The sequence below is a fragment of the Centroberyx gerrardi genome, chromosome 10 (assembly GCF_048128805.1).
Source record: "Centroberyx gerrardi isolate f3 chromosome 10, fCenGer3.hap1.cur.20231027, whole genome shotgun sequence".
Taxonomy (NCBI): Eukaryota; Metazoa; Chordata; class Actinopteri; order Beryciformes; family Berycidae; genus Centroberyx; species Centroberyx gerrardi.
Window position 1 is genome coordinate 10,001 of NC_136006.1, and position 112,500 is coordinate 122,500.

The 112,500-nt window shown below is 42.2% G+C and overlaps 3 protein-coding genes across 3 annotated transcripts; 1 reads left to right on the top strand and 2 right to left on the bottom strand.

Annotated features, from left to right (window-relative positions):
• Positions 1–2,172: 2,172 nt before the first annotated feature.
• Positions 2,173–61,764, bottom strand: pde1a (phosphodiesterase 1A, calmodulin-dependent). The gene is made up of 21 exons (XM_071898477.2): positions 61,697–61,764; positions 48,450–48,592; positions 46,069–46,528; positions 45,746–45,872; positions 45,422–45,537; positions 42,803–43,243; positions 34,343–34,369; positions 28,809–28,931; positions 28,514–28,702; positions 22,567–22,633; positions 21,330–21,446; positions 14,241–14,381; positions 13,111–13,211; positions 9,173–9,298; positions 8,513–8,614; positions 5,036–5,156; positions 4,852–4,933; positions 4,227–4,347; positions 2,844–3,028; positions 2,330–2,530; positions 2,173–2,228 (listed from the first exon to the last, which is right to left on the bottom strand). Exons 1-21 carry the CDS (start codon positions 61,762–61,764, stop codon positions 2,173–2,175), a joined length of 3,114 nt encoding a protein of 1,037 aa, XP_071754578.1.
• A 7,768-nt stretch (positions 61,765–69,532) lies between these two features.
• On the bottom strand, positions 69,533–80,122 carry dusp19a (dual specificity phosphatase 19a). Its single transcript, XM_071898478.1, has 4 exons — positions 79,900–80,122; positions 77,823–77,869; positions 77,063–77,215; positions 69,533–69,739 (listed from the first exon to the last, which is right to left on the bottom strand). The coding sequence occupies exons 1-4, from the start codon at positions 80,120–80,122 to the stop codon at positions 69,533–69,535; spliced, it is 630 nt and encodes a 209-aa protein (XP_071754579.1).
• A 12,801-nt stretch (positions 80,123–92,923) lies between these two features.
• On the top strand, positions 92,924–109,224 carry frzb (frizzled related protein). Its single transcript, XM_071898476.2, has 8 exons — positions 92,924–93,364; positions 103,902–104,150; positions 105,505–105,540; positions 105,725–105,784; positions 106,960–107,025; positions 107,380–107,584; positions 107,988–108,051; positions 108,819–109,224. The coding sequence occupies exons 1-8, from the start codon at positions 93,157–93,159 to the stop codon at positions 108,876–108,878; spliced, it is 948 nt and encodes a 315-aa protein (XP_071754577.1). The 5' UTR covers positions 92,924–93,156; the 3' UTR covers positions 108,879–109,224.
• The last annotated feature ends 3,276 nt before the right edge of the window (positions 109,225–112,500 follow it).

Sequence of the window (112,500 nt, forward strand, 5' to 3'; positions counted from 1 at the left end):
GGATATCATTTGAAGATGGAAGTTTGATAAGTGAACACAATTTTTTTTATTTATGTCGGTTTTGTTATGGTGAACTTGGCCTGCATTATGATTAGTACTGATAATGAGGATATGGAATGTAACGATTGTGCGAGAGCTGTCACTGGCTGTATTTCCAGACTTTGCTAATTTACACAATCCATGTGCAGGTAGTGAAGATGTGCCGGGTGAGGTGGCTGGAGAAGGCAGAGTGTGTGTGGCAGCCACCGCGGTGTCTCCAGTGCGCTCTGTGCGCCTGACAGCACAGTCGTGTTCACTGCAGCGATTTTACACACAAAAACTATATAACAACTAAAATCGCACTTGGTGATATGCACAGTATTAGACAATATTATTAAGAACTATTGACACTCTGTTCTGCAATTCTTTAATGCTATTTGATGTAATCTTGGATTTCTACAACCAATGATGATAATTTCATCAGTTACTTACCATACAGTCTGGCCCTCTCCTCTGCGCTCCAGGGGTGGGGAATGTGATGGTGAGAAAGCGCTGATGAAATATTGAGCGGACTTTGATTTAAAATTTGACTTGGCTTATATCTTTTCAAATTGAAAGGTGCTTATGGAATAGTGATGGCTCACTACAAGCGCACGTACAAATAACACTGCTGGTTTGAATGTTTATGATAACATGGATCTATAATTAACGTTTGATATTAAGTGAAATTAAATGTGTGAGAGGCATCATTATACAACCTGGCTTCAATTCACCACCTCACCATCTGCGTCGCCAATTTCCCCTGTCTCCAAAATGTTTGTACGCATGGGTCAGAGTTTATGTACAGGTGCGCACATTCTCCCGTCAAGTTTGTTTTTATAGATCACAACTTTTGCATGGGAAGTGGCATACGCCTCTTTCAGGCCCCGTTTTGTGCGTACGCAACGGTTATAAATGAGACCCCTGGTCTGTCTTAATGTGGTTTCTATTTAGACTGCCTGTCTGCATCACGTGATCGCCTGCTTGTCTCAACACAACAAATAAGTTTCTCTTCCAGTGTGAAGATGAGGAGTAAGAAGAGAATAGAGAAGACAACTGGAGTTCTGAATGTTTAATAAATACGGTAATACACAGAGCACCTGTACAATATTTACACACACACACACACACACACACACACTCTCACACACACAGGCGGATAGAGCACACAACAACTATAGCGCACATTGCATCAACAAACACAGTGCTATTCAAAGCCATGGAGTTTGTTATCACAGTATCCACTGTCAGCCATGTTGGTCCCACTGTTCTGCTCCATGACCATTGCTATAGAAACTGGTGATTCTGTTGTCCATGTCACCATGGTGATGTTATGGAGGATATTGTTCCTTCTTCACAACCAGGGCTTGTTAGTTCTAGAGAAGTGACAGCAACATGGTGGTAACCATAACAAGCTGTACAGACTGTCTGTGTCACTCTGCTGCTGTTTGACTTGTCAGGAACACTGCAGTGTAATGGGATCCGCCTCATCAGCTTCATTTCAAAGATTACAAACACACAGGTCAGTCTGGTCTGGTTCATACAACAGCTCCCCAGCTGCTTCATAACAGCTTCATAGCTCATCCCTCATGTCAGATTTCAATTCCTAATTGCCATTTCAACTGAACGTCATGCCTTGGTTTTACCTGTAAAAATCTGCTTTTCAAGTATTTCATGCTGTTTGCTGTTATGCCATTCATCTATCATCCTCCTGTCTGGACTTTTGTTTGTCAGCAGAACTTTATTTTTGAAAATTCCAACAATTACATTTACATTGCTGCACTGCTCAGTGTCAAATGACAAACATGACATTAACTTTTTTGATTGAATCATTACTGATGAATGCACCATGAAGCTAGAAAGAAGCTGTTGTTCAGCTATTATGAATCCTGCAGTCTGATCACCAGTCTGAATCTGATTGTCTGATCTGATTCAATGAGATGTGAAGTTTCCATGGCTGTCTAAAACAGGGGTTCTAAACATAAGGTCCAGAGGCCCTCAGAGGTCTTTCCAGTGAACAGTAGTTATCTGTAGTTGAGACAGCATTGAAGTCGGTGCTGATGTGTTTAAAACAGAAGAGACTGAAGCCTCAGCTTGTTGTGGCGTGTTGCCACACTGAGCTGCCGTGACACGTAGCCGTGGTGCGGAGCGTTATCAGGCATTTTCAGGCACATCATCTTCCTCCTCCTTTTCCTCCTCTGGCCCCTTCCCTACAAGAGTTACCATGACAACAGGTGAGTTCATTGAGAAGCTCCAGGTAAGTACAAATTTAAGAGTAAATATAAATAAAGGTCTAAGGTCAGGTTCGCACCATTCCAGGTCAGATGATCTGGAGGAACACATTCAGGTGACCTGTCATCAGGCAGGGAGGCAGCAGAGCGATGTGATTGGTCAGAGGCTTGTCCATCAGGGATACTATGGCTGGGCAAGGCGTCTGATTGGATGTCTGTGTTGACATTAGATTCCACCTCCTCCTGTCTCTCTGGGGACTCTTGGTCCTTAATGGCCAGCTCTGTGTGCGCACACACACACACACACACACACACACACACACACACACACACACATACACACACACACACACACACACACACACACGTGGACACACACACACACGCGGGCGCAGACACACCCATACACACACACACACACAGAAACACATAAAATCAGACAGAAACACATAAAATCAGACAGATCTAACCATGGATGAGAAAAAGATACATCAGCCAGTCAGAAACTCAGTCATCTGTGTGTGTGTGTGTGTGTGTGTGTGAGTGCATGTGTGCGTGTGTGCGTGTGTGCATGTGTGCGTGTGTGCAAGCAACCTTGCACAGAAAGCTCCTTCCAGCGGTCCTTGTTGCTGCCAATGATGTCAGAGAGGCGGAGCCTCAGACCCGGCAGGTTGATGGACGTTAGAGAGAAGTCCGTCTGCCCATCATCACTGTTCCCATGACGACCACTACTGTGTCTCTGCACCGACTCCACGGTAACTGAGCCACTTCCCGTTAGACTAGAGAGGAGAGCAATATGGATAAGTTCTATTTTTTCTGTATTTATTTATTTAATCTATTTTCAGCATACAGAATGTGCTTAAATATACCATTGCTTTCTTCTCCTTTGTCTTTAAACAGAATTTAAAATGCAGTGTAATGCACTGTAATAAATACAATGGGGAGGCAAGCATAGTAAGATTTTTTTTCTCAGACATTGGTTGTGCCCATGCTGTGACATCACACTGCACCAGGACATCAATGTGTTGAAAACTCAGGCAGTGAATGTTGCTTATGTCTGCTGTGGGCAATTTTAGTAAGAAAAACATAATTTGAGAATGTTTGGCTGGCACAATGCCAATCTGTTCCATTTTCTTTCATTAACTGAAATTCACTTTTGAATAATATAAGCCTCTGTGTGTTGTAATTAGTTTGTATTATACAGCCACAGGGTAATGAAACAGAGCCTATGGATAATGGAGAGCTTATGAACCAGATTTGAACAAATATGTTCTACACTCAGGAGCAGCTGATTCAGCTCCAGTCTACCAACCGATCTGTCTGCTTGATGGAGGGAATGCAAAGGAGGGGAAGTATCACCCTTTGATACAATGGTGGAGAAAGTATTTCTCTCCAGAAGTCTCCAGTTGTTTTCTATGCTGTTTGGAATTGAATGGGAGTGAATAAGCCCAAGAGGTTTGGCAAAACTCATTTCAAAATATCTTCCATGTAAAAACTGTCACAATTAACATTAAAGGGATGGAAATGTAAAAAAATTTGCAAAAACTCAACCCTCTCAGGAATTGTCCTTTAAAGTTTTTAAATGTGTTTACATGGTGCTCAGGAACTCCTGGACTGACTTTCCAACTCTGGTCAGAAGATTATAGTTTTAGGGGTGTTGAATACACATACAGGTAAAGTGATGGTCATGTCAAAGTGGGGAAAATTGATTAATAGGCAATGAGGTGAATGGGTGTATATGATGGAAATGTCTGTGTATGGCCAGGCAGAGCCACCCTCGAGCCATATCAACACTTGTCGACTCACATAATAATTGTCACTGAAAAATCAACATTACAATAGTAGTAGTATGAGAAGCAGCAGCAGTAGTAATAGTTGCAATAGTAGCAGCAGTAGTGGTAGAAATGCTAATAGTAGCAGTAGTAATAATGATAGTAGCTGTAGTAGTACTTGTAGTAGTAGTAGTAGTTGTAGTACCTAGACCTCCTGTTTCCGGTCTCTCTGGCCTTCCTCTCCTCTTCTATCAAAGGACCAATCACCTTCTGCGTTGTGTCAACAAGAACAGTGAAGGTTGGTTCCACTATAAAGTCTATAAAACCTACAGACAGACGGACAGACAGACAGACAGACAGACGGACAGACAGACGGACAGAATGGGGAGAGGAGAGATGAGGAAGGGAGAAGGAAAAAAAGGTCATATAACTGATAAACTTTAGTTAATATTCTATTACTGTTTTCTACATATAATAAACGTATAGATCATCCAATACCTTCATAGTCATAACCAGTTCTTCACATGATCACCAGGTGTCACTGTTGACCCAATGTCAATAAACTGCTTCTCTCATGCAATGGGTTGGTCAGAGGTCTTATACTGTTACCACATGGTAGATATTACCTATCTGTGATTAGCTGATGGTAGTGTCCACCTATCTGTGATTCATGGTACTTTCCACCTATCTGTGATTGATGGTAGTTTCCACCTATCTGTGATTGGTTGATGTGAATGGCTGATGGTAGTCCCTACCTATGTGTGATAGGTTGATGTGATTGGTTAATGGTAGTCCTTACCTGCCTATGATTGGTTAATGGTTGTCCTTACCTATCTGCGACTGGGCAATCATGGTGGCTTTGCGGTCGCAGAGTGGAGAGAAAGGAAGGCCTAGCTCAACCTCTTTATCTCCCTGGAAACAAGACAATCACCACAAAAACATGGGCAGGGTATGTGTATATTGTGTGTTTGTGTGTGTATGTGTGTGTGTGTGCGTGTGTGTGTGTGTGTATACCTGTCTAAAGAACTCCTCCATCAGACTGTGTGTCCAGCGGTAGTGCAGTGGCCAGGCTTTGGCTGGATGACTGATGTCTGCAGCATGAAGCATCAAAGACAACACCTTCACTTTATCTAGCCTGGGGGTGGGGGGGAGAAGAGAGAGAGAGAGAGAGAGAGAGAGAGAGAGAGAGAGAGAGAGACAGACAGACAGAGACAGACAGACAGAGAGAGCAGAGATATTGTGTTTCTTGACTTTATTAACAAAAAGCTACAGGTTTTTTCATGGCAGTGACTTTCTGAGACACATCAGACGGTCAAAGAAAGTCCCTGCAGGGGGTTGAATCTATCTGCCAGGTAGGCTAACTGTGCAAGCCACACTTCAATTAGCCTCACTTCAATATGCAGCAAAAGTTGTTCATGTTCACTGCTCATTTCATTGCAAAACACACTGAACAGACATTAATTCATTGGTTGAGCCTTGATAAAATTCACAACTTTGACAGCAGAGTCTAGCACAGATATTAAACTCATTTCTTGACAGCCAAGGCCTCAGGTGGATGCTGCAGTGCGTCCACTTCATATCTGGGGCAGCTTCTTTAATCCGTGCGGCTTCCCCCTATGTCGGCCTGTCACTGCCCTGGCACCATCTGTACAAACTTGCACAATTTTTCCAGTTGATACCATTCTCTGTGACAAATGCATTCAGTAGATGAAATATGTGCTCTCTGGTAGTTCTTGTTGGTAGGCTTACAGAACATAAAAATCCTCATGGGACGTGTCCTCAGACTCATATCTAACATAAACTAGCATATTGGCCAAATAGGCGACATCTGTACTCTTATCTAATTGTAGTGAAAAGCATCAGGTAATTTTAATGCACTCTATCAGCGCACTTCCCACATCACCTGCCATGTCAATTATTGTGGGAGTCACTGTGTCATTCAAAAGGGGCACCAGGTACAGCTGTTTAGCAGCTTTCTCTCCACACATCAAATAGTTCAGTTCTTTGGCCAAAGGTAAACAAAGCTCTTCACCAATAGTATGGGGCATGTCTGCCTTGGCGATCTGCAGGCTAGCGTGTTAAGATGCTTCTTGGAGATTGGAGTAGCACTGTTTCTCAGGGTGGACATGTACTGCTTTAGATCTTCAAGTTTCCTTTGAAAATATTCAACAGGCTTATCTTTCAACAGTGCATGTTTAGTTGGGGGGGGGGGGGGTTAGGGTTAGGGTTACATTTTTCTGCATTTCTACACCACCTAACCTCTTGGATTAAGTCAAGAAACAGCAACCCTGTATAATGTTAACCAAAAATGTAAAATTATGTTATATTACTAGATTTCAGCATTGAGGTGCTTACATTCATGATTTTGCATAGGCATACTAACCTAAAAACCTATTATTGGGAATCTTGAGAAAGTTTCAGAGCGACAGACACAGAGCATCCCGTAACCATAGCAACTCACTCTCACTCCTGCCTGCGTGCGCACGGCGCGAGAGGAGAGGGAGAGACGCAGAAGAGATTACTCTGAGCACCATGCATGGGAATAAATTACAATATAATAGATTTGTGTATATTTCTTGCTATTCAGATGGTCTGAATAACTCTCTGCTGCACGGTGCTGCTCTGTCTCGTCTGTCCGTGTGCTGTCAGTTTGCTCTTTTCACACCGCGACGTTATCAGTTATGAATTTGTTTTTCACTGTGTGAGAAAATGGACTTGTGGCGTGAGAGCGTGTGAAAAATGTCAATTGCGTGAGTCTCACGGTCAATGCGTGAGAGTTGGTAGCCCTGTGAACTCACTTGACATTATTATGTATGAAACTGCCAATCAGATTTATTTACTGATTAATCGAAGGTGCCAGCCCACTTTAACCCCTGGGTGTAAGTAAATCCCAGAGTGAGATAATTTGGATCGTACTGCCTAGTTGTTCTCCAACACTTGCTTGCACTAGCAGTGCTGTCTGTGTCATCCTCAGTGGCACTGGCCACCGTATCATCCTTCACATTCTCTGTATGACAGCTGACATTACTCGTGTTGGCGTCTGGTGCTTTCAGCCTTGACAAAATACATGATTTTTGTGAAGTGTCCACTTTTACCAGTAGAAACTGCAGGCAAATGTGGTGGTTTCTGAATGTAGTGAGATGTATGAGTGCATACATCATTTGTGCAGGCAGAGCCAACCACGTGGACAGAAATGTTGGTTGATTTTATTAAAATTTTAAAATGGAAAATATGAAAACATTTAAAGTATTTTTTAAATTTCGATTATGCTAGTAAATCACAAATTAGGAATTTAAAAACATTGTAATGGTTTCAGAGGGTTTTTCCAAATTCTCAGTGCAGACACAAAATTTCCAGAGTCATCTGGTGTACCACCAGGGGGCGCACCACGTACCACCGGTAGTACGTGTACCACAGTTTGAGAACCACTGTTCGAGACCCCTCATAGTAGAAGATAATTCACCAAAGGAAATTCTATCAGTCAGTTTTAAATCATTCTGCAGTGTGTTTTATGTAGAGGGAACTGAGTACATAAAGGCTTTTTTATCCAGCTCAGTTCGAACATCTGCAGAACGTTCTGCGGGGCATAAACCATAATGTCAAAGGTTTCTGGACATGTAAGTACACAGTTAAGATGGAAGCCTCCCAATGATGGACACACCACAAAAGTTCTGAGTGTGCTCAAAACAATCTTCATTGAGGAGGCAAGGGGTGCTTAAGGCTACATAACTTAGAAGTGGATGCTTAGAATTGAATGACAATTGCAATATATAGTGTACAGTGTCTACTGTTCAGACCCTGAGAATGCCAAATTGAGATCTTCTTATAGTTATAAATTATACAGACCAGCAATAAACAAGAAGCCCATAAATTGACTTCTTTGTGAATTAATTCTATACTTCATATCTATCAAATTGAAGGAGTTATGGAATCAGTTACACTTTGCATTCGTACAGTATGTCTATGCCTTTCAGTAAGACATCCTATTTGTCATGCTTTGGAGGGGTTGTGGCCATGTTCAACGAAGAAATCAAGAACATGGTACTCTCTAAAAACATGACTAACAATCCTAACCCAGTAACCTAATCCAGTAACCTCCTTCTCCCAGCCCCAGTCTGTCTTCCACATCAGAGGACAGTTCAACACCCCGCCTCCCACCCCCCAGCCCATTCATCACATCTGGCCAGGCTCGATTGGTTCTCAGTGAGAGTGAGAACAAGCCGCTGACTAGAGCGACACCAGACTCTTTGAACTTTTATAAACTGAATAGAGACACAGAATTAGAAATATATCCTACACCACATATAGAGGAGGTAACCTATTTGTAATCAACCATACGCTATATTTGCTTCATTAAACTACTGATAATCAGATGGGAGTATAATAGTCAGCTGATGTTGTAGTAGCAAGTTAGATAATGCTCATTATCTTATACTAGAGTGAAAGACCTAGGATTAGGATCAGGGTCAGGGGTTAAAGGTCAGGACTGACCCATGTGTCTGTGTCAAGGCGTTCCTCATGGTCTTGATCTGCTGGAAGTGACAGGACATGTCTGTTGACATCACCATCTCTATCACCAAACCCCTCAGCTCCCTGCAAATATACACAATCAATAACTAATCAATAATTAATGTTCATTGACATCACCATCTCTATCAACAGAGCCTTCAGCAAATAATCAATAAACAATATACACAAAAACTAATCTATGATCAACAGTATCTGTCCACATCAAAAAATCTAAAAATATATTATTAATAATAATACTAATAAACCCCAACTCTAATAATAATAAACCCCAACTCTAATAATAATAATAAACCCCAACTCTAAGAATAATAATAATAAACCCCACAATTTTCCACGTTTTTCATAATGCACAAATCTCACATTGTCTTTGCTCCTGCTGCTGTTTTGTGAATCCTGCTAATGCTGCTTCTTTTCTTTCTTCACATTTTTCATTCACACATTTCTACTTAACATGAGTATGTTTGTATAACCCCATTTCTCTATATTCTTATTTATATCCTATTCTTGCTTGATGCTGCAATGGTGCAATTTCCACACATGGATCAATACATTTCATCTAATCTAATCTAATCTGTGTGTGTGTGTGTGTGTGTGTGTGTGTGTGTGTGTGTGTGTGTGGACCTCCAATCGTCCTTGTTCAGGTTGGTCAGGATGTTCATGTCTTCCTCTGCCATCAGCCTGTACGCGGCGCTAACATGATGGTTCTCCAGCACCGACCTGTCATTGTACAGAATCGCCACCTCCGACCTGACAGACAGTGGAGAGAACCAATCAGACACTGGCATTCCCACAGAGGCTGCGTTCCATTCCAAATATGACCTCCCTTCCTTAGTGGGTGTTTTAATCGCTTTTAGAGTTCAACTGTTTGCTTTAACCCTTGAGTGTGTATTGGAGAGCAGTGGAGGTACATAAAGCTCTACAGTGAAGTGACAACATTTTAAACAAACAATTGTCATGATAGCAAAAACTAGGAAAATAAGACCCAAAAAAATTTAAATAATCAGAATTATCCATTAAGTTTCCTAAACTGAGATCCAAACTCCACTGGGACCTAGAGCTGATGATCAATACCAACAACTCCAAGACCATTCTTGTTCTTCTGAATAACATTCCTCTTGTTCTCCTTATTTTCCTTGTGAAGAACATTATTCCCATGTTTTCGTGACGAGAATTAACTTTTCAAGGGCATGACAACAAAGACTGAAATCTCACCAGCTGGTTAGAATCAGTTGTTTTCTCCCAGAGCAATTTTATGGAATCTATCTTTATTTGTCTGTTGTTTTTAATATTACAGTCCAAGTGTAAAATAAATGTTTAATTTTTGTAGCCTCAATTGTTTTATTTCTGTTTGCAAGGAGGTAAATGTTAACCCTTTTCCCCTAATCCAGCAAGTTGTTTATGTGCTTATCCACTCAGTACTGTCATCCAACTCTATAAACTATAAACATTACAAAAGAGAACAAATCAGATTTCTTTGTGAAAGAGATCAATTAGAGACGGGGCAGGCTTGGATTTGTATTCTAAATTACTGTGGGTTGTGCCATGAGCAGGTTTGGATAGGTTACTTTAAAAAAGTATTCCATTAGAGTTAGGGTTAGTCAGTATTTTAATCTAATGGATTACCCAAGATCAGTAAGGTATTCTGATTATTTTCCATTACTTTTGGAATACTTTGTCATATTTGAGATAGAAAGGTACTGTAAAACATTCAAGGAGCCGGAATGTACATCTATGTTTATGGTAATTATACCAATGTGTAACATATATTTTGATGTTGATGACACATATACATATATTGATGTTTAAAAATGCTACATGCATTACCTTCAAGTTTTGGACATGATGCATAATTTTGTTAAAGGTCCATATTCTCCACTCTGCAGTGTTTTAGGTCCATTCAAAGCTGTGTGTGTGGTGTCATGAACCAAAAACACTCTTAATCCATTTCTCCACGTTTATTTTCCAGCATCTCTCTGAGCCTTACCAAGAACAGGCTGTTTCTGTCGCCGTGTCTTTAAGGCTCATTAATATTAACGACCCTCTGTTCCGATTGGCTAACCGTTTCAAGAGTGAAATGTGAGACGCCGCGGCCCGGCAGCTACAGGTAGGGAAAACTCTCCGGTAATAAACGATGACAACCGCTCAACCGCTTTGAAAAAAACACTTTGTTAGTCTATTATTTCTTACAAAAATGATAATGAGTGAACCTTTGTGACGCCACAAAGTTACGGAAGTCCAAATGGCTCGTTTAGAGGCTCGCTTTTCTAATATGGATTGTGTGGATTTTGTTGGCGCCCGTGCGTTTTGATACTTTCACCATGTTAAGATAGACCATCCAACTCCTTTATCATCACAGAGGCAAGGGGAGTCCTGCTTTACACCATATGGGACCTTTAATGAATCTTGGAGCTTCCTATTCGTTCTTGGCAGCTAAGTCACCATTTGATGCATCTTTCATATTTGTGGTTGGCAAGTGGCCTTCCAAGATCTCTATCCATCCTAAATTCTTGATGTTGTTTTGTTTTCAAATTGTACTTTATCCATTATATATAAATATTCATAAAAGCATAAAGGTTGCTTTTTCCCTATGAAAAATAAATATCCTTCTGGAAATATGTCATCATCTTACCATAGTCCTTCTGCACTGTGGCTCGAAACCACGAAAAACAACTGGTGCTCGGTTAAAAACTCAAACCAACTTTAGAGCAGATGCATAACGGCAGTTTGATGCTTCTCTGGATACACAGTGTGCACATTTGTGCACATTTGGCCTTTGAAAACAACTGGTGCATTTGAAAACGTTGGCATCTGATGCTTCCAGTGCATTTCTGGTCTTGTTTTCCCTGCAATTTTAGGAGAAATTAAGATCTGAGTTCCAGAGTTTGCTCTCAGTGCCCAGAGTACAGTAAGCATCGGGTAAGGACGTATCAAGTAGGTCCTAGGGAGGAAAACTTTGGAATGGAATGCAGTCCGGCCTGCAGAAGTCAGACCCGAACCAGGAGCCTACTGATCCAAACCCTAACCACATTGTTGTAGGTACCACATGTTCCTAAAAAGACAAAGGATTACAAAACCCCCACCTGAAACATCTGTACTACAGTGGGCTGGGCGCCAGTGAGTTCAAAGGTGTGACGTCACCTGCACTATATAAACAGCTGTTTACAGTCGCACTTTCTCTTTAGACTGTGGCCCAGCTGTGATCACCAAAGACACCTTTTCTGCAGAAATTGCAGGATGATAGACCACGATTACTAGGCCCCTGATCAAGGTTTATTTGTACTCCAATCCAGTCTACGCCTGCAAAATATTCGCGAACCTGAAGGCACACAACTCCAATACAGCTGTTTGAACCAAGTCAGTTGCAACCTGCGGAAGGTGAGGCGACCGGCTTCCCTCTTCCTTCACACGACTTCCGTCGATGAACTCTGAATTCAACCGAATTCTCCAAACTCCAGGAACCGAATGGACGTTTGGCCGGGGCCCAAAGCGACGCACTGCTGGACCAACAACTACGACAACTTAACAAAGAAACCCAAAGTAAGGCTGAATCATCTGGGCAGAATTAGATTAGTCTTATCAATAGATGTGTAGTGCATATTGATTGTATGACTCATTAAGGACAATTGTGATTATCTCCTTTGTTTTATTGATCTGTGATCACCATTGATTTGACCAGGATCCAGGCGAGTCTGGTAACGCACGCATAACTCTCTCTCTCTCTATACCAACTAATTACTTGATCGCCCTGCTAACCTCCATTATTAGACACAATCCCAAATTCTCTTCTATCCAACTTATTGACTCCGTTTACTAACTCTAGGAAAACCGACAACCTACAATGGTTTCCCACCGTCAGAGCCCCCGGTTTATGACCCTTTGTTCTCTCTCTCTCTCTCCCCCCCCACACACACACATACACACTCACACACACACCCCCACTCACACACACATACACACACACCGCTCCAGGTGGAAACATATACTTGTTGTTGTGTTATTTCTTAGGGTTAATGTTATAATAGTTACTGTGTATTTAAAACAATGCTTGAATTACATTGATTGTCACTGTTTGATATATCATTAGTACAATAAATTTAATACATTGTTACATAGTAACCTGCTTATTGTCTTTCATTTGTTCATTGAAGCCATCCTTTGGGCAATTTACCAAGAAATTGAGACTCCAAATTTATGGTTAATTTTATGAGACTGATTTAATTTAACCCTGCTGTACCTACATTGTGTATGGAGGAGAAGGTTTTTATACCCTGCTAAGGGCCTCAAGCAGGAAGGTACTCAGTCTTTCTCAGGGTCAGGGGTCATTTAAATAACCAAACCTTTTCCATGCAGCTCATTCTGTAAACCATCACTCTCCAATCAGATTCCAGAGCTTCTTTGGTAAAGTAATCCATACAGAAAAGAAAGTAATCTGAGAAACTGAGTAATTTTCTGGATTAAATCACCAATTACAAACTCTATCTATAAAAAATAACTTCCCCAACACACACACACACACACACACACACACACACACACACACACACACACACACACCATACCTGGTCTGGATGTGGAAGTTGTTGGTGGTTCCTGTGTGTTCAAAGTCATGGATTGCTGCAGCAAAAACCATGGCCAGAATCTCCAGCTCACTCAACCAATGCTGTTTACACACACACACACACACACACACACACACACACACACACACACAAACACACACAGTACTGTTAGATGTGTTACCTTCAGTCCAGTGTATAACATCAGGTAGTGCGTTGTGATCCATTTTCCTCTTTTTGGAACTTGTTGTTTTGACAAAAGCCCACTCAGTGAACCACAGGTTTTCAAAGCCTGTTTGATGGGATTTTGTTCCCTGTTTTTGGACTCCATGTCTGTGGACGCTGTCTCCGCCTGGTGGTGTCAGGGCCGGGTTACTCCCAGCTTGTGTTCCAGTGGATGGTGTGAATCACAAAAGAGATATTGGTCTGTGTGGGTGGGTTTTCTGTAAACCTCGATGCCAGTTTTGTTAAGGCTGGGATATGCTTCTTTAGAAGTTCTTCTGAGAACCGGCAGAAACAAACTTCTGAAGCTCTGAACCTGAACCAGCTGCCTCTGCTGTCTCCCTCCAGGAGGTGAAAGCTCGGTTGTTCTAAGGAGAAGCTACAGGCAGAAATTTGCGGCTCCCTCCATTTCCAGCCCCCTTCACATTTCATTACATCTGGCCAATCACTGCGGAGGGGGGCGGCGTGTTCGGACGTTTCTGTTTCGGAGAGTCACATTTTCTAACTCTTTATTTGCAGTCTGGCAGTATTCAACTTCTTTAATTCATATACTGACTTAGCATTAGCCTCTCCACCACTGATAATATTTAAAAGTAAACTTAAATCTAATTTGTTGTCGTTCCTTACATAATAAGACTGTATTTTCTATTTCTGTCCATTCTATCTTACACTGACTCTTTGCTACTGTATTAGGAAGTCTTTGTAGTTGTTAAGTAACATTGTCTAATCTTGTTATACTGTTTAAACAGGTGTGTATAAGAATAAAATAGAATAGAATAGATGTTTAAAATCATGCTTACCAACACTGCACACATATTTCTTTTCTAGCATGTGTTCTTTAACTGTTCTCTAAATAAATGCGTAGTGTGTGTGTGTGTGTGTGTGTGTGTGTGTGTGTGTGTGTGTGTTACCATCAGTCCGGTGTGCAGCATCAGGAAGTGGGCGGTCTGAGTGACATCAGCAGCGTGGGTCAGGTTGTGGTATGGATTCCTGTGTTTGCTGTAACCCGACTCCAGAGCCTCAACAAACTGGACCAGCGCCTGGACTGGGACCTGAACACAGAACTACAAGTACTACAAGTGGTACAATACACCAGGACCTTCAGAGGAGAGGAGGAGAGGAGGAGAGGAGAGAGGAGAGGAGAGAGGAGAGAGGAGAGGAGAGGAGAAGAGGAGAGGAGTAGACTGGACAGTGGAACCAGCTGTCTTCTACATGGATTGAACATAAAGCTTCTTTTAAACTTGTTAGTTTTAATGTTTTGGTTTAATTAAAAACACTTGACAAAATCAGTCAAAATCAATCACTTTTTCGTTGAGGTTTAGCTTCGCCCACCCTAAACCTGTTAATGGCATCAAGCTCCGCCCACCCTGAACCAGTTAATAGGCTCGTTTGAGATGAGCAAGTCCTGACTTCCGGCAGACGCATCCAGCATGACAGCAACCTAGAAAGTGAGCTCCCCGATATTGAGTTATAAAAGCCCTATTAACTAATAGTACACCGTGTGAAATAGTGACAAACATATCAGAAAGGGCATTGATTATGAATAAAGGAAAACAAAGACAATCCGTGAAAGGAAAAATAAAGGTTAATACCGAGAAAGACAATGAGCCAGCTAAGCTAACGTTAGGTGAAGAGCCAGCTAAGCTAGCGGAAGCACCGAGCCAAGACTACGAGGAAACTCAGAACAACCAGAGCATGGCAAACCTGGACACGATTCTACAGGAAATAAGGGATTTTCGTTGCGAGAATTCTGAAATTCTTAAAGAAATTAAAGAGGACATTATTAAGGCAAATGCGAGAATAGATGACGCGGAAAAACGCATCGCGGACTCGGATGAGCGTATCCAGAATATCGAAGACGTCACATTGGAACTTCTGAAACTACAAACTCAGGTGGAAGCACGATTAACGGACCAGGAGGGACACACGAGAAGGGAGAATATCCGAATTCACAGGGTGCCAAAAGGCGCGGAGGAGTCTGCGGTCTCAATGTGTATGTTCATAGAAACTCTTCTCAGGGAGAAATTGGAACTGCCTCGCTCTTTTGAAATCAACATTGAGAGCTCATCGCGCTCTGGTTCCGCGACCTCCCCATGATGCACCACCAAGATCCATTGTGATGAGACTGTTAAGTTACAGAGTTAAAGAAGAGCTAATTAAAATAGCTTGGCAAAAGAAAGGCTTCTTATACGGAGAAAGAAAGGTGTTCTTGGATCATGATTATGCACCAGAAGTGTTGAGAAAACGGAGAGAATACACCGAGGCAAAAAAAGTGTTAAAGGAGAAGAAAATACGCTTTCAGACACCATTCCCAGCAAAACTACAGGTGTTCTACCAGGGAGAGACGCGGACCTACATCACAGCAGAGGAGGCGACTACAGATATGGCGGCGAGAGGTTTCCCAGTGACAGTTGTCAAACCAACGGAGAATTTGATGGAAAGGATTCAACACCTGTCATGGCAAACCAGCCAAGCAGGGAACCGACAAGGTCCGTCGGACACAAGAGCATTATACAAACAGAAGTTCCAAGCCTTCAGAAGACCGAGGAACTAAAAGAGACGGGACACCGTGCTGGATGGAAAGATCCTTTGAACTTTATGTTTATTTTGCTGAAGAATTAAGGTGATGTACATGGCTCTATTTACGTTAAGATTTAATTAGACGGTATTTCATATGTTGTAATAATATGTTCTATTTCCCCAAACTATTCTAAAGATATTGGGGATAACTAGCGGCTAGAGACCAATGGTCTACGTTAATGACAGCAACGAGGGCCCTCTGCCCCTTGGGAACAGAGGACATCCCTCAGAGCCGATTTACCAACATGGCTCAAATAAGGTCGAGAAGCAGACCTCACCAACGGAAGTATTGTTTTTTTGGAGTGCGTTCACTCTAATGTTTTGTTATGATTGTTCAACTGTTAACTATTTTGTTTGTAGCGTATGGAGAATATACAGAAAGAACGGCAATATAAAGACACAAAATGGAAGTAATGAAAAGGAATGGCGACACAAAATAATTTTATTAAAATAGCTTCTTATAATATAAATGGAGTACTTAATCCAGTAAAAAGGTGTAAGATATTAAATAGGATGAAGAAAGAGAGGGTAGGGGTAGCTTTACTACAGGAGACCCACCTAACTGAAAAGGAACATGAAAAGCTTAGAAGAAACTGCTTTAACCAAATTTTTTTCTCATCTTATAAATCTGGACACAGAAGAGGGGTGGCTATATTAGAAATTCATTTGATAAGGTATCTGAAATTAAAGACAAAGAGGGGAGATATATATTGGTTAAGGGGAGACTAGAAGGAGAAATGGTTACTTTCCTTAATATCTATGCTCCTCCAAGGTCAAATTGGAGATTCTACAGAAAACTATTTGATCTGATGACATCAGAGGTCGAGGGTATTCTGATAAGTGGGGGAGATTTAAATTTAAGACTAAACCCAAAACTAGATTCGTCTGCAGGGGGAGTACAGAACAATACAATTAGTAAGAAAGTTACAGAGCTAATGTCTGAACTAGGTATTATTGATGTATGGAGAGATTTATATCCTACAGGCAAGGATTACACATATTTCTCATCTCCTCACTTGGTATATTCAAGGATAGATTATTTTTGTAATGTACAATAAGGACAGATTCAAGATAGAGAACTGTGATATTGGACTAATGGATTTATCAGACCACAGTCCAATATATATGACCTTAAGTCTGACAAATAAGAGGAAAGCAACTCTCTAGAGACTAAACCCATATGTGCTGAAAGGAAATATGAAGGAGGAGATGATACAGGAAATCCAGACATATATAAGGGAGAATGATAAAGGTGAGGTATCCCTGCCCATGCTATGGGATGCATGTAAGGCTGTGTTAAGAGGGAAAATTATTACAAAGTCAGCATATTTAAAAAAGGAAAGACAAAAGAAACTAAATACACTACAATCAGACTTGAAAAAGTTTGAAAGAGTAAACAAAGATAAATTAGATAAAAATAGGACTCAAGAAATTAAAAACAAGAAAAAAGAGATAAATGATATCCAAGCACAGGAGATACAAAAAAAAATAATGTTCATAAAGCAAAGATACTATGAAGCTGGAAGTAAATCAGCAAAATTACTGGCTTATAGACTAAAAAAGCAGCAGGCAAACAATAGTATTTTTAAGATAAGGGACCCTCGGTCCTATTCAACAGTGTATAATGCAGAAGATATTCATAATTGTTTTGAAACGTATTATAAAAAATTATATGCCCAACCAAGTGTTAACAACAACAAAGCTCAATTGGATTCCTTTTTAGATTCTATAAATTTACCAAAAGTAACTGAGGAACAGAATAAAGCCCTGATAAAAGAAATTTCAGCAGAGGAAATTAACACAGCAATCTCACATCTTAAAACTAACAAATCCCCTGGTACAGATGGATACACGTCAGAGTGGTACAAATCACTCAGAGAATTATTAATCCCCTTACTAAAGAATACGTTTAATTGGGTTTTAAAAGAGGGGGAAATTCCACCCTCTTGAAGGGAAGCTATAATATCTGTTATTCCAAAAGAAGGTAAGGATAGGTTGGAATGTTCTAACTATAGGCCCATAAGTGTCCTTAATCAAGATTATAGATTATTTACTGCAATCCTGGCCAGACGAGTAGAAACAATTCTGCCAAAAATAATTCATATGGATCAGACGGGTTTTATAAGACAGAGACAGACACAAGACAACATCAGACGTACATTGCATGTAATGCAACATGTTATTGAAAAACGAGTAGAAGCAATAGTGGTGGGGTTAGATGCTGAAAAGGCTTTTGACTCAGTAAAATGGGATTTTTTATACAGAGTTTTGGAGCATTTTAACTTTCATGACACGTTTGTCAAGACTATAAAGTCTCTATACAACAAACCAACCGCTAGGATTAAAATTAATGGAGGACTCTCAAATTCTATCGTACTGGAACGTGGTTGCAGGCAGGGCTGTTTGGCTAGTCCACTCCTCTTCGCGATTTTCCTGGAACCGTTAAGCCAATGGATAAGGCAAAATGAAAATATTAAAGGTATAGTCATGGCAGGGGGAGAACAGAAGATAGCTTTATTCGCCGATGATGTTCTGGTTTATTTGTCTAGACCGGCTACTTCCCTTCCTGCACTCATGGCTAGTCTAACAGATTATGGATTATTGTCTGGTTATAAATTAAATGTACAAAAAACCCAGGTCCTTACTTTTAATTACAGCCCAGATCAATATATTAGAGAAAGGTATAGATTTGATTGGGAAATGAAATCAATGAAGTATCTGGGTGTCAATCTTCCAAAGGACCTAAATCAATTAAAATCTATAAATTATAACCCATTAATCTCTAAAATAAAAAATGATATTTTAAAATGGAACTTAATTCCTTTCCTGAGTATGACCTCAAGAGTGGAGGTGATTAAGATGAATCTACTCCCCAGGCTGCTGTATTTGTTTCAGACTCTTCCAGTGGAAGTGACAGAAAAGGAGTTTGATGAATGGGACAAAATAATGTCTAGATTTATTTGGCAGGGCAAGAGACTGAGGATTAGATTTAGAACATTGCAGTTACCCAGGGATAAGGAGGGGTTAGCGGTTCCTTGTTTAAAGAGCTATTATCAAGCTGCACAAATAAAACCGTTGGTGAATCTGTGTAATCCAGCATACTCTGCAAGATGGAAAGAAATCGAGTGCAATATATCTGATGGCACCCCGGTACAGGCTATAATAGGAGATGGCAAACTTAGAGAACACCTGGGAGAGGAGAGAAACCCATGGTTGGGAATATCCCTTAATATTTGGTTCACAATAACAACTAAAAACAAACTGACTGGACCTATTAAGGTCTTATGTTGGATTGCATATGATTCAGATTTTACTCCAAATATAACGGATAAAAGGTTTAAATCTTGGGAAAGGGGACCTACAATATACTGGGATCTCTTAAAGAGGAAGGAAATCAAAAGCTTCCAAGAAATGAAGGACCAATTTGGCTTAACTAATCAGGATTTATATAGGTATTTGCAATTCCGACACTATCTAGAGCAAATTATAAAAAAGGATAATCTGGGTGGGACAGAAATGGAATTGATTAAAGTTTTTATCTCAGCATATAAATCAGAAACAGGGAAAAAATTAATATCAAAACTGTATACAGGATTGGACAATTTAAAAGGAAATGATACATTATATATAAAAGAGAAATGGGAGAAAGAGGCAAATATTGTGTTATCAGTAGAAGATTGGGAAGAAATTAATAATATACAGTGGAAAACCACGTGCTCTCTATCCTGGAGAGAATACGCATGGAAAAATATCATATGGTTTTTTATAACGCCTGCACAGAAGAAATATTTAGATATAGGTATGGGATGCTGGAGATTATGTGGAGAAAATAAAGTGGATCACTTCCATGTTTTTTGGGGTTGCCCATTGGTTAATCCTTATTGGTTAGAGTTTAAGAAATGTATGGAAAAAGTTTTAAGGGTAAAGCTTCCACTTACTTTTGAGGTATTATACCTGGGAAAAATAAACAAGGCACTTGAAAGATTTGGAGACAAATATATGTTTAAGATAATGTTAATTGCAAGTAAAAAAACTAGACGTACCTAAGGATGAAGATTGGATTGAGGTAATACATAATATATATAAGATGGAAAAGCTGACTTTCTCCTTAAGGTTGGAACAGGACAAATCTAATCGAATTTGGAAAAACTGGATTGAGTACGTCACGGCAATTAGATCTGACTTTACATGATAGAGATGGTAATACAGATGTGAAAGATGTGAATCAAGATTCCCTATGTTCAATGCTACAATGTTCTACTATTGTTTTCGGAACTGTAATACTTAACTGACTCTCTATTCAAGAGAAAATGTTATAGATACAACTGTTAAAAAAGAAAAAGAGAATGTTGTTATCCTGTACCTTTAACTAGTTTTAATTTTATGTTTCCTTTTCTTTTATTTATTATCCTTTTATTTTTTGTTTTTTTTTGGAAGACCAAGAGTAGATGTTGACATCTATAGAAATATAGGTTATATAAGTAAATATATATAAGATTATATGGAGATATGTTAATACAGATGTAAATGGATACAGTATATATAGAAGTTGGTCTTCTATTCTGTAAAAGACAAAAAATGTAAGAGACAATATAATTACAGCAATAAGTGATTTTATCAATGCTTCAATAAAAATAAATTAAAAAAATTAAAAAAAAGAGATGAGCAAGTCCTGCGCAGTTTTGACCAGCGACTGCTTGGTCCGTTGCATGATGGTTAGAAAAGTTGTCCGACTTGCTCTGCCGACCCAACTGCGCGAGCCACGGCAATCTCGCAGGACCGAGGCAGCCGCAGTTTTTGAAGCGAGGCGCTGCAGCTGCTCTCCACCGACTGCACAACTCCGAGGATGATGGAAAACGCCTCGAGCTGAGCGCTTATTGGTTCATCATAGTTGTATCACACACCCACAGTGACATGAAGAGACTTAAGTTTTTATATCTATTCCAAGATGTCACTCCATGAGCAGTCCGTATACCATTTTATTAGAACACTATGTAATATTTTCCATAAATGCCACCTGTAATGTCTACACTACATTAAAATAAAAATAAGTAACGTGTAGGTCTGGGTCGTTAGAGCAGTGAGTGTGGATGGCGGTAATGCACCTTTTAAATTGTTTATCAACCACCGTTAAACAAAAGTGAAGAAGAAGAAAAAGAGCAGTGAGTGTGCAGTCGGGAGTGTTCGGCTTGTTGATTCCTCGCCTGACTGCACTCGGCTACTCTCGTCTATTTTCCAGGCGTGCAGGTAGTCATCTCAAACGAACCTAATGACATCAAGCTCCGCCCACCCTGAACCAGCTGACATCAAGCTCCGCCCACCCTGAACCAGTTAATGACATCAAGCTCCACCCACCCTGAACCAGTTGACATCACGCTCCGCCCACCCTGAACCAGTTAATGACATTAAGCTCCACCCACCCTGAACCTGTTGATGAGGTCATAGCGAGTCAGCAGGTCATAGACCAGGAACTTGAGGGCGTGGTCTCCAGTGGCCTCATGGAAGGAAAACACATCAAACGACCACTGATCAACTTCCTGGAAAACAATCAACATCACCACCATCATCATCATCATCATCATCATCATCATCATCATCATCATCACCACCACCATCATCATCATCATCATCACCATCACCACCATCATCATCATCATCATCATCATCACCACCACCATCATCATCATCATCACCATCACCATCACCACCATCATCATCATCATCATCACCACCACCACCACCATCATCATCATCATCATCATCATCATCATCATCACCATCACCACCATCATCATCATCACCATCATCATCATCATCATCACCATCATCATCATCATCATCATCATCACCATCATCACCATCCTGAAGACACAGAGTCACACCTGAATACACACAGAGAGTCACACCTGAAGACACAGAGAGTCACACCTGAAGACACAGAGAGCCACTCCTGAAGACACAGTCACACCTGAAGACACACAGTCACACCTGAAGACACACAGAGCCACACCTGAAGACACAGAGAGCCACTCCTGAAGACACAGTCACACCTGAAGACACACAGTCACACCTGAAGACACACAGAGCCACACCTGAAGACACAGAGAGCCACTCCTGAAGACACACAGTCACACCTGAAGACACACAGAGCCACACCTGAAGACACAGAGAGCCACTCCTGAAGACACACAGAGCCACACCTGAAGACACACAGAGCCACACCTGAAGACACAGAGAGTCACATCTGAAGACACAGAGAGCCACACCTGAAGACACACAGAGCCACACCTGAAGACTCACAGTCACACCTGAAGACACACAGAGCCTGAACAAGCTGTTGGTTCTTGTACACACTGTTGGACTCATGTCCAAAATGTATGTGTGTCCCAGAGGGAGATTAGATTGAGATGGAGAAGTCTCAAGGAGACTGAAGGAGACTGAAGAAGACTGGAGAAGCCTGAAGGCGACTGAAGGAGACCAAAGAAGACTGAAGACTGAAGAAGACTGAAGGAGACTGAAGGAAACCAAAGAAGACTGAAGGAGACTGAAGGAAACCAAAGAAGACTGAAGGAAACTGAAGGAAACTGAAGAAGATTGAAGGAGAATGAAGAGATGTAAAAGAAACATTTGATGTAAAGTCACTTGAGATGTTCATACCTTCAGAGCCATCAGCGCCGCGGGGGGGAAGGTCAGACCCGCCATGTTGGACGTCCGTCTGTACATCCTGATTATTCACACACACACACACACACACACACACACACAGAGTAAACAAGGAACAGTAAATCATGTCGAGATCTAGACACCTACATGCATGTAAAAAATATACACACACCGATATACAGAGTAAAAAACAGACAGACAGACAGAGACAGACAGACAGACAGATTCCTAACCCTCCTCCACAGTTTGTGAGCAGGATGGAGTTTTGGTTGCTATGGTAACCATGTTCTACACACACCGCACGACAGGCAGATATTTTCTGATTTCATGCGTCATTAAGCTGCAGCAGCTGAACAGATATCATTACATCAACCAGCCTCATTTAGGCACTAATGATACTGGACCTCATCATTTTCTATAAGATCAACATTTCAGCTGAAATGATATCATTACATCGGCCAGGCTGTCTTACACATTAACAACATTAGACTATATTAGTCCTCATAATTCTATATACTGTACATACCGGCCAAACTCAGCTGGAAGTTTTCAGATGCTTATGGTAAAGGAATATAAGGTGAATAAGATGATTTAGACATTCCAAGTCTCCACTGAAACCAAAACTAAGTGACTTTTTAAAGCATTACACCATGAAAGAAGGCAGAAACACTTCTGTTCTGTGTCTCTATTACAGACTGAAATACAAACATACAAAACATGTGCAAGAGGACAGAACTCAAAGGGTTGAAACAGTATAGAAAAAATTAGCTTCTTTCCTTCCAAATACACATAATATGAATGAAGTAATGGCACGCTTTGTCAAAAGCTAAAAAAAAATATGACACATTTTGAGAGGAAACAACACTTGTAACATGCATCCAATGTGTTTCAAACAACCAGGCAGTGCAAAAGGACTGAATACGTGCCATCAATATATGTAAAGAAAAGAACAGGCTCCCTGACATCTAGGCTACATCAAGCACAAAGATACACATGGACAAATAAAAAACATATATACAAGATACAAATTTATAGAAAACAGGAGAGATCTAGCTCTGCTTTTAGGCCTTTTGGTGCAACAGTATTTAAATAATATATCCAGTGAAGAAGCAGTCTGTTATAGTGTGCACCTCTTGGTTAGGTGCAACCTTCTCTAGAAACATATTACTGACAGAATGGTAATGGGTAGATTCCTTAAAATTCCTAACTTATTAAAAATTCTTGGACTGCATTAAACTAATTGAAAGCAAGGACTGTAAGCAAAGCTTATTTTTATTTGTTTCTCTATTATACACTGCACAATCACGTATAGAAAAATTATGTGAATAATTTTAACCCGGATGAGTTTCAGCTCTTGGAGAATACATCGGCAGTTTGGCTTGTGTTTGGTTTCAGGAAAGTTCTGGGCTTTGCTACCTATAAGTATCTTAATGCTAAGATGTTCGGAACATCCGTCTTACGAAGCCTCTTTAGATTGTGAGGCCTTTCCAAAAAGCATCTTAACTTAAGACGCTCTTAAAAACAATAACAACTGCCTCTGACCAGTCCTACAACATTGCAAGTGCATCTTGAGAAGGGAAAAAAAAAACACCTCCCCATTTAATTTATGTTTTTAAGATTTATTATACTATCTCTTCATATTATTTGATATTATCAATTTGTTTTAGTATACTAGATATTCCATTTCTTTATTAGGCCTATATTTTTCCCATTAATGATCTCAGTATAAAATGGATGGGTGTGGTGAAATGGAGAGGGGAACACTGAATTATGAAATTATATTTCATTCCAAGATGGTGCAGCGGACAGCAGCCTCGGTACTGCGCTCTCTTGTACTTTTTCTGTTTTTGTCTATTTGTTCAGCTTTTAGCCCTCCCTCTCTGATCATATTCAACAGGGAGGAACATTTAAACATCCAACAATCCACTGATCAAACTTTTTCACCGCCTTTCACCCAACCGGAATGTATTACTGAGCCTTTAGTTGGAGGAGCAGCAGTTCTCTATGGGATTTGCCGGAGACGCCGAAGAGGGAAGCGAGCCGGAGCGCTCGTTAAACTGCGACAGCGGGGATTTCGAACTGCGCTCCCATCTATACATCTGGCGAATGTCCACTCTCTGGCCAACAAGATGGACAAACTGCTGCTTCTCAACAGAATAAACTCGGACTTCTCCAGATCCGCCGCCCTCTGCTTCACCGAAACCTGGCTTGGTGAGCACATCCCAGACAGCACACTCCATCTGCTGGGCTTCCAACTTCTCCGGGCAGACGGTGTAACAGAGCTATCGGGGAAAACGAGCGGAGGTGGTATCTGTTTCTACATAAACGAAGGTTGGTGTACAGATGTCACAGTGTTAAAGAAATCATGCAGCCCTCACCTAGAGACTATCTTCATAGACTGTAAACCGTTTCATTCACCGCAGGAGTTCTCCTCCTTTATTCTGGCTGCTGTTTACATCCCACCTCAGGCCTGTGTTAGTGAGGCATTACAACACCTGGCTGACCAGATATCCAACATGGAGCACAAACATCCAGACTCCCTGCTCATTGTTCTTGGGGACTTTAACAGAGCAAACCTCAGCCACAAACTGCCAAAATACAGACAGCACATCAAGTGTCCCACCAGGGACAAAAACACACTGGACCACTGCTATACTGTATTCAAGGACACCTATCGCTCTGCCTCGCCTATCTGCCCCCGTGCAGCTTTGGGACTCTCTGATCACTGTCCGGTTCATCTTCTCCCAACTTACAGGCAGAAACTAAAATCTGCTAAGCCTGTGGTCAAGACTGTGAGGAGATGGACCAATGAGGCAAAGCTGGAGTTACAGGCCTGCTTTGACTGCACTGATTGGAGCGTTTTTGAGGCTGCTGCTACAGACCTGGGCGATCTCACTGACACTGTGACATCTACATCAGTTTTTGTGAGGACATGTGTGTGCCGACTAAAACCTTCTGCACATACAATAACAACAAACCCTGGTTTACTGCAAAACTCAGGCAGCTACACCAGGCCAAGGAGGAGGCCTACAGAAGTGGGGACAGAATCCTGTACAACCAGTCCAGAAACACTGACGAAAGAGATCAGAGTAGCAAAGAGGTGCTGCACCCCCTCACCCCTCCCCACTGACCCCCCACCTGCACTCAGGATCTGTGAAGAGGATGTGAGTAAGCTCTTTCAGAGACAGAAGACCAGGAAGGCACCAGGCCCAGACGGCGTGTCACCCTCCTGCCTGAAAGTCTGTGCTGACCAGCTGGCCCCCATCTTTACACAGATCTTCAGCAGATCACTGGAGCTGTGTAGTCCCCTCCTGCTTCAAACGCTCCACAATCATCCTGGTCCCCAAGAAACCCTCTATCACAGGATTAAATGACTACAGGCCCGTTGCCCTGACGTCTGTGGTCATGAAATCCTTTGAGAGACTGGTGTTGGCCCACCTGAAAGACATCACAGGCTGCCTGCTGGACCTCCTGCAGTTTGCCTACCGGGCAAACAGGTCAGTGGATGATGCAGTCAACACGGGACTGCACTACATCCTGCAACACCTCGACTCCCCAGGGACATACGCAAGGATCCTGTTTGTGGACTTCAGCTTGGTGTTCATCACCATCATCCCAGAAATCCTCCGCTCCAAACTCACCCAGCTCGCTGTGCCAGCCTCCACCTGTCAGTGGATCACAGACTTCCTGACAGACAGGAGGCAGCAGGTGAGGCTGGGGAAAATCACATCCAGCACCCGGACAATCAGCACTGGCGCCCCCCAGGGATGTGTGCTCTCCCCTCTGCTCTTCTCCCTCTACACAAACGACTGCACCTCAGGAGACCCATCTGTCAAACTCCTGAAGTTTGCAGACAACACAACGGTCATCGGCCTCATCCGAGACGGTGACGAGTCTGCATACAGACGGGAGGTTGAACAGCTGGCCCTCTGGTGTGGTCGTAACAACCTGGAGCTGAACAAGCTATCTAACTGTGGAGATGACAGTGGACTTCAGGAGGAGCCCCCCAACACTGCCCCCCCTCACCATACTCAACAGCACCGTGTCTGCTGTGGAAACCTTCAGGTTTCTGGGATCCACAATCTCCCAGGACCTAAAGTGGGCGTCCAACATAGACACACTCATCAAAAAGGCCCAGCAGAGGATGTACTTCCTACGCCAGCTCAGGAAGTTCAACCTGCCTCAGGAGCTGCTGATCCAGTTCTACTCTGCAATAATCCGGTCTGTTCTCTGCACATCCATCACTGTCTGGTTTGGATCGACCACCAAACAGGACAGGAACAGACTACAAAGGACAGTCAGGACTGCAGAAAAAATCATTGGTGCCAACCTGCCCTCCATTCAGGACTTATACATCTCCAGAGTCAGGAAACAGGCAGGAAAGATCACTGCAGACCCATCACACCCTGGACACAACCTGTTCTAACTCCTCCCCTCTGGTAGGCGCTACAGAACACTGTACGCCAAAACAACCAGACACAAGAACAGTTTCTTCCCACAGGCCATCACTCTGATGAACACTTAATCAGTCATACAGTGACAGAAACTATCCCTGTGCAATAAACCTGTAACATCTACCTCATGAAAGCAGGAGTGAAAGGCCCAGACTAGGGATTTCCTCCTGCTCCTCCTCCCCCATCATCATCATCTGCACAATATCTGATTTGTGTATATAATATATAATATTTATTCCAGCATTTATTCCAGCATCTTTGCACTCTGCACCATTGCACTATTGTCCTAGTGTTGTTTACATATGCGTATATATATATATATACTTTTTTTTTTATATATACTTTTTTATATATATGCATATTTGTACATAGTAGTTAGATGTTTAGGTTTACCTCTGTTCATTTTGTTGTCCTTGTTTTTAGCTGTATATTTATTCGGTCTAAGTACACTGAGAGCAACGAAAAAAACGGAGTCAAATTCCTTGTATGTGTACATACTTGGCCAATAAAGCTGATTCTGATTCTGATTCTGATATTTTAAAAAGTCTTTGGGTGTTGAGGGAACTGTGAAAAAGAAGACAAAACACAAAATGGGTGGCTTTGAAAATAAATATTTAATAACTTGAGGAGTAGTGAAATCGGTCATGTGTTGTGCTTCCCTTGGCTCATGAACACCGGCCAATCTCTTGCCATCCTCTTTCTCCTCTCTTCATCCTCCTCTGTCACATAGTGATTCCCTCACCTGAATAATGTGTCGTTGAAATTAACTGCTCTCTTGTTCAGAGAGCATATAATAAGAATCATCACTCCTAAATCTGAGGTTTCTTATTGATTTTTGCTTAAGGGCAATATCAGGCCATACATTAACATTAAACCCATGAACATAGACCTATTGTAGTTGGCTGTAAGCTCTATATGTTTCTGTTGCATGTTCCATTTTTGTTTAGTATTTGATGTATTTATATTACATCCCATAATTTACAATTAGATGAATCAGCTATTATGAAACCAAGTCAACAAAAACTTCAGCACCGTTCAAATGTACAACGGCTTTAAGATACACTTAACTAAGGTGGGGTTAACTAACTTAACTAACCACTTAACCAAGGTGGGCTAATCTAATTTAACTAACCACTTAACCAAGGTGGGCTAATCTAATTTAACTAACCACTTAACCAGGATGGGCTAATCTAATTTAACTAACCACTTAACTAAGGTGGGCTTAACTAACTTAACTAACCACTTAACCAAGGTGGGCTTAACTAACTTACCTAACCACTTAACTAAGGTGCACACTCCCGCAGTTAGAAATGCATGCAGATAATGAACAAACCTTTGTAGGATCACACTTAAAAACAGTCTTTACTTCTTTACTTCTTTATTTGGAAACGAGGCCCAGGAGAGTTTCCAGCTTTTTACCACAAGTAGCAAATATGCAGAGGGAAACCTATTTTCTTTCTTTTCTGTCTGTCTCTTTCAATATTTACCTCTCTACAAATATTCCAGCTTGCACTGCGTGGACGATGCTCCTGAACCTCGGCTTCTCCTCAGGACGGCGCTTGGCCATGCCCATCCTCCTACTGAAGGTACATGCCAGCCAATCACGTACTTCGTTGGGCACGGACTCTGCCTGCAAGTCGCTAAGCTCATCCTCAGTGTCCAATAGACGCCTGGAGGGTGGGAACAAAGAGCTGTCAGTCACAGCATGGACAAGCAATAACAAGGATTTCTTTTCGGCACATCCATCCATCCATCTATCCATTTATGTATATATCCATCTAACCATCGTACCTGGTCTCGTCTATGTAAACAGCTTCCAGGACGGATGCAGCGAGCTCCAGGTTCCTGCGGAGTTCCTCCAGGTCCACCAGACCCTGGTCCATCTGGGCCAGTGCACTCCTCAGCCTGGACAATACAAGTACACACAGTACACAGATGTACACAGTAGACTACACATTAGAAGACAGATTAAAAGACACAGAGAAGACTACAAAACATCCAGTGTTCCAAGATTGTGATACAATACACCAAACAACAGCAGGCAGAAATCCTCCAGGCAGATTTCATGCAACTGTTAACTGAGTTTATGCAACAGAGAAGCAAGTACTTAAGACTGGGATGTATGAACTGACAGCTAAACCAATCAGATGGCCAATCATGTGGCATGTGAACGGCCATAAAACACGTGTGTCTTGTTTACATTGGAGTGAAACTGTGAGAGATCACTGAACAACAAGTGCAGCGGGAAATCTACAAACAAACCGGTAAATATAAGTAGTTTTCACATGAGCCGGGGCATGTGCAGATAAATTGGGGGACGTCGGAATTTTTGGCAAGCTATTTGTACATTTACCACATTGCTGCTAAATGTACAAACTGACCAGTCCATGTGTACATGTACCACACTGTTGGGTAATGTACAAATTGACTGGTACGTTTCTAGACTGACCGATTTTCCACATAAACCGTAACATATACACAACTCCTACTCTTGTTTTAGAATTTCTGAATCTCATTGAATAATTCAATCTTGTTTATTCTGTAACAGATCAAACACATTCAAAAGGTCATATGACTTAGTGCTAATAACTGGTCTCAGCTCTAGTAATGGGGAAACAATAGACTTCTGGATGTCCATAACACTACTGAGACCTGCCAAAATCATACTTAAGATATTTAAGTCAGTCACTTAAACAGCAAAGCCCACCAAGTGCCCCCTCCATGTAGTTTGACAGTTAGTCCTAATATTTAACTAACCCTAATATACAGAAACTGAGCCTAGATCTCTAGAATCCAAGGGAATTATTGGATGAACAACAGTACTATTTGGCCCCATAATATGATCAAAATTAACTTGCCATTCCTGGCTATCAGCTAATATAAAGCCAGCTGCCAGACACTTGAAGTAATCATTGGTACTAAACGTACTGATGTTCAGGTTTAAGAGAATAATACTGGTGTGTTTTTTAAGCTTGTGCCAATGGTCTAGGCCTCTCTACATTATCCATGGTGGTGCACACAGTCAGTGTAGATGGAGATATCTGGGCTACATAATCCACAGTAAAAATGAAGCTTTCATTTGGTTTCTGTTTCATCCTCATTTCATTGTATTGTATGTAATTGAGTGTTTTCATATCAGTGCACACATTCTGTTATGCTCTGCTCACTGTCAATCATGTTGCTAGGGTTAGGGTTAGCATCCGTGTCTTTTCTATTAAGGTGTCTTTGTTAGCCAGAACAGCAGTTAATTTCAAAGTAGGTTTGACACCATTAAGTTTGTATTTAAAAAAAAACAAGAAAAAACTTTTCACCATGCTATTCAATGTCAGACTACTGTTTATAGTTCTGCTTCCTTCATATAACCCTTCATATAACCCCCAGTTTCTCAAAAACTAGTTGAAGTTTTGACGGAGGGCTGGTAAACATCATCAGTTAACAGACTCCATCAGCCAATGAAATTTGTACAGACTGCTTCAAAAGGATTTGGGACAACAACACAAACTCAACACCAACTTATCTATGACTGTGATGCCAAATGTCCCATGTGAACGGCGCCTTAAAGGCAATGTGTCCACTAGAAACCTCTGTCCAGTGCTGGCTTCTTTTTCTCCTCATTTCCTTTGGAAAGTAGGTGCTGCTGCATGTTCCTGACAGCTTTTGAGCTTAGCATGGTTTTTAGAAGTAAGAATATGTGGTAAACCTTCATTTTACAGGTCCCTAACAACATATGAACTATTCTAATATGTTAACAAAAAAAACCTTTTCACAATAACATGGCTGCATTATTTGATCTTAAATGATGTTATTGTCTAACTGGACTAACTTACCATTTAGTTATTGCTTTAATGTTGTTAATTGTTAATTACTAACAACGTATGAACTGTTCATTAACAAAAAAATAATTATGCAACAACATATTTGTGTTCATATGTATTTACATGGTACCGGACCTGTAATATGTAATTGGAAAATAATTAATACAATGTGACCAAGTTTGTTTTCTTTATTGGCATTTAAATGGGACATTTAAACAGGACAGCAGCTGACATCCCATACAGACCAGACCGTAAAGTGCCAGGGGATCAGTTTTACAGATAGAGAGCCGTTCTCTAGCGTTAGCCTGTCCCGGGGTGAGTGAAAGGTTGGCAGCGCAGCAATAACCATATTTGGATGTTTAAAGTAAATTAATTAATTAATTAATTTATTTGAAATATTGTCGATTTGAAATAAAGTTAGATGCAGAAAGTCCTACTTCCTTCATGTTCATAGAGTTTAAAAAAATCAACGGCACTTCCACATCTTGCAGCAGGCCAAGCAGGTCGGACTGAAATGAACTGTAGAAAATAGACCCGCTTCATTTTACAGGTCCGGTATCATGTGAATACATATGAATGCAAATATGTTGTTAATGAACAGTTCATATGTTGTTAGTAATTAACAGTGCAATAACTAAATGGTAAGTTAGTCCAGTTAGACAATAACATCATTTAAGACCAAATAACGCAGCCACGTTACTGTGTAAAAGTTGTTTTTGTTAATGTCTAATTAGGAATAGTTCATACGTCGTTAGGGACCTGGAAAATGAAGGCCGTCACACTTTAAACAGGTATTAACCGGAGCCACACCCAGCGCTTACTACAAAGCATCTGTTTAGCACTACTTGCTAAAACTGAGACACCCCCCACAGGGGGACAGAGGTCAGAGGTCAGGGCCTGGCACTCAGAGGGCTTCATTGTGTTGCTCAATGACACTTCAGCAGGTTTGGGGTTGAATCGGAGTTCTCTGGTTGAAGGACGGTCTCTTGTCTGTGTCAAAAGTTGCCAATGAAAGACCAGCCTGACTATAACAACCACACAATTCCTGTTGCCTAGCAACACCAAGCACTCTGTTGCACCAAGGGGACACACACACACACACACAATCAGATAAACACAATAACCATCAAGCTGCAGAGGGTTAAACAGACAACACTAGTTGCTCTGTCTCTCCCTTTATCCATCTTCTCTCTCAAATAGACAGATAGCATTCTCACAGTGGGGGTAAGACAGTAGGAGAGTAAGGTGTGTGTGTGTGTGTGTGTGTGTGTGTGTGTGTTACAGACAGCAGTGTATAACTGTGTGAGAGAGAGAATCGTGGGAGGTTGTGTGTGAAAGTGTAGGGTAAAGAGAGAGACAGAGATAGACATGGAGAGAGAGAGAGTCCAGGTGTGTGTAGGAGGTGTGAGTGCCACTTCATCATCATTCCTGTACTTCAGACTGAGAGCCTGCTCTCTCTCTCTGTGTGTGTGTGTGTGTGTGTGTCTGTACTTCATATGAGAGGCTACAACTGCAGAGAGGGCCATCTGGGACACATGCACAGGCCATGCATGCACACACACACACACACAAATACTATGTACAGATTCTACTGAAAGCAGTGAACCCATCTGGGTCGCTATATGTTTGCGTGTCCTTGCTGATGTTCATTCCGAGGAACCCCGAAGCTGCTGACTCTCTCTGCTGCAGCACGTCGATGTGGAGAGGGGCGTGTCCTCCCCCAGCTGCTCCTGTAGTCCACTATCAGCTCCTTAGTCTTGCTGATGTTGAGGTTGTTTTCCTGACACAATGTTGTCAAGACTCCCGCCTCGTCTCTGTAGGCCGTCTGGTCTTTATCAGAGATCAGGTCTATGACGGTGGTGTCGTCAGCAAACTTGACTAGTGTTGGAGCTGTGTGTGGTCACACAGTGGTGTGTGAGCAGGGAGACAGGAGAGGGCTGAGCACACAGCCTTGAGGGGCTCCAGTACTGAGAGTGGAGTGGAGGTAGTGCCGCCCATCCGCACCACCTGGGGTCAGGAAGTCCAGGATCCAGCTGCACAGTGTGGAGTTGAGACCTAGATCTCTGAGCTTTGTGACCAGTTTTGAGGGCACAATGGTGTTGAATGCTGAGCTGAAGTTGATGAACAGCAGCCTCACATATGTGTTCCTCTGGTCCAGGTGGGAGAGGGCGGTGTGGAGGGTGAGGGCTATGACGTCATCAGTAGATCTGTTTGGCCTGGAGGCAAACTGCAGAGGGTCCAGGGTGTTGGTCAGGATGAGGTGATGGGGGCTTTGATTAACCGCTTGAAGACCACCATTGTCCCCAAGATGATGGTGGTCTTTCTGAAACATGTGGGGACTGTGGTCTGACGCAGGGAGAGATTGAAAATGTCTGTGAAAACATCAGCTAGCTGGTCTGCACAGACCTTGAGGCCGTGGCCGGGGATACCATCAGGCCCGGGTGCCTTACGTGCATTAATCCTTTTCAGAGACTTGCACACATATGCACTAGATAGATCCAGTGGGCAGAACTCTGGTCTAATAGTATTTCCACAGCAGGAGGACTGACCTCAAAGCTGCATAGAACGCATTCGCTTCATCTGGGAGAGATGCAGGCGGTTCAGCAGACCAGTTAGTCTTCCCTTTGTAGTCCGTGATGGTTTTCAGTCCGCTCCACATGTCCCTGGTGTTGGAGCCATGGTGGTGTGACTCCAGTTTGTCTCTGTATTGTCCCTTCACCTGCGTGATAGCCTTCCTCAGCTCGTACCGGGCCTTCCTATACTCATCCAAATCATCCGCGCTGTGAGCAGCAGATCGTGCTTTGAGCTTAACACGAACGTCACTGTTCACCCACGGTTTCTGATTTGGGAATGTCCATATAGTCAACCTCGACCACGTCATCGATGTACTTTCCGATGTATCCGGTGACATATTCCGTGTGCGCATAAATGTTATTGTCAGCAGCATTGTGGAAAACACTCCAGTCTGTCGTCTGAAAACAGGCCCAGAGATTGGTCGCTCCATCGCTGAATGCTCCTCATTGCAGGCTGAGACTTTAGTCTCTGTCTGTATGGGGGGAGCAGTAGGGTTAGGGGGTCGGGGCTTTGTAAGTGTCCTGGTTAGGGTTAGGGTTAGGGGGATGGGGGGAGCAGTAGGGTTTAGGGTTAGGGGGATGGGAGGAGCAGTAGGGTTTAGGGTTAGGGGGATGGGGGAGTAGTAGGGTTAAGGTTAGGGGGATGGAGGGAGCAGTAGGGTTAGGGGGTCGGGGCTTTGTAATTGTCCTGAAACGGAGAGTAAACATGGTCCAATGTGTTTCTACCTCGCGTAGGAAAGCGTACATATTGATGATATCCAGGCGGTACTTTGCTCAGATTTGCTCAGATTTGATAAGCGATGATAAAAGCAGCATCTGGTGTGTGTGTGTGTGTGTCTGTGTGTGTATCTATATGTGTGTCTTTGTGTGTGTGTGTGTGTGTGTGTGTGTCTTTGTGTGTGTATCTGTGTGTGTGTGTGTGTCTTACCTCTGTGATGTACTTTTATACTTCTGCCTGTAAAACAACAGAATCAGAGTGGTCAATCTGATGAACCAATCACAGTTTAAGAATCTGAATCTGAAAGCCAATCAGAGGTCAGAAACATGTTAGTTCATTAAAAAGCAGCAGTCAGCACTGTGATGATAAACCAACTCCAGCAATGATCACACACACACACACACACAATTCTGTTTTCTGTTCAGCATGTTACTGAACTGTTAGACTGGTTTCTATTCTGATGAAGGCACCAGAAAACAATGTCTGTAATTTAATGTATCTCTCTCTCTTTCTCTCTATGTCTTTCCCTCTCTCTCTTTCTCTCTCTCTCTCGATCTCTTTCTCTTTGTCTCTCTCTCTGTGTCTCTCTTTCTTCCTTTTACTTTTCTTCCTCCATCTTTCTGTCCCCTGCTTTCAACTCACTCTCTCTCTCTCTCTCTCTCTCTCTCTCTCTCTCTCTCTCTCTCTCTCTCTCTGCAGAGTTTGCTGCATCGCAACACTCTGCTGTTACCATGGCAACTAGGCAGGATGACAAAAAACATATCTGTGTAGAACACACACACACACACACACACACACACACACACACAATGGAACTGATCTATAGTGTGTATTGGTCTACATCACATATAGTGTATATCTACAGTGATTGATAGCTATGGATTAGGTGAAACTTTATTGATACCTGTGGGGAAACTAGACTGTTGCAGCAGCAAGTAGTAATATGATTCATCAAAGAAGAATAGGATATCCATATATATATATATATATATATATATATATATATAGATATAGATATAGAAGATAATAAATGTTTGTTTGAAAATGTTCATATAACCCCATATTATCCAACTTGGACAGTAGAAAGTAGAAGTAGAAATGTATGAATGTAAAATGTAAAGAAAGAAAAGTACATCTTTACAGGATGCAGAACTTGATGTGACAGAAAGACGGTGTGAGATGTGCACATTATGAAAATTATAAAACTATAAAATATAATTTAGGTAATGCATTTTCTCACGCAACAGTGAGAAAAATGAAAGTATTAGATATGTGAAAGATGTCAGCATATATAGTCTGTTCAAAAATGTGCCTCTCTTCACACAACGAGTCTCCAGGAGCCGAACATTCTACTGAACTGTTAGACTGGGTTCTGTTCTGTTTCTACTGTGGAACAGATCAGCATGTTGCTGAACTGTTAGACTGGGTTCTATTCTGTTTTAGAGGCAGGATGAGAGAAACCAGAAAATGTCTGTAATTGAATCTCTCTCTCTCTCTCTCTCCCTCTATCTCTCTCTTTGTCTCGCACTCTGTCTCTCTCTTCCTCTCTCTCTTTCTGTATATTTATTTTTCTTCCTTCCTTTCACTTTTCTTCCTCCACCATCTTTCTATCCCCTGCTTTCAACTCTGTCTCTTGCTCTCTCTCTCTGCAGTTTGCTGCATTGCAACGCTCTTCCGTTACCACAGCAACTAGGCAGGATGACAAAACCTGTGTGTGTGTGTGTTTTGTGCACAACATACACACAGACACAGACCCCCCCCCCCCCCCCCCCCACACACACACACACACTTGATTTCTTTCTTAATGGAACTGATCTATATTGTCTATTGATCTATATCTATAGTGTATATCTATAGTGATATAGTGATATATAGTGATATAGTATATCTATAGTGAATTTCCCCAAGGGGATCAATAAAGTGCTATCTTATCTTAGTGATTTGTGATTGATAGCTATGGATTCAGTGAAACTTTATTGATCCCTGTGGGGGAAACTAGGCTGTTGCAGCCACAAGTAGTATGAATGTAAAATCTAAAGGGAGAAAAGTACATCTTTATAGGATGTGCAGAATAGCAGCAGCAGGCTGAAAGACAGTATGCGATGTGTGCATTATGAATATTATAAAACTATAAAATACATATAAACAGATATATGTCCATAACCTGCTGTAACTTACTATTCAGACATAGAGTATGTTAATCCTTATTTAACTTACACAGACAGATGTGATGTCCACATGTTGCTCTAACCTACAAGTCAGAAAGATGTTACATCCATGTTTCTGTGTGTAGCTAGCAAGACAAATGTTATGTTAGCAAGATAAATGTTATGTTAGCAAGACAAATGTTACGATATACCTGCAGCAACTTCCTAGTCAGACAGTTATGTTCATATTTCAGAGGCATATTGTTAAGCCTGCTGTAACTTATGAGTCACGTAGCTGTTATGTTATACCTTCATATACAGTGGGTAATGTAGTAGTAATAATAATAAACTTTACTATATTACCTATTGTAAACACTCGTTAGCCCGTCACATCAGTCCCACCCCACACACATGCATACACAGATTCATACTATACACCATACATGCATCTTACACATCCCTAGTTTGATGCCCCCCTAGTGGTATTAATGTGTGATACCCATGTGACAAACATGTGCCACCCCCACTGGCCCCACCCCATCACTCCCCTCTCTAGTCTTATCAGTTGCACCACATGACACATAATTAGGATAGCAGCTATATATGCATCTTATTAGTCATTTAACAGGCCCTCCTTCACTTGATAATATGTAGCACCATACATCATGCGAAGTGAGGGGGTTAAGGGTTGAAATGACTAATGACATGGCACTGTGTCTTCACTCTGGTTTTAATTCTTGAACGAGAAACTTGAATGAGAGTTGTACTTTTTCTTCTCCCCCTGAACTTAAAAGCAATGAATGAAATTTTATAATCAATTCTAACTTCCAAATTACTAGCTGTAGAACCAAATGACAGCACCAAATCAAGAGTATTTTACAGACTGGGTGAGATTAAAAGACTCAACAAGGCATGTGAGGTTATTAACAAATGGATTGGATGGACAGCAAATATGAATGTTAAAATCTCAGAGAATAACAATTTATTCATAGTTGAACAGTATTAGCAACAGCAGATCTGAGAACTCTTGAATAAACTCAACATTTATCTTTGTGGGCCTATATAGTAAAATACAGACCATAGGGGATTTCCCACTGATTAAAAAGCTCAACATTTTAAAATAATTAAAATCACCAAAGGAAATAGGAGAGCATTTGAAATTTCTCCTTGTGGATGACTGCTGGTCCCCCTCCTCAACCAAAAAGTCTGGGTTGATGGAAGGAGGAGATTCAATCAAGGAGACAGAATCTCCCAGACTGAATTTTGTCTCTGTGACCATAAAAGTCTAGACTGTTGAAAAAGTCCTGGCAAATGAACAATGTGTTAGAAAGAGATCTTGCATACAAATCCAACAGATGTTTTGGAGCTCTATTTTCAAGATGACTATTTTCATGACGACTCTATTTTCGTGATGGCGCATGGTGGTGCTTTGGGCTGGCAAAATTACATTTTTGTCTCACACAGGTTTTTTTCTTGCCTGCGCCGGTTCGGTATTTTGGTGACTCACCGTGAACTTGACTGGACCGAAGTGGGTTCCCAGTTCCCTGCTCTTGAGACAGCAAGTATCCTGTGACAGATCCCGTCCAATAGAGGCGGGCTGTCCGAGAACCATGTCATATGAGGCCAATACGGGGCCACGAGGATAAGCCTCACCTCCTCCATTTGCACTTTGTGCAGGAGGGATGGAAGAAGGGTGAAAAGCATAGAGCAGACTGTGTGGCCATCAATGGGCCATGGCATCTGTCCCGAGGAGAGGGTTGTCTCTCCCTAGGGAGAAGAACAGGGGACAGTGGGTGGATTCCCGTGATACGAACAGGTCGACCTCCGTTCATCCGTAACGGTGCCAAATACCAGCGACCACCTGGGGGTGTAGTCTCCACCCTCCTGGGTCTGGACCTCCCCTGGACAGCTGATCCGCTGCCAGATTGTCCAGCCCTGGCACATGTACTGCCCTTAGGGATAGAAACCGGGGGTATGCCCACAGCTACAACTGGTGTGCCAACTTGCAGAGGCGAGGGGAGACCAAACCACCCTGCCTGTTGATGTAAGCTGCTGCGACCTCAGTGTCTGTCATTACCAGCAGGGTAGGAATTTCATGGCGGCCACGACGGCCATGGCCGTCATTGGCCCTCGCTCTGGCTGTGATGCCCGTACGCCCCTACGGCCACCATGGCATTTGTGCCCTGCTACTGTCAGAGTCAGAGGAATAGAATGGTATAAGGCTCATTGGTGTCAGTACTTCGATATGTGGTGCGTTTAGGGTCATTGGAAAGCTCGGAATTTGTAGTTTCCAGCAATACCAAGCAAGCATGTTATTGTAGACTGACGAGAAAATTATCCTGGATCTTTTGATCACAACTTGCTCTTATATTTACGAAGTTTATATTTGTATGACTTTATTGTTAAAATACTTCGTAATAAGACATAGTTTGGACAACATACAACATACATTACGGATTCTGAAAGCTGAAGACCCCATGTTTTCAAAACAGTATATCTTCTATAAATAGACCATCTTCCATCGCGGTTTTTCGTAACTATGCCATGGGGGTGGACCTGGTAACGTTACCGGGTCCGTCGGGCTTAACAAGATATTTGTAGGCTCCAAATCCTCTTATTTCACTCAATGGCCTTTGTGCCCTGACATGTGGCCTTTGTGCCCTAAAAAATTTTGTGACACCAAAGGCCAAATGGCCTTGCCCCTAAAATGACAACATTCCAAGCCTGATTACCAGCACGTTTTGGCCTTGAATGTATGGAAGGAAATGGCAAAGGGCAAGATGGACCACCTTCAGCTCCAGGACAATGATGTGCTGGGCTGTGCAGGGACCATGATGCCATTCCCCCTGAGCACTGCCCCCCAACCTGTCAAGGAAGCATCTGTTGCCACCAGCTGGCGATGCATCATTGGGCACAGTGCACTCCCTCTGCCAATATTCTCCCTGCTCTCCCACCAGCGGAGGGCTAACCGTAATTGTCTGGTGACGAGCACAGTGGGCTGTAGGGGACTCTTGGGGCTCAATCCTAGACCCAGGAGACACCTCTGCACCGGGCACATGTGCAAGAGGGCCAATGGAACAACCTGGATTGATGATGCCATCAGCCCCAGGAAGCGGAGACACAGCCTCCACGTAACCTTGGCCCCCTGCCTCTCTTCTGTCAATGTCAATAGCGCAGTCTGGGAATCCACTACTAGGCCCAGGAACTGCGTCCTCTGTGACGGCTCCAGCCTGCTCTTTTCCCGTTGAGACGCAGGCCTAGGTGCTGTAAACACTCCAGGAGTAGGGACAAATGAGCCCGACATTGGTCCTCCGAATGTGCACACAAGTCAGAGTCAGACATCCAGGTAATTTAGAATCCCGACTCCTCTTTGTCGCAGGGGGGACAGGACTGCCTCCATGCACTTGGTAAAGATGCAGAGAGCCAGGGAGTTGCCGAATGGTAGGACCTGGAATTCGTATATGTCTTGTCGTTGAAGACAAACCTGAGGAGTCGCCAGTGCCCTTCTCAGATAGGAATCTGGAAATAGCCATCATTCAGGTCTATAGTGACAAACCAGTCCCCTCTGCTGATGGATTGTCTCACCCTTGGGACTGTCAGCATTTTGCACAGCAGTGGATGGAGATATTTGTTGAGTTTGTTGGATCCACCACCGTGGAGACTGTTGGGGTCCTTGAGGTTGGTGGTCAACGAGTAAATTGAATCCGATAACCCTAGGTCATGGTTGAAAATACCCAGGGGCTTGCACCCAGTGACCTCCAAGCTGCAAGTTGTGCTCGAGCCAGGTGGAGGCAGGCTGGGTCTGGTGTGGCATCAGGAGCAAGGCAGGGGCTTGGGCTGCCTTTTTCCCTGAGCCCCCTCGCCCCTTGCCTTTACCCCTACCTGTGCCACACCTAGCTGCTTCTATGGTAGCCCTGAGGTCACCAGAGCCCCAGGTTGGCCCTTGTGTCTGTGCGTGGGATCTGGTTGACTGCCCAGTCCCCTGTCACCTGCGCAGCCTGACCAGCATACCAGAAACCTCCCGGGCACAGCGACATGTTGACTGCTCCTTCATCAACTGTGCCATGACTGAAGAAACAAGGGTTGCACTGTGTCTGGCATCCAGCTCACGTGCCAGCAGCCGGTGATACCCTAATATGGAACCAGTATTAGCCAGCTGTGCCTGGAATGCTACAGTCCTATGCACCTTAGCTAGCAAGGCGTCCATCATCCTGCATCCCTTAGTTGGGCAATTGGACTTTGACAGTTTTAAATGACAACTCAAAACTTATCTTTTTAATCTAGCCTATAACTAGCAGTTGTCTGTTTTAATCTTTAATTATTTTCTCTAATATTTTATTTTTTGACTTTTTTATTTATGATTCTAACTATTTTGTATGCACTGTCTTCTCTTTCTTTTCAAAGAAACTGTTTAAATGCTATATTATTAATAGTAACACCCATTGTTTTTATTTTCTTCCTTTTCCTTGTGTATATGTATGGTTTTAAACTTGTAGTTTTAAACTTCATCACGTCACCTGACCCCGTGGGTCAGTCCCCGTACATAGGGAATATGTAAGTGGGTGGAGAGATAGTCTCTTCATTCAGAGAATGATGGTTACATATGTATGTATGTTCCGTTATAGCTGCTGTAACTTTTTAGGCTGATAGATGTTACATTTAACCTGCAGTAACATACTAGTCAAGCAGATATTAAGATGCTGTATGCTATAATTTACTAGTCAGACAGATGTTATGATGTTACACCTGTGGTAATGAACTAGTCAGACAGATGTTATGTTACACCTGTGGTAATGAACTAGTCAGATAGATGTTATGGTGTTACACCTGTGGTAATGAACTAGTCAGACAGATGTTATGATGTTACACTTGCTTTAACTAACTAGTCAGACAGATGTTATGATGTTACACCTGTGGTAACAAACTAATCAGACAGATGTTATGATGTTACACATGTCGTAACAAACTAGTCAGACAGATGTCATGATGTTACAGTCCACCAAAGACCTGTGAAAAAAGCACTGGCGCTGTTCTTTCATTAATTCCAATGGAAAAGCGGCACTTTCAGCGTGTACGACCCAAAACAGGTACCTCACCTCTTTTTAGCGCTGAGTGCTGTGAGCGCTGGACCTGTTCTCGAGTTGAAACTAGTTCAACTTTTGTGAAGTGCACCGCTCATCAATGTCACTTCAGAGTTCTACCAACCAATGAGGATGAAGCAGGGGCGGGACCAAGAGCCGGCATCCTGCCGTTTTGTAGCGAATGTTAGCTAGGCTAATGTTTAGCATAGCAACAACACCCAGAGATGTGTTCTCAGCGCTCCCCGCTCCAGCACTCACCTGATGCGGCAAAGCGCTCAGCACCAGCGCTTCAATCGCTCAACAGGTCGGTTGGTGGACATGCCCCCTAATGACTGGTGAAGACATGCCAACCACTTAATGGTTCATACCACACAATGAAAACAGCTTCTTTTTTATTTATCTGTTGTATTATTGTCAATGTTTTGATACAGCCATTTATTATATTAATTTAATATGTAATTTTCTCTGCTGCTGCAATGGGGACAATTAAAGTTAAATGTAATCTAATCTGATCTCCAGCCTTAGTAGCTGCTGCTGTTAAACTTGTCAGTTTTTACAGTTAGCTGCAACAGCAGCCAATCACTGATCAATCACATGATTCTGTCGTCATGGTTACCACTGGTGATTTAAATCTTTCTGATTGTTTACCTGCACAAAGACATTAAATTACAGAGTGATGTTGTGTTTGCTTCAGTCATCTGTCAGTCAGTATACAGACGTACAGTCCAGCTCCCGAAACTAGTTATGAACCAATCAGATCTTTGGTCATTTTAGTTTTAATTTGATTGGTAACAGTTTGATCTTTATGTGTCCAGGATTTATTTAGTTTACAATGGTGCAGACAGACTGACAGACAGGCAGACAGGCAGACAGACAAATAGACAGACAGCTAACTCCTTGTCACACCTGACCGTTCTCAAATGCAGCAGATATTCACACACCCAGACTCTATCTCTCTAATGTCCACTGATGTAGGACGCCCATTGTTTTCCAGCAGGCTCCTGTCATTCATCCCTTTCCTGTCACACCTTCCTGTCACACCCTGAACCAACATTACCACGGCAACCATCCACAGCAACCTCACTGATACCATCGCCAATATTGTTAACCAATCATTAATACCATCAGCCATTTCACAGACGCAGCCTGTTAAAAAATGATCAAAGGATTCCAAAACAAAGTGATCAATCTGGCTCACAATATTATCAGTTATCAATATCAATCATCAATACAATTATTTCTATTATCAGAGATGGATATTACCAATCTGTGTATTAACTGACATTCTACTATGATATAATCTAAATCTATTTAGTAGCCTTTGATGTAAGATGCAGCAATGTTAACACTAAAAATAAATGATATATTATCAATATGCTTTCAATAATATCTTATCAATATTATCAATCATTGGTCAATATCATCTCTTTCTGTGGACTCACATTCCTCTGAGTCGAATCCAGACTTGATCGTTGTGGTTCTGCTCTGCTGAGTTCTGTTCCAGTCCGTCCGCTAAATCCTGTGTCTCCTCAGTCTGCTCCTCCTCAGTCTGCGTCTCCTCAGTCTGCTCCTCCTCAATCTGCACCTCCTCAGTCTGCGCCTCCTTAATCTGCTCCTCCTCAGTCTGCACCTCCTCAGTCTGCTCCTCCTCAATCTGCACCTCCTCAGTCTGCGCCTCCTCAGTCTGCTCCTCCTTAATCTGCTCCTCCTCAGTCTGCACCTCCTCAGTCTGTGCCTCCTCAGTCTGCTCCTCCTCAGTCTGCGTCCCCTCAGTCTGCTCCTCCTCAGCCTTCACCTCCTCAGTCTGCGTCTCCTCAGTCTGCAGCTCCTCAGCCTTCACCTCCTCAGTCTGCTCCTCCTCAGTCTGCGCCTCCTCGTTCATACTGGGGGGTGGGGAGGAGGAGAGGGGGTGGAGAAGTGAAAGGTTTTATTCAGATCGAAGAGTTTATTCTTTCACGCTGGAAAACTGTCCAAACTGCTGCTGCTGTTTTCTGTTTCTGTTGCTTCAATAAAAGGCTGAAGGCTGTCGCTCGTCCAGCTGAAGCTGCAAAACGTCCGCAGCTCTCAGACAGACGCTGATGAATAGAGAAGTGGAAACTTATCAACCCACTTATTAAGATCCTTTAGTTTTGATGTAACTTCCATCAGGATCCAACTTCCTGTGATGTCGCCTGTCAGTCTGACTAATCCATGTCAGAGTCGGGTCCAGCCTGGTCGCCTCCTCTGGCTGATCTGAGATCTGCTGTCCGATCTGATCTGAGATCTGCTGTCCGATCTGATCTGCGATCTGATCTGAGATCTGGTCTTGCTTGGTCCGTTAGGATAGCAGAGGGGTTAAAGGTCACTGGACAAACTGTGGTTCTTTAAAGTTGAAGATAGCGACTCTAAAGATCTGATCAGCGAGCAGTTAGACTGACCCCATTCTTCACTTGATACATAGTGAAGAGGTTACATGACTAGATGGTTAACTAATTACACAATTGACAAGTCAGTTCACAAGTTAATATTTAACTAGTTAGATAGTTAGACAGCTAGGCAGTTCTCTGGTCCAGCGGTGCGGCTGTAAAATGATCCAGCTGAATGTCCCAAAACGTCTCCGTAGCAACACTACAAGAAAGATGACCAGCAGTACAGATGGAGAGAGAGAGAGCAGATGATGGAGAGAGAGAGAGAGAGAGAGAGAGAGAGAGAGAGAGCAGATGATGGAGAGAGAGAGAGCAGATGATGGAGAGAGAGAGCAGATGATGGAGAGAGAGAGCAGATGATGAAGAGAGAGAAAGCAGATGATGGATGAATGAAGGAATAACAGAAACAGAACAGTAAGGAAGGAGAGAGAGAACCGCGATAGAGGAGAACAAAGGAGAAGCAGAGAGAACATCCCAGAGCGTTACCGTGGTAACTCAACAACGGTTGCTAAGAGTGATGGAATTCTGCAGCCGACCCTCCCCCCAGAATTCAAACAAAGAAAACTTTATGCTCCGTTCAGATGCAAACAGGAAACAGCCGTCTGTCTCTATATGTCCTCCTCTCCCTCGTTCGCTCCCTCTGAGTGTGTGTGTGTGTGTGTGAGAGAGAGAGAGAGAGAGAGAGAGAGAGAGAGGGAGAGAGAGAGGGAGAGAGTACGGTGCTGAGTTGTGTGTGTAACTGTATGAGAGAGAGTATTTCCTGTGTGTGAGTGAGGGTCTTAGCCTCTTAGCCTGTGTGTGTGTGTGTTTGTGTGTGTGTGTGTTTGTGTGTGTAGTTGCTGGTGACTGATGATGTAATGTTCCTGAAAACGATGAGAATCACAAAAATTCCAGTCCAGTCTAACATTCAAGTCCAGCTAATAGTCTACTCCAGCTAATGGTCCAGTCCAGCTAATGGTCCAGTCCAGTCTAATAGTCTAGTCTAGCTAATAGTCCAGTCTAATAGTCCAGTCCAGCTAATAGTCCAGCTAATGGTCCATTCCAGTCTAATAGTCTAGTCCAGCTAATGGTCCCGTCCAGCTAATGGTCCCGTCCAGCTAATGGTCCAGTCCAGTCTAATAGTCCAGTCCACCTAATAGTCCAGTCCAGCTAATGGTCCAGTCCAGTCTAATAGTCTAGTCCAGCTAATGGTCCAGTCCAGTCTAAGGTGGCTTTCACACCAGCATCGTTTGGTCCAGACTTCAGGACCTTGTTACTGAGTTCGGATTGTTCTGTCTGACAGGTGTGAACATGCCATGCAGACTCAGCTGTGGACCAAAATCTTGCAAAAGTTTTGCAATGATTTGCTCTCTCACGGCGGCTTGTTTGGGTTTTTAGCCAAATTACAGCAAAAAGAGTAAAGAGTTTCCGAGCTGCTCGGTGTGGTAGTGACTGTGGAGTCTGAACAATATTCTTTTCTCCTTTTTCGGTTGGTAAGGAGCCGCTATTTTTCTTCAGTTGAACACGGCACACCCGCCGCCTCTGTCAATTTTTTTCCAAAACGAATGTACGCTCACCTACTGCATAGCTATTTAGCATGATGGGAAGTGTTGCCATCGGTGCCTGCCCAAGTGTAAATCTAGTCTGTGTCCGTGAGGGAATGTGTATTCAGCGCACCAGGAGGTCTTTGCGCCTTGCGTTGGGCAGATCATGCGTATGTCCTGCTGATCTTGGGGATTTTCCCCTACATCTCCCCCACTTTGGTCGATGAGGTCTCCAGACATCGTCGAACACTAATAAAACAGTGGAGAAGAGCAGACATACAAGTGAGTAAAAGAGATACAATAAGAAGATTATATAGCACTATATACTACATCTAAAAGAGGTTTTCCTATTCGAGGGATAACTCCAGGTCATGGGCTCTATTCTAAAGAGTTACTAAGGGTTAGTTTGGGTCACATGGGTCAGCCCTTCAATTTGGGATTCTCTACTGGGTGGTACCGGGGTGATCTCAATAAAATTCTCTGGGTTGCCTTCCTCGGGTTTATTCTTGGCTTCTTTGCACATGAAGACCCGAGGGTAAGCGGCGGTACACCTATCGAAGGAACACTGCAAGTTTTTCTGTCTTCTATACAACAGGTAGAAGAGGACAAATGTCACTAATTATCCTAGGGTGCTGACTACGCATAAAGCACTGTCTGCAGCGGACCAGGCCCTGACTACTGCTAGGTCAGGCTGTGTGGTTGAGCAGGAGATGGCCTGTAGGGCAGTGTCGATGGGGGGTCAAATCGATGGTCTGAGTCCCTTCTTACTGGATCTGCTACTCGAGCTTAGGGTTTAGATCAAAAGAATGTTGGGTAAAGAATGGAGAGATCTCAATTTCACTCTCATAGCTATCCGTCGATAGGTGGTATAGGGCCAGCTCATCAATATGGAATATTGCATCCTTAGGCACATTTACCCATATGGTCTGGTTGGGCAAAGCAATGTGGATGACTGTGTCATGCTGGTCATATGTGAGGGTAGTGAACCTGGCAGGGGTGTTAACCAACCACTGATCGTCTACAATTTCCACCTGGGTTGTGACAACCTGAGAGCGAGGTGTGGCTTCGGCAGGGCAACAGGTATCTGCCCTCATGGGCTTGAGGCCACAGATCCCATCAGTGTTGTCTCTGATGAATGGTTTACTAGGGCACAAATAATGGATGTCTTTCGTTAGAGTGCACATGCGTAGCTTGGGTGCCAGGTACAGCTTGGGGTCACTGTCATGGTAGGCTACCACATCTGGGGTGTGGAGTTTAACATGGGTATTACTTTGCTAGGTGCACCTGTACAGGATGTGTAAGGCAAGGCAAGGCAAAGCAAACTTTATTTATATAGCACATTTCATACACAAGGCAAATACAATGTGCTTTACATAAAACAGAAATACATACACAGACCACAACTATTTAAAATTACATTAAAAAAGAAAGAAAAGAAAGAAAGATAGAGATAGAGATAAAATAGGTAAAACACACATAAAAGAAATAAAATAAATAAATAAAGATAATAACACCTGTTACATCTACATACAGATGATTTAGCGGAAGGCCACAGAGAAAAGGAATGTTTTGAGCCAACTTTTAAAAGACCTGACAGTGGGAATATCTCAGTTCTTCTGGAAGTTTATTCCAGTAATTTGGAGCATAATTACTACAAGCAGCTTCACCTGATTTAGTTTTCACCCTGGGAACAACTAACAGACCGGTCTCAGATGACCTCAGAGGTCTGGGTGGCTCATATCCTCAGAAATGTATTTTGGAACTAAGCCATTTAGCGTTTTATAGACAAGCAGCAGAATTTTAAAATCAATTCTATGGCACACTGGAAGCCAATGCAGTGACCTAAGAACTGGTGTAATGTGTTCTGTTTTCTTAGTCTTAGTCAGACCTCTGGCAGCAGCATTCTGAATGAGCTGTAACCGCCCCAGAGTTTTTTGGGGAGACCGGAGAAAAGACCATTACAGTAGTCTAACCTGCTGGTAATGAATGCATGTATCAGCTTTTCTAAATCAGGTTTTGACATAAGACCCCTTACTTTGGCTATATTTTTAAGGTGATAAAAAGCTGATCTTGTAATGGTATTGATATGGTCGTTAAAATTGAGATCGGCATCCATAATAACACGAAGATTCCTAGCTTGGTCTTTACTCTTGAGAGACAGGGAGTCAAGGTGAGCCCTAATTGTCTGCCTCTTTCCCTTAGTGCCAAAGATAATTACCTCTGTTTTGTCTTTATTTAGCTGAAGAAAGTTTTGGCACATCCAGTCATTAATTTCCTCAATACACTGAATCAGAGAATCTACAGGACCAAAATCACTTGAAGAAAGAGATATATAGAGCTGAGTGTCATCTGCATAATTGTGGTAATGAATGCTATTTTTCTGTATGATATGTCCTAGTGGAAGCATGTAGATGTTGAATAAAAGAGGGCCAAGGATTGAGCCCTGTGGAATTCCACATGTCATACTGACCCTTTCAGAGACAAAGTCACCAATAGACATAAAGTACTTCCTCCCTTGCAGGTAGGTCTTGAACCAATTTAAGGCTGGGCCAGAGAGTCCAACCCAATTTTCTAGTCTAATAATATTGTGTGATCAACAGTGTCAAATGCAGCACTAAGATCCAAAAGTACAAGGATAAAAAGCTTCCCTGAATCTGTGTTCATACGAAGATCATTCACAACTCTAATAAGGGCCGTCTCAGTACTATGACAAGGTGTGGGGCCTGTAGTGGCAGTTGTGAGGATGTCCTGGACTAGGTTCAAGGGTACCAAACAGGGTAAAATTCTACCCATTGCCAGTCAGTCAGTGGAGGAACTAATCTCTTGGAGCATGTCCACCATCAACTGGGACACAATCTGGGTATGGACGTAATCATTTTGAACTTTGTTCACAGTTTTGATGGTTTGGTTTAGCACCGCACTGTGGGTGTTCAGGATTAGTACAGTGCCCTGTAAGGTCTTGCCAATAGTTTGGAGACTTTGACTTTGGGTTAATAACTGCTCCTTTAGCGGGGGGAATTCTGCCTCTAATTCTCCCACGTGGTGTACCATAGTTAGGTTTACAGCATTCACAGTAGTTACACCCATATTAAACAGGGTTCCGACGGTGGCAGCTGCTCCATGTAAGGCGCCTAGGAGCCTTTTAGATCGTCGGTTGAAACCGCTCAATTTGGCCTGGGCCACCGTTACTTTCTTTAGCTGCTGAAGCATGTGGGTGGTATCTGCCCCCGCATGGATGATTGCATCTTGGGTCCACTGCATGCTTGCCCAGCTGGCCTTTGCGGCTGTAGATGGGTAGCAGTTCCTGTACACGTTGAGAGGGTTGAGTCAGACAAACACTTTCTGAGTGCAACTGGTCAGCAGTGCCTTCTTTTTCAATTTCTAATTCATGTAGATATTGTAATGGTTCAAATCTGTTCTCCAGTTGTAAGGTTGATGATGACTGCAGTCTCTGATTTTTTGCATCTTTAGTTGGCTGTCTGCTGGTGCAGGTGCCCGGTGTCAAATGAGCTGGCTTCCTTAGCTGTGTTCCACGCTGGACTACGGTCCTGTTTTTATTCTTGCGCTTTGTGCCAAACTTGTGCCAGCAGTTAGTATTCTCTTTATTCTCAGAGGGCTTTCCTTGTACTGGCTCAGTTTTACCAAGCTTTGGAAAAGTTATTGTATCATTTATACACAATTCTTCATTTGGAGCCTGCTTAGCTGTGCTAGGTTGTATCAGCTCACTGATAGGAGACATTTGTAGTGTGTGAAGTTTTCCAGCTTTTTCCAATGCGAGAATCCTGGTTTCAAGTACAGCAATATTCTGTAAGAGTCGAAAGCAGTCCATGCATCTTGAAGACTCTAATCCGAGGGGAGCCATGTGTTATCCACACACCACACTGCAGTTAACTATCCGGAAAAAAAAAAAGTTTGAAAATAAGTGATCACGACCTCTGATCACTTTAATCCTGTAGAATTAGTCATTAACAGGAACCCCCACTCATTTTTTTTCATTCATTTTTTGAGCAATGCAGCAGGAAAATATTGCCAAAAAAAGATAAGCAGGCAAGGAGCAAAGCAGAGAGCGTCTGATCAGGCAGAAAGCAGGAAGTTAGTTAGCTTACAGGCAGTGGTTCGTCTATTACCTTGACTTTCATCTATACTAGCATGATATATTGTGATAAAGCAGCGTTAGATCACCTTTGTTAGCTGTAACACAGCCCCCTGCTTGCTCCAAAAAGATTGAGGTTTTTTTTGTTGGTTTTTTTTTTTGTTTGTTGAGTATCATGTTTGTAAAGTTGTGACTCCTGCTGTTTTCGTGTTTCATTAAGGTAGTTCAAAAAACTATGGAAAAAAGTGGTTCTGTACATATTCCGAACTGGAAGTATAATTGTTGCCAGAACACCAAAAAAAGATTGTTTTTTAATGTGACCCTTAAATGAAACACGGAGATGAAGTAAAGTCTGACGTTCATTCTAACGCGATCGCTAACGCTAGCGAACGCTAAGATTAGCTAACAAAAGTTTTTGCCTATATCATTTTGCCATCTTCGTGCATATCCACCTCTGACTCTGGGCTAACATGGGATAAAGGTAGCTAACATCTAACAAATGCTGTTGCACTTTATTATGGTTACGTTTAAAGTACATTTATTTCTTAGACAGGTGGGCTCTTTGGCTAGCTGGCCAGCAACACTAACGGTGTTTTCACACTTGGTCCCTTTCAGCCCTCCAAACGAACTCAGAGCGATTAGTCAGCATTTTTTGCACATATGTGAACACTCCAAAAGAACTCAGACCCCTCTGAAATGAATCGTACTCAGACCTCCTCGGGAGGTAGTCTGAGTACGGTTCGCTTCAAGTCTGCGTTGCAGTTCGCTTAACCTGTGCATTGTGAACACAAAGTGCTCCAGGTTCGCTTCGCCCTTTGCCATTGTATTTTAGCCCTCTAGACTTGCCGTAGACAGATCACATGCTATTGCACTGGGACGCTTGAAAAAACAAATAGACGGAACCATGGCCGCTGGTAACGCTAGCAAGACTAGTGGACGAGGAGTAATTTGGTCCAAGGAAGAAACTACTGCACTTCTCCAGATATGGAACAAAGAACACATCAAACGGCAACTGTCTACAACGCACAGAAACGCTAAGGTTTTCCTCCAATTTTCAGTTCATATGAAAGCGAGGGGCTTCATTAGGACTGCACTGCAGTGCAGCATCAAAGTAAAAAATCTACGTCAAAAGTACTTTACCACATGTGATAAAATGAGAAAAAGCGGAGAATCCTCTGACATAAAAGACACATACCCCTTTTACGACGAACTGGACAGTATTCTGTGTGGAAGTGTGAAGTGTCTATAGTGTGAACAGAAAGAGGACTGAGGCCCCATCAGAGCTGAAGTGGAGCAGAAAGAGAACTGAGTCCTCTTTCAAATGAACTGACAATGTGAACGCAAAAAGAACTGAGTCCCTTTTCTGTTGGTCCACTTTTTGGTCCACTTCAAGAGGACTGAGTTTGGTTCGTTTAAAAAGGATTATATGTGAAAACACCCTTAGGTTAGCTAACCTATCTAGCTATATGGCCTAGCATGGACCAAAAGTGAGTGTGCAATACATTAGCTAACGTTACTGAGTGATAGTTTGGCTGTAGTGACTTAGAGAGGTACAAAAGTGGATACAAACCTTTTTTTATTACTTTATTTGCCCCTGAAGTGCATAAGGAGGATGAGGAGGACTGTTTCCTTGCAGAAGAGGGGCCCAAAAGACCGCTTGCTGGCAAACCAAAACTTTTTGCAGACAAGTCAGCAGCTGTCACTGAGGCTGACCCAGCCACTAAACCAGCGGCTGGGTGACACAGAAACTACCCAGCTCCATGGAAATGAGTTAACCCCAAAAATGGCCAGACAGGCTCAAACCAGCATTTAAATAACCCAGCATTTTTTAGTGTGTGTGTAACTGTTCAATATCAGTGTTGTAATTTTCATGCATACAATAATTACTTTTGCTATTGTGGCCACAATGTACAGCTACACAATGTACAATTGTAAGGATTTTGTTTAGAACTGTGGTTTTACACTGGTCTGTTTGGGCAAATCCAGTCGGTTTGAGAGCAGTCATGTGGTTTTCCTGCAGGAAGTGAACAATAAAATATAATTACTGTCGTACTTTTGTTTGTCTTTCCTTTGTCACAGTCATGGCAGCAAAGGTCTTACTAAACATTAGCAAATGTTATTTGCTGCAACTTTAGATTAGCAGCTGCAAAACGTCTGTTTAATAGCTTGTTAATAAATATTCTAACAAATATTTTATAATAAATGAATAAAACCTGTGTAAATACTTTGTGGAACATTTAGATATCTCATCATGCTCCCTAGGAAGTTACATGTACACTACATTAGGTAATGTTTTAATTTCAAATCAAATTATGTATTAGCAAAAGTATTCTTGACTTATCAAATACAAAGATTCAACTAAAGTCATTACTAATGATGTACTAATTTGTTATAAATTAAGATATAATTAATAAATTATTGATAATAATGAATTGATGATTAACTCCAAATGAACTCATCATTAATTCATCAGTAATTCATTGTTTATTAAGGGCTCATAAACTTTCATCATTTTAAAGTGTTACCTTAGATTTTTTATACTGCAGTTAGGTAGGCCCCTAAGCCCTGAGAGGCAAGTGAGAGAAAAAAAAATCTGGTGATCCATTTTCTACAGAAGCGTAATGCATTCACTTGAGAAAAAAAAAAGTGCCCTGTTTTTCTGAATTAATAAGATAATTATCTCAGAAAAACAGAGCAGAATTATTTATTTTTTTTCAAAAAATGCTCTGTTTTTCTGAATTAACAAGGTAATTATCTCAGAATTCTGAGAAAAGTTTTCATGGAAAAAAATAATTCTGCTCTGTTTTTCTGAGATAATTATGTTGTTAATTCAGAAAAACAGAGTAGAATTATTATTTTTTTTAAATGCTCTGTTTTTCTGAATTAACAACATAATTATCTCAGAAAAACAGAGCAAATTTTTTTTTTTTAAATGCTGTTTTTCTGAATTAACGAGATAATTATCTTGTTAATTCAGAAAAACAGAGCAGAATTTTTTTTTTTCCATGAAAACTTTTCTCAGAATTCTGAGATAATTATCTAGTTAATTCAGAAAAACAGCATTTTTGAAAAAAAAAAAAAAATTCTGCTCTGTTTTTCTGAGATAATTATCTTACGGAGCCCCCAAAGGGTCACAGCGAGAATTTTTTTTGCGTTCCCTCGCAATACTTTTGCATTCCCTTGCAATACTTTTGCGTTCCCATGCAACATCGTCATTTCATCTTAGGTGCCCTGGCGTGAAATTTAGCTGGTGCATGGCTGTCCTAACGCAGAAAAGGTGAGATTTGCTTGGATTTTACAAACGATTTTTGGGTGGGGGAATTATTATATGTATTTAACCTCTGTGGGTTCTATTTAATCACGGCTGGATCATCCAATGGGCATTCTGGGCACGGGCCCAGGGGTCCACGCACACTTGGGGGCCCAAGCAGTACAAAAAAATTAATTACAAGAAATGTTTTTTTCTTAAATTTAAATTTCAGGTCATGACACCATATATAACCAATCAAAAACACGCTCATATTTTTTTTTTACCTAAACAGAATGATAAAATTGGTCAGGTGTGGAAACCATGGTTACACCCCGCCCGGTCTCCCCTACGCTGCCGTCTCTAACCGACCCGACCGTTCAAAAACGAATGAAACAAGCAGAAGTGGGTGCAGCAAACAAAAGAGAAAGTTTTCAGATGAATCTACAGAGCACGAAGTAACACTGAAAGGCCGGGAGCGATACCAGGTAGAAACGTTCAATGTCATTATTGACAAGTTAGTCAGCTGTTTAGACCATAGAATGTATGCATACCGGAACATTAATGACAGGTTTGGGATTCTACTGAACATGGAATCCGAGGATTTGACCACTGTTCGTGAACAGGCTGATGCACTCTGCGCTTCTTACCCATCTGATTTAGATCAGAACTTCGCAGATGAAATTATCCAGTACAGATGCTTCGTACGGAGCGAGCAGGATAAGTCTCCTCAAAAACTGCTGCAACTGCTCTTGAAACATGGTCTGCAATCAACTTTCCCCAACATGTTTGTAGCCCTACGTATTTTTTGGACTCTGCCAGTGACAAACTGCGAAGGAGAAAGATAATTTTCACAGATGGCAAGAATTAAAAATGAACTCAGAACAACGCAAATGCAACAGCGCCTCAGCGCGTTGTCACTGATGGCCATTGAATCTGAGCTTGTCAGGAACTTGGACTTTGATGAAGTTGTGACTGAGTTTGCTAATAGGAAAGCCCGGAAGAAGTCTTTCTAAGGGCAACTAGAGAGAGGAGAGGTGGAGAGGAGGAGATCGTCAGACAGACAGACAGACAAAACACAGAGACAGGCCCTGGAGAGCAGAGGAGGGGAACAGGAGAGAGACAGTCAGACAGGAAAGAGACAGCAACAGGTGTGTGTGTGTGTGTGTGTGTGTGTGTGTGTGTGAGTGTGTGTGTGAGGACAACCTTTTTTTATAACCAGAAGAGGAGAGAGGAGGAGAGTAGAGGAAAGAGGAGGAGAGGAGGAGATCATCAGACAGACAGACAGACATAGAGACAGGCCCTGGAGAGCAGAGGAGGAGAACAGGAGAGAGACAGTCAGACAGGAAAGAGACAGCAACAGGTGTGTGTGTGTGTGTGAGGACATTAAACATTAAACAGTATTATCATTATCATACCAAACCAAGTTGGCTAGGAGCCCATCAAACATTTGTGCCCAGGGGTCTCTAACTTGATGATTCAGGCCTGTATTTAATGGTTAAGAAATATGTGTGAAAATAGACGTTACTAGATATTTACGACTTGTGGTAGCTCTACCTCTATCTAAGGCAGCTTGCTGCTGAAACCTTTTTTCTTTTGGTTCTCATATTCAATAAAACAAAATTTGTATCGGAGCCAAGCGTGTGTCTGGCGGTATTTTTCGGAATAATTGACGTTACCGACCAGACCTGCACCTCAGCAACGTGTGCATTAACCCTTTTCATTATCACAATTGATAGCATTTTTGCTTATGTAACGTTATGTCTCTGACACACACATACACACACTCGTATACACGACATTTTCACATAAGTGAGGTTTATTAAATAATGACGTTTGATAACTTCTAATAACGTTTGCATCGGACATCAATGTAACTTCAGGGCCAGCTAGGCGTTTACTCTGACATTTGCCCAGGAAGGACCATCAGTGTTAGTCCAGGCCCACCATCAAGTGACATTAACCCAGGACCGTCATTAATGTGTTAGTCCAGGCCCACCATCAAGTGACATTAACCCAGGACCGTCATTAATGTGTTAGTCCAGGCCCACCATCAAGTGACATTAACCCAGGACCGTCATTAATGTTCGTATCTAGAGTAAAGTAAATGCAAATAAAACCATGTACTCTCTTTTTTTTCCAGAAATGGAGGACATTATTAAACAGCTGTCATCAAAGAAGAACAAAGAAAATCTGGAGTGAAAAAAGCAAAACTAGATGTTTTTGTCATAAAATGTCAGGAAGATATGCTTAGTGTTCTTCTTGGAAAACTGCAAAGTTTAAGCCTTGATGGCCAATACAGCACTTTCAGTTCCAGTTCCAGTAAAGACAAGGAAAGCGGCTATTACAAATTTAATTGCATCCGTTTTGGAAAACAAAAGCCTAAAAGCTACAGAGCAGTGTGTTGCAAGGCTTATGTGTTATTTAAGGTTAGTAATGACTGGGAAAATAACATGGTCATTGTCTATCGTGTGTATGATAAACATAATAACCATGATCCTATTGACCCTATGGATGCACACTCACACTGTATCTGCCCTGACCTGAGAGGGAAGATAGAAGAACTCCTTGCCCTTGGAACTAAACCAGACATACCGAGTGTCATAAGTGGGCCAGAAGCCAAGGACACAGTGATGTACATGATCGCAAGTATTTTGTCACACCACGTGGTATTGATAATGAGAGAACCAGCATCATGAGAATTAATATATAATATTTTATATAATATATAATGTAATATTTTCCATATAATTGTTACAATATGTACAGAAATGAGGAAGTTTTTCATGATTTTTGCAATTTCTATGTAGTTTGTAACTAAATGAAATTCATAAGCATTGCAGTTATGTGTATGACAGCAATTCCTCTTAACATTAAAAAAAAGTACAGACATTTGATTTTGGTGTTCACTTTTTTATTTTCTGAGATTTGCTTGTACTGCTGTTGCTAAGCCTATTTTTTTTAGTTATACATATTAATGTCTGCCTGATTGTTTTAGCCACCTTTCAGAGGTTATCAAAACAAGTCTTAGTTTCCCAAAGTTTTAAAGGGTACTACATTAGGCCAACATTTAGGTTTCAGTGTACAACCCCTTTCCAGTGTATCCAAAGAACTTCCAATTTCAAAATGAAGTAATACATTTAAATACAAACACAGCTGATCAACCCATTTCCTGTTATGTTTTCCAAATAAGTAATCAATAATCTAAAGAGTCTGTAGATGTGCAAGAATTGTTTTTCTTAATTAGCTTTCTTTTGGTTAGAAGTTATATTTTATAACTAATAATTAGACAATGTATGCCCAGGACCATAAACCAGCATCAACCACAATGCCAGCCATGGGGTAGATCTGTTGTTCCTGCAACCACAAAATGAATTTGGATTCTTGGCCCTGGAACTACAAGGATAGGATTGTTGTTCCTGGAATGTCCAAATAATGGTTCTGGTTAGTTTGAATAATTCAGTCATACATTGCCTACAATAATCATTCTGTAGGCTACTACTGTTAGCCCAGTGTTACAATTATAGACTGTAATGTCAAAACCATGGTGTCAATTATGTCCTACATCACAGATGTGCTTGATAAGGATCATGAAAAGCAATGATGGTCTGGGGCCATTAAAATAAGGTTTGCCTGGGACCATCTCAGTACTGTTGGTCTTGGAATATATAATGTAAGCAATGTAAATTCATGGAAATTAACCTAGTTCACCAGAGTCACCAATGTTAGTCCTGGATCATCATTGACAAAAGTTTTAGTCCAGGACAATCCTAGGTGTGTTTAAGCCAGGATCATCATCAACCAATATTAGGCCAATGCTATTTTCAAGGATTTCTAATTGGAAATTACCCTGGTTTACCATGTGAGGAGCAGATCACAGATAAGAGTTTTGCTCATTGAAATGTTCTCAGGGCAGCAACTAGTGTGTTGGATGAGGATCATCATAAGCAATGTTAATCCACTGCTATTGTAAGAAAAAGAAGGACTTACTCAATATGGATAGTTCAGGAATATAATCATTGACAATGTTAGTACAGGACCATGATAATAGTTTGCAAGTCCAGGGCAATTGTAGTTTTGTTTTTGACCAAAATCATAATCAGGGGCCACTGCAATAATCATCATTACAAGGACTGATCCTGAGCTATCATCAAAGACAATGTAAGTTCAAGACCATCATAATAGTTTGGGCAGGCCAGTATAACAAGCTTTGTTAAAAACAAGACGCACAGATTAAAGTATATCTTAGATATTTTATTGAGAAAATGACATTGCATGTTGAAAACTTGTCTAAATTATAGTATATGTATACAGGGCTTGAAATTAACACCCGCCAACCCGCCAAATGCGGGTAAAAATTTACTGTGGCAGGTAACATTGTAAAGTTACTAGCCAATTTGGCTGGTGATGACCAAGCTCTAAATATTTGAAGCAGGCTGTGTGGTAGAATCGATTGCGCGAGACTGTGAGTATACAAAGCAGTGTTGCCAACTTGGCGACTTTTCAGACCCCCCCTGGCGACTTCATTTCTCAAAAGCGACTAGTGACAAATCTGCCGACTTTTTCTGACCATGGGAAGCAATGTTAATGTGTTGAATCCCAAAGCATTTGGCAATAAATTGGAGAAAAGACATTGTAGTCTGTGCACACATGTCCAAATTGCTGAACCTGACCCCTGTGAAAAAATCTGCAGATATTGTAGCTCTCAGGCACCTGTACGATGAATGTGAAATACAGATTTGCAGTCTAGAATCCTTAGGGGTTCACAGTGACACATATGGCTGCCTGCTATGCCCGGTACTATTGCAGCTCATACCAGACGACATAGCATTAGCCTACACGCGCAAGTCAGACTCCAGCGGTGAATGGAAAGTGCTCGAACTCATCCAGTTCCTGCAAAATGAAGTGCAAAGCAGAGAGAGAGCACTTCAGCTTACCAGACCAGGTAATACTCAAAGAGACATTCCGGCAAGTAATAGATCATTCAGTAAGCCAGCATCCTTCAGTGAAAACAGACCTAAAAAATGGAGTACACCCTCAGCAGCTGCATTGCACACAGCGAGTACTGTTCCTCAGACATGTGTATATTGTGACAGTGCCAACCATAAACCAGAACAATGTCCAGACAATTCTGTGGCTGCTTGTAAAGAGAAATTGAGAAAATTGGGAAGATGGTACGTGTGCCTAGGCCCAAAACACATAGCCAAATTCTGCAGAGTTAAGGGTGTATGAAGAAGTACTTTTACTAGTACTTTTCGAGTTTTGCCACGTTACAGTTGCGGTTGTCTCGTGTAAGGAGATGTGTCCGCAAAGTGAGCTAGAGGAGCTAACCTTAGCTAGCGCTAACACTAACGCTAGATTAGCTTGCTGCAACTAGCCCCTAAACTTGATTATAGTACGTGTGTCCTAACGGCACCGGGTTAACGAGACGAGGTGCTCATTTTGGCCGGCTGAGGTAGCCTACAACCGACTCTGGCTGCACATGTTTTTGCCCCTATTGCTAACTGTTGTTGTTGTGGCCAACAGGCTTCCTCATATTCACAGGCCCGCATCAAACTCTGTCTCATCAGGACTGGAGCTAAATCACTACCCGATGAGAATCGGACTGAAATACCATAAACTACCGTATCCATTTCTCATTCTCAAGTTACGTTAGCGGACACATCTCTCCACACAAGGCAACAAAGCACCATAGAGTGTAAAATAAACAAGAACACAATGTCGCAAACAAGCAAATGGAACATAACTTTACACACCTTAGCAAACCTCGACATGTTCTCAGGCCCAGCTGACTGTACTTGGAATAAACTGTAAATATAATCACAAAGTGGAGACACTTACCGATTGCACGTTTGCTGTTGGGTCACATCCAGTTAGTATAGATCCATCTCTCAGGCGCAGTTGATTATTTTCTTGACATTTTTCCATGCTACACTACAGTGGGTTTGATCTTCCGCATTCAGTTGTTGGGCACCACCCTGTCTATTATGGGATTGAAAGAAAACATGAATGCTTTTAGTCCTATTTAGAACATGGGGTAGTGGTGCACTCTTGTGGCCGAAATGAGTGAATGAAAAAAAAATGTTTTTTTTTCACCTGTTTTCACAGATGAAAAAAAAAAAAAAAAGTAACTTAGAAAAATGATCCTGGCAAAACTTTTTTTTTTTCACCTGTTTCACAGATAAAAAAAAAAAGAAGGAACTTAGAAAGATTATCCTAGCAAAACCTTTTGTTTTCACCTGTTCTTAAGTCATAAAGACAGGAGAGAAAACAATTTAGATCAGACTTAGAAAATGGATCACCAGATTTATTTTTTTTCCTCACTTGCCTCTCAGGGCTTCCGTATAGGCCAGATAATAAGACATTACAATAATCGAGACTTGATGAAGCAAAAGCGTTAAGGTTTTGGCATCCGCCGTATTTAGCAGGGAACGAATTTTCGAGATATTGCGAAGGCAGAAAAATGTTATCTTAGTGATATCCTTAATGTGAGCATTGAATGAGAGAGCTGAGTCGAAAGTAACGCCGAGGTTTTTAACTGTGGAACTCTGGGTAATTAAGCAATCCCCAAAAATTTAAGTAAAGTCTGCAACGAGAGGCAGTTGGGTTTTTGGGCCAACGATTTGCATCTCAGTTTTGTTGGCATTTAGTTGCAAGAAGTTTTGTGACATCCAATTTGTGACAGCGATTAGGCATAATTCTAGGTTTGTAAGTTGTGAATGGTCAGCAGGTCTAATGGGTATGTAAATTAGAGTATCATCCGCGTAACAGTGAAATTTAATACCATAGCTGCGGAAAATTTCACCAAGAGGTAGCATGTAAATGGTGAAAACCAAAGGTCCTAGCACAGAGCCCTGCAGTACGCCAAAGTTAACTTTAGAGTATTCAGATATAATATTTTTGTGTGAAACACAATGTCGGATAAGTAGGAATTGAGCCAGGATAGCGGATGCCAACGTAGTTCGCTAGGCGGTTTAGGATATTATGATCGACTATATCGAATGCCACACTCAAATCAAGTAAGACAAGAACAGAAGAAGAGTCGGAGACTGAGGCGAGGAGTAGGTCATTTACCACCTTTGTGAGAGCAGTCTCAGTGCTGTGGAGAGACCTATTGCACAAGAGGTAGTCAGTTAGTTGGATAGAAACTATTCTTTCCAAGACTTTAGAGAGGAAGGGGAGATTAGAGATTAGTCTATAGTTATTAAGAACATCAGGGTCAAGGTTAGATTTTTTGAGAAGAGGTTTAATTACGGCTGATTTGAAGGAGGAGGGCACAACGCCAGAGGAGAGAGAGGTGTTAATGATGTTGAGTAGGGAGGGGCCTAATATTGGGAGAAGTTCCTTAACCAAGTTAGAGTGTTAATTTGATCTGAGAAATAGGAGGCCCTAGCAGCAGAGAATTACGCTTGTAATTCATTAGGCCAGAGGTTCCCAAACTGGGGGACGCGCCCCCTAGGGGGCGAACAGAGGAACTACAGGGGGGGCGTGACATAATACCCTCCAACACTGCGTTCACATTGCGGAGCGGTTTCCGCTCAAAACGGCATTATTTCCTATGGCGGTTTCTGCGGTCACCGCCGACTCCGCGGCGGATGGTCGCCCAAAGACTTGAAAATACTTCAATTTGAGCAGATAAGATCCGCGCGGAATGATACCACTTCAATTGAGCGCTCTGCTCCACCTCGTTTCTGCCACTTTTTACAAAACGAGGCGGGTCGCGGATTTCAGGCGGAAACCGCTCCGCAATGTGAACGCAGCCGACGACACGACCGCAACAGATAAAAAGGTAAAAGGAAGTATGACGAGACACATCAATCATTGTTTGATATGTAGGATTTGTTTTTTTCTTGCACACTAATTCAGTTTGAGAGAACCTGCTGTTAAAAGTGGGGGCCTGACAGAAAAAGTTTGGGAACCACTGCATTAGGCTATCGCTCCATGCTAGCCGAAAGACCTCAAGTTTGGATGAGCGCCATTTGCGTTCTAGCTTTCTACATGGCCGTTTTTGTGCACGAGTTTCGTCGGTAAACCAAGCCATTGGTTTCTTTAGACGGCGGGTCTTTGTGAGTAAGGGCACAACAGAGTCAAGCGAGTCAAGTAGAATGGAATTAAAATTATCTGTGAAATCGTCGAGGGAGCCGATTTGTTCTGGGAGAGAGGCAAGAGTTTTAGGTAGGAGATCAGCGAGTTTTGTAGTTGTGGAAGTATCAATACGGCGGGTGCTGTAGGTATCAACTAGATTTGAATGCCAACAGGGCAGTTCAATTTGAAATTTAATGAGGTAATGGTCTGATAATGCTGGTGGATACGCCAAAAATACTAAGTCTGAAACGTTAAGACCACGAGCGAGGACCAGATCAAGAGTATTGCCGTTAGAATGGGTCTGTTCATGAACCAACTGAGTAAAGCCAAAAGTGTCAATTAGGGACGAGAAAGCTTTGATAAGTGTATCAGTTTTACTATTTAGATGAATATTGAAATCATCGATAATTAAGATGTTGTCCGCACGAGTTACAAGGTCGGAGAGGAAACTGGAAAATGTTTCTAAAAAAGATGAATAGGGCCCAGGAGGCGATAAACGATGATTAGGTAGAAAGGCAGTGGCAGGATACCAGAGTGATTATGGCCGACGCTAACTGGAGTAGAAGGACTCATAGTGAGAATCTCACAAGATGAGAGTTTATTATTCAGATTTGGTGAAAGGTTCAAACTCGAATTAAAGATTAGGCCAACGCCCCCACCGTTCTTAGATGTCCGAGCGACATGCATAATTATAGGGGGATGCTTCATCTTCTATTGGCTCTCAACCAAATCCTCTGTTACCAAATATCACAGCAATGCCGGCAAACTGATCATCATGTTATGCTTGCTGCTCTCCGGTGATATCCATCAGTGCCCGGGTCCAATTGTGACAGATCTACCGGTTCACACCGATTTTCCACCATGAACTTGACAGAAGTTGTGATTCTGTCAAGTTGTATTGCAGTTGGACACGCGGGACATCACTCTTGATCCGGCCGAGGTGGTGACAGCGGAAATGGGTGAAGCCTGGAAGAGGGACCTACCTCGCCATGTCGTGAGTGGGGGAGACCAGGTGGAGATGGCCGGTGGTTCCATTGGGGATCCAGAGCATGTTGGGGGAGCTGGAAATCTGGCAGTTTCGCGTTTTGAGGATCCCGACTTACCTTTTGCTCTTGATAAATCTTTCAGGAGCAAAGGTCTGTACTTCATGCATCTAAATATTAGAAGTCTACTGCCGAAGGTGGAGGAAATTAGACTGTTGCTTGGCAAGTTGCAGGTTGGGATTTTATGTTTGACTGAAACATGGCTAGCTCCAGTGATTGGCAATAGTGAAGTTTGCATTGATAACTACAATATAATTAACAGAAATGGTGTCTGTCTCTATGTAAGATCAGACATTAATTTTAATCTGTTTGAGACCGACAGTCCGTGTGAGATTTTACTACTGTAACAAAACCAATATTTATTTATTATTATTTATTTATTTTATAGACCGCCCAATCAAAACGATTTTTATGAGGGGCTCGAGGGTGCTTTGTCCGATCTCAAAATGGTTCTTTGGCTAAGGAATGCTTATTACAGACCAGTTTCCATCCTTAGTGTCACATCAAAAATATTAGAAAAGGTTGTGCATGAACAGATATATGAATATGTCAATAATCAGAATCTCTTTTATGAGTTGCAATCTGGGTTTAGAGAGAGGATTTTCAGAAATTGGAGATTGAAGGCACATTGTCTGAAGTAGAACCTATAACTAATGGTGTCCCCCAAGGCAGTGTCCTGGGTCCATTGTTGTCCCTGTTATATGTTGATGACATGAAGGCTTTCTGTGATTGTAATTTATTTCTTTATGCTGATGATTCAGCATTAATGGTTTCAAACAGGGATATCAAGAATGTGCAGGAGCAGCTAGGCAATGAGCTATCTAAAGTGTATGGATGGCTCTCCGATAATAAGCTCTCTATACATTTAGGCAAAACTGAGTCAATTTTATTTGGTTCTAAACCTTGTAAGAAATAAAATGTATACTGTGTCTTTTTAAATGGATAGTACACTCTGTTCTTTCTTCCCTTTGTCCTGCAAAGTGGAGTGCCCTTTGTCCTACTTACCACAATGATGTAATCAGTGCTTGAATGCATGCATGTTCACTATATATGGTTATGTGTGGTTTTGAGTGTTTCTATAGGTGGACACGCAGTTAGAAGTCCAAACTGGTGGGTTGGTTTTGAGCCAAGTGGGTTTGGCTATAGGCCAAGATTTAAGGTTTTGTTTACTTCAACCTATATAAATGGATCCTCAACTCCTGTCTTTGTCACTTCTTTGGTACTTGTTTGGTACATTGAACTGAACCATGCATGTATGAATAAAGAATCCACGGAAGACTCTTGAACCTTTGCTTCTTTATTTAGACCCACAACAGGTGAAGTAAAACTTTGCCTTTACAACCTAAACTGCATAAATCACCTGAGTTAATGGTAACGATAGGAGAGGATATTATTTCACCTAGAACATCTGTTAAATATCTTGGCTGTTGGTTGTATAATAGTGTAGGGGGTATTAGTATGGCTATGAAGGTGCTTGAAAAAGTTAATGCCAGAACAAAGTTTCTAGCTAGACAGGCTCAATTCTTGGTAAGGTATTGTTTAAAGCTTTTAGCATCAAGTCTGGTGCACTTTGATTACGTCAGCAGTTCCTGGATGGTGGATTTATCAAAGACATGACAAAAGAAATTACAGATATCCCAAAATAAATTGGTTAGAGTGGTTTTAGGCTTACATCCATGGGATCATGTAGGAAGAAGCCAGTTTCAAGTCCTCAACTGGCTCCCTGTGGAATCAAGAGGAACTCAGCTCAAGCTCAACATGGTCCATAGAATAATTAACAACAGGGCTCCAAATTATCTAGCAAACTATTTTTCCCATGTCAGGGAGAGGCACAGTTATAGTACAAGATCAAGTGTAGGTGATCTTAATTTAGTCAGATTTTATACAATGGTTAGTCAGCGGTCGTTTAGATACTCAGGAGCTCTGGAGTGGAACGGACAGCCTGATGACATCAAAAGTACAACTAATCTAGCTAGCTTTAGTACAAAAGTCAGGAAGTGGTTGCTTGAAAAAATACCTCAATCATGGTGTGACCTGGCATTGTATTTTATTTATTTATTTTATTGTTCTTATTGTATTTTGTATTGTATTTGTAGAATTTGTAGGTACTGTGGTATTGATTACTGTTGTTGACTAGCCAAATGCACTTGTGTTATCTTTGCTACTGATATCAAGGACCGCAATGGAAATAAGTCTGTGACTTTATTGTGTTATCCTTGACAAACAAGCTGTAAGGTAATCCTGCTTCTTGTCTTTGTTGAATAAAAGTAAGTAAGTAAGTAAGTACACGTGTGGGGGGTGTGGAACCAGGGCCATAGGCGTGGGAGGAGCCAATTTTCCACAACCCTCTTATCCCAGTGGAGTCAGTGTTTTCAGACACGGTAAGACACTAGGCCACCTGAAAAAACCAGGTCTGTTTGGTCTGTTTGGTCCGTTTGTGCAAGTGGTTGGGTGGGGGTTTAAGGGAGTGTGAGTGTTTGTTATGTGTCTGGGGTTTTTAGTTTACTGTGGCTGGTTTTCTGCTGTTTTAGGTGACATGTTTTATTAAAGAACACCAAGTTCTCACTCTTCTAATGGAAAACAGTAGATACTCACAGGGAAGCTGGTTTTATTCAAGCTAAGACGAAACACATTCCAGTAGAAACAGTAGAGTAACATCATCATCTCCATCACGTTATCAACATATTATCAACATATCTCTCTATATGTTAAGGAAGATCATCCGTGTTTCGACTCTAACTGTAACAAACACAAAGAAAAGTTACAATAAAACATCTAACCCTAATCAATAACAAATTAAGTTATTCCCAATGCAATACAAACCTATCTGGTCTAATCAATAAAATGTAACATTATTCCTACTGCAATACAAATCTACATGGTCTAATCAATAACAACTAAAGTTATTCCTACTGCAATACAAAGATTTGTTGTCTAATCAATAACTACAAATCGTTCTGTTGTGATCTATCATCATGTCGATATAACACGCCTTACTAACACGCCTTACACATTTTGTGTTAGCATGTTGCATTAAAGAGGAAGCAGATTGTTCCTATTAGAATAGATTACAGATGTGATTCCAAATGTCCGCAGTTCTTTTATATCATCATATCGTAGTGCAATGAACTGTGGGAAATCTCGCTAGTAAAGGGAGGAGCCTAACTGCTGCCTCTCTAGTGTGACACTCATGATGGTGAATAGTCCAACCAATCAGTGTGCTGTGTCTATTCTGGCTCCTGCTATGAATTCATTACTACAATAGTTTTAGGATAAAAAAAACTTAAAGTGAAACAAGTGAAACAAGTGAAATAAGTTTAATTCAATCCCAAGGTTGTTAGCCAGCGGCCAGCAGCTCTCTGTAGCTGGTGGAGATATTTTGTTTTTTTGTTTTTGTAAGGCCAATCTATTCACAGTTCATGAAGCACGGGATCAATCCTTGGTCCTCTGCTTTTTCTTATTCATGTTGATATTTTTTGACAGTATGACAGTATGTACCATCTGTATGCTGATGAAACAAGTGTGTTTTCATGTGCTCCCTTTGCAAAATCTTGCAACCAGCTCTTTTAGATTGAAAATTGCTTTTAAATGTAAATAAGACAAAGGCCATGGTTTCACCACCAGCTGTACAAAGGTTTGTAACCTCACAATCAACAGAAGTCAGAAATCAGTGATTAATACATAAAAGGTATTTATATTGAATGTGTAAATAGGTATAAATATTTATTAAACAACTTGTAGAGTGTCTGTCCAAGAAACTGAAGTTCACACGAGCTTTTTCAGGTTTAAGTCATGTTTCTCTGTGGCTTCATGTGAACAGCTGGTTTACATAGAATTACCATCCATCTGCTTTGTCCAAACTTGACTCCCTATCCCATGCTGCTCGGAGATTCATTACAAATCCAGGTTACATCATTGTGTAATTTATAGTTTGGTTGGTTGGACGTCACTTGCTGCATGTATGATGCAACATTGGTATATTTGGCAATCCTTGGCAAATTGCTTATGTACATTAATTTCTAAATTTCTATTGACACACACAAGGAAAATCTTAGATCAAATAGAATACCAAGTTAGATGCCGAGTGTTCGTACAGAAGATTTTGCTGCAGAATACTCTTTAATGTCATTGCCTGATTTTAAAAGTAAATGAATGGGCATTGTCACTGAATGCTGTTCTTGTTTCAGGTGATTTTTAAAAAAATTTTTTTTTTTAATCACATTACATTATGTGTCACTTGGCAGGTTATATTTTAATTTCATGTTTTGAAATTCATTGTTTTATGTTTGTCACTTGTGTGCCGTTTGTCTTTAAATGTTTATTATTATTAGTCCTGCTTCTTGGCCTCTAGGCCTCTAGGCCAGGTCACACTTGTTCTCAATGGGATTTCCTGTTGAGGTTAGATAAATAAATACATATATATATATATATATATATATATATATGGGTTAGGGTTAGTGGGTTTATATATATATATGTATATATATATATAAATGATAGCTACTACCAGCAATATTGCAGCTGGGAACAGCATAGCCATTTAGTCATGAGTTAGAGAGGGATAAAAGGAGGAGAAAGGAGGAGAAATGGAACCTGTTGGGTCTAAATAACCCTAACCATGCAGCTGTATCAGGGTCACTGTGGTCGCACCACCCAGGACTCAACCTCATGACCTTTGTTGCCATGGTTTCCCTGCTGCTCTTAATGGTCATTGCTGTGGAATCTGCTTGACCAAATGAGGCAATGAAAAAAAAAGTAGATTTAACTTATTTTGTCAAAATGGCAGCCTGCAACTGCTTCATTTGCATATATCTTCTGTGTAGTTTAATCAAAAATTCTAAAAAACAAATTTGTTTTATCATAGATAACCTGGATGATGGTCTTAATGATAATCTAGTTGGATGTAAGATTTTATCAGTGGAAATTTAGAATTTTTTACTGCTACAGTTCACAGAATCATTCAGTCATTCTGTGCCATAACTCTATTTTTAGGGGCCGGCAGCAGCTCCACTTCTTCCCTAAAAGTATCTGGAGCTCAGAAACCATAAGCCCCACAGCAGCCAAACTTTCCAGATAGGTTGGAAATCTGAACCACTATTCAGGTAAAAAAAATTACACCTATCGACCTGATGGTGGCGCTATAACAAGCCATTTCACGTTTTGGTCCATAACATCTGACCTGTATGTCATAGAATCAAAATTCTTTCCCCCCTGGATTCCCTGGGTCATCATGCATCTATCCATATAGGCCCCGCCCATTTCCGTCTGACTAGATTTTCCACCATTTAGAATTTTCTCAAAAACCTATTTTTGCAAACTCCTCCTAGACCGTTGAGGCAATCATCTTCAAATTTGGTGTGCTTCATCTCTGGACACCCCTGACTAAAAGTTATTAAAATATTTTTTATATTCCTTACCGTTCTAATATAATTGGCTTCCAAAGTTTAGTCAAAGGTTGTGGGCAGGGTCTATTTTACAAAAATTGCCAGAACTCATGAGTGCATTGTGCTAGCCTCACGAAATGTAATACAATTGTGCAGATTTCTACTCTGAGATACAAGCCAGAATTTGCTGTCATTTCACCCATAGGGGGCGCTACAGCAACATTTTAAATTTTAAATGCCCATAACTCAGCAACTATACATCATAGAAACAAAATTCTGTAGGGTTAGGGTTTGTATTCCTTGGGTGATGCCACATAGTTTACTTAGGCCCCGCCCATTGCCGCCATATTACACTTTCCGCCATTTTGAATTTTCTCAAAAAAATATTTTTGCAAACTCCTGCTAGACCATTGAGGCAATCATCTCCAAAATTGGTATGCATGATCTCTGGACTCCCGTGATTAAAAGTTATCAAAAGATTTCTTGTACTCCATATCGTCATTACAAAATGAGCCATAACTCATGAACGCCTTGTGCTATCTTAACCAAATTTGGTGCACTTGTGCAGGTATCAACTCTGAGGAAATGTGCAACATTTGGTGTCTACATGACACATTTACCCTAGAGGTCATCAGGTGCTTGGACCCCATCATGGCCACCTGCGGCTATATTTATTATTATTATTCTATCTTTCTTTCTTACTAAAACTGCCTTCCCATGCATGAAAAATCGCCAAACTTGGCACATAGCTCCAGTCTCATGCCAAACGGCACTCATTAAAGTCTGGGGCAAATAGTCCAGATGGTGGCGCTACAGCAGCAGTCTAAAGTTTAAAACTTAAAAAAAATCACAAAAAATCAGCAATCCATGCTACAGCTCTGTCATTTTCTGAGGTTATCGGCCCAAACAAGACAAAACTTTCATACACTGGTACCTATACTAAATTATGAAGTCCACCACTCTGTTTTTATTAAAAACTGTAAAACTGAATCTAACTAGTCCCACATACTTTGCACAAATTACGTGAAAGTCACTACAGAGCATCATTAGACTTGCCCAAATAAAACTGTCATTGACTGTAAATGGTCTGTACTGTACACAGCCACAGTAAATTGCTGCTTACTCGATGTCCAATCTTCATGTAAAAAATAGAAAATATTTTCTGTCTTGGTAGATGAAACGTACAAAATTTCAGACTGAAAAACGTAACTTATTTTTTTTACCTGAGTGAACGATTGATAAAGAAGCCATTGAAGATCAGATGTTGGTGTAGAGAAATCAAATCTGCTCAGCCTTTCAAGAGCCTCGTGTTTTGGCATGATATGCAAATTATAATGCATTTGTCTAAAGTAGTGAAAAGTTTGAGACTTTACTAAAACGTCAGTGCAGATAAAAGAAATTCACACCTCATCCAGGTGTTGATGGGGATTTTGTCATTTATTTTCATTGATGTTGGGCAAATATTGGGCCAAAAGTTAAAATGCCTGTGTTCGATTTACTTAATATAGTCACTGTGGGCTCAATTTATGGAATTTATAAAACTTTATGTAACTTTTAAAGTAAAAAAAGTTGTGTAAAAGCAGTTTGACTGCATTAGTTTTAGTTTATGAAAAAAAGAAACAGTGATGAACTTTATTATTTCCACTACGGAGCAGTGAACAAAGGATTCCTCTCAGAAAACTGCACACCTGCAGCACATATGGCTGATTTGTGATGGATTTTTCATGTTTGAACAGTTGCTATAGTGTTAGGGTTAACCAGGGTTAGGGTTAACCCTAACACTATAGTGTTAGGGTTAACCCTAACCTAATCATCAGGAAGATTGTTTGTATGAAGAAAGAAAGAAAGAAAGAAAGAAAGAAAGCTAAAAAGAACACATACCAAAACAACAGGCTGCTTGGCCTAAATAAATGTATCTATGTCTTCCAGCTCTTCTATTTCATGGATGGCAGTAAGGTGCACTGTGATTGGTCGGACTGTCCACACATCAGCAGTCTGTCAGGTTAGTAGCTCTACCTCATCGTCAGTTTCCTGCACAAACCTTCTGGCTCCAGTCAGGACGTTTTAAACCTGCTGCTGATGATGGAGCCACAGGAGGAATCTGCAGGACCCTGAGGACATGAAGACCTCATTCTCTTTTATTCTCCTTTATTCTTCAAAGATGATTTTATGGCATTTCTATGTACGCTAGCACTAGTAACAATGGAAAGTTAGAGCAAACATCTCTCTGTCTTTACACTGTCATCCCCAGTATATTCCCAGCTTCCCACTTCTCTCTCTTTCTCCTTCTCTTGCTCTTTCTCTTCTGTCTAGTGTTCAAGTCCATTCACATTCACTCCTTTCTCTCTCTCTCTCTCTCTCTCTCTCTCTCTCTTTCTCTCTCTCTCTCTCTCTAGTGTTTGGATCCATTTATCGTTGGTGTTTTGTAGTTCCTCAGTTGTTCCAGGAAGCCAGGGTTGGGGCAGGAGGTGGGCCGAGCTGTCTTAACCAATGAGAAGGCAGTGTCAAAGGGCTGGCCATCACATGACATCAGATAGCCAATAACCACAGCCGCTGCCCGCGACACGCCAGAGTTGCAGTGGACCAATACCACGCCTTTCTGAGGGAAAGAGGGAGGGGATTAGTGTTTGTTTGATTTCATAACTCTAACAAGGAAGAGACAGTGATTGTGTCTCCATGGCAAAACCAGGTAGAATAGTTGCTCGTATCCTGGTTCTGGTCTTATTCTGGGACAGGTGGTCATGTGTGTCACCATATCAAAACATCACCATGGAAACAGGTTTGTAGGATGGTGAGTGCTTACATGAACCAGATCTGAACCAGGATCAGTGTTGACATGAAGCAGCTCAGACTTGGAAAGAGGTGTGGAAGAAACACATTTGACCACAAAACAAGAACAAAAAGTTGACAGAAAAGGAAACCATCTGCGCTGAGCTCAGCTGAATCCACACTGGCCTGGGACCTTTGTCACATGTCATCACCCCCCACCCAAAATCCTTTCTGTCTCTGTAAACTATGAACTAGAACTATGAACTAGATCTTAGTTTTATGGCACTTACTGTCATTCTCTCCTGACTAGATCCTTGCTTGTGTTGTATTAAAGTCTCATGTGTACGTCACTTTGGATAAAAGCGTCTGCCAAATGGGAAATTGTAATTGTAATGAACTATCTAAGAAAAACAAAAATGGCCAAAATAATCTTAAAAACCTAGGGCAGCCCAGCCCACCTGTACCTAAACCCAGTCCTGATCAACATCCCAGGCCAGTGATTCTTCCAGAACTTACAGGAGAAATGGAAAATTACAGTGGCAAGAAGTCAAGATGGGAATTCCCTGACTTTTGAGCGTCCAGAGTTTCATTTGACAGCGATTTCTCTGCCTCTGTTATAAAAACACAGCATGCAGCATCGATCCATCCTATAGGCAGGAGACGCTTCACACATTTATCAACTCTTCGCCTGTGTAGCTCTTTGTGCTTTTGGATATGGAAATCATCACATCTATTATTGGATATGGAAATAGGATTTAATAACATGATGTTGAGACTTTGTTGGGTCATATATTTTATCATAGACATTGTTCCCTCTGTTTAATACTCATCCTGTGCCAGTTGAACAATGTTAGATGCTCTGGTGGACTTATTTTCCTGTTGAACCCTGGCAAGGCTAATATAATACTATATGCTAATAATATTAATAATATAATAATACTCTACTGTAGTGTTGTTTTTTGTGCAGACTGACCCTTCTTTTTAATGAGTAGGTGTGATTATTCCCCACTGATTTGCAGAACTTCCCCCTTTTTCAATGGTCTTCGTCTGTTCAGTGACAGTGATCATTTATACTGGTTTTATATTCCTGAAATATGTTGAACCTAGACAGTCCATCACTTTGTCCCAGATGGTTTTTGGGTGTCAGTGAAAGGAAACCAACCTAACCCATTTTTGACAAATAGTTTGTCACCTGAAGTGAAGTTCTGCTGTTGGAACACTAGAGGGCTCCAGAGACCCGCCGAACAGAAGGGAGTGTTGTCAAATTTACCAAAATGTTTCTATAGCTCTGCTCCAGGAAAACTGCATGTTAGAGGAAGATCTGGTAAACTGACACGGCATTTCAAACTAAAAGCTTCACAGTTTGATTATCAGGGCTGGAGTTACTGCATCAGCCAATAGGACACACACACACACACACAAAACACATTCCCCTAAGCTGTAGGGTCTATGATTACATTGTGTGTGTGTGTGTGTCTGTGTGTGTGTGTGTGTGTGTGTGCGTGCGCGCGCGCGCGGGTGCGTGCGTGCGTGCGTGCGTGTGTGGTTTCATGTTAAGGTGAGCTGCAGGCTTCACTAAAAGCTTGTATGACAGTGAGATCTGATCTCTGCACAGTTCAATTATACATGAGCAAAACTACACATATATTATTCAATACTGAAAGAAGGGGAGTAGAGGAGAGGAGGAGAGGAGAGGAGAGGAGAGGAGGAGAGGAGAGGAGGAGAGGAGAGGAGAGGAGAGGAGAGGAGGAGAGGAGAGGAGGAGGAGAGGAGAGGAGAGGAGAGGAGGAGGAGAGGAGAGGAGGGGGAGGAGGTCAGCCGTATGTCCTAGAGAAATTTTCTGAAGTCGCCCCCCTCAGTTTATAGCAAAAACTCATTGTGATCCCACAGTGTTGTCCTCCTAAACCGTACGTTACAGGAAAAAACAATGTGATTTTTGAAATTGTCATACCTTAATTAGTAAACAGCCAAAAAATGTTAATGATATCTTGAAAACTGAGCATATGGGAAATTGAAGTGTGTCGCTGCAAATAGTTTAACAGACTGAATAAGCTGGTGAGGAAGGCTGGACCCCCCCCCCCCCCCCCCCCCCAACCCGCTCTATGACAAGCTGAGGCTGATGAAGAGCAGCTTCAGCCACAGGCTCCTCCCCCCACGCTGCAGGACAGAGCGCCTCAGACGTTCCTTTGTGCCGGCGGCCATTGGACTGTTCAACAGCATCAGCGACCCCTGTGCCAGCCAACCATAACTCCTGACTATTTTCCTTGGAACTGTTCTAACCTAACCCTAACCCTAAACCCTAACCGGCACCTGCATTTCCCCAAGGGGATTAATAAAGTGCTATCTTATCTTATCTTAATAAATTGACAATGTGATATGTTCAAGATAGTTTGATCAATCTTCATCAAACTAAAGACAAGTGTGACTCTCAAGATGATTTCTGTAAAGCCATGTGTGAATTGATTAATGTGATTAACCATGATCCATATGGAACAGTAGAACCACCTTGTTTTGGGAGCCTGGGCCAGCTTGGCCAGATGACTTATCATCTAGCGATCAAACTCTGAATGTGTGCCTGGGCTAGCTTGGCCAATGGCTTACCTACCTACCTACCTACCTGATGACAGGTAGATATGTCTGATGACATATGGCAAGATATGCACTTGCCATATCTTGAATAAGGGAAATATCTACGACACTTAATGAGCCCGAGGGCATGCTTTCACTGAGTTGCAGCCAGCAGCATGACAGCATTTCATGCATATGCCAGAATACGCTCTCTACCTGCTGAGCACTAGACGTCATCAACATGTCTATGCGTAGCTCTCATATAGCCCGGGATCCTGGCAATCTGAACCATGCAGTACATAACAAAGAGCATAATAACAATGCTTACACAGTTATGTCTTACACGGCTAATCGACATAAAATCGCTCAGTGGGTAATACAGAATAACCTGAATAAAAATTTATCTCAGCCAACCACCCATTAATGGTTCATATTAGTATGAATGCAATCATTGTAAATGGATAAACTTGCAACATCATAAGAGCCAATATCAAACGTTAAATACTCAGCTTAGGTTAATTGAAGTGGCAGCAGGACCCGGGCGCCGGCGGTAGCGGCATAGGCGGCACTTTTAAGAGGCTAGGGGAAGCTAAGGGAAGATAAGTTTCTAAGCAGAAAATGAGCTGCCATTTGTTTTACTCCCCCTTTTTTCTCATATTTTGGTCAGTTAGGGAGTTTAAAATTGTACTTTTGGTTTACCCAGTTTAGTTATTTTATTTCTAGGCAGCTTGGGTATTTTGTTTATTATTTTGGCCTTGGCCACCCTGAAGCCTTTTAAAGCTTCCTTGACCTACTGATCGAGCCTTTTGTAAAATAAATTGTCTTTTGTTCACTTTATTCTTGTTTTGCTCCCTTTTTCTTGGACTTAGTTTATGTTACCCCCTTGGTACCCTAGACAATATTTAGGGGTCGTAACATCATTTAGGAAAATGTGGTTGCAATGAAATAATAAACTTCACAGAAGTCATGGGCAACACAAAATTAGCCATAACTAATAAACTGTGTGTTCAATCATCTCTGTGTCCTTCTGTAATGTTTTGTCTGTCTGTCTTTTCAAAGTGTGCTAGGACACCACAATCGCTGTTTGCGGCTATATTTGCATTTGTTGCTGTTCCATACTATAATTGCTTGGAGAGCAATAATTGCTCTCCACTGTATTATAGACATTACCAGAGCTGGAGAGGGCACACACAGCCCTCATAGCTAAACCAAAGCCTGATGCTAGAGGAAGACAATATTTCAAACCAAGCGATCTACTTTGACCACGATTACTCTCTGGAGCTGTCCGAGATGAAGCAACTGAAGACAAAAGACATCTGGGCCAAATGCCCTTACCTGCCACAGCTGAGGTTAAGCTTGAGTACAGGTGAGAAGATCTTCCCAATACTTGTGGATGGCCTCCTGATATTGGAAGAACTTGGAATCATGGAACAGGTGGATGAGAGAGAAAGGATGGAGAGAGTTGGTGAAAGAAAGGTGGTAGACCAGTTCAGAGCCGTTCAGTCCCTGTTCACTGACAGATGGTTTGTATTGTTGCTGCTTCAAGGCATCAGACTCCAACAAGATGCTGCTGGTCTGCAGAGAGTCCAGTTCAGTGACATCAGGGAGGATCTCTACTGTTTGAGGATGATGTTGTCCTTCTGGCTTCAGCACACTGTGATCTCTGAAGGGAACTGGAGCGGTTTGCAGCTGCGTGAGGAAAAAAGGAGGGAAAAGGAGGCTTGTCCCATCCAGGTGAGCTGGAGCAGCTGCATCAAGTGGAGGAGTTCAGGTATTTTGGGGTCTTACTCACCAGTGAGGGTGAGAAGGATCGTGAGATTGACCACCAATTAGGTGCATCGCCTGCAGTAATGCAGGTGTTGTATTGGACCATTTGTTCCAACCTTCAGCTATGGTCAGGAGCTCTGGGTAGTGATCGAAAGAATGAGATCACGGATACCAGAAGAGGTTCCTCTGCAGGGTGGCTGGCCTCAGTTCAGTGATCCAAGAGGATCTTGGTATCGAGCCCCTGCTCCTCCAACAGCCGGTTGAGGTGGGACACACTGGAGGGACTACATATCCCAGCATGCCTGGGAGCACCTGGTGATCCCCCTTGAGGAGCTGGAGGAAGCTGCAGCAGAAAAGGTCTAGGCTGCTCTGCTTGGCCTGTTGCTATCACGACCCTGACCTGGATAAGTGACTAGAAAATGGATGGATGGATGGAAATAACACATTAGCTTGTCACAGTGAATGGGATATGATCAAAAAACCAAAAAAATGTTGAGCAAAATTTTATTTCTTTATTAGAATTACATCTGCCAACAAGAAAGCTGCTAGATGTCAGAAGACACCTTTCACATTAAAGAGCAAGTGCACTAGCTATTTTAGGTGCTGAGGGATCTGCATAATTGGAGTGGAGTAGCAGCAGTAAATATACACATGCTCACATGTCCAATCTCAACGCAGTCTAGTATCTCCTTGGGGTGAATACTGCATTACATCCTAACATCCTAACTCCACAACACAGACCAACACAGAGAGCCCAGCTTTTTTTTTCTTTTTTTTTCGTTTGTGTTTATAAGGCCCTTTGTCAACAAACATCCTGCATTTGTATGTTCAAAAAACACAAAATAAAAAAAGTTCAAAATAAATAAATACATAAATAACCATGCTATTAAGAAGTAGGGATGTCACGATACCAGAAAATTGGTAGTCGATACCAATACCATTGAAATTCCATGATTCTTGATACCCAATTCGATACCACGGTAAAAAATGAATAAATAAATAAATCCCATGTACTTCAACATACACTCCAAACTGAACATTACAAAAAGCAAACGACAGTGGCATGTAGCCTTCAAGTAATAAATAACAAGAAACAACTATTAACATTAAATAGACAAAACATTCTTTTAAACAAAAAAATTAATGGAAAAAAGCCATAATAAATAAAACATTGACTGACTTTGCCTACTTTGCTCCTGTCTCTCCTGCTGACATCCTCCTCTGGCTGATACTGTGAAAAGAAAATGAGGAGATTTCAGTTATCAGGTATAGCTCAAAGAAAACAGCAGAGGCTGCTGCACACACAATGTACTAACACACACACACACACACACACACACACACACACACACAGAGAGAGATACAGTGGATGGATGTCTTTAAGGATAAGAGTGTGTGGCAGGTATGGCAAGCAGTAGTTTAAGTTGACTAACATGGTGACAGACCATTAGTGTGGAAATATGTATTTAAAAAGTTAACGTTATATTTTGATGACAGACTGAACGGTGATGACTGTAGCCTACTATGAGCTATCGCTACGTTAGCCTAAACAAGATAATGTTAGCCTTAGTGTTTAGCCATTGCAAACATCTACAACAGATGCCAGCTGTCGCAAACAAAAATAACGCTAACATTTCAGGATAAGAACATTTTGAATATATTGAAACTCACTCACCTTGAATTCTTTGTGTAAATCTGGATGCCTGTCTTTGATAAGTTTGAAGTGGTTCCTCCTTTCATCTGAAAAGTTCAGTGGCACCGTTTGCAAACTGGTTTTTGCGAATCTATTACTAATCCCTGATCATTCTCAAACGCAAAGTATTTCCATACACGACTCTTGGTGTGTTTTTTTTCGCGGCGGACCTGCTGTCGCTGCAGCCGCATGTTTGCCTTCAAACTTTATGAAAACCTGCAGACTCTCAGCCCTCCGTGGCACATGGCTGCTCTCTACACTGTGTGACTCTCTAGCTCCCAGTATTTTCTGTTCTGTGTTCATTTGCCTGGTCGTATTAAATACCTTGCAGGACTAAGGCTGAGATTTGGTCTAAACCAAAGTGAAAAATTTGGTGTTGGTCTGCTTTTTGTGTTTGCTTCCTTTAGATTAACATCACATCACATGACTCACAAGTAGCTCATTTATTAGACAGAGTTTTGGTAGTCTGTCATCCCACCAGGCGACGGACGGGTGGGGGGTCAAAACATATTCCAATTCAGTCCCTGTAATTTTAGCTAAGCACGATGGACTTGTATGTCTCTTCTTCTCTGGTGTTCACACCAGTTAAAAACACTTGAAGAAATAGATCAATATGAGCATCAGTCCAGACTCATTTTGTTCTGCTAGGCCTTCCAAACACGAGGAACTGCATCCATCTCCTTCTACCCATAAACCCTTGCATTTGATGGTTGTTTCCTGTAGTTAATTAGATTACATTCACACTCCTAATGAACCACTTTTTCAGGCGTCTCGTTGCTGGTCTCTCATCTCGTTATTTGGTGCCACCAGAGTTCAGATGGCATTGTTCTCACCTGTACAAATGAAGCAAACTAAAGGAGGAAACACTGCAGAGTTCAGACAAACCGCTCTGAATATGATGGGTGAGAACCTGGTCTTATTGAACCTGGACTTGTGTTTGTGCTGCACCTCCTTCTGCACCATGTTATTAGATCTGGGCCATGTCTCCTTCATTCACATCCAATGGAAAACCCAGCTTAATACATAAGGTTAACACACACACACACACACACACACACAGGCACAAAGACACACACACACACACACACACACACACACACACACACACACACACACACGTTTTACCTCTTTATGAGCCTGCTGGATGAAGTCAGAACAGTCTTTGATATGAAGCATTAGTTCAGTGTCTGGATGATCCAGGATGCTGACAGTCTTATAGATGAATAAGTCAGGAAAAGCATTCTCCACTCCATAGGCCACATTCAGAATATGAGACACCTGAGGAGAGGAGAGGAGAGGAGAGGAGAGGAGAGGAGAGGAGAGGAGAGGAGAGAGGGGGAGAGGAGAGAGGAGAGGAGAGGAGAGGAGAGGAGGAGTGAAATAAAGTACTGTTCAGTACTCCCAGTAGCCAACAGTAGTAGACTGGTTGTACAGACTATCTCCAAGAGTATTCAGTATTCATACTAATATGTTTCAATGAGCAGTGTACTAGTATGTTTGTATTACTAGTATGTTTTAGAACTAATTATAGAAGGAGCTATTTTGTGGTTATTTTTTGTTATTTATTGAAGTCTGAAGACAGGTCATCGGCAACTTCAGTTGTTTTGGAGAAAGTGGCAACGTACTTCTTCCAGGGATCTCCGGGACTGTTGTACGGACTAACAAACTTTACCAAGTTTCTACTGGCATGGAGGGTGAACTATTCCTTTAACATTAAACAGTGCACAATAATGATCAGAAACAGCAATGCCAGTAATAGATATTTATTGAGAGTCCCCGAGTGATAATAAGATCCAGAGTGTGTCTTTATCACTAGTATGTTTTTAGTACTAGTTTGTTTTAATGTGCTCGTATATTTTAGTTTTCAGTATGGTAAGAGTCTTACCTTGTATTTTCTCAGAGTTCCAAAGTCATGGGCAGCATCCTGGGAACCTACACACACACACACCACACCACACCACACACACACACACACACACACACACACACACACCAGCCAGTTTAGGAGATTAGTCAGTTGGTTAGTTAACCTATCAGTAAATAGGATTTGATGACTAGTTAGCTAGTTTGGTACTTACTCAGTTTACTCACCCAGTTGTAAGTAGGGATTAATAGCTAGTCAGTTATTTTTTAACCTACCTAGTATTATAAATAAATTAAGTTGGCTTGACTATTAAGTATAATTAATTAAACAATAAACCAACCTAGTATGAAATAGGATTTGATAGCTAGTTGGTAGGTAGTCAAGGTAATTTATTTATCAGTGCAATATACAGACATTTAGACAGACAAACAAGCAGCAATCAAGCTTTACAAATAGAATTTAAATATCAACTATCAGATACAAAGAAGAAAAAAGAAGAGATTCCTGAAAAAAAAAAAAAATACAGTATATACAATAAATGTGGTGACTAAGTGGGTCAGCGAGGGGCTTTTTACAAGGGCTCAGTGGCAAGTTGCATTTGACCAAGTCCCAAAAATGAATAAATAGTGTTACTGTACAGGGAATACAAATACGATAGATATGACTATGTATTTACAGATGTGCAATTTGTGTGGAATTGTGCTCAGAGAGTCAGTGGAAGGTGGGGATTGTTTGTAAGCCCCACTGCCATGGGGAAGAAACTGTTGTGGTGTCATGAGGTTCTGGTCTTGATAGACCGCAGTCTCTTGCCAGAGGGGAGTCTCTCAAAGACGAGATGACCGGGGTGAGAAGGGTCAGCCATGATCTTCTCTGCCCGCTGCCTGGTCCTGGAGGCGTACAGGTCCTGGAGAGAAGACAGGTTGCAGCCGATCACCTTCTCTGCAGAGCGGATGATCCGCTGCAGCCTGGACTTGTCCCTGCAGCCTGGACCTAACCCTAACCTTGTCCCTGGCAGTAGAAGCAGCAAACCAGATGGTGATGGAGGATGTGAGGATGGACTCGATGATGGCTGTGTAGAACTGCACCATCATTTTCTGCAGCAGGTTGAATTTCTTCAGTTGCCGTAGAAAGTACATCCTCTGCTGGGCTTTCTTCATGATGGAGCTAATGTTCTGCTCCCACCTGAGGTCCTGGGAAATGATGGTGCCCAGGAATCTGAATGGCTCCGCTGTGTTGACTGGGGAGTCGACCAGGATGAGGGGGGGTGATTGGGGCTGGGCTCTTCCAGAAGTCCACTACCATCTGTACCGTCTTTAAAGCAAAGCAAAGGGTTGTGTCATCTGCAAATTTCCGGAGTTTGACACAGTCATGCGCAGAGGTGCAGCTGTTGGTGTAGAGGGAGAAGAGCAGAGGAGAGAGTACACAGCCTTGTGGGGCACCAGTGCTGCTGATCTGGGCATCTGAGATGTGCTTCCCCATCCTCACGTGCTGCTTCCTGTTTGTCAGGAAATCAGTGATCCACCTGCAGGTGGAGTCAGGCACGCTGAGCTGGAAGGGCTTGTCCTGGAGAAGAGCTGGGATGATGGTGTTGAAGGCAGAGCTAAAGTCCACAAACAGGATCCTAGCATATGTTCCAGGACAGTCCAGGTGTTTGATGATGTAGTGCAGGGCCATGTTGACTGTGTCCTCTACAGACCTGTTTGCTCTGTAGGCGAACTGCAGTGGGTCTAGGGTGGGTTCTGTGATGGTCTTGAGGTGGGTCAGCACAAGGCGCTCAAAGGTCTTCATTACCACAGAGGTCAGGGCGACAGGTTTGTAGTCGTTGAGACCTGTGATCCTTGGCTTTTTGGGGACTGGGATAATGGTTGATGTTTTGAAGCATGCAGGAACTCTGCATACTTCCAGCAAGGTGTTCATTAGTTATCATTAGCATCATTAGTTAGTTAACCTATTGAGTATTTAGTTGGGTTTGATAGCTATTTAGTTAATTAGTTAGTCAGTTAACCTACCTAGTATTAAGTGTGGTTTGATAGGTAGTTTATTAGATAGGTAGGTGGGTCAGTAGGTCAGTAGGTGGTCAGATAGTTAATTAACTCACCCAGCAGCAAGTAAGGCTTGATGATGCCGACCTGCAGGTCCCAGGAAGTGTCGGGGACATATCCCAGCATCCTCTCTGGGGGAGTGGGGTCTTCTACCACAGTAACTGTAGAACCCTTCCAGGTCTCGATGATGCGGCGACCACTGAGTGATGTCACACGGGTGCACTGCCTCCTCAGCCGGGTCCGAGAGAAACTCTGGATCTCCTCAGCCAGGGACTGCATGACCGGACTGGACTGGACTGACAAAATATTTGGTAGTTAGTTATATTGTGGGTATATGGTAGATATGGTAGTTATATGGCTGATATTTAGTAGTTATATGGTGTGGATATGGTATTTATGATAGATATATGGTGGATATATGGTAAATATGGCTGATATTTGGTAGTTACGATAGTTATATGGTGGAGATATGGTAGATATGGTAGTTACATGGTGGATATATATGGTAGATATGGTAGTTACACGGTGGATATATGGTAGACATGGTGTTACATGGTGGATATATGGTAGTTACATGGTGGATATATGGTAGATATGGTAATTACACGGTGGATATATGGTAGATATGGATATATAGTACATGACATTACGTCATTACGGCTTTTCTCCAAAGCGACTTACAATAAGTACATTTTGTCAACAGTAGCGAAACCAACTGTGCATCACAGTCTTCATCAGCTAAGCCTTTTAATAGGAATAAGTAGCATTCGTAGAATTTTTTTTTTTTTTTCCTTAATATAGAAGAAGGGTAAGAAGATAGGTTAGTTCAAGAGAGGTCCAGGTATAACCTGAAGAGATGTGTCTCCGCCAAAAGATGGGCAATGATTCGGCCGTTCTGACAGAAGGGGGCGGAGCTCGTTCCACCATTGTGGCGCGACCGAGAAGAGTCGCGACCGGGATGAGCGACTTCTGAGCCCACGTAGCGATCGAGGGGCGAGGCGACCTGCGAGGGTGGAGGAGTGGAGGGAACGAGGCAAGGTTTGGAACCTGACCATAGATTGCAGATAGGGATGGGCAGTCTGGTGTACTGCTCTGTAGGCGAGTACCAGTGTCTTGAATTTGATGCGTGCAGAGATGGGAAGCCAGTGAAGCGACCGGAAGAGGGGAGTGACGTGAGAGAATTTTGGTTGGTTGAACACCAGACGGGCTGCAGCGTTCTGATTGGCTGTAAAGGTCTGATGGCAGAGGGTTGCCCGGCCAGAAGAGGCTGCAGGAGTCCAGGCAGGAGATGACAAGTGCCTGGACCAGGAGTTGTGCCGCTTCCCTCGTAAGGAATGGGCGAATTTTGCGGATGTTGTAGAGGGAGAACCTACAGCAGCGGGTTGTTGCTGCATTGTAGGCAGAGCAGGACAGCTGGTTGTCCAGGATCACCCCGAGGTTCTTGGCAGTCTGAGAGGGCAACACAGTGGTGTTGTCAATGGTGATGGAGAGGTCTGTGAGAGGGCAATCTTTCCCAGGGAGAAAGAGTAGCTCTGTTTTGTCAAGATTGAGCTTGAGGTGGTGCACAGACATCCAAGCACTGATGTCTTTGAGACATGCGGAGATGCACCCATCAATTTGTGTATCTGAGGGGGGGAAGGAGAGGTAGAGCTGAGTGTCGTCAGTGTAACAGTGATAGGAGAAGCCATGAGAGGAGATCACATGGCCGAGGCATTTAGTATAGAGAGAGAATAGCATGGGCTCCAGGACTGAGCCCTGAGGGACCCCGGTGCTAAGTGTGCAGGGTCTAGACAGAGATAGTTATATAGTAGATATGGTAGTAGATATGGTATTATATAGTAGATGTGGTAGTTACACGGTGGATATGGTAGTTACATGGTGGATATATGGTAGATATGGTAGTTACACGGTGGATATATGGTAGATATGGTAGTTACACGGTGGATATGGTAGTTACACGGTGGATATATGGTAGATATGGTAGTTACACAGTGGATATATGGTAGATATGGTAGTTACAGGGTGGATATATGGTAGATATGGTAGTTACATGGTGGATATATGGTAGATCTGTTTCGACCTCACTCTGACTGTCACTACGGTCTTACATTGAATGATAGCCTTCGTTCCGCCTATCCTCGAAACCATATATCAACAATAGCTTGCTAGCGTGCTAGCTGCTAGCCTTATATCTTTTGTTGTGCATTCCTTAATGCTAAGTGCTAGCTTGTTGGTAGCCTGCTGGCCATACACCATTTGTTTGTGTATTCTTTAATGCTAATTGCTAGCGTGCTTGTAGCTATCTGGGAACTGTTCCTGTTAATCTCTGCTTCTTCCCAGGTTTACCAATTGGCTGAAGGCATACATATACACCCTGTTTGCAGGTGGTGGTGACTATTATTTGATCTCAATAAGAATAACATACTACCGCATACTACCGCATACTACAGCATACTAACACATACTACCGCATACTACCACATACTACCACATAATACTGCATACCACCACATACTACCGCATACTACTATAGAACAATATAATACAGCATAATACTGCATAGTATCGCACAGTAATGCATAGTACCAGAGTACCACATAATACCATGTAGTACCACATAGTACCACATGATACCGATACCACATTATACCACATAATACTGCAAACTACTGGATAATTAATTTACCACATAATGAAATACCGTAATTTCATATATTTCATTAATTCTGTTTGAACCATATACTGTAAAAAAAAAAAGATGGACGTAGTGAGTGTGACGTCACCCATAGGTTTCTGAAGGTTTTAGGGTCGCCACCATGTTGAAATTTTTTGGAGCTGGAGCAGTCAGAGCGAAGCCGAGGGTCATCCACAGCTCTGCAGCTCCGTAGCTCCGCCTACCATTGATCTGTAATCGGCCCTGTCGATCACTGGACAGGCGACCTGTCAATCACTAGGAAAACAACCCCGTTTTATATCCGCTATATCCCATTAATGACGCAATTATTTTGAAAATCGCCATATGGACACATATTAGAAGAAGTGAAATTAGCTACAGAGACCATAACCTCTTGTCGAAAAAATGCATTGACTTTATATTTTGAGTGAGAAGTTGGGTTGTGGTCCCATTGATTTGCATGGAGTTGGGCTGCATTTGGAGTCTTTTTGGAGTCAGCATCTAGCAGACGGTAGAGGAATTGCAGCTGTCAGCCACTTCCTTATTGGCTTTAAAATTCACTCGTGGTTTTGGCGGCTTGGTTTGAACACCTCATCAGTCATGGTCTTAGATTGCCACCCAGTGGTTGTTTTTCATATTGATAGTGCATCGATATGAAAACTGGAAACTTGCTTGTTTCAATGGCAACATAAGCTGCTGTTGAGTCATTGTCACTTAACTTTCTTCTTGCGTTTAAGTCTTGGAAAAATAAATTCATGATACTTTGTATTAGTTAGTTAATTTGTGGTTTGTTTCGGGGTTGTTCAGTGTCATTTGAGGTAGTGTATGGTATGCTTTGAGGTTGTTTTGGGTCTTCAGAGTCAGTGTCAGATCCTCTGAGACATTGCAATTAGTGTTAAGGAGGTTTGTTATGTACAATTAAATTATCCAGTGATAAATATAATAAAGATGAAAGTCACGGTCAGGTTGAAATTTATTTAAGTCAAGTTAAAGCTGAAATTGGGTATTTTCAGAATATTTCTAAACATTTAAAATCCCAAATGTTTGTAAAATACAACACTGAAAAAGAACATTATAAACACACTCAACACCTCTTTCTAGAATTTGAAATGTGGTATTATGCGGTAGTATGCAGTAGTATGCAGTAGTATGCAGTAGTATGCAGTATTATGCGGTATTATGCAGTAGTATGCACTAGTATGCGGTATTATGCGGTATTATGCAGTATTATGCAGTATTATGCAGTAGTATGCGGTTGTATGTGGTTGTATAGTAGTATGCGGTAGTATGCAGTTGTATAGTTGTATGCGGTAGTATGCGGTAGTATGTGGTATTATGCGGTAGTATGCGGTAGTATGCGGCATTATGCGGCATTATGCGGTATTATGCGGTTGTATAGTGTGATGACCCTCCTGCTCTGCTTGCTGGTGCTGTGCATGTTTGTCTGTCCTGCAGGAGCCTGGTGGGCGGGGTTGTCATCAGTGTCAATGGAGTGCACCTGGGCCCGGTGAACTCCTTGGGCTTAAAAAGCCGTCTGACCATCAGTTGCTCTCTCCCTCCTCACCTATGCACACCTTTTTGTTCTGTTTTGGTTTGATGTAGTTTGTGTTGTTTATTTACCCCTAGTTTTAGTTAATAAATAATTGTTTTAACTTTTACTTTGGCGTATGGCTCCCTCATTGTTACTTCCTTGAGCCGGGTTGTAACAATAGTTGTATGTGGTAGTATGGGGTTGTATAGTTGTATGCAGTAGTATGCAGTAGTATGCAGTAGTATGCAGTATTATGCGATAGTATGCGGTAGTATGCGGTAGTATGCAGTATTATGCGGTTGTATAGTTGTGTGCGGTATTGTGCTGTAGCATGCAGTAGTATGCAGTATTGTGAGGTATTGTGCTGTAGCATGCAGTAGTATGCAGTAGTATACGGTAGTATGCGGTAGTATGCGGTAGTATGTGGTTCTATAGTTGTATGCGGTAGTATGCGGTTGTATAGTTGTATGCAGTAGTATGCGGTTGTATAGTTGTATGCGGTAGTATGCGGTAGTATGCTGTGTTTAGTAGGACCCCTATCTGCTGTATCTTATTTACTGTATTGTAGATCACGTTCTCTTCCCAGAGGCCCAAAACCAAACATAAACAAAGCTCCCCATGCCTACCCCTCTACCTTGAAGGAAGACCCAGCATATTGGGGGGGGGGGGGGGGGGGGGGGGGAAGATAAAATGATTTCAAAGTCATTAGGAATTCATGAGGAGGCAATGCATCCTGGGTGATGGTTCCCCATCTAGAGTTTGTGATAAGCTGAACAAGTAATGCAGATATCCTAATCTGATCTGCATGTTATCAAGTGAATATATTTAATAACGTGTATAATTTGTCAATGCATACATCTATCTATTTTGCACGTCATGTATGCGCTGGAAATTCACCTTTATTTTCTTCATATTTTAATCATTTGTATATATTGCATATATTTTACTTTTATAATTATTAACTTATTTCTTATTTCATATATTGCATATTTTGATATATTTTCATATTGTACATATTTTTCATTTGTTTCTTCTTTGTCTCATTATGTTCAACTGCTGTTATTTTGCACTTGCTCTTATACATGCTATAATTGATCTTCATACTGTCCACTTAATACATTCTAGTGTTGACATTGTTGCATTATTTTTAAATAAACCCCATTTTATTTATTTTTATTGATAGTCTATTTATAGATAGATAGTGTAGGCAGATAGATAGATAGATAGATAGATAGATAGATAGATAGATAGATAGATAAGGTAAATGTTGACCCACCAGATATGATGTGATGACTTGTTGTTCCTTCTCAGTCAGATGTTCCAGTTTAGTCCAGCTTGGCTTGGAAGACTGGAAACCACCAAAAGCAGACTGGAAGCCAGCAGCAAAAGACTGGAAACCAGCAGTGTGATGTTACACTTAGAAACCAGTTCAGTTCCTTACAGACTCACTTCATCAGCCCCAAAGATAAAGGTTTAACTTAATAAACCTCAAGAAATTAGAGTCTGTTCCTGGGGGAAAACAGAATATGATGAAAAAACTCAAATCAATTTAATATTCCAGCCAGGTCCAGACTGGTGACTAGAACAGTTCCAGGTTAGACCAGATCCAGACTGGAACTTCAGTTTAGTCCCAGCCAGGCTAAACTCTAACCTAGACTAACTGTCCTGGAGGCGACACTGCTGCTGTGCAAGATGAAACCTTCTCTCTCTCCCTCTCTCTCTTGCTCTCTCTCTTCTCTCTATTTCTCCCCCCTCTCTCTCTCTTGCTCTCTCTCTCTCTCCCACTCCCTCTCTCTCACTCTCTGTCACCCTACCCTCCCACTCTATCTACTCTCTCCTTTTCCACATTCTATCTGTTTTTCTCTCGATCACTCCCTTTCTTCCAATTCTATGTGCTACTGCTACAGCACTTCTATTTTCTGTCCTGTCCTGTCCTGTCCTGTCCTGTCCTGTCCTGTCCTGTCCTGTTCTGTTCTTCCAGTCTGTGAACACATTGAAACATGTCAGATCTGTTGAACCTGTTGATGGGTTTCATTTATTGAAGACAGCAGCTGAAGGTCTGTGTTGACTGTCTGCTCCACTAGAGGGAGCTATTACCTTGCTTTTGTCTCTATGCAACATGCTTATACAAGCTACATGCTAACATGCTAACAGAATGACTTCGTCAGAGAAACAGTATCACTATACGAGAGAGAACCAGTTAGCCTAATAGAGAACCAGTTAGTCTGATAGAGAACCAGTTAGTCTGATAGAGAACCAGTAAGTTTGATAGAGAACCAGTTAGTCTGATAGAGAACCAATTAGCCTGATAGAGAACCAGTTAGCCCAATAGAGAACCAGTTAGTTTGATAGAGAACCTGATTAAAACAAATGACAATTTTCTCTGTGTTCAAGGTTCTAAATATTTGTTTATGGTTCAAGATGGTTTGAGATAATTCTAGATGGTTGTGTAAGGTTCTAGATGGTTCTCTGTGTTTGTTCCGGGTTCATATCTGATCTAATGTCAAACTAGATGGTTGTGTATGCTCCCAGATTGGTTTCTTAATGCTGACTGATTGATTTACAGGTGCTTCTAGATGGTTATACATAGTTCTAGATGTTTGTGTATGGCTCCAGATAATTCTATGTGGTTCTAGATGGTTCTTAATGTCTGTGTATGGTTCAAGATGGTTCTAGGTGGTTCTCTCTGTTTGGTACAGGTTCTGATCTGATGTCAGACTAGATGGTTCTAGATGGTTGTGTATGATTCCAAGATGTTCTATGTGATTCTAGATGGTTATTGATGTCTGTGTATGGTTCTTGCAGGTTTTCATTCATCCCAAAATCTACAGCAGCTGATTTCACTTCAGAACCAGGTAGGAGGAACCAACCAGTGGAACCAGCTGCTGTGGTGTTTGGTTGGAATGAAAACCTGCATGGCTCAGGGTTTCTGGCCCAGTTCTAGATGGCTGTGTATGGTTGATGATTATTCTAGCTGGTTCTAGATGGTTGTGTATGGTTATAGGTGGTTCCTGTGGTTTTAGGTGGTTCTAGGTGGGTCTAGATGGTTATGGATTTTTCTAGATGATTATGTGTGGCTACAAGACAGTCCTAGATGGTTCTAGTTAGTCCTAAATGATTGTAGATGGTTGTGTATGGTTCCGGATTGGTCTAGATGGTTCTAGGGGGTTGTATATGGTTCCAGATTGTTCTAATGTTGTTCTAGTGAGTATTTAAATACATTTGCATAAGAACCCATACTTAGCTCTGTTGATCAATGGGTTCCAAACTAGTTCTATGCTTCCTCATCAGGCGATTCTGTTGCTGTTGTGTTCCTCTTCATCTTGTATGTTTTTGTTCATTATGCATTCTTCCTGTTGGACTGCTGGCTGCAAAGCAAAATAAACATTCTACTAGGTGGTTCTAGATGGTTCTCCGTTCTGATCTGGACTGAAGTCAGACTATAAGGTTTTAGATGGTTGTGTAGTGGATTGTTCTAGGTGGTTCCAGAAGGTTTTCTATAGTTCCAGAAGGCTCTAGGTTGTTTGACATGGTTCTAGATGTTTGTGTATGGTTTGAGGGTGTTCTGGATGCAGATGCTGTGGTTCTAGGTGATTTAGAAGGTTTTAGATGGTTGTGTTTTGTTCCAGATTGTTCTAGGTGGTTCTAGATGCTATTAGGAAGTTTCAGATGGCTCTAGGTGGTTGTGTATGGTTCTAGAGGGTTCAGATAGTTTTAGGTGGTTCTAGATGTTTGTGTAAGGTCCTAGATAGTGGTTAGTGGTTCCACATGGACATGTCTGCTTGCAGATTGTTCTAGATGGTTCTAGGTAGTTCTAAATGATCCTCAATGGTTATGTATGGTTCCAGATTATTATAGGTTGTTCTATGTTGTTCTAGATAGTTTTACGTGGTTGTATGTAGTCCTACATGGTTCTAGATGTTTGTGTATAGTTATACGTGGATTTAGATGGTTGTTTTTAGTCCCAGATTGTTGTAAATCATTCTCATTAGTCCTAAATGGTTCTTGATGATTGTGTTTTTGGTTATTGACCGTTCTAGGTAATTTTAGGTTGTTCTAGATGGTTCTAGGAGAGAATAAAAGTGAAGAGGAAAGCAGGAGAGAACTTGTGGTAAAAGTGATTTATTCTAAATTAGCTTCAGTCCTCAGAAATACTGAACTCTGTCTCCACACAGTGGTACGTGTGTGTGTGTGTGTGTGTGTGTGTGGACAGCTGCAGTCTTATTTATCTTGGAAAAGATTTTGGCAGTTTCCAAGAATATTTCCACAGAGAGAGAGAGAGAGAGAGAGAGAGAGAGAGAGAGAGAGAGAGAGAGAGAGAGAGAGAGAGAGAGAGAGAGAGAGAGAGAGAGAGAGACAGAGAGAGAGAGAGAGAGAGATGTAGAAACAGTTTTCAGGCTGAAACTTGACCTTTCACTGCAGCCTAACACACACACACAGGTCATGTTACTTCAGCAGTTTGTTTTGCTTCTCAGAAGCAGAGAGGAGGAGAGGAAAGGAGAGGAGAGGAGGAGAGGAGGAGAGAGGAGAGGAGAGGAGGAGAGGAGGAGAGAAGAGAGGAGAGGAGGTTGGAGGTCTGAAAGAGAAAGAGAATACATAAAGTGTTCAATTGTGTTGGAATGTGTGTTTACTGTGTCTGGTTTTAGTGTGTGTGTGTGTGTGTGTGTGTGTATGTGTGTAATTACCTCAGTGTTCCAGTGATAAGGAGATTTTCCTGCCAACTATTAGAAGCCCTTACGTCAGACAGAAACAAACACACACACTAAATACACACACACACACACACACAATACGTGCACACACACACACACACACACACACACACACTAAATACACACACACACACACATACACACTAAATATGCACACACACACACACACACACTAAATACGCACAAACACACACACAAACACACACTAAATACACGCACACACACAGAGCCAGGTTGGCCAGGCTGGATAGCTGAAGACGTGAGAACAAAGAGAAAACAGGAGGGAGAGATGGAGGAAAGGAGGGAAGGTAGGAAGGAAAGGAGGAAGGGAGAAAGAAAGGAGAGAAGGATAGAGGGTGGCAAAGGTAAGATGGAAGGAAAGAAAGCCAAAAGAAAGAAGTAAAGGAAAGAAAGATGGAGTGAAAAAAGGAAGGAGTGAAGAAAAGAAAGAAGGAAGAATGGAGTGAAGGAAGGAAAGAAAGAAGGATGGAGTGAAGGAAGGAAAGAAGGAAGAATGGAGTGAAGGAAGAAAGAAGGAAGAATGGAGTGAAGGAAGGAAAGAAGGAAGAATGGAGTGAAGGAAGGATGGAGTGAAGGAAGAACAAACTGTTGACTCAGCTCTCTGCATGTTGATCCATGTGAGTCAGAAAACCCAGAGATTCTAGATTCACATGTAGCTTGATCTGAGTGAGTGTGTGTGTGTGTGTGTGTGTGTGTGTGTGTGTGTGTGTGTGTGTGTGTGTTGGCTGTAGCTCAGCTCTATCATGGGAAGCTCCTCCAACATCTGACAACCATTACTGCTATCTGGAATCACACACACACACACACACACACACACACACACACACACACACACACACACACACACACACACACACACAGCCTGGATTGGCTGCAGTTGCAGTGAGCAGCGTCATCGTCAGCTTTAATGGACCAATAACATCACAGTTAACACAACCAGTCAGTAAGAGTCAGAGGTCACATGGAGAAAACCAATCGGTCCGCCAGTCAGCAAACCAGCCAGTCAGTCAGAGTGAGTCAGTATACCAGAAACCTCATGTCACCCTGAGGAGAAACCTCATGTCACTGAGGAGAAACCTCATATCACCCTGAGGAGAAACCTCATGTCACTGAGGAGAAACCTCATATCACCCTGAGGAGAAACCTCATATCACCCTGAGGAGAAACCTCATGTCACTGAGGAGAAACCTCATATCACCCTGAGGAGAAACCTCATGTCACCCTGAGGAGAAACCTCATGTCACTGAGGAGAAACCTCATATCACCCTGAGGAGAAACCTCATGTCACTGAGGAGAAACCTCATATCAACCTGAGGAGAAACCTCATGTCACTGAAGAGAAACCTCATGTCACCCTGAGGAGAAACCTCATGTCACTGAAGAGAAACCTCATGTCACCCTGAGGAGAAACCTCATGTCACCCTGAGGAGAAACCTCATGTCACCCTGAGGAGAAACCTCATGTCATCCTGAGGAGAAACCTCATGTCACCCTGAGGAGAAACCTCATATCATCCTGAGGAGAAACCTCATGTCATCCTGAGGAGCTCCTCCACAGCTGAGAGTCTGAATGAAGATCGATCAGTAAATCAGTTTTCTGTGTCTCAGCTCTCTCCTCCTCGGTCTGATGCAGCGCTGCAGCTGACCTGCAGTCAGTCTCATGATCCTTCTTCCCCTCCTGCTGCTGAATCAGACTGAGAACCTGAACCCAGAAACCTTTTTCATCAGAGAAGTCGGACAGAAAGGCTGCAGCTGCTGGAGCTACAGAAGAGAAGGTCCTGGTGTGGAGGAGTGGAGGAGAACCTTCAGCCTCAAAGAGGTTCTGGAAAACCATTCACAGACTCAGGAGGGGGAGGCAGGACATCACCAGGCTGTTCTCAGTAGAACTTTGTCAGAAGGTGGAAGGACTCTGACTTGGCTCAAGGTTTTTTCAATTTTTTTTCCTAATAAGGTTTTGTTGCGTACTTCCTTGTATGCTTGGAGGGTCTCAGGCTGGTGGAGCTGGTAGGTTAGGATCTGTAGGACAGATAAAATCTGCTGTTGTGTGTCTTGTGCTTTGTTCTGCTTCCTTGTGTTTGCCTCACATCATTCTGTTCTATGATTGATTGTTGATCAGTTAGGTCTAGTTAGGCTAATTCTATGTAAAATCCAGACAGGCTGTGATGAAGTGCTGTAGAAATAAACTTGGACTTGAACTTGAGGAGCTTCAGACCTCAAAGAGATTCCAGAAAACCATTCGGCAACTTAGGAGGTGAAGGCAACATCAGGCTGTTCTCTAGTGAACAGTTAATAGTTGATAATTCAATACTTATTTGGCGGGTTAAAGCTGCATTAAGTGAAATTTTCTGACCACTAGAGGGTGACAGAAACTCATTTGTAAACACAGGCCCAATCTCAAACCAGCCCCTCCCACTACCACCTCACTACCAAGTGTCACTCCAAATCAAGTTACACTGTGGAGCTGTGGAGGCCTTCGGATGAAGGGGGAGGGTAGAAATGAATCGACAAACTGTGGGACGCCCTCGCCACTCTACCGGAAGAATTGGAAGTAGTCATCACCATGGCAACCGATAGACGGTGCGCTCACGCGGCTGTTTTGCCGTTTCAAATTTTACGAGAGGCAACGATAACAGGCTGACTGTCCTGTAAACACAGAACATCCAAAACCATGAGAATGAAATGTGAAGTAAACTGGACTCTTTTTGTTTGCGTGCATAAAGGCATTTCTGGGTTTGCTACAAGTCAAGCGACCTGAGAGACAAAGTTTTAAACTTCACAACACATTCTGTGATTTAGTTTGAGGCTGTAAAGTCAGCGTGAGGAAAACAAAGCTATGTGTGAACGATCAAAAATACTTGACAAGTAGAGAGATGGAACTTAACATTTGTCTGGTGTTTCCTCCAGTCTCCTGTTGCAGGTGCGCTTCCTGCTAGTGGACGATCGGAGGGTTTTACAGTCCGCTTACACTCCCGTTAATTGGTTTGGGATGGCCCTTAATATGGCGAACGGAGGGGGAGTGGATAGGACGAGGGGTTAGGGGCTGGTTTGGGATTGGGCCACATTTGTAAACAAGCTCACAGCCACTCACCCACTGCACTACGGAGGCCTACCTAGGACAAACATTGCTAAACTAAACTAACAGTACCTACTAACAGTACCTTAACATGTTTACTAGTTTAACAAGTTTACCAGTTTAACAAGTTTACTCCCTCGCTTCAACGTCATTATATGAGAAAATGTTCAGGAATGGGGGTGAGCACCACTTTTAAACAGCGAGGGAGGAGCCAAGCTAGTTTTAAAAAATCAATGTCACTCAGCAAAAGTTATTTTGCTGATCCACAGTTAGTCGTTGGTCCTTTAATAGTTATGTTGCTGGTAAACAGTTAATTGTTGATAATTAATAGTTATTTGGATGGTTTACAATTACTAAGTACTGTCCTCTTTAATTAGAGATCAGATGAACTACTATGGTCCTTTCTGGAAGCTGACAGTCTGACCTTTGACCTCATATTTGTTTAAAAATAGGATGGAGGTAAAACAAAATAAATGTTTTTGTCCAAATACAAATATAATATGGAGCGAAACAACTAAACAACTAGACAGTAAACCAGTTAGTTTGTGTGTCAGTAAAAACCTCTGTCTGGATCTCCACATCTCCTCCAGTTAACCAGCTGCTAATCACACAAACACACACACACACACACACACACACACATGCACACACACTCACACACACACACGTCTGTGGGCTTTAAATGGCTTTACTGGTGTTGACTTTTCATCTAAATGGAATCTATCTTCAAGTATGGAGGGGAGGATTGGAGAGGAGAGGAGGAGAAGAGAAGAGAGAAGAGAGGAGAGGAGGAAAGGAGGAGAGAGAGGAGAGGAGGAAAGGAGAGAGGAGAGAGGAGGAGAGGAGGAAAGGAAAGGAGAGGAAGAGAGGAGAGGAGAGGAGGAAAGGAGGAGAGAGGAGAGGAGAGGAGGAAAGGAGGAGAGAGGAGAGGAGAGAGTTATAGATGATGATGATGATGATGATGAGGAAGAGGAGGAGGGTTAGAGGAAGAGGAGTAGGAGGAGAGTTGGAAAAGAAGTAGGGATAGAGGAGGAGGGATGGAGGAAGAGGAGGAGGTGAAAGGCTGAATAAGAAAGCAGCTCCTCCCGTTCAGTCGCGAGCTGCCTGCAGAGCGGACCGCAGCCTCACGCGCCACCGGAATAATCAGAAGAAACGAATAGGCAGAAAATCAGCATTCAGTCTGATTGTAACCGGTGAATTACTTGGATCTAAGTTTTCAGAACTTCTGCTGCCTTTTTCTCTGAGCGCACTTTAAGTTACTGGAACACCGACGGACTGCTCACCAAACCCGCCGGACCTACCGACATGTTCTCTCCGTTAATCTCCGTGACTCTCCTGGCCGTCTCGTGCGTGTTGTGGCCGCCGTCGGTTGTCCAGGCGGCCTCGTGCGAGCCGGTCCGGATCCCATTATGTCGGTCTATGCCGTGGAACATGACGAAGATGCCAAACCACCTTCACCACAGCACGCAGGACAACGCTGTTTTAGCCATAGAGCAGTTTGAAGGGCTGTTGGGTGAGTCAATTAACTAATTAACTAATTAACCAACGAATTAACTAATTAACTGACTGACTAGGTCCCGTTACTGTTATTGGAGAACATAGAGCAGTTTGATGGGCTGTTGGGGGAGTCAATTAACTAATTCATCAACTAATTGACTGACTTGGTCCTGTTACTGTTATTGCCACACAGGAGAACACTGTTTTAGACGTAGAACATTTGAAGTACTGTTAGGTAAGTCAATTAACTAATAAATTAACAAATTAACTAAGTCCTGTTACTGTTACTACCAGGTCCAAGGCTTATAAAGGTCAAACCTAATCAATAATACATCTGAATATAGACTCACATACCTGAACCTAAACTCACTGCCTCAGACTGGAGCTTTAGTTCATTGTGATTGGACATTGTGTCTTAACCTATGGCTCGGGGCCCCAGATGGGACCTGTTTCTGTCTTTAATGAGCAGAGTACTGTGAAATTAGTACTACTTTCAGAATACTGTATGTTTCAGAGTACTGGTATGTTTCAGAATACTGTATGTTTCAGAGTACTGGTATGTGTCAGAGTACTGTATATTTAAGAATACTGTATGTTTCAGAGTACTGGTATGTGTCAGAGTACTGTATATTTAAGAATACTGTATGTTTCAGAGTACTAGTATGTTTTAGAGTACCAGTATGTTTCAGAATACTGGTATGTTAGTACCAGTATGTTTCAGAGTACGGGTATGTTTCAGAGTACTGACCAGTATGTTTCAGAGTACTGGTATGTTTCAGAGTACCGACCAGTATATTTCAGAGTACTGGTATGTTTCAGAGTACTGACCAGTATGTTTCAGAGTACTGACCAGTATGTTTCAGAGTACTGGTATGTTTTACTGGCAGTCTGTCAAACCTGCATCTAGCCAACCTGAGAGAAGTTCATCAGCAATTCATTTTATTGGAAAGTTTTAGCATCACATAACATCTAAATGGTTTCAGAGGCTTTTCTACCATGCAAAGAATAAATATTATAGGGGAAACACTGGATCATGGTAATTTCTTTTAAACTTTTTGGCATGAAAATGGTCAAATTTAAATATACAGAATATCGGTGCAAGATATTAGCTATTAGCAAAAATATTGGTATCGATATGGGTTGTCAAAAAACAGTTGAACCCTATTCATGAACAGTGTATTAGTATTTTTTAATGAGTTTGGATTCCAGAGAGACTCCAGGCTCAGTTTGGGATCCGACATGACCAAAGTACTGTGAAATTTGTACTACTTTCAGAATACTGTATGTTTCAGAGTACTAGTATGTTTCAGAGTACTGTATGTTTCAGAGTACTGATCAGTATGTTTTAGAGTACTAACCAGTATGTTTCAGAGTACCAACCTGCTGCCAGCCAGCTGTGTCTCCATGATGGAGGAACATTGAATCATCTGCTAGTTAATAAAGTGTAAATCTGTAGCAAGCATCTAGAAACAGAGAGCAGCTGAGTCAGCTTGTTGTGGTGTGGCTGTAGATCCATTCAGTAACGTTCTCAGTAAAAGTGAATAGTGTGATAAGGTGGATTTGGTTACTGTGACACAGTAAACTGTCTTGTCTTTAGCCCTAGTCTCTACTCCAAAACACCCTGAGTTGTAGCTTGAGAAGAGTCAGCTCAGTTAACCTGAACAAACTGTTAGCTAGCTAACTAGCCAGCAAACACACTGATGTTAATGTGAACATGCTAACGCTAGCTGCTACTAGATATGTTAGCTAGTGTGCTAATCAGATGTGTTAACAACAAGACAGTGATGTTAGCTGACCAGATACTATGGTTAGCTAGCTAACAAACTGACATTATCTAAACACTAAATCAATCAGATGGATCAGTGATGAAATGATCAGTTCAGTCAGAAACAGACAGAAATTGACCGTCTGTTCAATTCTGTTGAGACGGACAGAAACATAATCAGCTGTTCACAGAGCTGAAGACCTCCAAGATGGCCGCTAGAGGGGGGTGACATCACCCAAAAGGCGCTATTAGTCCTGTAAGGAATTGACTTAGACTCGACAAATGAACACAGGACAGATAATGCATTAGAATCTGAATCCACAAATATAAGGAGAACTAAAGCAAAGGTTGATACGAGCAAAGCCTGTTCCCCAGGAGAACCATTAACCGTATCATCACTAGTGACCAGTACCAGCACTACAGACTAGGTTGAAGGTTTAAGGAACTGTACCATCACTACAGACTGAGTCGAAGGTTTAAGTGAATTAAGTTTGCACTTTGAGCAGATGTGTCTGTTTTCTTTTCACAGTGATTTTGACGGTGCCTTGTTGTTGGTGTAAACTCACCATTAGAGTTGTCACGGTGGTGCCATTTTGACACCGGGGTTTCCCTCCTCAACACCGGCCATACCGGTTATACCGCCTGTCACCACTAGAGGGTCTAAGCGCTATCAAAGTCAGCATCACTGAAAGTGAAACATAAAATTCCTCTCCAAACTCACGTGTGTTAACGGCATTTGAAGCTCTGAATATGTGCTTTTATTTTACAAAATATAAAATAACGGTATTCCCGGTGTGGGGCTGGTAACACCGGTGTGGACTCGTATGCCACTGGAAACACCGCCCACCGTGACAACCCTAATCACCATTCCCACTATTGTGCTAATGTTCTGTTTATTAATTCTATTGTCTGCATGAATAGACCAATAAAGTACAACTCAAATCAGTGTAGCCTATCATTAAATATTAAATGGCCTGTGTATTAGATTGATAGGTCTTTCAGTAAAAGGCATATTATACTTTCATGAAAATAACGTCTCTGCACGTAAACTGACGTGATTTGATGCGTATTTGGGGTTGAAAAGTGTCTCTGTAGGTGTTGCCCAAGAATCTCAACTCCGCGTTGAGTCTATGTGAAGTCGCACATTCTGATTGGTCGATCATAGGGGCGATCATGACGCCGTCCAACTCTTCAAGCTCCAACTGCTCCAACATCCCATTCCTCTAGCTGCACTGCTATAGTTGCATCCATGTTTGTTTTTACCAGTGCTTGTTGTCACATCTGCTTCCTGTTCCTCTCTTCTTCTATGTTTCGTTTTGGTGTGATATGTTCTTTTTTAAACACTGCCACCCTGTGTTCGGGATTTCAACGCAGATGTATAAAAACTTAAATGTAACTGGCACTGCATTGTTTACATTCACACACACTTTACATTACGTTTGACTATAAAATGCGCTTAAGGTGGCAGAAGGAATAGGAGATCTAAATGGGAGACATGCCTTTCCTAGTTCTTAGCCTGACCAATCAACAGATAAAACCTAAATATTGGATATTTGTATTCTTCATTCAGATTGTCTAAAAACAGAGAGGCTGGGATTTGATCCCTGGAGAGTAAGGCCTGGTTCACACTAGACGCGGAACGGCACCGAAGTGTAGCCCACTTCCTTTTGGCGGCCATGTTAATGTGTCAGACTGTTTACACCGTTTGTGGCTCGAAATCTGCAGTGCCAGTTTCGGCGTCTGGTCTATCTTCTGCGCGTATTTCACAGGAAGACACCATAGAAATACACTGTAGCCTCATATCTCATTATATCACCACAGAAGCACAAATAATCAATTACAATTTACAATTTCTCATTTGGCAGACGCTTTTATCCAAAGCGACGTACACATGAGATTTTAATACAACACAAGCAAGGATCTAGTCAGGAGAGACGAGGAGTCAACGAGAGTAGGAGCCATAAAACTAAGTTCTAGTCTGACAGGACAGAGGTGCCACCAGGCAGTGCATAGAGGCAGATAAAACTTTTTTTTTTTATTTTTTTTTTAGCAGTTACACAGTCCATTAGGTGAGAAGGTGTTCACTAAAGAGCTGGGTCTTTAGCCTTTTCTTAAAGATTGAGAGGGACTCTGCGGATCGAATGGAGTTTGTTAACTCGTTCCACCACCGAGGAACCACAGAAGAAGAGTCTGGATAGAGACTTAGGGCCTTGTTGTGGTGGCAGCACCAGGTGCCGCTCCTTGGCAGAGCATAGTGTGTGGGAGGGAGCGTAGACCTGAATGAGGGACTTCAGGTAGGTGGGAGCCGTTTTGGTTGCTGCTTTGTAGGCGAGCATCAAGGACTTGAACTTGATGCGGGCAGCGAGGGGAGCCAGTGGAGGGATGTTACGCCCGGCCTAGGGGAAAACCGAGCATAGCATAAAGGTGACTCCCCTCTTTCCCAACTCCCAAAGATGACCAGTGCCACAGCAGGTGCAGTCCAAACAAAATTGATTTATTTAATCACTCTTCAATACGGTAGCAAAACGTCGGGGGGAGCACAGCCAAAATAACAAACAAAACGATCTATGAAAAAAAAGGTAACTAACTTGCCTAACTTAAGCAAACAAAAACAAAAGTACAATCAGCTTCCCTGCCTCCCTATCAGAAACAAGAGAAAAGAAAACAAAGAAAAAAAGGCTTCTCACCCCTATGGCTACCGGGACTGCTCTTCCAAAAGTTATTTACATTCTTAATAACAACGTCAATCTACACCACTAGGTCAACACAGTATTCATGTGGCAAAGCACAGCACGGTCCGGTTGGGAGCCAGGAAGGAGAAGGAGTGAGCCGGCATCGGACAGACGCCCTTTTTAAAATAGGCGCCATCAGTCTCCCGTCCAATCACCAGCCGGCACCTGCAACTCAACAAACTGGAGAACACACAAACGGGGTGAACACCACCACCCTCAGGCAGGGAGGGATAAACAACAAAAACACACACTCAAATACAAATTATGACCCAGGGTCATAACAGGGATATGAACAGCAGAGTGACATGTGCTCTTTTGGGCTGGTTGAAGACCATATGTACCGCCGCGTTCTGGATCATCTGCAGAGGTTTGAGCGTACATGCCGGGAGCCCTGCCAGTAAGGAGTTGCAGTAGTCAAGGCGTGATATTACAAGAGCCTGTACTAGGAGTTGTGCTGCATGTTCAGACAGATAGGGTCTGATCTTCCTGATGTTGTACAGGGCAAATCCACATGACCGAGCAACAGAAGCCACATGCTCCTTAAAGGTTAGTTGGTCATCAATCATGACACCCAAGTTTCTGGCAGACTTTGTGGGAATGAGCTGAGCTGATTCGAGCTGGATACTGATCTGGTGTTGTACAGAGGGACCGGCTGGGATGACAAGGAGCTCAGTCTCTGACAGGTTAAGCCGAAGGTGGCGTTCCTTCATCCGTGCCGAGATATCGGCGAGGCGTGCCGATATCCGTGCCGAGACCGTGGGGTCGTCTGGCGGGAACGATAGGAGGAGCTGGGTATCGTCAGCATATGAATGGTATGAGAAGCCATGTGAGTGGATGACTGCACCAAGTGAGGTGGTGTATATTGAAAAGAGAAGGGGTCCAAGCACTGACCCTTGAGGTACCCCTGTGGACAAGCAGTGCAGTGCGATTTAGACACTTCCCCTCTCCAAGACACTCTAAAGGATCTCCCTGAGAGGTCGGACTCAAACCAGCGGAGAGCAGATCCTGAGAAGCCAAGCTCAGCGAGTGTGGAGAGGAGGATTTGGTGGTTCACCGTGTCAAAGGCAGCCGATAGGTCTAGCAACATTAGAACAGAGGACTGACCGGCAGCTCTAGCTGATCGCAGTGTTTCCACTACAGACAAGAGCGCAGTCTCGGTAGAGTGTCTGCGTTTGAAGTCAGACTGGTTAGGATCATACAGGTTGTTCTCAGAAAGGAATTCAGAGACTTGATTAAAGACTGTGTGCTCAAGTGTCTTGGAAAGGAAGGTGAGGAGTGAAACCGGCCTGTAATTTTCAACCTGAGATGGGTTGAGTGTAGGTTTCTTTAGCAGCGGGGTAACCCGGGCTTGCTTAAAAGCAGTAGGGTACACACCCGTTGTAAGTGAGGAGTTGATGATGTGCGTGACTGCAGGGATAAGTGTGGGCGAAATGGCCTGCAGGAGGTTGGAGGGTATGGGGTCCAATGGACAGGTAGTGGGACGAGAGTCAAGCAGAAGCTTGGAGACTTGCTCCTCGGTGAGATGGGAAAATGAGAGGAGTGAGGCCCTGTTAGCTGGGGGGGGAAAGACTGAGCTGGTCAGGCTCAGAGAACTGATTACTGATGGCAGAAAACTTATCAGTAAAGAAGGATGCGAAGAGGTCAGCAGTGAGCAGGGTGGGGGTGGTGGAGGGTTGAGGAGCGAGTTAAAAGCTGAAAATATTTTTAGAGCGTCTTTGGCACTGCTGATTTTGTCATGAAAATAAGTGGTCTTGGCACTTTTTAAATGGGAGGAGAATGCTGACAGGAGAGACTGATAGTCACTGAGGTTAGTGGGAGCTCTGGATTTGCGGCATTTCCTCTCAGCTGCTCTGACCCCGCCCGTTGCTCTCTGATGACATCGGTGAGCCATGGACTGGGGGGGGTGTTATGAGCAGGTTTGGATGAGAGAGGGCAGAGATTGTTTAGAGAGGTGGCTAGCGAGGAGCAGAGTGTGTCTGTAGCCTCATTGACGTGGAGTGAGGAGAATTCATTATGAGGAGGCATGGTAGCCGAGACCTCATTGGAAAGCTGAGCCAGTGTGAGGGACCGGAGGTTTCGTCTGAAGGAGACCATTTGCAGCGGAACGTGAGGATGTTCCGGTAAGGAAACGGTGTATTGAATAAAAAAGTGGTCTGACAGATGTAAAGGGGTGACAGTCAGATTTGCTGTGGAGCAGTTCCGAGTCACAATCAGATTGACTGTATTGCCCGCTTTGTGTGTGGGAGGGGTGGAGACCTGGGGTTTGTCAAGATGGATAGTCATGTCCCCCATGACAATCAGTGGGGTGCCATCTTCAGGAATGGCTGAAAGTAGCATGTCCAGTTCAACTACAAAGTTCCCCAGTAGCCCTGGTGGGCGATATATGACAACCACAAACAGCTTAACAGGAGCGGTAACCATGATTGCATGGTATTCAAAAGACGAGTTATTGCTTGGAGGAGAAGGAGCTTAGTAAATTTCCAGTCTTTGGAAATGAGGGCACCGGTACCACCTCCATGCCCAACAGCACGAGGTATCTGGGAGAATGTAGAGTCAGCTGACAGTGCAGCCGGTGTGGCTGTGTTTTCTGGACGGATCCAGGTTTCGGTCAGGGCTAGTACCTGAATGTCGGATAGCTTTGCAAGTGCTTGGATAAATTCTGTTTTATTTACAGCAGACTGACAATTCCATTAGCCAAGGAGTAGATGAGGCTTTTCTGAGAGAGTAGAGGTTCTCAGGATTGCGCTGTCTTTTATGACTGATGTGATTTTGTCGGTTACCCTGGATGACAGGGATATATTGGTAGCACATGGTGAGTGAGAAGGCAGGCAAAGAGAGTAAATAGAAGATAAGAATAACCTATCAGTGTCCTTGCTCAGTGGAGTCGCACAGGTAGACTCGAAGGTCTTTACACAATTAGGGCTGACATACAAGGGCTGACGCTTCCGCTGACGCTACAGCTCAGCTTAAGTGTTTAAATACCAGGAAATGCCACAGCTGTGCCCAGTCACAGCGCGTTACCACGGCTGAACCCGCCCCTTTCAGATTTCCACAACAAAGCAACAGATAGAGGGCGTGACCCGCGTCAGCTGACCCACCTATCAAAACTCAGAGAGTGAAACTAGGAAGTGCTCAGCCACAGCAAAGCCTGACAACAGCCTAAGTCCAAATCTAACCCAGAAACAAAGATTCAAAACCCTTACTGACCTACTGCTATCGCCTAGATCAGAGCTTGTTCTTCAACCAGTGTCTTCACTGTTGTTGTTGATTAATCCAATAATTGAATTATCACTTGCCTTTTGAAAATTGGGTCTGTTATTGAATTACCACAAAAATAAACAAGGATACATGTTTAGGTTTGTTAATAGGCTACTTAATTTATTTAGGCCTATGTTAGAGTTAGAGAGAGAGAGAGAGAGAGAGAGAGAGAGAGAGAGAGAGAGAGAGAGAGAGACCATAGGCTTTCCTTATTATTGCCTGAGCACAAGTTACTACTCTGGCTGCGAAAACAAAATAACATGAAAAAACAAATAAACGTGACTGCTTTGATACACGAGTCTATGAAGAAAGGGAGAAAGTGAAGAAGATGGAAAATATAAAGTTGATCCCTGATGTGGAAAAGTCCAGTGAGCTGTCAGCAGTGTTTCTACAAGGACAACAGTGAACAGATGAAGCTTTGGTGTCTGTTGGAGCAGAATGTCAGTAGCTACAGCTGTTTCCACGGGGTTTTCTCCTCTTGTAGAGCAGGAGAGCTGCTGGCCGGCGCCCAGAAATGCTTCTGGTGTGAACGGCCCAACTGCGACTCGGCCACTATGCGTCCGGTCTGAACCAAGCGTGCACCACTCAACTATCTCTGGACACCAGAGAGCTACAGTTTTATTTTTAACCTTTCTCCCCACCCTACTTCACATTCATCCAGTTCCACACATTGATGAGATAAGATAAGATAAGATAGCACTTTATTGATCCCCTTGGGGAAAATCAGGTAATTGTCACTGGGAGCTGCCAGTACAACCACAGTCTTCGCCTGTTGGCCAAACAGCAGCTGCTGTGGAGCAGTTGGGGGTTAAGTGCCTTGCTCAAGGGCTCATTGAAAGTAGTTGTTGAGGGAGAACAGATCAATACTCATTCACTTTCCCTGCACTGATTTCTTCAGTCCGTATGTGGATTGGAACCAGCAATTCTGCAGTCACAAGCTTTCTTCTGTGGCCTTTAGATTGCTGCTCCAGTCATCCGTCATGGTCAGAAGTCTGATTCCAGTTCAGCTCCGCTCTGTATTTGTTCTCAGAGTTCAGCTAAACCACATGAGATTTCAGTCTATTCTGGCCTGCTGCCTGTAGCTGCTGCTCATACTGGTTCATATTGGAGATATTCTTTAGTACATACCAGCTGATACTAGTATGTACTCTGCGTATCAAAACTCTGTGTGTTTTTGATAAGTTGGACAGCTAATAATGCACATAACTAAATCTGCACGTTCTGTACATGGTATCTACTTCAGTAAATTGAATATATTTGATAAGGTGAATAGTTTTCTACATTTCTACACTTCTAGACATGGTCTTCTGCTAATGTGACACATCTTGCACATCCTGTATATAAACTGTGACTTCACATAATTGTCTTTTTCATATTCTTCTAATTTCTTATATAATACATATATCTTTTTTTTTTTTATAATTTTCCACTTTTTAATACCGCATATATTTCTTATTATGCATATATTAGATTCACTTTTTCTTAAGTATGTATTACAGCCGTTGTTTTGCATACCCCCATAATGCTAATCTTTTTCATCCGTACATTTCTACTTTACACCATAACACACTGAAATTGTCAGCTGCGTTTTGTTGAAATACCTCCAGTTTGTATACAGGATTAGTATTAATCATTCTATTTTTCTTTGCCTTATCCTATTACTGTTTGCTGCTGCAACGACCCAGTTTCCCCAAAGGGATCAAGGAAGTTTCATCCTCAGGTTGAAGTTTCAACCTCAAATTCCGTCTCATGACAGTTTTCCAGTTTAGAGGTCCAACTTCTAAAAGTGGGAGTAGCTAATCCTGTACTTTGTGCCCTCATGTACAGACCTCACCAGCAAGACATTGGGCCTCATTCACAAAACTTTTCTTAAAAGAAGAAACATGCCTACGAAAAACCAACGTAAGAACGATTCTTAGGCTGCGTTCACACAGCGTTTTTTGTGTGGAAAAAGCTGCCTGGAGCTTTTTGTGAGGAGAAATAAAAAGCGGATTGCGATAACATCATCTGACGTTAGCTGCTAGCCAGCTGGTTAGCTCTTCTATCAGACAATACAGTGTTCAGCAACAAGCAAAGGCTGACAGATATTCCCAATACACGTCCGGTATAATCCCATACTTCCTTTATGATCGCTGTTGCAGGAACGGAAATTCACTTATTACAACTTTGACTTTCGCTATTTTTGTTGGTTGGCTGAGAAAAAAGCAGTTTATGTCACCCGGCGCTTTTGTGAAAAGTTTAACATTTTTCAACTTCTGAAAGCGATCCAAAAGCGCTTTTGGCAAAAAAAAACACCGGGCGCAGCACTTTTTCGGGAGCAGCTGCCTTTTGTGCGCCTTGCAGCCACTTCCCATTGCTTTTAATGAAAAAAAGGCACTGGCAGTTGGGAAAAAAACGGAATGTGTGAACGCAGCCTTAGATAGCCTTAAAGATTCTTAGATCTTCTTTAGTACATACTGGTTGGTACAAGAAAGATTCTTAGATATTCTTTAGTACATACTGGTTGGTACAAGAAAGATTCTTAGATATTCTTTAGTACATACTGGTTGGTACAAGAAAGATTCTTAGATATTCTTTAGTACATGTTGGTTGATACAAGAAAGATTCTTAGATATTCTTTAGTACATGCTGGTTGATACAAGAAAGATTCTTAGATATTCTTTAGTACATGCTGGTTGATACTAGAAAGATTCTTAGATATTCTTTAGTACATGCTGGTTGATACTAGAAAGATTCTTAGATATTCTTTAGTCCACAGTAGTTGACAGCAGTCGGTGGTTTCTCTGCTTGTTGTCCAGGTACTGGCTGCAGTCCAGACTTGCTGTTCTTCCTATGTGCGATGTACGCTCCTATCTGCACCATTGACTTTCAACACGAACCCATTAAACCCTGCAAGGCGGTGTGTGAGAGGGCTAAATGTGGCTGTGAACCAGTGATGAAGCGTTATAACCATAGCTGGCCGGACAGCCTGTCCTGCACCGACCTGCCGCTGTACGACCGCGGAGTCTGCATCTCCCCAGAGGCCATCGTCAAGGCAGAGGGACCAGGTATTCTTCTTCTTTTATTATTATTAGGGGTCCAAGCACGTAGTGCTCAGCTACTCAGGCAACAAAAACCACATCAATTGGCCTCATGGTGGCACTATTACAAGAAACTTTAAGTTTTGGCCTATAACTTCTGAACCGTGCGTTGTAGAAACAAAATTCCATTCCACATCCATCTAAATAGGCCCCGCCCATTTCCGTCAGACTAGATTTTCCGCCATTTCGAATTTTGTCCAAAACTGTTTTTTCGCTACTCCTCCTACAAATTTTGTCCAATCTTTGCCAAATTTGGCACATAGTATATTTGGACGGTCCTGAACAAAAATTATTGAGCAGTTTTTGATATTCCATACCTTTTTGATATAATTGACTTCCAAGTTTGGTCAAATGTTGTGGGCGGGGTCTATCTTACAAAAATTGCCATAACTCAGGAACGCATTGTGCTCGCTTTGGTCGCCCTACAGCAATCTGATGGAAGAGTCTTGTTGCTTTCAGGGTCTTCTCATCAGCTTGTACTTCTGAGTCGTCTTGTATTAAAGTAGTACTTTTAGTACAAAATGGACCCTGAAACAAACGCTAGCTTTTTGGTGAAAATGAATTTTATGATGTATTTATGATATTTGTCTTGACTTGTGTATGTTTTTTATTGCTGCAAACCAATTTCCCTCTCAGGGATAATAAAGTAACTAGTACTATTACTAAATAGCTCACTGTCTTTCCCCCTGTGTTTCCCCCATTTTAAACATGGTTAGCCCCTCCAGAAGGAACCAAATCTCAATAACTAAAGACCTACAGTATATCCAAACTGCCGTTCTTGTCCAAGGCCTTGAGAAAAAGTTGCAGCTACTTTCTTTCATGAATTCCAATAACATTTAAAAAAAATTCAATCAACAGCAATTTCAATTCTGCTCAATCGCTCAGAAAACTGTGTTGGGCTCACTGCTCCCAATCTGAGATGATTCTTCTGAAGCCAGACTTTTAACCAAGACCAGGAGACAAGACCATGTTACCTCCATCCTAGCTTTCATGCACCGGCTTCCTGTTCATTTTAAAGATGATTTTAAGATTTTACTGATCATGAAAGTCTAGCCCCAAGTTACATGTCGGACCTTCTGTCCCCTTATGAACCTGAATGCAGCCTGAGATCCTCAGCAGCTGATCCTGGATCAGACTGGAAACTAAAGCTTTCACAGTCAGAACCACCTACTGTGGTTTTCTAGAAGAGAGAGAGACAGACAGGCAGGCAGGCACACAGACAGACAGACACACAGATACTGACAGACAGAGAGATACAGACAGACAGACAGGCAGACAGACAAACAGATACTGACTGCTATTTCTGGTACTTTCTCTCCAGATCAGTACTACCAGGACCCATCCAGGTGTAACCCAGGTGAGTCTGACCTTTGACATTCAATCTGACCTAGCTTCAGTAGGTTTTCTAGAAGCCTAACTGTTACATTAGCTGGTTGGTTAGTTAGTTGATTATAGTATGTATGGAAACCAGTCTAACCAGTTCAGTAACATGCTAATCTGTTTTAGGTTTTGATCCACTGACAGCTTCTGTTTTCCTCCAGAATCCAGTCCAGACTTTCCCATGGACTCCAACAACCTCCACTGTAAAGGACCCAATGGAGGTAATCTATCTGTCTGTCTGTCTGTGGAACATGGAACTACTAACATAGATTGACCAAAATGGTGCAAAATGGAGGTGCAACTCAAAGCCAAGTGCTCAACTGGCTGCTCTCAGTGTGGCTGGGCGGTAACGTCCATACCGGTATGATTTCTCTTAACGGAATGCATTTTCAGTTATAACAATATTTGTAGGTTATATTATCTACGTGAAATACAAATTATTGCATAAACTGTAACTCAAGTGCAAGCCGGTACATAACCTAGCAAACAATTTTAGGAATTGCTCTGCGCTTGCTGTAGTTTCTGGCCCGAGCGGACATGCGTACCTAGAGAGAGTTGCAGCTACAAAACTATCGTCTGCTGTGGACGGTGAAGTTTTAGCGCCAAAAAGAAATGCAACATCAGTCATCTTGGTTTGGATTCAAAGAGAGTCACATAGACCAGAATGAGGTGATTTGCAAACTCTGCAAGCGGTGCGGGTAGCAGGTGGCAACACCACCAACCTTTTTACACATGTGAAGAACAGCCATGCTAGCGACTACAGCAAGTGCCTTTAAAAGAAGTTTAGCCAGAGCCCAATCGCTTAGTTGTTTGCCCTTATGATCAAAAAAGCAAACGGTGGAACGAAATGACTAACGCCATAACGGAGTTCATCGCCAAAGTCATGCCGCCGCTCTGTACGGTAGAGGAGTTTCAAGAGAAAGATGACAACTGGACGCTAGATACATACTGCCCAGTTGTAAGTACTTTTCTAAGACGGTTCTTACAAAGAAGCATGAAGAGTGCAGGAAAAAACTTAAAGACAGCGCCCCACTTCTGTTCACTACAACTTCAGTTCAATTCAATTCAATTTTATTTATATTCCATTTTTCATTGATGTATCCTGTTAACATTTGCTACTGCAGCGACTCAATTTCTCCACAGGGATCGTTAAAATAAAATCTCGTCATTTTTCCCTAGTTCTTACATAGCGTGTTTTAACATTTGCTTTTCCTAGTTCTTAAATAGCCTGTACAGTGAATCAGTCTATCTATCTATCTATCTATCTATCTATCTATCTATCATCTCCTTTTGAAAATTCTTTATGACCCAAGGATCACCCTCTCGCTGTCTCTGTCTGTCTGTCTGTCTGTCTGTCTGTGTGTGTGTGTGTGTGTGTGTGTGTGTGTGTGTGTAGACCGCTGTAGATGTAAGACAGTCAAAATGAATATGAGGACCTACCTGAAGAACAACTACAACTATGGTGAGTCATCTGGAACATGAATCCATCCATTAACAAGAGACTGTGGATCAACATGTAGTACTACTGACCAGCAGGTACTGCAACATGTAGTACTACTGACCAGCAGGTACTGAGTAAGTCTAGGAGCTTCTCCGTTGTTAAAGCAATATTACACTTAGTTTTAACTTGGGGTTATTCTTCTCTTGACCGCCATGAAAACCAGAATATAAACTACTCACCACATCACGCCACGCCAGACTGTTGGACTAGACTGGTATAGACTGGATTCTGCTATTAGATCAGACTGGACTGGACCAGATTTAAACAAACATACGGTCCAGGTTGTCCATGTATAATGATGATGCCTCTGCTCAGTGATCAGGGCGAGGGTCAGGGAGGTGAGGAGCCGTGGTCTGGAGCTGACGGCGGTGGTGGAGGTGAAGGAGGTGCTGAAGTCTTCTCTAGTCAACATCCCCAAGGAGACGCAGACGCTGTACTACTCCTCCACCTGCCTGTGTCCCCCTGTATCCGCCGGGGAGGAGTACGTCATCATGGGCTACGAGAACGAAGAGAGATCCAGGTAGTAGCAGTAGTAGTAGTAGCAGCAGTAGTAGTAGCAGTAGTAGTAGTAGTAGCAGTAGTAGTAGTAGTAGGCCTAGTAGTAGTAGGCCTAGTAGTAGCAGTAGTAGTAGTAGCAGTAGTAGTAGTAGTAGTAGTAGTAGTAGTAGTAGTAGTAGTAGTAGTAGTAGTAGTAGTAGCAGCAGCAGTAGTAATAGTAGTAGGCCTAGTAGTAGTAGTAGTAGTAGCAGTCGCAGTTGTAGTAGTACTATAGTTGTTTTTCTATCATAACTATATTTGTACAGTATGTTTCTGAACATAAAACACTTTAAAAACTATCAGCTGCAATAGAGGACTGACACTGCTGACTCAACACAACAGTTACAGTAACATTTACATTTTGTGTGTGTGTGTGTGTGTTACAGATTGCTGCTGATTGAAGGTTCTATTGCCCAGAAGTGGAAGGACAGAATGACAAGGAAGGTCAAGGTACGACACACATATATGTACATACTGTACATACATACATACATACACACATACAAAACACACCTGTGTACATACAATACACACACACACACACACCTTAAGTACCTTGAGAAGTCTTAGAGTGTGGATGATGCAAATGAAGAGTCAAAGTACAGTTACTCAAACTTAAACTTCATACTGTATTAGTTCCTTTCATAACAGTTTAACTGAAGATTCTCCAGGAATCTCAAGACAACAAGGCCTTGTTTCCAGGGCCAGATTCAGCCTGCTTTGACTGGGGGAGCAGTCAAAATTTCCTGGGGGGCATCTTATTACAGTCATCATGCTTGCCAATATAATATAATATACTATATTATTATAAAGAGTTAGGCTCACTGCCATAAGTATGTTCTACTTAGATTTGATTTTCTTTCATTTTTCCCCACAGTCATCCACTCCTAATAGGACAGCTTTATTTTATTGTTAATTGTAACATCTTGCATTACATATAGTAACTTCTACCCGCCACCACCACCCCATCTTAGGGCATCTTTATTAATAATTTATATTTTTTGTCAGCATAGATTAGTCATTACAGTTACAAAAACACATTGTGATACGACATTGGCTCTAGTGAAGCCATGTCCGGTCTGGATCTGGGGTTCGGTTGGTCTGTGATGTGACGTGACGTGACGTGACGTGACGTGACGTGACGTGACGTGACGTGACGTCCTACGGAGTGACAGCTGAGGAACATGAGGTCACATGTTCTCTGTCTGTCTGTCTAGAGATGGGATCAGATTCTCCAGAGGAAGAGCAGAGGAACCCAGCGCCAGAGTCGCCACTGAGACCCGACTGTGTGTGTGTGTGTGTGTGTGAGAGAGAGAGAGTGTGTGTGCACGCATAAGGGTTGTTTGTATACCACAGCTTTATCGTAATATAGTACACCAAGTATCATCATAGCAACATTACCAGGCTACAGTAGGCCAAGTATCACCATAGCAACATTACCAGGCTACAGTAGGCCAAGTATCATCATAGCAACATTACCAGGCTACAGTAGGCCAAGTATCACCAAGTATCACCATAGCAACATTACCAGGCTACAGTAGGCCAAGTATCACCAAGTATCACCATAGCAACATTACCAGGCTACAGTAGGCCAAGTATCACCAAGTATCACCATAGCAACATTACCAGGCTACAGTAGGCCAAGTATCACCAAGTATCATCATACCAACATTACCAGGCTACAGTAGGCCAAGTATCACCATACCAACATTACCAGGCTACAGTAGGCCAAGTATCACCATACCAACATTACCAGGCTACAGTAGGCCAAGTATCACCATACCAACATTACCAGGCTACAGTAGGCCAAGTATCACCATACCAACATTACCAGGCTACAGTAGGCCAAGTATCACCATACCAACATTACCAGGCTACAGTAGACCAAGTATCACCATACCAACATTACCAGGCTACAGTAGGCCAAGTATCACCATACCAACATTACCAGGCTACAGTAGGCCAAGTATCACCATACCAACATTACCAGGCTACAGTAGACCAAGTATCACCATACCAACATTACCAGGCTACAGTAGGCCAAGTATCACCATACCAACATTACCAGGCTACAGTAGACCAAGTATCACCATACCAACATTACCAGGCTACAGTAGACCAAGTATCACCATACCAACATTACCAGGCTACAGTAGGCCAAGTATCACCATAGCAACATTACCAGGCTACAGTTGACAAAGTTATCACTTATCAATGTTTGGTATTGTGATATTTGGTAATATTGAAGCTATCTGTGTGTGTGTGTGTGTGTGTGTGTGTGTGTGTGTGTGTGTGTGTGTGTGTGTGTGTGTAGATATTGCACTGTTGCAGGCTGTCCAGCATGTCGTAGCTGAATGTAGTTCATCTCTTCATTGTATCAGAATGTTTAGAAGTCTGGGTTTGCCTTTTATTATCTTTGCACAAACATAATGTTCATTCACTAGTGTTGTGTGTGTGTGTGTGTGTGTGTGTGTATGCCTGAGGCACTCCAAAGACATGAAAGCAGGTGGACTTTCAGAGTTTAGCACTAAGCCCATGCAGAGCCATGTATAGACACTGTTTGGCCAACATAGTTTCCAGTGGCAGCCATGTTGGTTCCAGTGTGCCTCTCCATGGCTGTTGCGATAGTAACAGTGATCTTTAGAATGTTGGCCATGTTACCATGGTGATGTGTTGGAGGACACAAAGATGACACGAAAGCCGTCTGGACTTTAGAACCTGGAGGAACCGAAGCCGTGGAACTTTACCGAAGTCTGCGGAAACGAAAATAGAAAACACGCAAAGCTCGGATCTGATTTTCACATACAAAGTTGAACAAAAAAGAGACACATGAAATCTGATCTTTTCCCGTCACATTTAAACCACATTAATAGCTGGTTTGAAATGTGATTCAAATCTCTGAAAGGCAATGGGTCCGGGTCCGAACCCACGGCTCGCACTGCAGCAGGAACACGGGGAACAGCAACATGGAGGAGCAGCAGACAGGACGGGAGGTCCCGCCTCCTGCGGCGCCGATGTGTCGCACGATGACAAATAGAAAATGCTGTCATAAAAACTAACAACTAACAATAAGCAGTGACCAAACCTCCATGTTATTAACTGGTTGCTAGCATGCATGCCTGCATCGTTACTATGACAACCAACATCATAATGAAAGCAAATGATGATACTGTTTAAACGCACAAATCTGATGTAGTCACTTCTAAATTATGTGGACAGTCAGCTTTAAAGATCAGATTTGAAAAACAAAGTGGATTTCCCTGCTGTTTGAACATCGTCTTACATGCAGAGATAAATGTAGCCTCATTAGAACATACTGGTTCTGTGTTTATTAAAACATTCCAGTACTTCGCTCATTAGAACGTACTAACACTGCTCATTAGAATGTACATGAACACTTCGCATGAGAACATAATCTGTCAGTATTCCTGTACGGCCAAGCTGAGGAGGTTTTGAACTTCGAACTCTTCAAGGTTAAAAAGATGGAGAAAGACAGTTTGAACCGTTAAAACAACAATTTAGACAATTTGGTCAAAATGGAAGACTGAGAGTGTTTGTCTCTGGCACTGCTACGATGGAGTGTGTGTGTGTGTGTGTGTGTGTGTAGGGCTTTTTGAGTGACTGATTGGTGATTGATGGTTTCTGTGATAGATGTGTGATGGTCCAAATGTTTTCATGCTCTCAGGTCATGTGACATTGACCAGCTCTGATCAGCTGACCAGCGCAGACAGACTGTCCATCCTGTTACTCATCAGTCTAATATTCCAGTCCAGTTCTAATATGAATCTATACTCATATAGTGTGCCTCCAGCCTACAGACTGTTTGTTAAACACTGTCAATGACTATTGCCTTGTCCACACTAAGCCGGGTAAATTTGAAAACACATCTTTATTTCTCCGTTTTGGCCTTCCATCCACACTAAGACGCCGTTTTCGACCACCGAAAATGGAGCTTTCTGAAAACGCTCTCCAAAGCGGATAAATCTGAAAACGCCTGCTTCATGTTGTAGTGTGGACGGCGAAAACGGAGCTTTTCAAAAACGCTGACGTGGGATTGTCATGTGACTCCCAGTCTATATTGTCCGTGGCTTTGGCATCTTGTAGTCATTCGTTACTTTCAAAAGCAGCTCAACTTCGTCGTCTGTCCAGACAAAGAAGTCTGGCTCGCTTTTGTCTGTCTTTTGTCGTGATTTGGACTCTTGTTGGCGCTTAAGACTCTGCTACTGCAGCCATGACAACACTTCCGTAAACAGTGGTAACCACGGTGGTAACGACAAACGTCATGGGTCGGAGGCTTGCGCATGCCCAATAGGGTAGATTTCACCGTTTTCCTATATTTTTTGCATATTAGTGTGGACGGGAAACATTTAGGAATCGGCATGGAAACGCTGTGTGGAAAACGCCGTTTTCAAATTTACCCGGCTTCGTGTGGACATGGCCTATGTGTTAATGGCTGTTAACGACTTAATGAATGTCTGTTGACTATGTTAGCAACTGTCTGTTAACGACTGTCTGTTAATGACTGTTAACGACTGTCTGTTAATGACTGTCTGTTAACGACTGTCTGTTAACACCTGTCTGTTAACGGCTGATCTGTCTCATGACCTACAGAGCTGTTAGAGAGTCAAGGAGAAATGCAGGTTGTTCTCTAATAAACTGAATGAAGTCTCAGCCACCATGTTGTCTGTCTCTGTCCACACACACACACACACAGGCTCACACACTCACACAGGCTCACACACACACACACACGCAGGCTCACACATACATACACATGCTTAGGCTCACAAACACGCTCACACACACACAGTTAAAATGGTTTTGTACAGTCTGAACATGCTACTATCATTACTATTACTGTGACTATCACTGTTACAATTTCTAATAATACTACTATAG

What these genes read in the sequence shown, in the direction of transcription:
- pde1a (XM_071898477.2), bottom strand. Translation starts at nt 61,764, where the DNA reads ATGCTCTGGATCCCCAATGGAACCACCGGCCATCTCCACCTGGTCTCC. An exon ending in TGCTGCACACCGGACTGATG is followed by an intron (nt 13,212 to 14,240) that starts GTAACACACACA and finishes GTGTGTAAACAG; the next exon opens with CATTGGTTGAGTGAGCTGGA. An exon ending in AGATCATCTGACCTGGAATG is followed by an intron (nt 2,229 to 2,329) that starts GTGCGAACCTGA and finishes TAACTCTTGTAG; the next exon opens with GGAAGGGGCCAGAGGAGGAA.
- dusp19a (XM_071898478.1), bottom strand. Translation starts at nt 80,122, where the DNA reads ATGCAGTCCCTGGCTGAGGAGATCCAGAGTTTCTCTCGGACCCGGCTG. An exon ending in GAACTCTGAGAAAATACAAG is followed by an intron (nt 77,216 to 77,822) that starts GTAAGACTCTTA and finishes TCCTCTCCTCAG; the next exon opens with GTGTCTCATATTCTGAATGT. An exon ending in TCCAGCAGGCTCATAAAGAG is followed by an intron (nt 69,740 to 77,062) that starts GTAAAACGTGTG and finishes TCTTTCCCTCAG; the next exon opens with AAAGGCGTGGTATTGGTCCA.
- frzb (XM_071898476.2), top strand. Translation starts at nt 93,157, where the DNA reads ATGTTCTCTCCGTTAATCTCCGTGACTCTCCTGGCCGTCTCGTGCGTG. An exon ending in CGTCAAGGCAGAGGGACCAG is followed by an intron (nt 104,151 to 105,504) that starts GTATTCTTCTTC and finishes CTTTCTCTCCAG; the next exon opens with ATCAGTACTACCAGGACCCA. An exon ending in CTGTAAAGGACCCAATGGAG is followed by an intron (nt 105,785 to 106,959) that starts GTAATCTATCTG and finishes GTGTGTGTGTAG; the next exon opens with ACCGCTGTAGATGTAAGACA.